This window comes from Halichoerus grypus, chromosome 9 (assembly GCF_964656455.1).
Source record: "Halichoerus grypus chromosome 9, mHalGry1.hap1.1, whole genome shotgun sequence".
In the NCBI taxonomy this organism is placed as follows: Eukaryota; Metazoa; Chordata; class Mammalia; order Carnivora; family Phocidae; genus Halichoerus; species Halichoerus grypus.
In genome coordinates this window covers 69139242-69248855 of record NC_135720.1, presented here as the reverse complement: position 1 = coordinate 69248855, position 109614 = coordinate 69139242, and the positions used below count along the sequence as shown (strand labels likewise).

The 109614-nt window shown below is 41.2% G+C and overlaps 3 protein-coding genes and 1 non-coding gene across 10 annotated transcripts; 1 reads left to right on the top strand and 3 right to left on the bottom strand.

The window, feature by feature from the left end:
* Positions 1–5452: 5452 nt before the first annotated feature.
* On the bottom strand, positions 5453–25281 carry SRSF12 (serine and arginine rich splicing factor 12). 4 transcript variants are annotated; one of them, XM_036065171.2, is made up of 5 exons: positions 25075–25281; positions 14947–15051; positions 13544–13647; positions 13252–13393; positions 5453–8112 (listed from the first exon to the last, which is right to left on the bottom strand). In XM_036065171.2, exons 1-5 carry the CDS (start codon positions 25137–25139, stop codon positions 7743–7745), a joined length of 786 nt encoding a protein of 261 aa, XP_035921064.1. In that variant the 5' UTR covers positions 25140–25281; the 3' UTR covers positions 5453–7742. The 4 variants fall into 4 exon arrangements, with proteins under 4 accessions (XP_035921064.1, XP_035921066.1, XP_077911138.1 ...); XM_036065173.2 differs by lacking the exon at positions 14947–15051 and adding an exon at positions 14476–14822 and having other exon boundaries at positions 13544–13667; positions 25075–25279; XM_078055012.1 differs by lacking the exons at positions 14947–15051; positions 25075–25281 and adding exons at positions 14476–14822; positions 24636–24825 and having other exon boundaries at positions 13544–13667.
* On the bottom strand, positions 10067–10183 carry LOC118518416 (U5 spliceosomal RNA). The gene has a single exon (XR_004908616.1). It is a non-coding gene; the product is annotated as a U5 spliceosomal RNA (small nuclear RNA).
* Positions 25282–49774: 24493 nt separating the features above from the next.
* On the top strand, positions 49775–82346 carry PM20D2 (peptidase M20 domain containing 2). 4 transcript variants are annotated; one of them, XR_013441185.1, is made up of 9 exons: positions 49782–50452; positions 52540–52688; positions 56220–56362; positions 57667–57821; positions 59947–60082; positions 61150–61257; positions 61489–61677; positions 81104–81470; positions 81856–82346. XR_013441185.1 is itself a non-coding variant. In XM_078055010.1 (8 exons), the coding sequence occupies exons 1-7, from the start codon at positions 49997–49999 to the stop codon at positions 61638–61640; spliced, it is 1299 nt and encodes a 432-aa protein (XP_077911136.1). In that variant the 5' UTR covers positions 49782–49996; the 3' UTR covers positions 61641–61677; positions 81104–82346. The 4 variants fall into 4 exon arrangements, 3 of the variants coding, with proteins under 3 accessions (XP_077911137.1, XP_077911136.1, XP_035921059.2); XM_078055010.1 differs by having other exon boundaries at positions 81104–82346; XM_036065166.2 differs by lacking the exons at positions 81104–81470; positions 81856–82346 and adding an exon at positions 62031–66536 and having other exon boundaries at positions 49783–50452.
* GABRR1 (gamma-aminobutyric acid type A receptor subunit rho1) lies at positions 77991–109152 on the bottom strand. The gene is made up of 9 exons (XM_036065177.2): positions 108797–109152; positions 93258–93364; positions 91762–91829; positions 90524–90747; positions 85978–86060; positions 83495–83635; positions 81137–81289; positions 79194–79390; positions 77991–78284 (listed from the first exon to the last, which is right to left on the bottom strand). Exons 1-9 carry the CDS (start codon positions 108916–108918, stop codon positions 77991–77993), a joined length of 1389 nt encoding a protein of 462 aa, XP_035921070.1. The 5' UTR covers positions 108919–109152.
* Between the last annotated feature and the right edge of the window lie 462 nt (positions 109153–109614).

Genomic DNA, 109614 nt, shown 5'->3' with positions numbered 1-109614 from the left:
CTTAGCAACATCAGATCACAGAGAGCTTTGGTTCTTTCTGTCAAAACTTTGGAGGAATGCCTGGGTGTCTCAGTTGGTTAAGCGTCTGCCTTCGGCTCAAGTCATGATCCCAGGCTCCTGGGATCGAGTCCCGTGTCAGGCTCCTTGCTCAGCGAGGAGCCTGCTTCTCTCCCTCTGCCTTGCTGCTCCCCCTGCTTGTGCACTCTCTCTCTCTGACAAATAAAGTCTTAAAAAAAAAAAAAAACCGTTGGAGATCTACAATTTTGGGGATCATCCTGCTGTGAAATAAAGGCTGTCAATGGTTGAAATTACCCTTACTCTTTAAGTGATCAGGCATTTGTTGCTCTCAAATTTTAGAATGAAAGGGCTAATATCAAAGATCAGATTGCCCTTTTCCATTAGCTTTCCAAAGGTCCTACTCACTGTTTACTTCTTAACCATCTGTGTCTATTAAGTTCCTTTAATCTGATGCTTGAGACAGAACCTAAATTTCAAAGAAAAAGAGAATTAGGTTCATGAAAGTTCTTCCACTAAGGTTTTCCAAGCACTCTTTAGCTAATTGGAATACCCTATTTATAAACACTCCAGTTTTCAAAATCTTACTGTTAAATTCAAAATAATTGGAAAATACATGGATATATATGTGATAAAGCAAGTATAATTTACTGCTAATTGTAGAATTTAGGTAGTGGGTATATGGGTGTTCACTGTAAAATTATTTTTTTACTAGAGTTTTGTAACAAAATGTTAATAGAATTTGGGAAGATTAAAGCTGCTTTACTAGTTCACTCCAACATTGTAAGTTGAGTACATGCCAATAACTCTAAAAGCTTATATGTAGCATACAACACAAATTATCTTTTGAGGTTGTAAACCATAAATCTTCCGAATGTTTTCCTTTGCACTTTCAGGTTGTCTGATTAGTTGGTTATCACACTTCTAATAGAACAACTCTAATTAATGACTGAAACACCAAAGCCATTGTAAATAAGAACTGAAAGATTAGAGAGAGGAAAATGTATTTAAGCATTGGCTTATTTGGGAAATGTGACAGTCAACCTATAATGTTAATGTTGACCTAAAATGTTAATGCTTGAAGAAACTTTAATTAGGGAGGATAAAGGGGTTGATGGAAACTATTATAAAGATTCTGAAGGGGATTTAAAATAACTGCCCATGGTTGGAGAGAAAAGTTAAAGAAATTATCTAAAGTGGAACAACTTGAACTTCAAGCAGTGAAAGGAAAAATGTATGGATGACTCCCAAAAGAGAAGAAAGGGGATGGCTGAAGGGCTGGTTGGCATTGAAGTGATTAGGGAGTAGGAGGGCATGGGGTGTAAAATTCTTAACTCTTTAAGAATTAAAGTTCCTACTCTTTAAAGCCTTTAATGCTGAATTCATACCAATGGTGCTAATGGAAAGCTAAAAGTGTTTACTCCTTAAAAGATGTAGTTCCACTTTCCATGGTAGACATAATTCATATACAAACCATAACCTTTTAGTCAAAATAGATAAAGGGTGGAAAAAGTATGGTCCACAGCACCTCTTAAAGAGTTATATTTGACTACTAACAGGTAGGTCAGACATCGGTATAAAGTGCTTTTCATATGAGATATTTTAGAACAAAAATTTTTCATCCATCATGTTTTTATGTTTTTATTTAAAAAAAAAAACCCTCATCTAGTAGATTATATGGTAAGAGGAGGGAATTACAAAGTATAAAACAATACCAAAAATGGTTCGACTTCATATATACATTAAAAATTGTAAGGAATATCTTAACAAAACTAGAACATTAGTATTTTTAATTCAGCTACATTTAATATTTTAAGGCCAAAATTTGAAGGTTTACTGACAATGAGGAATATCAATGTTTTTCTGTAAGGTTCTTATAAAATCATAAAAATATTTCACAATGTGTTAAAGGAAACTTAAATAACATTTCTTCTCATTTTTAAAATACAAGATTTCCCAGAAGAGTCTGACCAGTTGTATAGCTTATGTCAATTTTGAAAAGGTCTTCAACAGAATAGTTTCTCAAGTTGTGAAGTATTACTTTCTCAAGTTGTGAAGTATTACTTTCGCAAAGCAGATACTGCCTCAACCAATGTAACAAGAATGATTCTTAATCCCCCCTAAAAAGCTATTACAATTTATTTACTTAATTTACTATTAAAAGAAATAGGCTATCACTTGGTGCTTGGAAGACTTTTTTTTTTTTTAAGATTTTATTGATTGGTTTACAGAGAGCCCATGTGAGCAGTGAGAGGGGCAGAGGGAGAGAGAGAGCCCGACACAGGGCTTGACCCAGCACCCTGATATATCACGACCTGAACTGAAATCAAGAGTCGGACACGTAACCGACTGAGCCACCCAGGCACCCTTGGAAGACTATTTTATGCTGAGATTTTTCTTGAAACTTAAGTCAACAGCATTTTAAGTCTCTATCATTAGGGTAAGCTAAGAAAACTAGAATGTAGTTATTTCTTTAGAAAATAGGTAGCAAAGAATTCTGGTTTTCCTCAATGTACCTCTATGAAGCCCTTTCTAAAAAGTGTATAGTACTTAGGCATTTAGTTCTTAGAATTACAAACTAGAGAAGTAGTCATTTTGCTTTGTGTTTCAATTACACTTTTTCTGAGAAACTACTCATCATACACCTAAGATCAAACAGTAATGAACATGCAACCAATCCATTTCTATGACTAAGTACTAATTACTGGCTAGGCATTCTCTCATCTGAAGAGATTGATCCTCTAAGTTTTTGGTCAGTGTTCTGAAAGAACCTGAAACCTGACATATAGTAAGATATTCTTGATTTTAATTTGTAATTTACTATAAACATGTAGGTTGAATATGGTGTTTTGAATTCTATGAACCATATACTTAAAGTCACCTTTTTTTATTTTTTTTATTTTATTTTTTTTAAAGATTTTATTTATTTATTTGACAGAGAGAGAGATAGCGAGAGCAGGAACACAAGCAGGGGGAATGGGAGAAGGAGAAGCAGGCCTCTTGCCGAGCAGGGAGCCCGATGTGGGACTCGATCCCAGGACCCTGGGATCATGACCTGAGCCGGAGGCAGACGCTTAACGACTGAGCCACCCAGGCGCCCTAAAGTCACCTTTTTTTAAAAAAAGATTTTGTTTGAGATAGCAACGGGGAGAGTTGGGGCGGTGCAGAGGTCGAGGGAGAAGCAAGCTCTCCACTGAGCAGGGAGCCTGATGCGGGAATTGACCCCAAGATTCTGGGATCATGACTTGAGCCAAAGGCAGATGCTTGACTGAGCCACCCAGGCATCCCCAAATCACCTACTTTTAAAAAACAGTAACCATCAATCTACTCTGCACCCATCTACCCCAAGTTGATACTATTTATTTCCGTCAGAGTTGCAGTATATTCCTAGAATGTAAGATTCATATAGCCCTTTCCCCCAAACAGAATAAAAACATTACAATTTGGGGGAGAAAATACTACTGATGGGGTATAATAGTCTGTATTTTTTATTTCAATCTTTCACGATTCCTTTAAGTAAAAAAATGGTATATTATTATATCAACTTGAGAGTAGTTGAATCAACCTGTTATGTCGAACACTTCTATCAGAGTCTATTTCCAAAAAAGCTTCTTGACTCAATTATCTTTGCTTAATTTTGTAAACATCTTTTTTTTGTTTGTTAATCACCATACATCATTAGTTTTTGACGTAGTGTTCCATGATTGTTTGCATATAACACCCAGTGCTCCATTCAATACCCTCTTTAATACCCATCACCAGGCTAACCCATCCCCCCACACCCCCCCCAGAACCCTGTTTGTTCCTCAGAGTCCATAATCTCTCATAGTTCATCTCCCCCTCCGATTTCCCCCCTTCATTCTTCCCCTCCTGCTATCTTCTTCTTTTTTTTTTTTTAACATATAATGTATTATTTGTTTCAGAGGTACAGATCTGTGATTCAACAGTCTTACACAATTCACAGCGCTCACCATAGCACATACCCTCCCCAATGTCTATCACCTGGGTGATATAAACATCTTTTTAAAGGTATACAAGACATAAATTTTCCAGAAGGCCTAAATTGACCTTATAAACCAATGCCAGAGTTCATGATATGATCCTAAATACCCTATTCATCAAGGGAGGGATTTAGATGCTAAGGTGCATAATCATCATTTAATATTTGAAAATGTTTCTAGTCAAAGGTTAAGTTCTGACTCCAAAACCCAGGTCTCACTGAACCACTTGGTCCTTAAACTCTTGCAAGTCATGGACTTGTTTGAAAATCTACAGGGCCTAGACCTAAAGTTTTGGTTCCATGATGCCAAGTTAACATTTCTGCACCAGACCATACTAAGTACCGTGTGTGTATTTTTTTTTTTTTTTCTAAGTAAACTCTACCCTCTACCCTCAGTGTGGGACTCAAACTCACCACCCCAAGATCAAGAGTCATTCTCTACCAACTGAGTCAGTCAAGTGCCCCTAAGTAGCATATATTTATCTACATACAAATACTCCAGATATTCTACCACCTGTCTAGAAAACAAATTTTAATGTTTAATTCTAAGAAATTACAATTTTAATACAGTTTAGAGGAATCGTAAAAGTATTTCTAAATACTTCAGATTTTTACTAATTTTGCCTCTTGCAGTGGGATGAGAATAAAGGTAGACATTCTTATTTGTAATACAACAGCTGCATCTCAAGTAAACACTACAAATATATAAAGTCCTGAAATTAGTTTTTTTTTTTTTTTTTTTTTAAGATTTGCTTATTTGAGACCGAGAGAGAGAGCGTGAGCAAAAGTGGGGAGGAGGATCAGAGGGAGAGGGAGAAACAGACTCCCTACTGAGCACAGAGCCCGACTCAGGGCTCGATCCCAGGACCCTGAGATGCTGACCTGAGCCGAAATCAGACGCATAACTGACTGAACCACCCAGGTGCCCCGAAATTAGTTCTTTTCATTTAAAAATAAGTTTTAGCCCAGTGCAAGATGAAATCCTAGGCTTCAAATAAAAAATTTGGTATATTCCACTGTTTGCAGCTCCAAGTATCAGTTGCTGTACAGAAATTATTTTTTTTTAAAGATTATATTTATTTGAGAGACGGTGAGCAAGAGAGAGAACACAAGCGAGGGTTTGGGGTGGTGGGGAGAGAGGCAGAGGGAGAAGCAGACTCCTCCCTGAGCAGGGAGTCTGACATGGGGCTCGATCCCAGGACCCTGGGATCATGACCCAAGCTGAAGGCAGAGGCTTAACTGACTGAGCCACCCAGGTGCCCCCAGAAATTGCGTATTATTCATGGGGAGAAAGAAAACAAATAGTAGTGGGATTTTTATTTTCTTTAACATTAACTTATCCTCTGATCCTGAACAAATGTAGACTGGTAGTTGTCCTATACTAAACTTGGGAAGTACCTGAGTAAATATATTGTCTTTAAAGGAAATGATCACAGATGTGTAAAACATTTGCTTTATTTATTAACAATCTTATCCTAAGTATCCTCTCTTAAATGGTCCAAGAAACAATTCTATAACAAAAGTGAATCCTAGAAGAGATATACCCAGAAGACAATTTCTCAAGGAACCAGCACAATTGTCAGTTTCCACTTAGTCACAGAACCCATTTACGCTGAAAGCTTATAATCATTTATTTTCCTAATTCTATTTTCTCCTTTCCCTCTAAACATTATCTTAGTTTAGCATATATGTGTCAAAGATTTCTCTTCCAAAAAGTGTAACAGTCAGGGAGGGGCAGTCTGGAGCCCAGCCACTGCCCACTCCCAAGTCTAAGAGTGTGTGACCTAGTGGTTATCACTGAACCTGTCTGCATCTCACTTTCCTTATCTGCAGTGGTATTTATCTCATATAGCTTTTGTGATGATGAGTGAATAATGTAAATCTTATAAAGCAGTGCCAAAGTAAATGCTCACAAAAGTCTGAACGATTATTATTCCAGTTTTTCCATCAAATCAAAGAGTATCCTCCTAAGCAGCCTAAAGATTACAATGGAAAACCAACTCAGAGGTAAATCAAAGGATAAGCATGTTCAGAAATACCGCTGTATTGACTTTTTACTAAGACATAATCAAATGCAAAGTATAGACACGATAATCAATTCCTACTTAGTATTTCAAATTACTGCATGTATGTGTGGATAAACCCAAACATTTACTTAGAAAATATGAAACATCACTATTAATATTTGTTCTTTCTTTGGACTATCCTTTAGATTTTCAACAGTGCCACATAATTTTATGACTAAATTTTATTACAGCTGAACACTTCAAAGATTTTGCTATTATGATTAAATAAAGAAAATGTATTCAGAAAGTACTGTACAGTTTACATGAATTTATAGTACTTGTCCAAATATTACCAGCATATAAATTATTTTGTAAAGTTATTTCTTACATAGGGTCAAAAATGCAAAGTGGAATTTGTATTTAAAAAAAAAAAAATAGAAGCAACACTGGCTCCTATATGCCAAAAATATAAGACAGATTTTTTTCTTAAGCACTCTAGTTACAAATATTAACTATATGGGCTGAGAACTTTTAATTTTCAATATACTTCAACAAAGTACGTACACAAGTAGAACTCTATAAATATATCCCCTATAATAATCATATGCAAAACCATTTTATCACAAATACTACCAAAACCCTCTGAAAAACATAAACTACAAACACATTTTTAAAGAAATTCTGTTTTAACTACTACAAAAGCAATATCAATAAAGTTATTTGGTTTATAAAAATGAAGGGCAGTGTAAAGTAAATCTGAATACCACAAAGCTTATTGAGGATGCAGTCTTGAATTCCTTAATACAAGATACTAAACACTTTAAAAAATAATAGGACTTATTCTATACAATTTAAAGTCTTGAGCTGAACTCCAAAAAGAAAAAATTAAGTAGTAGATGAAAAGTAGGTATGTAGAAATAATGTTATAAAATATGGTTTTTATACAAAATGTACCACTCTTCAAATGTATAAGGCTTAATATGAGTATTTTTGGATTATGAGTGCTGCACATGATTTTTAGAGTAGTCTCCAACCATTCAAAATTCAGTATTTTTAAAACGTTTTGATACTTCTGAAGTGAATGAACATGGTACAGGATGCAACTTAATGTCAACTTATCTATACTGTTCTACACAGTAAAAATACAAGTTTTTTGAGCTCAGGAGAGAATGTATCTTTTGAATGCTTGATCTCTATATAAATTCTACTTTTAGGAATGTCAGAATTTTGTAATATGAACTAATATCCACTAGGAACTGGCCCAAGTTTAAACAGAAGATATAAGAGAGACTTACGTTGTCAAGCAGTTTAAGTCTGCCCTATGTAATTATAGTCATAATTACTTTTTACATGAAAGTAAAAGTGCTTTAAAGTAAAAAATATTTTTGTAAAAGGTATCATTAATATTACTAATACTTCATATCCAAGTAGAATTTTCTACATTAGTTTCATTTTACCCACTTCCTTTGAAAAGTATCCTTCTGCCACAATGTAAACAAAAAACGGTCCATAAAATGGTGACATATCAGACACATCATATTTTGTGGTATGGGCCCTTTAAATTGAGACCAAGTCTTTATTAACCCAGAACTAGAGAGATTTTATTTGTTGCACATGCCCAAAGTAACTCACATTTTCTATAAGCCTTGAAGAATTTTTATTTAACATAATGAGAGGTTTAATAACACATTCAAGACTATGTAGCGCTCTTCTGGGGCTGTTCACCAGCTGTTTTTATGACGATAACTCCGAGATCTGGAATGTGATCGAAAATGAGAGTGTTTTGCTGTTTGTGCTTTAGCTTCAGAATTGGCATACCCCTTGGGAGATTTACAAGGGGATCTTGCTATGGAGTCTGAATGTCTTCCATGTGATCTTGATTTTGTTCCTGAGCTAGTCTGCTTTTGAGGTGAACTTGATTGTGATTTTCCTACTGACTTGGACCTTTTTGGTAAGGACTTGGACCTTGACCGTCCTCTAGAACCAGAATTCCTTCTTGGAGTTCTTGACTGCCTTGCTGAGGTAGACCGCCGTGGTAGTGATTTGGAGCGAGATTTAGATTGGCTATAAGAAAATCGCCTGTGTCGAGACCTGCAAACATTCATAACGTTAAGAGTATATATTTTACACAAAAACATTTAATGAAAGGTTAGGAAACAGCAATTTCAGGAATTTATACACTTTATATAATATTCTGTTTTTCCTGGATAAACTAAAAGAAACAATTTTATTTTGCATACTTTTAATTCAAACATAAGTAACAAGTTTGTAATATTTGTTATACTAGAATCTATGACCAAAAGATTTTTGCTTTGCTAGATTTATCTTATGATATGGGTCAGTTCTGAAAAATGCCCTGCATGTTTAATCTGGGTTATACAACTCCCAAGAGGTATGAAAATTTGAAGGGAAAAAAAAAAGATAAAAAAAGAGAAAGTAATTATTTAAAGTATGTCAAATAATGCTTATAAAAACAAACACAAAACCTAGATGCAGGACTTTTGAATCCTGCCATGATAGAACAATGTGTATTAGCCTAATCTTCCCATAGAAAACATATATATATACACACACAAGAGCTAAATAACATTATAAAACAACTATTTAAAGGCACTGGAGAATAACCAACCCTAGGAGAACTTGAGGGGTTACAGGCCATGGCTCTTTTAACTAAGACCATTTTCCAAATGCTGGCAGGGGGAAACTGAACCCAACCAGAAAATGGCTATTTGACTAAGCTGAAGAGGCAAGTTAGGATTCAGATTTACCAAAATGGTTGGGACTAAAGAGGCAAAATCTCAGGAGGGAATGGCAGACAAAAAAAATCTCCTAAAATTTGCCTATAAACTCTCTTCAAGTCACTGGCCATCTTTTAAGCTGTGCACATAGAGGAGGAGACTCCAAGGAGTCAGCAAATATAGCAGTTGGGAGTATTCAAGAATTAAGCTGAAATTCTATCAGACACACAGTGCTGGGGAGAGAGGCTGGAGTTCAAGCCCCCAAAAGGTCAAGGAACCTTGAGTAACAACCCATGCTTTCAATTAAGAACCCATAAGGGCCAGGCGCCTGGGTGCCTCAGTTGGTTAAGCGACTGCCTTCGGCTCAGGTCATGATCCTGGAGTCCCGGGATCGAGTCCCGCAGCGGGCTCCCTGCTCGGCGGGGAGTCTGCTTCTCCCTCTGACCTTCTCCCCTCTCATGCTCTATCTCATTGTCTCTCTCAAATAAATAAATAAAATCTTAAAAAAAAAAAAAACCCATAAGGGCCATATCCTACAGGTAAGGACCACCCCCTAAGAGTAAGTGTAAAGCTAAAATAAATCAACCTTAACAATGCCTCAAACCAAGCCTTGACAGATCAAGGTGATTTGCCAATACTCCACCTGCTAGAAGAAAACAATTTTCTTTGGAGGTTATCATCCAAAGTGTTGTCAACAATGTCCAACATTCAATAAAGAAATTATGAGGTATGTGAAAAATAGATAAAAATTACTAAAAGCAAAGGAAATAAAAGAAAAAAAAATAGACCCAAAGTAATACATATACTGGCATTATTCAGACAGGAATTTAAAAAAATTACTATGACTTGTATGTTCAAGGAAGTAGGAAGAAACACAGGCAAAACAGATTTAAAAATAGAAAAGTTCAGAGAATATTGCAATCTATAGACAGAAGCAAATGGACATTTTAGAACTGAAAATATATTTCTGAAATTTAAGTCATTAGATCAATTTAACAGCAGTCTAGAGATAGCAGAAGAAAAAGTGAACTAACCTGTAAAACAGATTATTAGAAAAACATACCTACTGAAACACAAGGAAAGAAAAGGAATTTTAAGAAATCCATAACAGAGCATAAGAGATATGCAGTACACAGTCACACAGTCAAAAAGAAAAACTGAATGAGGCAGAAGCAATATTTAAAGAGATAATGACCTAGAATTCTCCCAAATTAATGAAAGGTATGAACTCGCAATTTCAAGAAGCTCAGTAAACCCTGGAGAATAAGACACATTACCTTTATTTAATTATTTTTATTTTTTTTTACAGCCGTGTTAAAACAAGGCCTTGAAAAATTGGTTTAAGACCCAGAGTTGTTCGTCTCCATGGAAATCTTTTAGTAAAAGGTGAAAGATTTATATGAGTTGAAGAGAAACCAGAGCATAAGACACATTGCCTTCAAAGGAGCAACATTAAGACTGACAGCTGACTATAAATATCAAGAAACAATAGAATATTATTATTTTTAAAAGCGGGGAAAAAGTGGTGCCTGGTTTGCTCAGTCAGTAGAGCATACAACTCTTGATCTCAGCGTCATGAGTTCAAGCCCCATATTGGGTGTAGAGATTACTTACATACATACATACATAAATACAAAAAAAGTCCCTGCTAACCCAGAATTATGTCCCCAGCAAAAAAATCCTTCAAAAGTGAATATAAAATGAAGATTTTTCAGATAAACAAAAGCTGAAAGAATTAATTGCCAGCAGACCTGTACTGTAAGAAAGACTAAAAATTTTTTAGACTAAAAGAAAATAATCTCAGAAGTGTGGAATTATAGGAAGGAATAAAGAACACTGGACAGTATAAATATATTGATTGAGAATATATTCTGGAATAAAAGCAGAGGCTTTTAGAAATTATTAAATTTCGGGGCACCTGGGTGGCTCAGTCGTTTAAGCATCTGACTCTTGATTTCAGCTCAGGTCAGGATCTCAGGGTGCTAAGATTGAGCCCCACATCGGGTTCCGTGATGAATGTGGAGCCCGCTTAAGATTCTCTCCCTCTGCTCCTCCCCACCTTCTCTCTCCCTCTCTTAAAGAAAAAAAGAAATTATTAAATTTCATTCCTGTTGTAGAAAGCCAAATGGGAAAATTATCCTTCAGAAAAAAATCCAACATAGGAAAAAAAAGGGGGGGGATGCTATATTTGGGCTAAAGGCAGCTGAGGAGCAATTTTTCAGAAATATATATATACATTCATTGAAGTATGAATTCAACAAAAATTTATGGAATACCTAACATGAGCTAGGACTACTGCTAAGTGCTGGGGATATAAGCATGAATAAGACAGAAGTCCTTGCTCCTCAAAGAGCTCATCATAATCCAGTGGATAGCAACAAACTAGTTTGTTTTTTTAATCCATATCCACTAAAAACAAAATAAGAGACCTCTTTTTAGTCTAAGATAATACCACATATTCTGTATTTACTTATCATTTTTTTAGGCTTATACCAATTCTGCTTCACACATACACATATGCAGACACAAAATCTGATTCTTATGAATATAACGAGAGCTGGGTAAGATTTGCATTCTTTATAATACAATTTTACAAATGAAAAAACTGAGGTCAGGGAGGTTAAGCAATGATCTTATAATGAGCAGAAAGCAAAACAGTATTGTCTTACAAGATGTGGTTCATTCTATTCCTGATACTCCAATGATGATTTGGGACAAATGACAGACATTTTTTGTTTTTCCCCAGCTAAGTGTATTTTTTTTTTTTAAGATTTTATTTATTTATTTGACAGAGAGAGACACAGCGAGAGAGGGAACACAAGCAGGGGGAGTGCGAGAGGGAGAAGCAGGCTTCCCCACTGAGCAGGGAGCCCAATGTGGGGCTCGATCCCAGGACCCTGGGACCATGACCCGAGCCGAAGGCAGATGCTTAACCATCTGAGCCACCTAGGCGCCCCTCCCCAGCTAAGTGTATTACTCACAGAAAGAGAATATTAGTGTAAATGCTGTTTTTCTTTTTTTTTTTTAAGTAAACTCTACACCTAACATGGGGCTCGAATTCATGACCTCAAGATCAAGAATGGCATGTTCCACCAACTGAGCCAGCCAGGAGCCCCAGTGCTGATCTTTAAGAACAGAATTTACTTTTATTCTTTTTTTTTTTAAAGATTTTATTTATTAGAGAGAGAGTAAAAGAGAGAGAGAGAGCACAAGCAGGAGGAGAAGGAGAGGAAGAAGCAGGCTTCCTGCAGAGCAGGGAGCCCAATGTGAGGCTCAATCCCAGGACCCTGGGACCATGAAGTGAGCTCAAGGCAGATACTTAACCGACTGAGCCACCCAGGCGCTGCAAGGACAGAATTTACCTTTAAATTCTACATGTCTATGAAAAAATTATAGCATTAAAACTCAAGATAAATACTATAATTACTTAAGAATTTAGGCATGCTAATACAATTTCAGTTATTATTTAAATAGCTTCACCAAGTAATTCCCATTGTGATTTACTATTATTATAACAGAAACTCCTGGCTAACAAAATGGATAAACTGCAAATAATCTTTTTCTGAAAAACTTACTATTTTCATGTCTTCTTATAATACCATACTTAGAATTTATCTTTGAAAATAACTTACCTTTTATAAATATATTGATTTACATTAATTTTACGTTCAACCTCCTTTCACAAGTGACTCTATTTCTTATGAGTTTTTAATCTTCAGAACTTAAGATTCTTAATTACTGGGTTCAGTTGGGAAAATTTTATTTATTTAAAATTCCTTGGGGCGCCTGGGTGGCTTAGTCCGTTAAACGTCTGCCTTCGGCTCAGGTCGTGATCCCAGGGTCCTGGGATCCAGACCTGCATCGGGCTCCCTGCTCAGTGGGGAGCCTGCTTCTCCCTCTCCCTCTGCCTGCCACTCTACCTGCTTGTGCGCTTGCTCGCTCTATCAAATAAATAAATAAAATCTTTAAAAATAAAATAAAATTCCTCATTTTGTCAAGTACACATTTTAAAATTTGTCTTTTTCTTCAGCCCATATTATTTTTCTATTAAAAAGGTTTAAAGTTAAATCTGCCATGAAATAAAAACACTGGAAAGTATCCAATAAACCCAAGTTAAGTAACAATACATTTCAAATAGAGAAGAGCATATCTTTTTTTTTTTTTTTCTAAGGGGGGGTAGCAGGGAAGAAGGGGAAGTGGGAGAGAGAGAATCTTAAGCACACTCCACACTCAGCATGGAGCTGGATGCATGGAGCCGGATGCAGGGCTCGATCTCACAAACTTGAGATCGTGACCTGAGCCAAAATGAAGAGTCAGATGCTTAACCGACTGAGCCACCCAGGCACCCTAAGAGCATATTTTTCTAACAAAAGTTGATCTTTATGTATATTGAATAAGATTATTCTTGTGGCCTGCTTCTGAAAACTCTTTCAAATGTCCTCCAGAAAAAGTAGAAAATTAAGTTTTCAATCCTCTTGTATTTTGTACTTACTCTTTAAGGCTATCAGACCGTCTCCTATTTCTTCCCCATGAAGAACTTCTACTTCGAGTTCTCCTTTGGCTGGGGCTTCTTGATCTCCTATGATCACTTGGAGAACAAGGGTGACGTTCTTTTGATTTCATTTGGCCTGGTGCTAGAATATGAAATAATTTATTACCTGAAAACCTCAGTAACAGCTACTTTAGTAGTAGTATTTTCTGAAAGAATTTGAAATAAGAAAAATCTGTCATAGCTAAAAGTCATTCTGCTGAATAAATAAGATCTAATGTTTAGTCGCACTTACTTTTTCGATCACCTTGTGCAAACTGTATTTCAATTTGACGGCCACATACCCATTTTCTATTGAGGTTATAAAGAGCATCTTCAGCATCACGAACATCTTCAAATATGACTAGCTGTTAAGGATACTTTGAACGTCAGATATCAAGTAAAAATGTTATTTTTAAAGAATTATTTACACGTGACATGAAATTGAAAAACAACTCCAAATATTAAACTTACATCTCCTATATACATATATATATAATCAGAAAGAATTTCACTTTTATTATGAAAACAAATGCCCCGTTATGATTGAGAAGAATCTATCTAAATGTAAGAACAGAAACAAACGCGTAACTATACTTTTAATGTACACATTAGTGTAGCTGCAGTATGCGTTTATAATGTGAAACAGGTTATGAGAAAAAAGTAAGTCCAACCCTGGCTAGTATTAAAAAATAAACTGTACAGGACTCACTCCCTTCTTTCAGGTTTTTCACTGAAAAAAATCAGCATGCAAAAGCCTTTATTCTGAAATTACAATTACTCTTTCACTAAAAAGTGTTTTAATTATGACGTTTAGGAAAAATTACTTATTACAAACAAAACTGCACAAACACATGTAACCTAAAACATTATACCTTTAAAAATGATATTTACTTCTGAACCTACTACTTTAAAATACTTTTATGTTCTTACTGCTTGGGATATAATTATAAAAAAAACACAAAAGCAATCTGTGAACATCTGGAATTACATATACTGGTTTGTAATATCCCACTAAACTTCCTTATCTATGTAAATTATATATTAAACCTAACTAAAATGGAAATAAACTATATAAAATGACTATATAGCTATCTTTCAGGAGGTTGTTCACTGGTTAAATTTTTTTTAAATAGAAAACAGAAAAAGCTCAAGAAATGCAATACAAAATGAGACTTTGGCAATTACCTCAATGTCACTTGATCTTGAACCTTGACCTTTACTCTTTAAGGCTTGCAAGATGGACTTTATAAGAGACGAAGAACCAACAAAATCAGACTTGGCTTTGACTCTGGAACTCTGAATAAATGTAGGAAAGCCGAAGTCTCAACCTGGTGTTGGCTTTGTCTTTTGCTTGATAAAGACTTCCCCTCTTCCAGGTCTTTATATCTGTGTCCACCCTCCCTCTTTACTCCTTGATGCTTGAACTTTAGGTGCCTTTTTTCTCGCCTGCTCGGTTTATGCTTGGATTCTAGCTAACAGGTTGGTTCAAACTGGGGGGCGCTTGCCAGCTACTGTGGACTGCTTTAGATTTTCTGAGATAAAGAAATAAACACAATTAGGCAATATTAATCTCATATAACATATGCTCCTGAATACACATGCGTATCTGCACACGTATACAGTACATTCACATGCACACAGTAAAACAAAGGATATTGAACATAAGCAAATCCTCTTGGGCGGCGGGTGTAGAAGTCAAGTGGAATGTAAACGTCTACTATAGGGCCATATCGACCAAACTCACGGCGCAAGTCCTCAGGCCTGAAGTGTTTTAGAAATAAGGCAAAGAAATATGAATATCTGGATTAAAATATTTTGCCTATGGAAATCCAGTTGAAACCTTCAAAAGAAAGTATATTATCTAGACTAGTATTATCTAAAATTGTCGTAAGAATCACCCAGGGTTTAGAAAGGAAGAAAAAAGAAAAATCCTCAGGCCTCACTTTTGGAGATTCCGATTTAAAAGATCTGGCTGGAAATCTGTATTTTTATAAGCACTCCAGGTGGCTGTTATGCTTAATCAGATTGGGGAAACAGTGACCCAGGAAAGTTATTATCCATCTTTGGAAGTTACTTCTATTACACCGTATTTCAATTGTCAATATAAAGAGTTCTAGTAACCCTATTTCATTAAGAACACATTCATTTACCTCACTGTAATTTCATGTTTATGTTCATTTTGTTTTCAGATCGCAAGAATTAGATTCTAAAGAAGTCCTAAAATTATTTCTCAGGCTTTAAAGAAAAAATGGATGTTTTACTTTTAAACATAAAGCAAAGTAACTACTGTATTCTTAAATTTGACAAATATTTTTAAACCTCCTATATATCATAGGTAGTAAAGAGGGGGCACCAAAGGAATATTTAGCATATTTGTCTTCATGGAGCAACAATCTAACTCAAGAGACAAAATACTTAGCTTTTACAGCTGACAATTATAGTGCATTTATAATCGAGCCACTGCTCACCTTAAGACCGTTTAATTCTCACCACAACCCTATGGTTGTTTACAGATGAGGGCACAGACAGATGAATTCACCTAAGGTCACCAAGCCAGCAAATGACAGAACTAGAATCAAACTCTCACAACCTGACACTAGTCTATGTTTTGTTTTGTTTTTTTTTAAAGATTTTATTTATTTGACAGAGAGAGAGAGAGCGAGAGCAGGAACACAAGCAGGGGGAGTGGGAGAGGGAGAAGCAGGCTTCCTGCCGAGCAGGGAGCCCGATGTGGGGCTCGATCCCAGGACCCTGGGATCATGACCTGAGCCGGAGGCAGATGCTTAACGACTGAGCCACCCAGGCACCCACTAGTCTATGTTCTTAACCACTATACCTTACTGCCTCATGGAGATCTTAGAGGTTCAACACCAAGTTATGAGCACAAAACATGGCTAAGAAGAAGTAAGAGTACTTCAAAACATATCGTGCAGAAAGAAGACTCAAAGATGACTGCAAAGCTGCTAGCTTGGGCAAATGGAAGAAAGATGGTGTCAGTGACAAAAATTAGACAGCTGGAAAAGAAAAGTTGAAGAGGGAGGCCAAAGAAATGCCACATTTGAGATGATGGTAGAACATCCATAAGAGTTCTATGGACAGGGGCACCTGGCTGGCTCAGCAGGCAGAGCATGTGACTCTTGATCTCTAGGTTCCAAGATCAAACCCTACGTTGGGTACAGAGATTACTTAAAAAATAAAATCTTAAAAAAAAAAAAGAGTCCTGTAAACAACTAAAAATTATGATTATACAAATTAGTTTTATTTTCTTCTCCAGACTAGAAGTCAGTGATTAAAGCTAGAGATGTGAGGGACACCTGGGTGGCTCAGTTGGTTATGCGTCTGCCTTCGGGTCAGGTCATGGTCCCAGGGTCCTGGGATCGAGTCCTGCATCGGGCTCCTTGCTCAGCTGGGAGCCTGCTTCTCCCTCTGCCTGCCGCCCCCCCCTGCTTGTGCTCTCTCTGAAAATAATTTTTTTTTTTTAAAGATTTTATTGATTTGACAGAGAGAGACACAGCGAGAGAGGGAACACAAGCAGGGGGAGTGGGAGAGGGAGAAGCAGGCTTCCCGCCGAACAGGGAGCCCGATGCGGGGCTCGATCCCAGGACCCTGGGATCATGACCTGAGTTGAAGGCAGACGCTTAACTGACTGAGCCACCCAGGCGCCCCTCTCTGAAAATAATCTTAAAAAAAAAAAATTAAGCTAGAGATACGAATTCAACTATGATTAAATGTCCACTATATACAAGGCAGTGCAATTGACGTAACATACTTTATTATATTTTTATTATTTATTATTTCATTTAATACTTACTATAAAACACTTAATTGTCCGCCTTCCCTGAAACTATTATCTTTAGAGGGTAGTGACAATGTCTTTTTCTTTCATTTATTCATTCAACAAACACTTACTGAGCACCTACTATGGGCAAACTCTAGGGATATGATGGAGAACAAGGAAAACAATTCCTGCTACCACAGAACATGGACAAGAGAGTAATGATTCTCAACCATTCCTGAATATTGGAATCTTTTGTGAAGGAAATGTTACAGAAAAGGTACTCCAGCCTGATGCATTAACCCTGGACCCAATTAGTGCCTCCCATGGTGGGCCCCAGTTAGGTTTAATTTTTTTAAGGGTTTCACAGGCAATTCTGAGAATCAGTGTTGAGGATCACTTTTAAAATGGCTGTCTTCACCAGTGTACCTAGCATAGTTGTTTGGCACAAAGTAGGCACTCAAAATAGAGTACCATTTGATATTACTGTTACCCATTTAATAGTCAAGGAGACTGAGAATAAGAGAAATTACCTTGCCCAGAGGTACATAGAGCCAGCAGCAAAGCTAGAATTTAAATGAATATTTTCTGAGACAATCAATCCCATCAACCAAATATGAGTGGCTGATAGGGAAAGGATCCTAGATAGTATAAAAGGAGGCTGGGGCAACGTGTGTCATGGAGGATTGGAATCCCAGAAGCCAAGGGTGACAGGAGTCTGAAGGAGCCAAACTTCTCAAAAGAGCTGGTTCCCATTCACTGTCACCACTCCTACACCTGTTACCTGTTGTTTTGTTCTCATTTTTGTATTTTTGGTGTCATCTATTTTGACATTCAGAAAATAGAGCATAGAACAAACACCTATATACCCACCAACAGCATTCACTGTATCTCAATACTTGTCATCATTTTCAGTAATGTTTTTTTAGAAATGAGACGTTTACATTTATATTCTTCTACCTTAGAAACAATCATCGGTGTTCATCATTCCTCTGCATAACTTTGTATTTTTTTTAAGATTTTATTTTAAGTAATCTCTATACACAACATGGAGCTTGAACTCACAACCCTAAGATCAAGAGTCACAGGCTCTACTGAGCTAGCCAGGCATCCCTCCATAACTCTATTTTTACTGCAAATGACTATATCCATACTTAAGTGTTTATATATCAAATTTCATATAAATAGTATCAGACAATTTGTATAATTTTGCTCCTTGCCTTCTCCTCCCTTGCGATTTCTCTATGTAGTTCTAGTTCACTCAGTTTAACTCTGTATTGGTATTATTAATAAACCACAATTTACTCATCCATCTTTCTGTGGATAAACATTTAAGATGCTGCCTTTTTTTTTTTTTAATTGCAAATTGTGCTGCAGCATACATTAAAATACATGTGCTTTGGGGAGCTCTGTGAGATGCCTGGGATGTATCACAATGCAATTGGTGAAGAGTATGCTTATCTTCAGCTTCACTACACATTCTCCAAAGTGACCAAATCAACTTATACTCAACACTTGCATAAGAATTCCTACTGCTCCACTTCCTCATTAACATTTTTAATTCTTATCCTGATGGATGAAAAGTGAATGGGTATCTTATTGTTGTTTAATTTTAATTTACCTAACAACCAGTTAGATACAATATCTTTTCATGTGTATGGGCCAATACTTTCCTGTTAATACCTACCAGCAGTATTTCTGAGTTAAATAGGATGTGTATATATGTAATTTTTATGAAACTGCCAAACAGTTCTGCAAAGTGGTTGTACCATTTTATACTCCCACCAACAATGTATGAGTTTCAGTTGTGCCAATCTTTGTAAGCACTTGGTGCTTATCAAAAAACTTGTCATTTTTTTTTTTTTTTAATTTTAGCCATTCAAGCGGGTATTAAGTGGAATCTCACTGTGGTTTTAATTTGCACTTCCCAAATGACAAATGATGTTGAGCACTTTTTCATGTGCTACTTTTCCTTGTGAAGTGTCTGCTGGAGTTTTTTGCCCACTTTTTTCAAAGATTTTATTTATTTCAGAGAGAGAGGGCGAGCACAAGCAGGGGGGAGCAGCAGAGAGAGAGGGAGAAGCAGTCTCCCCACTGAGCAGGGAGCCCGATGTGGGGCTCGATCCCAGGACCCTGGGATGTGACCTGAGCCAAAGGCAGATGCTTAACCAACTGTGCCCCCCAGGCATCCCAGTGTATATGTTTTGTGAATATCTTCTCTCATCTGTAGCTTGCCTATTGTACTTGCTTAATGGTATTTTTTTAGTGAACAGAAATTTTAATTTTAGAGAAATCTAATTTATCCATATTCTTTTTTCTTTTATGGTAATTGCTTTCTTTGTCCATAAGAAATCTTTGCCTGGGGGCGCCTGGGTGGCTCAGTCGTTAAGCGTCTGCCTTTGGCTCAGGTCATGATCTCAGGGTCCTGGGATCGAGCCCCACATCGGGCTCCCTGCTCCGCGGGAAGCCTGCTTCTCCCTCTCCCCCTCCCCCTGCTTGTGTTCCCTCTCTCGCTGTGTCTCTCTCTGTCAAATAAATAAATAAAATCTTTAAAAAAAAAAAAAAAAAAAAGAAATCTTTGCCTGTCCCCAGATCATGAAGATATACTATGTTTTCTTCTAAAAGCTTTATATTGTTATCTTTTCCATTTCAAATGATGATCCAGCTCAAATTATCATATGAGGTGGAGGCCACGGTTCATTTTTTTCCCAGTATGAATAATCCAGTTGTTGCAGCACCATTTGTTGAAAAGATTTTTCCTTCCTCCCCTGGACTGCTTTGGTATCTTTGTCAAAAATCATTTGACTCTGTAAGTGTGGATTATTTATGGATTCTATTCTGTTTTATTGATTTGTCTACACTTAGGCCAATATCACACTGTCTTGATTACTATATATTTTTAGTAAGTCTTATGTCAGGTAGTGTAAGTCTTCCACCTTCAATGATCTTTTTCTAGATTATTTTGAATATTCTAGATCCTTTGTATGTCAATATATTTTAGAATTAACTTGTCAATTTCTATTTTTTATTTATTTGTTTTGTTTTTCCAAAGTTTATTTTTTTACTAATCTCTATACCCAATGTGGGGTTCAAACTCAGGACCCCAAGATCAAGAGTCGCACACTCTTTTGAGCCAGCCAGTTTCTATTTTTTTAACAGCCTTTGATCAGTGATGCCTTGAATCTATAATATAATCAATTTGGGAGAAAACTGATAACTTAGTATTTTGTCTTCCAATCCAAGAACATGGTATGTCTATCAATTTACGTTGTCTTCTTTAATATTTCTTGGCACTGTATTGTAGTTTTATGCAGTCTTCTTTAATTTCTCTTGGCACTGTATTGTAGATTTTTATTACGTTTTTTTGTTCTTTTTTTAAATTAATTAATTTTTTTTTTAGATTTTATTTATTTATTTGACAGAGAGAGACACAGCAAGAGGGGGAACACAAGCAGCGGGAATGGGAGAGGGAGAAGCAGGCTTCCCACTGAGCAGAGAGCCCGATGCGGGGCTCGATCCCACGACCCTGGGATCATGACCTGAGCCGAAGGCAGACGCTTAACGACTGAGCCACTCAGGCACCCTTGTTGTTGTTCTTAAACTTATTCCTAAGTCTGTTTTTTGATACTAAGGCAATAATTGTTTTTTTTTTTAAGATTTTATTTATTTATTTGACAGAGAGAGACACAGCAAGAGAGGGAACACAAGCAGGGGGAGTGGAAGAGGGAGAAGCAGGCTTCCCGCCGAGCAGGGAGCCCGATGTGGGGCTTGATCCCAGGACCCTGGGACCATGACCTGAGCCGAAGGCAGACGCTTAACGACTGAGCCACCCAGGCGTCCACTAAGGCAATAATTGTTTTAAAAATTTCATTATTTTCAACTGTTTGCTGCTAATATATAGATTTTTCATAAGTTCATCTTAATGACTTACTAAAACTCATTAGTTATTGTAGTTTTGTGTAAACATGTCACCTAAGAACAGGGGCAAGTTTTGCTTCTATCTTTACAGTTTTTATGTCTTTTATTTATTTTTCTTGCCTTGTTACACTGGTTAGGACCTGCAACAAAATGATAAATTGAGGTTGTGTCAGTGGGCATCACTGGCTTTTTTTTTTTTTTTAAGATTTATTTATTTTAGAGAGACAGAAAAAGAGAGCAAGCGGGGGCAGCGGCAGAGGGAGAAAATCTCAAGGCAATGCCACACCGAGCTCAGAGCCCAACACGGGGATCTCACGACCCTGAGATCATGACCTGAGCTGAAATCAAGTGTTGGACGCTTAACCAATTAAGCCACCAGGCGCCCCTGGCTTGTTCTGATCTTAGGGGGAAAGCATTCAGTTTTTACTATTAAGTATCTTGTCAGCTATAGGCTTTTCATACATGCCATTTACTGGACTAGGAAAGTTTCCTTCTATTCATAATTTGCAGACATTTTTTCTCATGAATCTTGCTGAATTCTGTTTAATGCTTTTTCTATACCACCATCAATATCAATATCCTTACATACACTATAACCAAAAAATGCTATGTCCAAAAGAGGGTATCTGATGGCTGCTCCCCAACCCGACATGATATAATGCATCAAAATGGGAATGTTATATTTGGGATTTGGACATTACTTTGTTCCATTAGAAAACTGTACCTGACATTTAAAAAAATTACTCTTCTACATGCTAAAAAAGCAAAGATATTAAAGTATTCTTCCTGATCCAGATCTTGCTTCACCAGTGAAAAGAAAAATAATACATATTATAACATCATAAAATGTGTTTTTTTTTAAAGATTGTATTTATTTTTTTAAGTAATTCTACAACCAACGTGGGGCTCAAGCCTACAACCCCACGATCAAGAGTTGCACGTTCCACCCACTGAACCAGCTAGGTGTCCCTTTAAAAATTTTTAAATCTTTCTTTGGTTCTTGTACTCAATTTCATTCCTAACAAATTTTATGCTAAGCCATAATATCGTTTAATGTCTTGTGCTTTATGGCATATATTAAAATGGCTACTGCAAAGAAACATTTTAAATGAAATTTGGCTTTGTTATAAAACTAACATTTTATTAAATAAAATTTGAAAACAGGAAAAAGAAAACCACTCAAATGGATTTCTTTCCAGGCTCATTTTCTATAGTTTTTCCTTTCTTCATATACTAATATAATTGAAATCACACCATACAGATAATTTTATGCCATTTGTTTTAACATTTATCCCAATGATTTTCTTTATAAGCATACTAAATGTTAAAGCTAACTTAAAATGTGTCTAGTTGCGGGGGGCGCCTGGGTGGCTTAGTCATTAAGCGTCTGCTTTCGGCTCAGGTCATGATCCCAGGACCCTGGGATCGAGCCCCACATCGGACTCCCTGCTCCGCGGGAAGCCTGCTTCTCCCTCTCCCACTCCCCCTGCTTGTGTTCCCTCTCTCGCTGTGTCTCTCTCTGTCAAATAAATAAAATCTTAAAAAAATAAAATTAAAATTAAAAAATAAATTTAAAAAAATGTGTCTAGTTGCCATATTGCTAGTTAACTTATACTACATGCCATCTCATACAAAAAAGCTTTTGTTTTATTTTTTAAGATTTTATTTATTTATTTGACAGAAAGCGCAAACGCAGGAGAGAGCACAAGCAGGGGGAGCTGAAGGCAGAGGGAGAAGCAGGCTCCCCCCTGAGCAGGGAGCCCGATGGGGGACTTGATCCCAGGACCCCAGGATTATGACCTGAGCCGAAGGCAGACACTTAACTGAATGAGCCACCCAGGTGCCCCAAAAAAGCTTTTAATATAGGTTACATGTAATGATTCGACCTTCACAAAACTACTCAGTAGCTGTGTAATTTTAGGTAAGATACTTAATTTCTAGGGGCACCTGGGTGGCTCAAGTCAGTTAAGCATCTGCCTTCAGTTCAGGTCATGATCCCAGGGTCGTGGGATTAAGTCCAGAGTTGGGCTCCCTACTCAGCGCTCCCTGCTTCCCCCTCTCCTCCTAGCTCATGCTCTCTCTCTGTCGCTGTCTCCCAAATAAAATCTTAAAAAAAAAAATTTCTCTAAGCCTCAGTTTCTAATCTGTAAAATGGGATTAATGAAGAATATACATTATAGGGTTATTGTAAAAATTTAGTAAGACAATATACGCAAAGTGTTTAGTACAGTGCTTATCACACAGTGAATACTCAACAAATGTTAGCGGTTACTATTCCATTAACACAAACCTCCTAGGTGATTGCCCCCAGGGGCAGTGCTAAAAAGTGGTGAAAAAATTGTAAAAGGAAATCAACAAATCTCAGTTTTCAGTCTCGATTACTCATGGTGGATTATCTAGATCAGAGATCATGTGTCACCTGCTGATGTGTTTTATTTGGCCAGCACAATGTTTAAAAAATTTTTAAGGTGTGCTGAAACACAAAACTGCCTATATTTCATAGCTTTTAAATCAACAAAAATGGGAATCTCATATGATTCAACTTAATAAACGCCAACATCTTGAAACACAGTTTACACACACACAGTTTTCTGACTTCTTTAGAAAATTAGGATGATGTGGCAACAAGTCCAAATGTCTACATAGTAGTTATTAGCTGGAGCTAGTAGTACCAGCTGCTGTCCCCTTTAGATGGCACCTATTCCTTTCTATTTGCTACAGTCCACACCATCCTATTGTGCCTTATAACCTGACAAGTCCACACCATCCTATTTTGCCTTATAACCTGACAACTTCACACATTCATATTACCCCGGCTGGTGGCCATCAGAATTGGAAACCTCTTTTTTTTTTTTAAGACACACTGGAGAGGCTTGATGCTTATTTAGCATTCAAGTGGTCTGTTTAATTGTGGGAATTTTTTTTTACCCTGTCCAAATTATAAATTTTGCTTGTTTTCTATATAATGTATTGATAAACAGGTTGAGAGGAGAAATATAAACACAGGCATCTTTTAGATGTTAATTAAGGTATAATAACTCACAGTCTATAGCTGTGACGTACATAATAGTAGGGATCAAATAAAAAAATATTTAACATTTACTCCTCTAAGGTAAATTATGACTACTCCATATGGCTCTGGAGTCAGGGCTCCAATATATTTGTAGCCATGAAGCCCCAGGTAAATTAAAACTCTGAGCTTCAGCTTTTCCTTATGTACAATAAAGATAATATTGCATACCTAAAAAGGTTGAGCAGGGAGTAAATTAAGGAAACCCAGTGAAATGGAAACGTCTCTTAATGCCCCTATCCCACTCTCAGTCATTCCCTCTGGTGTCTATTAAGGGAAAAGTGCTTTACGAAGTAGTCATTCCTTAATAGTTATCTTTAAGCACTATGTAGACAAAAATTCTCAAGGCGGGGAGGAGAATGTGTAGATTGAGAGCATCACACTTGACCAGGGAAGTCTATGCAAACCGTTATCATGGGTGTTTATATTGAACTCTGAACTTTATAGAAAAACATTTAAATCTCATTCACTGAAGCCATCCTTTGTATTGTGTAACAAATAAAATGTCACCGGCATCGCCTGTAAGTAGACCAGACTGAGGGAACCGAAACTGTAAGGCCCAAGGTACGCATTATTTTATACCTTCTCACCATCCCCAATTCTTCATCTAGGACGCAGGACGCGCAGCTTTATCGGGGCCCGGCGACAAAGGGGCCAAGCGAAAACACTCTCGGCCAGGGGCAGGGAGGGCCCTCTGGCTACCGGGAAAGCGGCAGCCTGCGCGCCGCCGGTGCTCGAGCAGGGGATGGGCAACCGATCCCCTGGGCGCCGGGCCCTGCCGCGGGTGTGAGCTGCGCCTGGGCGGAACGCGGGCCGGGAGGGCGGAGGAGCCAGTCCCGCCCCTGCCCCGAGTAGCCCGAGGGCTCGCACCGCCCCCGGGAAGGGCGCCTCCGCGGAAAGCCCGGGCCTGGCCGGCGGGGAGGCGCCGGGCACAGCCGCCGGGCCGCGACCGGGCTCCGCGATGCTGCCGTTACCCCGCCCCTCCCCCGCGCGCCAACCTGCGGCGGCCGCCGCCGCTCACCTGGTGGCGTCCGCGACGTTCCTGACGAACAGAGAGGTGTTGGGGGGCCTCGTGTAGCGCGACATGACCGCTTCCTCCGTTGCCTCCGGGCCTGCCCGCGGCCGCCGGGCTCGCTCCGTTTCTCGCTGCCGCCACAGCAGCTCAGCCAGCCCCCGGCGCGACCCCCTCCCCTCGGCCTCGGCCCCGCGAGCGCGCAGCCGCAGAGGCGGGAGCGGGGGGGGGGTGGGGGGGGACGCTGCGCGGCTCGAGCCTGTCCGTGCGGACCGTGTGGGGGCGGGGCCGTAGCCGAGGGGGATCCGGGGAGGGGGCGGCGCGGGGTCCGGAAGATCGAGGGGATCCGAGGAGGGGGCGGTGCCGGGTACGCGGGGATCTGGGAAGGGGGTTGTGCGGCAGTCCCAGGGTCCGAAGAGATCCGGGGAGGGGACGGAGCTGCGTCCCGCAGATCGAGGGGTTCTGAGAAGAAGGGGGCGGCGCAAGAGAGGATCCGGGACGGGGCGGTGCGGAGGGTCCCCGGGTTCCGAGGAGATCTGGGGATGGGGCGGTGCAGGGGTCCGCGGGGATCCGGGGAGGGGGCGGGCCTGCCTGGAGGCTGGAGTGCGAGGGATCGAGGGACGGGGCGGCTGGGGTCCGAGTGTGTCTGGACGGTGGAGGCCAGACGGGTCCTAGGAGCTGAAGCTGAGCTGGGGGTTAGAGGATCCGGAGAGAGGGTGTCGGGCGTCGTCGGAGTGAGTGGGGATGAAGACCGAGTTTAACTGCTGAACAGCTGGATGGCTACCGGGGCCTTCATCCCTGCATCCTCAGTCCAAGACCTTAGCAATTGTTCCTACTCCTGTCCCTTTAGGCCTGAGCCTAATAAGATTTTCAAACTGTGAGGATTCGGGTTTTGTCTGTGTTTAGATTCTTCATCCATTATTCCCTTAGGGCATACTATTCAAAAGCTGTGGGTACATTCATTTAGATGTTTATTGAGGGTCTACTATGCACCAGGGACTGTGCTAGGTGTGGGATATGGCAGTGAACACTACAGGCCAAGTCCCAACTCTCAGAGCTTACACTGTAGAGAGAGGGTCCAACAATAAACGAATGAAAAAATGAATATATGATGTAGAAGAAAGCGCTGAAAATGCAGTGGCAAGTAAGCAAATTTAAAGTATCCTCTTTTCCTTGCTCCAAAATGTAGCCCAGCCCTTTCTAGTTCTCCTTCAGGTTTGCTCTTGTGGTTGGCACAGCCTTTTACCCAGAACTGTAACCAGGTAACTTGTAATTTTTAATAGGACCCCTTTTTATTCTCAGATGTGGTCGATTTTGGTGGATAAATAATAGGGTCATCCTACACAGCTCACAGCTTCCCAAGGTCTAGAAACACTTCTGGAACAGTGGCCATTCGTTCAAAAGGGAATTGCTTTGGCACAGCAGTCACAGGGCTAGACAGGGAATATAAAGGTAGGGAGTGAGCAGGGTTCCTAGTGTCATGGAGCTTACAATTTGGTAGGGAGGCAGAATGTAATAACACTAATAAACACATAAACTATGGTAAGAGCTGTATGCTGCTGAAAGGGGACCTTAGAGTGGTTGGCAAACAGGGCTAGAGGGTCACTGAACTTTTCCCTGAAGTCTTGGGGAGGTATTTGAAGAATGAAAAAGAGCAATCCATGTACTGGAATAGCATGTGCAAAGACTTTGAGGCAATATAGGACTGAAAGGAGGCAAACAGGAATAAAAAGCTGAAGAACAGGGAAGTGAGGCTGGAGAGCAGGCTGGGTTTATAGTAGGGAAATTTGGAATGCTGAGTGTACTGGTTTGCTAGGGCTGTCATAACAAATTACCTCTAATTCAGTGGTTTAAAACAAGAAAAATTTATGGGGTGCCTGGCTGGCTGGGTCAGTGGAGCATGAGACTCTTGATCTCAGGGTTGTCAGTTCGAGCCCCATGTTGGGTGTAGAGATTACTTAAAAATAAAATCTTTTTTTAAAAAAGAGAAATTTATTCTCTCACAGTTCTGGAGGTCAGAAGTCTGAAATCATGGTGTTGGTAGGACCATACTTTCTCTGAAGGTTCTAGGGGAGAATCCTTCCTTGCTTCTTTCAGTCTCTGCTGCCTCTAGACGTTCCTTGGCTTGAGGCTACATAACTCTAGTCTCTGCCTCCATCTTCATGGGACCTTCTCTTCTGTCTTATAAGAATACTTGTCATTGGATTTAGAGCCCACCCAGATAATGCAGGCTGATCTCATGTCAAGATCCTTAATTGTAGCTGCAAAGACCCTTTTTCCAAATAAGGTCATATTTAGGGGTTAGGCTTTGACATACCTTTTTGGGGGCCACCATTCAACCCACTATACTGACCTTGTGGAGAAAAGAGAGTTGACTTGGTGGGAAATGAGTTATTAATCAACCTATTCCCTGACATATTAAGTAGGGTAAAAACTTCATGTAAACTATGAACTTGGGGCACCTGGGTGGCTCAGTTGGTTAAGTGTCTGCCTTTGGCTCAGATCATGATCCCAGGGTCCTGGGATCGCATCTGGCTCCCTGTTGAGCAGGGAGCCTGCTTCTCCCTCTCCCTCTCCCTCTGCCTGCCACTCCCCCCTGCTTGTGCACTCACTCTCTCTCTCTCTCTGTCAAATAAATAAATTAAAAAAAAAAATCTTTAAACTGTGACCTTATGTAGTTAAAAATATATGTATTTGTAAAAATATGTATTATGTATGTAAAATATGTATTATGAATGTAAAATAATATATAAGTCCATATATAAATGGGATTCTTTTCTAGGTGAAGGCATTACACTCTGATTTTTACTTTCTTCTTCTTATCTTTGGTACTCTCAGATTTTTTTGAAATCCATTTTATAATTGGAAAAATCCTACAAAGTTCCTTTACAGTTTGAAGAAAAGCTTTTGTAGGAGTATGTGATTTACAGTGCATGAGGAGTGGGTTTTTTCCTGTTCCTATTGATGGAAGTATCTGAGGAAAGGGTTTTAAGCTGTGAGAGAAGCTTCATTTAGAATCTTGAACTTTAAAAGTAGCTGGAATTGGGGGCACCTGGGTGCCTCAGTTGGTTACGTGTCTGACTCTTGATTTCAGCTCAGGTCATGATCTCAGGGTGGTGGGGTTGAGAGTCTGCTTGAGATTCTCTGCCTCTCCCTCTGCGCCCCCCCGCCCCCCGCTTGCACGTGCTCTCTCTCTCTCTCAAATAAATAAATACCTTTAAAAAAGTAGCTGGAATTGATTTAAAGTAAATTGTGGAAATGGTAACTGTGAGGAAATGTTAATTATCTTGACTACAGTGATCATTTCACTGCATATATATATCAAATCATCATACACCTTAAATGTACACCTTAAATGTGTACATTTTTTATTTACTAATTTAGTTGTGGAGCCATAATTATTTATATTACATAAAAATGTATGCTTTTCTTGTTTCCAAATATGAAGTATAAAGAAGTGTAAGTAAACTGCTTTCTAGTTGGAAGACCTGAGGAGGGACATGGTCAGGCATGGACAATGAAAGAAGGTTATATAATGCTAGGCTTGGCCAGTGTCTTGACCAGGTCATCAAACCAGTTGAGATGAGTAACTGATGAAACTATACTTTGTCTTTTCCTTGGCATTTTGAAGTACTCTTAAAGAAGTAGGGAAAAGGCTTAGGTCAAGACTAAATACCCTGCCTATCACCAGACTCACAAATCTATACATACTTACCCTAAGTCCTAGAATTTAGCAAAGTGCCATTTAGTAAATCAGTCATTGCTTTGAGGCACCAAATGGTATCCTACAGGCATGGGAGAGTTAATGTTCTTTCCAAATCTCCAGGAAATTCCCAAGGAGTATACCACTGGCAAAATCTGACAATTGTTGAATAACTATAGCCCCTCTTCTACAGCAGAGTTTAATATATTGTTCTTGGCAGCAACTGCTTCCTTTCCATTTAATCCATTTTTAAAATTACAGTCTATCCTCACCACAAAAAGGAAATAATAACTGATTGAAAATTAAATTGTACTTGGGTATGTGTGAGTGTCTTAAAATCTGTGCAATGAAAAGCACTTTGAAAAAACAAATTCAGAATTAATGAAGTCACCTGATTGTGACTCTCTCTTATGCTGGGAACTCACTCCCCAACAGATGGTGCTAGCTCTCCTCTAGTTAGAGCTGCTCTGGTCTACCCTTTCTTAAAATGTACCATGCATGACCTTGAAGGTGAGGAGTGATGTGATGATTGGCATAGAATGTATTGTAAACTTTCTTCTATTGCCCCGAACTTTGGCTTATAAAACATTATTCCACACAATCCAGTTGAAAAATCTATGATTGTATCCTCTTATGAAGTTGATTTCTTCCACGGTAGCTATAGGAAATAATTTAAAAGGTCATTTATTTGATAACAATGGATAGTATTTAACTTTTTCAGAAACATTGGCTTACAGAAGGCCTGTCACTTTACCTGCATATTCCCCAAAATGACACTTGGTCTTGAAAATGTTAGAGGTGTGTGCTTCTTCCTAACCTAATTAATTTGGCAAATGTTTAGTGATGATCTACTGTACATTAACCATAGTACTAGGAACTGGGGATGAAAAAAGAAGTTACACTTCATAATTCTGAAAGACTCAGCCCAGTGTTTCCCAGACTTAAGTCATTTTCATATATCCTATGAGATTTTTGCCATGATGTACTGCTTTACTGTAATAGGTTTATTATTTTTCTTTAAATTAGTTTACTTTTAAAAGAACATTCTATCACTAATATTAATTTTAGAAGTCTCACAGAGGGTAATCATTACAAAATATCATTTTAGAGAAAAAAAATGTAAATTCTAGCCTATTACTTTTATCTACAAAGGTTCCAAGACTGAGGCCTGCTGTCTCTTAAAAAGGGAAATTAATCACACAATAGAGAGATGCTAAAGCCACCCAAGCACCAAACTAAAATGTTTTCCCTAATGTAGATTATTAAAAGGGCACCAGCTCTCACCCTATGCAATTCAATATTTAATGATATTTAATGCTGCATCAGTGTAACACATAAAACCATCCGTAGTACCACTAATGGCTGAGTGTCCTACCTTTTGGGATACGTTCTAGCTAGGGAGAGATGCACATGTAAACAAATCATTACAGTACAGTTTCATTAGTGGTACATAAAGATTTCAGAGTACTATGTAGAACATGATGGAAACAGATTAGCTCTCTGTGGGGAAGGGAGGCTGCAAGTCATTGTAAAGAAAATCGATGTTTGAGCCATTTATTGAAGGGTGAATATAAATTCACTGAGGAACGGTAAAAACAGGGCACTTCGAAGAAAGTTAACTAGCTGAGCAAAGGCGCAGTGTGGTAGGAGTAGTGTGGTGTGCTGAACTAAGAGGGGAAGGAAGAAGGACTCCTAAAGAGGTTGGAATGGAGATTCGAGCTAAATTTTGAGAGTTTCTGTGTGTGTGTGTGTATGCCAAGGAGCTTTGTCTTCTTTTGGTAATGGGATTTCATCAAAAGTTCTTACACAGGGGGTTAAGAAAATTAGATCTATGTTTTATAAGGATGGTTCTGACAGAGATGCATAGGATAAATCTCAGGGAGTAGTGAAATAGAGCTTGTTACAAGTAGATCAGTTAAAAGTCTCTTGCATGTAACATATATACATATATATATATATATTTTTTTTTTAAGATTTTATTTATTTGAGAGAGAGAGAGAGCCAGCATGCACAAGAGTGTGTCTGAGTGGTGAGGGGGGCAGAGGGAGAGAGAGAAGCAGACTCCCCGCTCAGCAGGGAGCCTGACATGGGGCTCGATCCCAGGACCCTGAGATCATGACTTGAACTGAAGGCAGATGCTTAACCAACTGAGCTACCCAGGCATCCCTGTAATATATTCTCTCTTAAAAAAAATTTCTTAAATCAGAGAAAGACAAATACTCTGTGATCTCACTTATATGTGGAATCTAAAAAAAAAATAGAGCTCATAGATACAGAGAACAGACTGGTGGTTTCCAGAGGCAGGGGATGGTGGTTGGGCAAAATGGGTGCAGAGAGTCGAAAGGTATAAACTGCCAGTTATAAGAAAATAAGTCCTGGGGTTGTAATGTACAGCATGGTGGCTGTAGTTAATCATACTGGACTGTATATTGAAAGTTGCTAAGAGAGTAGACCTTAAAATTTCTCATCACAAGAGAACAAAAATTTGTAACTGTGTGGTGATGGATATTAACTATACTTGCTGTGGTGATCATTTCATCATGTATACATATACCAAATCATTATATTATATACCTAAAACTAGCACAATGTTGTATGTCAATTATATCTTAATTTTAAAAAGATATTTCTTAGCTTTGTCCACTGAAAAGACTTAAAAACAATGACCAGCCCAGCAGCATTTGGCATTCCTAGAGCCCACACTATAGTCTCTATTATTTTCTCCTAAAAGGAACCATAACTTTGGCAGAGTGGCTAATGCCAGGTCTAGGGCAGGAAATGAACAAGATAAGTCTGGGATATTTTGTCACATCAGAAAGAAAGAAGCCGTCAAAGTTTTCTGGGGTCATGTGAAAAGGATTCAAAAGACAGCACTGGATAAAGAGGGGACAAATTTAAATATCAATAAGAATAATAACGGCAATGGATTAAAACATATCAAATATTTTTAAGTGTACAAGTTCATAATTATACTAAAAAACAAGCCTAATTGATCACTTTTTGTTTTTTTCTTAGAGAGGAAGGGGGGTGGGAGGAACAGAGGGAGAGGGAGAGACAGAATCTGAAGCAGGCTCCATGCTCAGCTCAGAGCCCAAGGCTGGGCTTGATCTCATGACCTAGAGATCATGACCTGAGCAGAAATCAAGAGATCAAGAGTCAGACACTTAACTAACTGAGCCACCCAGATGCCCCAACAAGAAGCTTTTTTAAATTGAATCTTCTGGATTAGCTCCACTGGTAGGCTGCTCAGGTTGGCAGTACGAAATGTTGACAGGTATTACTAGGGGGAGTTTGTTACGAGGCTAGTGGGAGGGCTGGTGGAGACATGATAACTCAGCAGAACTCTGTTCTAGGCTTTCAGTGCCATGAAAGGGCTTCAAGCTATTGTAGAGCTTGGCTTCAGGTGTCCTTGGGAAACCACAAGTGGTGGTGGTAGAGCTGTGGCTGGATGATGGGAATCTGGACCCTGCCCTCTGTGGTCTCCAGTGGGGAGTCAGTGGTGTGTGCATCTGTCATTGGCCTTTTGGTGGGTCTCGTATTAGTTTAGACTTGTCCAGTTGGTTAGTTTATGTGAAATAGAGAATGCTGCTTTCACAAACACTGGCTCAACATGTCAAAAACACCAGCTGCAGTAATTCAAGATAGTGTCAACTCCTTGACAAGCCTGACTTTGTTCAAAAGGGGAATGCAGGTATTGAGTCATCTTTGGAGGATACTGGCCTAAAAAAAGGGTCATCAAAAATTCAGAGCCTGGTGGACACCTATGGAAAGTGGAAGAGAACAAACTTTAACCTGAAGGAGAAAATTATTTCCCTCATAAAAGAACTTAATGAAGAAAGATCCAGACATGCAAAGCAAGACGAAATGATGGCTAAAGTTATAAGAATGACCTGGTCACTGAGCGAGGAGTCACCACATTTCAATAAGCTTTTCCAGCCAACAGCTCGCTCATTATCCCTCCAAAGGGTGGGCTTGGTCTGAAAGGTGAGCTGCTTTTTCCTTCTGCTCAGGCCTCCTGAGCTGCCAAGGCCACATTCACCCACCTACGCTCCAGAATGAGGTTCATTACTATCCCCCTTCCAAGGAAATGGTCCCTTTGGAGACCTCATTTTCATTCTCATTTCCTGGGAAGCACTTATGGGGAGCCCCCTTCTGGGGCTGGAGTTTGTCCTCCACCTCCGAATCCTAAAAACTGGTGCTGTTTTGAAGTTAATCCAAATTTCAAATGAACCACCTATTGGAGCCAACATCAGAAACTCAAGACTTTTATTTATTTATTTATGTTTAAAGATTTTATTTATTTATTGTCAGAGAGAGGGGGGAGAGAGAGAGAGCACAAGCAGGGATGGGGCAGAGGGAGTGGGAGAAACAGACTCCCCACTGAGCAGGGAGCCCGATGTGGGACTTGATCCCAGGATCCCACGGTCATAACCTGAGCTGAAGGCAGACGCTTAACCAACTGAGCCACCCAGGCATCCCAACTCAAGACTTTTAAAATGATATCTGTTCGGGGCACCTGGGTGGCTTAGTTGGTTAAGCGGCTGCCGTCAGCTCAGGTCATGATCCCAGGCTCCTGGGATCAAGCCCCGCATCCGGCTCCCTGCTCAGCCGGGACCCTGCTTCTCCCTCTTCCTCTGCCTTTCCCCCTGCTTGTGAACTCTCTCTCTCTTTCTCTGTCAAATAAATAAATAAAATCTTTAAAAAATAAATAAATAAAATGATATCTCTTCAAAAGGAATTTTAATCTCATTCATCAGCTTTTTAAACGTTACTTAAAGGACCATTCCTTTGATCAAAGTAACATCCAATAGAACTTTAATTCTCAGAATAATGGTTTTTGTTTTGTTTTATTTTTGTTTTAAAGACTTATTCATTTATTTAAGAGGGGGAGAAGAGAAAGAGAACCTCAAGCAGACTCCCGCTGAGCTCAAAGCCCAACGTGGGGCTTGATCCCAAGACTCTGAGATCATGACCTGAGTCGAAACCAAGAGTCAGACGCTTAACTGACTGAGCCACCCAGGAGCCCCCTCAGAATACTGTTTTATAAATATTATTTTTATACAATTTTATAAAGCTATTTTTACTTTATTTTTCTTTATGCATAGTAGAGATACTGTGTTTTGATTATATGTGCAGTTTGTCAATAGTGTACAATTCCAAGTGGATTCTATAGAGTTCTTCAGAAGGTCCCAGGCAGGATTGATCTCTAGCTATGTCTAGTGATTCAGTAATATACATTTTATTGGCTTTCACTTTTTCCCCGTATCACTCCCCTGTTTTCTGGCATTATCTTCCAAATAAGTGACTTGCACTTATGAGTCCCTGGCTCTGCTTTCAGGGGAAACTAAACAAAGACATTGGAATGTACATCCAGCCATACTATATATAACTAGACCCTCTTGCCTCCTACTACTAGGGTTGTAGTTAATGTGGACATTGCCATCAATAAATGAAGCTTAGTCACATCTCTCTGAACATCAGTCCTTGTCAGAGAGAGAGCATGCAATGGGGACAATGTCATCCCCAGATGGTGGATGCCTCTGGCCCATGAATTCTCTAGAGCTCTCCCATGCTGTGCCTTCTCACATGTTCCTGAATGTATCAATCACATTAAATCAATGAGATTCGGCGCCTGGGTGGCTCAGTTGGTTAAGCAACTGCCTTCGGCTCAGGTCATGATCCTGGAGTCCCGGGATCGAGTCCCACATCGGGCTCCCTGCTTGGCAGGGAGTCTGCTTCTCCCTCTGACCCTCCTCCCTCTCATGCTCTCTGTCTCTCATTCTCTCTCTCTCAAATAAATAAATAAAATCTTTTAAAAAATCAATCAATCAATCAATCAATCAATCAATCAATGAGATTGACTGAGTCACTCCTTGCTTATTCCATTGTTTCTCTGTATCACCCAGAGAAGTATTGGAATCTTTGGTCATAGTCATCCCTCAATAGCGGTGGGTCTCAACCAGTGTCTGGTTGAGTAAGCTAGTAATTTGTTTTCAGTAGAAAAGTGGTGAATGGCTGCATTGGGTAATTTTAGTTGCTGAGAGACTGGAGTAGTTCTGCACTTAAGCCAATCCTGATATGTGTCAGAGACCATCTCATGAGAACTAGGTATACCCCATCAATCTTGGAGTGAATGATAAACAACAAGATAGAGCATTGTCCAACACAGACCACCAAGCACGAACAGTCTTTTTTTTTAATCACCTGCAGCCTCTGAAGCCAACATATGCCCTTGAACTGAGAGCTTCAGGATTAGAACAGGTGTCTGTTACGGGTATCTCAAGGATTCATGCTCACAGGCCCTTAGACTGGCAATAGGGTTGAGCTGGCAGAGACAGTCTTCAAAACTCTGGTGATTCTTGGCTCTCTGACTTTATTTAAGAGAAAAACACCAAAAAAAAATGGATGGGAAGCTTGGCTGAGTGTGCTAACTGGTGACTTCACTGTATTATCCTTACACTTAGGTCTTACTTTGTAGGCCCCCAAATATTAGCATCTGTGGCTTTTTTTCTCCTGGGCTAGTTTTTTGTTTATTTGTTGTTATTGTTGTTGTTCTATTTTTCAGGAGAGAGACCCCTTCTATCCTCCTGCAGAAGGTACAGGCCTGACTGCTGTTATTCTGAGAGCTGAGCAGGGGCAGGGCACTAAAGGTTCTCACAACTCAGTACATAGAATCTAACTTAACCTCCCTATTTTACCGTCTGCCTTACTTCCCTAAAATATCCGGCTGAGGCTGGAGCTCTGTTTTAACTTTTACAGTGAGAATACCTGTCTTCTTCCGTTGGAATGGGAAAGGTTTAGCTGCCCGGCTCTGCCATGTTAGAGCCGGCATCGGGAGGGCTAGCCGCTCCTTATATGGGCTTACATCTAATCTTGTCACTTCCAAGTGACAGGTGCCTCCGATGTCACAGTTGTTTTGTCTTGCTTTTTGGCTTCTCTGACTGCAAGTGCTGAAATTTCAGCTTCCTCTGCTTTGTGAAGTCTCCACACCTCCACCTGCTTGCCATTTTCCACGTTGTATTCTAGCAGCAAATCACCTCTCTGAAAACACTCTTCTCAGCTTCCCTTGCATCTAGTTGTGGCAACATGACCAAGCTCTGGCCAAAGACACACAGGGGGAAATGCTATGAGAGACACCTGGAATGCCCCCTTAAAGGGGTCCGATTCCGATGAGGGATACTCCTTTTACCCTTCTCCCTTCTTACTGCCTGGAATGTGGACATGAGGGCTGGAATGCCAGGGATTATCTTGAACCCATGCGGAAACCTTGGGGAAGAAAGCTGCATAGTGAGGATGGCAGAACAGAGATGCAGGAGCCTTGGTTCCTGGTGGCTGCAGAGTTGCCCTCACACCAGAAATAAAATTCTATAAGTTGGGTTTTGGGGTTAAATGCTGCTGCATCTAATCTTAGCTGATTCATTTTTTATCCTACCCCTTTAACCAAATCTTTGGTGGTGGCAAGAGACAGGGAGAACAATCCTCAAAGTCGCTAAAATAGTGAGCAACCCAACCTTGCTCCTCAAAGCACTTGAATGGGATCCCCATCTTCCAGCTCAGAGTGTTCTCTGTGCAGTGATGCCAGTAAGTAGGGCCAGAAATAAATCTAGAATTTGGGGGACTTGATGCTTCTGCAGTTTAGGGCATTTGTCTGAGAAAAAGGAATACAAAATTAGATACTCTTTTAGGTGGGGTTCCCTAGAAGCAGAGCCTGAGACTGGGATTCTTGAGCAGTGATTTATCAGGGCTCTCAGGAAATTGTTGGGGAGTGAGGGATGCAGGAGAAGGCCAGAGAAGCTAGGCAAAGATGTGGTTTCAGAAGATATCTAGCCTTGGCCTGACCTTCTGGGGAGCTCTGGAATGTTTGCTATAAGGCAGGGGCCTTTACATCCCAGCATCAGTCAGTCATGGAGTAAGTCCAGCATCCCATTCATTTCTGGGAAAGCGGCTCCCCGACGCTATGGGCAGTCAGCTGCAGCAGGGTACAGATGTGAGTCCTTAGTAATCAACACTTGCAGCAGCTGGGATGGGTACACTGTCTTGCTGGAGGGAATTAGGTCAGGAGGCCAACAGTTATTACTACAGGTACAAAAGTAAAGAATAGAAATAGTCATTTAAAATTGTTTAAAGTTGGGGTGCCTTGCTGGCTTAGTTGATAGAGCATGTGACTCTTGATCTCAAGGTTGTAAATTTGAGCCCCATGTTGGGCATAGAGATTATTAATAAAAGAAAATTTTAAATTTTTAAAAGTTGATAAATATTATAAATATCAGAAAATCCAGAAAAAATTATACATTGCAGGTACCTGGGATCTCTCTATAATACTAGTTCTTTTTTGTTTTACTCCACAGACTTTGATCTCTCTCTCTTTCTTTTTTTTTGGTGGGCATGGAGCCCAACATGGGGTGAGGCTTGAACTCACAACCCTAAGATCAAAACCTGGGCTAAAGAGTCAGATGCTTAACCCACTGAGCTACCCAGGCACACACCTCTCTCTCTTTCTTTTTTTAAGTAATCTCTACGACCAACATGGGGCTTAAACTCACAACCCTGAGATCAAGAGTCACATGTTCTATTGACTAAGCCAGCCAGGCACCCTTGATCTCTTCCTCATATGACAATGGTTTGTAATATTGGATGATTGTATAAGGATGATTTAGTTTAGCATGATTGTTTAAACTTGTTTTTTTATTACTGATAATTTGGAAAAGTTTTTTGAGCTTCATAACTCATGACTAGTAATGTCATGTATATTTTTAAAATTCTTGTCAAATATAGTAAAGCCTCTGTCACATACGAGCTGTAAGATTTAAAGACATTTCAAGTTTTCTTGGGCAGTGATAAACCTTAAATCTTTTTGAATAGGACACAGTCATCAACAAGTTTGTCTGCCATGTCCTGTCTCAGTGGAATATAATGAGCTTTATGTTATCCTTATTGATGCCAGTATTTGGCATTAAATCAAGAGCCAGTTAAATCTTCTCCCAGTGAGTGACTTGTCATCAGCCTTTGTGAAGAGCAGATGCATCAGGTCTGCTAAGACACAATCCAGTACTTTGCAATGCATATATAACATATGACTTCATAGCAGATGTACTCATTGTGTAGAGTCCTGCTAAGTTTGTACACGACAGACACAGAAATTCTGATAAATTCTATTATGTACAATCTCCAACAAAAGAGGGGGGAGAAACAATGATACATTTGTGATCGTATACATTGAATTGTTGAGTATATCACTGACAGGATAGAACTTCTTTTTTGACTAGGAAGATGAAAACAGACTCTTGCCTTCTTAACAATTTTGCGTATCTAGTGTTTGGAAGAATTTCCAATTAACTGACTTCCAATAAACTCCATTAATTTCAAACCTTGTTTCTTCTGCTCTACCCACATACTTACAGTGCTGTGCTTTGGAGGATAAGGTCACATTGCAATATGACCTCTGTTCCTGCACCTTCATGTGACGGGATGCCGGGAGAGTTGATGTAACAGACAGTAGGGATATTCCTGGAAGCCATTTCTACACCTGGACAGCTAGCAATACTTTCCTCTACACAGAAGGGACTGCAGTACACATAATTACATTCTGCTAAACCCAAACCAAATGTATGTTTAGTTCAACTTCCTGTTAAATGGATCCCAACATTCTTATGGCCATTCCAATGTAACATGACCGAGGGAAAGTCAGAATGGAAAGAGATAGTGGTCTTAACTGACTATGATTAAAATATCTTCTTCAAATTTTACTCAAATATATGATCATGTGAAACCATTTCTAAGCCCTTTTTGGGCCTTGAAGCTTAAGCTTCATTAAGCTGTGCGGTATATCTGCCTCTGGGTAGGACAGGAAGAATAACACTTATCCAGGAACATTTAGTTTATTTATGCTGTTGTAACCACAGCACCAGGAAAAACAACACCCACTATGTCCCAAATGTTCTTGAGATTCAGGAACATCCTTTTATCCACAAATCCGACCCTTCTCCTTGATCTTAATCACTTGTTTTTGCATAAATTGATCCCAAATTTCACTTCTTTTTTGTGGTTACAGGAATTTCAAACTGTGGAGTCTCATCCTTTTCATTAGACCTGTGTTTCCAAGAATCTTGCTGATCAAGACACATCCTTACCAAATGAGTCATGTTCACCTAACTCCGCTAATTCAGTGCAATTTATTTCTAACATATTAATACACAAAGTATTTTTCAAACATATAATCTTTTATATCATTTCTACCAGATATACTTATCTAACCAGATATATACTTTTATACTCAGAAAAATTCGGTGTTTTATATACTTATAATAAATAAATAAAATATAATATTATATACTTTGTTAATCTTATAAATTTCCTCAGAACAGATTTCTCTTTTGATCAATTCTATATTTCATCATAAGTTTAAAAAAAAGTGGCAGTATAGCGAAGGATGGTGGCCAATTTCTCTGGTAGGAGTAGCAGAGGCTAAAAGTGGAATCCATTGAGGGGTGCCTGGGTGGCTCAGGTCATGATCTCGGGGTCCTGGGATGGAGCCCCTCATTGGGCTTTCTGCTCAGTGGGGAGTCTGCTTCTCCCTCTGTGCTCTCCCTCTTTCTCTCTCAAATAAATAAATAAAATCTTTAAAAAAATAAAAGTGGAATCCATTGCTACAATATTTTTACCTTACAGACCAATTGATACTTTCATAAGATGTTTCTGTCAGCTTTTAAGGTTTTTCCACTTCCATAGGCTTGCTGTCTGGTCAGGATGGTGGACTGGTTAAGCTGATTATCTGTAGAGCAATGTAATTTCCTTGCATCCACCAGCCTCAGTACTACTGAAGCTTTACTTATTATTGCTGTTTCAGATACTAAGTCAACCAAAGGTGACTAACAAACACTTGCTGAGTTTCTCTATTGATTTAAAAATATACAATGAAGCGAATGGGAATATTAGTACTCAAAAGTCAAAAGGGGACATCAGAAGCACTTCAGAGAATTTTGGGTTTGAAACTGGAATCCAGGTTAAAGTGTATGGAGTTTGTTTATTTCACAGCCTTGGGTATTTGAAGATCAAATTCTCTTAGATTAGCAGCTATGATAGATGATCCTATTGTGCAATGTAGAAACTCAGGTTTAATATGATCTTGCATGAAACTTATTTAGCCATTAATTGAAAGCAGACGAATAGACTGGTTAGGTCATGAATTGGTAACTTTGGTCATTCTATTTATTTATTTAGCTTAGTTTGTTTTCTTTAACTTCACCTTCAGTGTGTGATCCACGGGCTAAAAATGCATGGGTTTTTTTGGTGTGTATTTTATTTATCACAGACTTAATTTTTAAAAATATTTAAATAAGACTACAACAATGTAAAAAATTTTACTGCTGCATAGTTTGCTTATTTTCCTTCTTTCTTTCCCCCCTCTCCTTCAAACACATTGCATTATTCATTGTATTTTTCTCATAGTTTCTCTAGTATTCTAAAATTATGTGGCATAGGATCTGTCTCTTAGTGATGACTGTAAATCATTGGACATTCCAGTGTAATAACTTTAAGCCTTTTATTCCCATCTCAAATATAGTGGTATACACTGTTACACAATTAATTTGGTTCTGTGCTAAATTCTTTTTTTTTTTATTTTTTAATTTTTAATTTTTTTTTGAGAGCGAGAGAGTGCATGCTGCCGAGGGGTTGGGCAGAGGGGGAGAGAGAGAGAGAGAGAGAGAAAGAGAGAATGCCAAATAGGCTCCAATGTAGGCATGGAGCCTAACACACAGCTCGATCCCATGACCCTGAGATCATGACCTGAGCTGAAATCAAGAGTGGGTCGCTCAACCAACTGAGCCACCCAGGAGACCCGGTTCTGTGTTAAATTCTGATGTTGAATATTATAGTCAAATCTGGGTTTTAAAGTTTTCAAAGCAACATGATAGATCCACATTACATGTCCTCATAATTGCAGATCTCTGAATGGTCATGTATTACCAGAGAAAGAAACTAACATTGGGGTAACAACAACACTTCAGTACAATTATAAACTGATATTTGATAAGAAAAAACATGAGAGCATCACTTGTTGCCATTTGGTATAAATTAGGCAATGAATAAAATGTTTGCTTTTCTAAAATGATAATATAAGTGACATTCTAGATTTTTAAAAAATTGGCCAGCTATCATATTTGCCTGAAAAAATTAAAATATTGAATTAAATATCTCTTCTCCCATAATTCAGTTTGAATGAACTTTTCTCATAAGCCAAATTCATTTATAACAAAGGAAGCTAGTTTTAGTGAAGTCAAGCAGCTTATAATAACAATAATTAAATTTTAGTTATTTGGCATAAAAAACTTATTAGAGCAAATAGGACTGTAAAATGCAACTTTTGAGGAACATTTTAATCTGATTCACATTTATCACTAAGAAAAAACATGAATTTTCAAGGAATGCTCTCTTCAAAGGAAATGAACACTTTAAATTTTAATGTTATCACAAGTGTATATTAAGATTTTCAATTTCTCAAGGAAAATACTCGGAAAGCTTTTATGAAGAATTTGTCTAATTCTGTGTATGTGTTTACTATAGATGTCTCTTTTTATTTTTTTAAAGATTTTATTTATTTATTTGAGAGAGAGAGAGAGAAAGAGAGAGCGTGCACCCGCACCAGCAGGAAGGAGGGATAGAGGGAGAAGCAGATTCCCTGCTGAGCAGGGAGCCCGATGCAGGACTCAATCCCAGGACCCCGGGATCATGACCTGAGCTTAAGGCAGACACTTAACCAACTGAGCCACCCAGGTGCCCCTAGATGTCTCTTTTTAGAAATATTTAACGTTATAGCTCATAATGAGATCTTGATTCAAAACAAATCCTCTGCTTTGCTGCTATATAGTTATCTTGGACTACTGGTGTTTGGTAGATGTTATGAACTAAATTGTGCTTCCCCCCCCCAAAAAAATTTAATAGGTTGAAACCCTAACCCCCAATGTGACTGTATTTGGAGATGGGGCCTTTAGAGAATAATTAAGTTTAAATGAGGTCATAAGAATGAGGCCCTAATCTAATAGGATTGGTGTCCTTATAACCAGCAGTTCCCCGCCCCCCGCCTCTCTCTTCCCCTGCCCTCCCCGCACCACTGTGCAATCACGAGGGGGGGGAACGTCCATTTGAAGACACAGTGAGAAAATGGCAGTCTGCAAGCCAGGAAGAGAGGCCTCACTATAGCAACCCTGATGGCAATTTGATCTTGGACTTCTAGTCTCCAGAACTGTGTGACAATAAATTTCTATTGTTCAAGCTACCTAGTCTCCGGTATTTTGTTATGCCAGCCTGAGCAGACTACAATAGTAGATATCTGCACAACATCGATATAGGAAGACAGCACATTATATAAAATTCTGGGCCAGCAGATTGGCAAGTGCTGATGTGGCACCGGTTTGTGGCACCGGGTTCACTTTGGGAAGCATCATCACAATATCACTTTTGAATAGAGGCGATATTTCCAGTTAAAACATCACAACCCAAGTAATTTGATGGTGGTGATGCACCTGCTTTGTTTAGCTCATCACAAAATTACAGAAGCTCACAGTATTTCAAGAACCACAGAAGAGACTGGGGACTTGTAATATCTATTATTTTCATTTAAAGCACATCATAGACCCGGACTTTTGTAAATGGAGAGTGAGCGGAGAGCTTTCCCTGGGTTAAGAGATCCAAAGGACATGTTGAAGGGACCAGGGTGCTATCAAGGTCATCCTGGGACCTTCATCCCAGAACTCTTGGGGTATGCTTTGCTGAGCTGATGGCGACCAAGCAGACCCTTGGGGGGTCAGAGAATCAGTGCATGGACGCCCAACCGCTTGGATTTGCCAGGTTCTTTTTCTTTTCTCTCTCCTCTCCCACTGGTATGTGTCAAAGTACATGTACACAGAGGAACTGACTCAGCCTGGTACAGTCAACAGATGGTTGAGGTTTGTCCAAAAGAGGCCTGATTGGAGGGTTCTGCTGAGCCAAGTCTGCATGCTTTGAGGAACATAGTGAGCAGGGGTCCAGAGGCAGCTGGGGCGGCTGTGGAGGAAGTGGTGTGCAGGAGGGGAGACACGAGGCCCTGCTAGATGGAGAGGGACTTGGAGGGAAAGAGAAATGCTGAAACATTTGAAGTAACTGTTACACCGTAGGGTATGATGCAATGCTGTCTTTATCTCCCTTCAGAGCATTCAGTAAAAACTGTAATCATCATCAGTAGTTTGCACCGGAATTTCATGATTGGTCTGGCCTAAAGATGAAAAAAGAACATTCATGGGAGCCACAGAGGGGGCCTGGCCACAAACAGATTACATATGTAGCACACACATGACCATACCTACATCCGGAGAGAGAGAGACAGACAGGAGTCTGGAAGCACACGCACTGCCATATTGTTACTATTCCATAGCAATAATCATAGCGATGAGATCAGAAACTATAAATAATTTTTATTATTTTTGTGTTTTGCTGACTTTCCTGATTTTTAGGGTGACATGTAAAAAAAAATAATGCTAATAATCCCAATGATATCAGCTAATGTTTCTGAGTATGTGCAGGACTATACGCCAGGCTCTGTTCCAGTGTTTACATTATACCGAGTTCATTTAATTCGCACACAGCCTTACCTGTGGGATGGCTGTAGAGGTACCATTGTTTCCATTTCACAGATGAGTAAACTTTTATGATGTATTACATTTAAAAATCAGAAATAAGGAAAATGACATTTAAAAAGAAAATAAAAGAGCAAAAGGAAAATGGGGCTGGGGAGAAACAATCAGAATCTAGAGTGTACTATGTCCTTTCTCCTCACCCTCTGTGATCAACTAAATCAAAGTGGAAAGCATGTCTTACTACCAAACCATGCTTTAAAAATAAAGTATTTTAGGGGCGCCTGGGTGGCTCAGTCGTTAAGCGTCTGCCTTCGGCTCCGGTCATGATCCCAGGGTCCTGGGATCGAGCCCCGCATCAGGCTCCCTGCTCGGTGGGAAGCCTGCTTCTCCCTCTCCCACTCCCCCCTGCTTGTGTTCCCTCTCTCGCTGTGTCTCTCTCTGTCAAATAAATAAAAAATAAAATAAAATCTTTAAAAAAACAAAAATAAAGTATTTTATTGAAGCAGTTAAGCAGGATAATTAAAAGATGGGATACTTGGGGTGGGGGGGTGGGGGTATCTTTATTCTAGAATGGGTCTTAGACATAACTGAGTCCAATTTCATTTCATAGGTGAGAACCTGGGTTGTCCGAGGAGACACAGATAAAGTGTCAGGGCCGGGATGAGATTCCTGTCCCTTGTCGCTACATTAACCTAGGATACACAATTTAGGGGCATGTTTTAAAACTGTAAAATTAATAATTTATTGCCATAACCACTAATATTTAAATGTTCTCAGCCATTACTTAAGCTAAGCCAGGAACTATTCCTAGAGTTGATTAGAGCCCCCCAAAACCCTTTAACTTGGAAATCACCAGGCTATGGGAGAAATCTGTACAACTTTTTGAAGGTTTTCATGTTCTTGCAAGCACTTCTTTTTAATAAACCACTTTATTGAGGAATGGTTGACAAAATGCTGTACATATTTAATGTATATAACTTGGTGATTTTGGATATAAGTATATACCCATGAAACCATCAACACAGTCTATGTCATAAACATATCCATCACCTCCAAAAGTTTCCTCCTGCCCTCTTTATTGCGTGTGTGTGTGTGTGTGTGTGTGTGATAAGAACACTTAGCATGAGACCTATCCTTTTAGCAAAGTTTTAGTATGGTCAGTTATTGGCACTATGATGTAGAGTAGATCTCTAGGATTTAGTCATCGTACATGATTGAAACTACCCTTTGCATAACTTTGTACCTTTGACCACTTCTGGCCAGCCATTGAATCTTCTAGTTTTACTCTGGTTTCAATTTAACCAATTGTCAGAGGCTTATTTTGTGTCATGTTAACAAACAGTAAATATTTTGAAATATTAACTAGTAAGAAAGACTTAACTTGGCTTTCCTATCTTTTCTGGTCAGCCAAAGTTTTCCACCAGGGTCTCTTCTTTCCTTATTTTGGTCTCACACCTTGCAGCAAAACAGAAGGGGAAGACCTTTGGGAACATTGTAATTGTTTTTTCTTAATCGGTTTTATTGGAAATGTTTAGTTTGCTTCCTGCTTCATCTACCAGCATGCCTCAAATCCCTAGATGTTATTTATTAATATTTAGACCACACATTTTTTTAATTTATTAATGACTCTTCATTACCACATCTTTTATAAAACATCTTGAGTATTTTAAGCACCCTATGACCATCTTCACCATCCATTCCTGCTAGTGACTTTAAAATAATAAACACCAAAATGACCAAGAAGTTTGAGAAGTGAACCTTTAACATAAGTAATTACTAACATGGCCAAGCTACACACATGGCTTGAGAGAGGAATCTTGAGAAGGACCCTCAAGCACGGGGTTGGGTCCAAGCTCTAAATGTTTTACCAATGAGGAGCAATAAAAATTCGGGGTGCCTGGGTGGCTCAGTTGGTTAAGCGACTGCCGTCGGCTCAGGTCATGATCCCGGAGTCCCAGGATCGAGTCCCGCATCACCAGGGAGTCTGCTTCTCCTTCTGACCCTCCCCCCTCTCATTCTCTCTCTCAAATAAATAAACAAAATCTTAAAAAAAAAAAATTCTCTCCCTTTTTCTGCACCATAACCTTAGGAGAGAAGTCTTCTTATCCAGCACAAGCCAGGCCACATCTCCCAGTGTTGGAGTACATAAGCCCTAGGGAATCGGGGCAAAGGAGAAGCCTCCTCCGAGAACCTCACTGTTCTCATTTCCAGGAGCGGCCATGGTCAGCAGAACAGCTAATCTCACTGCCAGGAGAGATGGAAGCCAAAGGGAGCCTCAAATAACTGTGTACCAGGACGTTCTGGGCTCTGAAATAGCTGCCTTCACCTCATGGGCCACTTGAAGAAATCTATACAGAACTTAAAAACAAGTTGTAATAGAACCTTACCCAACAGAAGCAAGATTCTGCCAGACACTTTTGCTTCTTCCCTTTGTTTTTGTTTTCCAGAGTTTCTTCCTCAGCTTCATTTTTTTCCCTCCCTAGTCACTCACTCCCTGGATAGTTTAATTCTCCTCTGGATATAACCATTACGCATAGTAGATAGGCAGAAATGCACTTTCCTTAGTGCTATTGCTAGTCTCTTGAGTGGGGGCTTCCACCTCCTCTTGACTTGTCTAACCCACATCCATCAGCTCGCCCCTCATGCTCACATTGCCCCTATTTTGTTTAATGACTTCACCATCCACATACCTATTCACACTACAGACCTCAGTCATCTTTCTTCCTTCTCTCTATCATGCCCCCCTTCCCCCAAACACATTCAATCAGGCCCCAAGTACTGTCACTTCTGCCTGTGGAATGTTTCTGGAATCCTGGGACTTCACAGGAACCGGTTAGCTTGTCTCAGACCAAAGTCGGTTTCCAATTTACTTTCCACGTGATCATCAATTATTCTTCCAGAACAAAAATCCCGTTTTAACTCTCCCCTGCTTCATAACATCCAGTAGTTACCCATTGTCTGGATAAAGGTTTCTTTTTTTTTTTTTTTTTAAGATTTTATTTATTTATTTGACAGAGGGAGACATAGCGAGAGAGGGAACACAAGCAGGGGGAGTGGGACAGGGAGAAGCAGGCCTCCCGCAGAGCAGGGAGCCTGATGCAGGGCTCGATCCCAGGACCCTGGGATCATGACCTGAGCCAAAGGCAGACGCTCAACAACTAAGCCACCCAGGCGCCCCAAGGTTTATTTCTTTAACGATGTGTGCACGATTCCTCTGGGTTCCTTCACCTTCAATCAAAATTCACCTTTCTGCTGAATTCTTAGCTCGCTGCTTTCTCTCAAAATGACAGCCAGTTTTTCCAACATCTTAGCCCAGAAGTGATTTCTTAATATGCTGTCTAGTTCGAGTTGCATGTTTATATCAACTAGAGAGTCCTCTGGAGATGACTGTAAGTATTTGAGGTGGGGGAGCACGGAGAGGGGGTTAGGGCAATGTTGTGAACAAGGAACATCCTAGAGCAGCACTGTAGTTTGCTTACTCGGCGGCATGCTGCCAATGGTAGCCCCAAATCACCCAGGGCCACGGTTTGGTTCCGGAGAAGAATGTTCAGATTCCAAATATTGTTAAAATGAAAAGATAGTCGGCAAGAATCCTATGCACTTTTGGAACTAATTCCTTTTTTTAAAATATTTTTTAAGTTTTTACTCTAAGTTTTATCTATTTTCTGGTAAAATATCTGCACTCTCTCTATGGATGAAATCATTTTAGCACCTTCTATTCCTTTTCCCTCCAGCACTACTGGGGAAGATACACATTCAACAAATTATCATCATTTATTCAACAAAAGGGTACAAAGCACCATGAGCAAGAAATATAGGGTGCCCACAAAAGAAACCCAACATAGGGACACCTGGGTGGCTCAGTCGGTTAAGCGTCTGCCTTTGGCTCAGGTCATGATCCCGGAGTCCTGGGATCGAGTCCTGCATCGGGCTCCCTGCTCTGCGGGGAGCCTGCTTCTCCCTCTGCCTCTGCCTCTCTCTCTCTCTCTCTCTCATGAATAAATAAATAAAATCTTAAAAAAAAAAAAAAAGAAACCCAACATATACAGCATGTGTGGGCACACAAACGGAACAGAACTGGAAATGAATCTATCTTTCCTCTGCCTCAAGTGACAGCTTTGTTAATTCATGACAAACCATATAAATAGCTCGATTTAGAGTTTATATGTATGCCTTTTCTATTACTGTTTATAGCCGTCTGGTAAGAACGAGCAAACATGGGTTCTACTTATGTCAACAGGCAGAGTTCCTACAGTATAGTTATTCAAAGTAAGTGATTTTTAATGGGTTCTGATGTAAATAGACAAGCTACAGATGCATTTATGAATTTGGATGTCTGCTTACATAAACAATAAAGCATGGTGGCTGAAAGCAGATCACTGGGAGCCAGACTGGCTTCTGTCCCATCCTGGGTCCACTATTTACTAGCTTTATAGATGCAGTCATCTTGGACACTGCATCTATAAAGATAAATAATGACATTAGCAACCTCATAGGTTGTCATGAGGATTAAATAAGTTAATACATGGAAAGCACCCGGCACATGTTAAGTGCTTACCACAGGGTAAGTGTTCTACAAATGTCCCCTGTTGGTTTTGCTCACATAAAGCAATAATACTGTATTTCATAGATAAAGGTGGGATTTTTGTCAGAAGTATACCAGGGCCTGATATACTAAGTATAGATAAGGGGGTCCAGGAATTTAATACCACATTTGTTACCTTCAGGGTTGAGATTTAGGGTGTTAAGGAAAATGACAGTATTTTCCGAGTTCAAATATGACATTTACTCTGGTATTGTTAGCATATGAAATAGTTACAACAGTAGTAGAGAGTCTTCATGTATGCAGCTTCCCTTAGACTTATTTTTGAAAAGTACATTTCTCTAAAATAAATAGATTAAATCTTTAAAAAACACATTTTTCTAATTATTTGAATATATTATGCCCCATTTAACCTAATTGTGACAAATTAAGGGAAGGAAGCTGAGCTGAGGGAAGCTTTCACTATGTGAAACACGTTAGAATATCATCAACAAAAGTTTTTTTTTTTTCTTCAGACTCTGTGCTTCATTCTGGAGGAAAACAAGAGTATGGCATCTTGAATTTCTTCACTGGGTAATTTAAAACCCAGTTATATTGTGCACAGCAGCTGCACACATCATGTTACTTGAGTTCAGCATCAATTAGTTACAAATGAAACTGGTCATATGTTCTCTTTCATAGGTGTTACTATTCAAATCAAACACTCAAGTCAACAAAATGGTATGAATATTTACAACCATAAATCTTTTTATTAACTCTTTAGTTTGGGCTTTAAAAAAAGAACCCTCATTTTCTTTCTTTCCTTTATTTATTTTATTTATTTATTTGACAGAGAGAGACACAGCCAGAGAGGGAACACAAGGAGGGGGAGTGGGGGAGGGAGAAGCAGGCTTCCCAAAGAGCAGGGAGCCCTATGCAGGGCTCGATCCCATGACCCTGAGACCATGACCTGAGCCGAAGGCAGACGCTTAACCATCTGAGCCACCCAGGGCCCCCCCCAAAAAATCCCTCATTTTAAATTCTTAGTTCTACTCTACTCAAATAGACTATAATAGCTAATAGCTAATACATATCCAGTCCTTACTATATTCCAGGTGCTGTTCTAGACACTAGTGTCACTCTAAAGAGAAAACTATAGAGTAGTTGCAGCTTTTAGATAATACAGCAACCTCAAGGAGAAGACAGTGAGGGCAGTACTGAAACAAATAATACATTATACGTTTAAAAAAAAAAGAAGATAGCAGGAAGGGAAAAATGAAGGGGGGGAAATCGGAGGGGCAGACGAACCATGAGAGACTATGGACTCTGAGAAACAAACTGAAGGTTCTAGAGGGGAGGGGAGTGGGGGGATGGGTTAGCCTGGTGATGGGTATTAAGGAGGGCACGTACTGCATGGAGCACTGGGTGTTACACGCGAACAATGAATCATGGAACACTACATCAAAAACTAATGATGTAATGTATGGTGATTAACATAACAAAATTTTTAAAAAAAGAATATGGAGTCTATAGACCACTGTTCTTTGTATAGCATTTTTATACTGACATCTAGTTTTATGAACTAAAAACCTTGTATAATTTTTTTATTACTATTCTAGAAAGGAGAGTGGCGTTTTTCACTTGGTCTGTGTCTGATGCCAATTAACCAATAAAACCGTCCTCATTCTGCTGCTGTGGGAAATAAGCAACAGCAGAAAAGTAATAATGACTTTAAAGCATAATTCAGTTGTAAGCACAGCCAAGGAGACGGAAGAGAGACGAGTCCCTCAACAGCACTACTTCCCAGCGCTCTCCCCCGGGGGCGCTTGCCAGCTTCCCCTCCCCCACTCCCCTCCTCCCGCGGACGGGAGCATTTGCCGGGAGCAGAAGGGGCGGACCCTGTACCGGGCGAGGAGCTGGAGGCGGGTCCCCGGGGCTCGGGGGCGGTGCTCCCGGGAGTCGCGGAGCCGACCTCTGGGCCCCGGGCGGGTGCTCGCGAACGCCGGAGCGTGCCCGGAAGCGGTGGGCAGCTAGGAGGGAGCAGCCGAGCGGGCAGTCTAGCGGAGTGCTGGCAGGTCACCGGCTGTGCGCACGATGAGACCCGGAGAGGAGCGGCCCGTGGAGGGGGGCGCCTGTGCCGGCGTCTCCGAGCTGGAGCTGCTGAAGCTGCGCGCCGCGGAGCGCATTGACAAGGCGGCCGAGCGCCTGGGGGCCCTCAGCCGCGCGATCTGGAGCGAGCCCGAGCTGGCCTACGAGGAGCACCGGGCCCACGGCGTGATGACACGCTTCTTCGAGTGCGAGCCTCCGGCCGCCTCGTGGACCGTGCAGCCGCACTACCACCTGGCCACGGCCTTCCGCGCAGAGTGGGGGCCGCCGGGGGTCGGCGCGGCGCCGCGCCCCTTGCAGCTGGGCTTCCTCTGCGAGTACGACGCGCTGCCCGGCATCGGGCACGCCTGCGGCCACAACCTGATCGCCGAGGTCGGGGCGGCCGCCGCGCTGGGCGTGAAGGGGGCCCTGGAGAGCCTCCCCGGGCCGCCTCCGCCGGTGAAGGTGAGGTGGGGCCCTGGCTCGGGACTTCCATCGCCTGCCCAGGCCGGGCGGGACCCGGGGATCGCAGGACCCGGCGCTTCCCGTGCGAGTCCGCCCCCCTCGGGGTCCCGGCCTCGCCTTTGCCAGAAGACAGAACCCCTGGATAAAAGTCTGTAGTTCACGAGTTGCCGGCCCAGCGACATTTTTCAGATTTTTCGTTTTCTCTTACGTAGTTGTAAACGATTGAGTAGACTCTCCCTAAGGAAAGAACTTAGAACCGAGCCTGGTTTTCGCTGTGATTTATTTTTGGTAACAGAGGTAACCGCAATTTGCTGACAAGGTTGTGCAATCTCTGGAAGAAGTAGTTACTGTAGGGAAACCTATAGTCCCTCGTTACGAGGCTCCAAAACCTCTTTTGTTTGTGGCAGTCATAGGAGCTGTTGTGATTCGAATCATTGGTATTTGGATAGGAAATTTTCAGTCATTAGAACTACCAAACTAGAACTACCAAACCTCCCCACAAAAAGTGGGGAAGTGAATGAACATTTACTGCATAGGTGAGTTCATCCTTAAATTTTAATATTTCATGATTTTAAGAAATTTCTCCTCCTTTAAGTGGGGGAAATGCCGTTTATGTTTGTTATAGGGCAAGTGTAATCTCGTGTTGCTGTGTTTTTTCAGATGGTATATCCTTCGTTCTGTGAACTAAGATACATTCGTCTCCATTCGGCTTAAGGGCAAGACCGAGGTTTTCTTTCATATTCTGTAGCCCATTTTTTTCCAATGTCAGTAACTTTTCTTTTAACAGTTACATCTTTTGTGGCTTAGCCTCTTTTAGCTGCCTTCTCTTTTCTGCTTCTGGGGGCTTGATTTTGCATCTGGGTAGGTTTTTGTTTTGTTGGGGGGTGGTGTCCTTTGCCATTGCACGAAACACTGGAGATGCTTAACTTCAGCCAAGTTTATGAAAGATTCAGGGAAGTCAGCAAAATTTAACTTGAGAAGTCATCAGATTTAAGGAGTCAAGGGCTCAGAGTAAAAAGTAGGTTAATGTAAGAGTTTGAGTGGTTTCTAGACTTCCAAAGAAGGTTCAACTTCGGGAAATGTACACTTTTGAAGGATACTGCATAGTTTTAGCAAGGTTATCTTTCCTCTCTGAAAATGGAATTTATGTTGATTCCCTTAACGAGCCAAGCCTTTTCCCAACTTGTTTCATTGTATTCCTATACATGATCTTGAAAGTGTATTGGTTGTTTATAGATCATTTTTCTTTGTTTTTAAAAATTGTTTGAAGAAGTTAAGCTTAAATATCAAAGTAAAATGTATATTCTGTAAAGTTCTCTCTTGTTTAATTAGGTGTTTGGTGACCAGTAAGTCTGCCTGGTTGAACTGATGGAATCGAATTAGTAAGTTTGTGTAATAGTCGGCTGTTTCTAACTGTGGCGTTAAGGTTTATTTAATGCTCTTCCTAAAAGTTTAATGAGTTAAGACCTTCTAATGAGGTATCTCAGTAAGGAACCAGAGTTCAGGCCTGAGGATCAGGACATCTAATCCCTGCTTTGCCTAGAGACTTGCTTTGTGTCCTGTGACTTCACCCCTTGCCTCCAAACCACCATCCCTGAAAAGATGACACACATGGCTCACCTACCTCACAGGGTTGTTGTGGGGATAACTAGTAAGTAACTGGAAAGTTCTTTACCAGTAGAGTGCTTATGAGTAGTTACATACGTTACTAAAAGACTTAGTCAAGAAGAAGCTTTAAGAAACAAGTCCTAAGGAATTTGGAGGAGCTCAGTAGATAGAATTTATCTTTTTTTCATCTCTGCCATTAATTATATAAAATTGAGTTACAAAATGAAGTTTCCTGTTGTAGCTTTAGTGCATATGTGTCACCGAATTGGTATAATAGTGTAAATTAAAATTTGTGGTTAATTTAGCACCATAGGTTTATGCCCCCTGCATTATTGAAGTGTCAGAGAACAAAACCTCTCTCCACATAGTTTAAGGACTTTAATGTAGGTTGTGAATACATATGCAAGGGAACCTGTTTGATATTTTCCTCCGAGGATTTTTTGTTGTTGTTTTGCTCTGACAGAGGTATCTCCTTCTAGGTAATTGTCCTGGGAACCCCTGCAGAAGAAGATGGTGGTGGCAAAATTGATTTAATAGAAGCAGGGGCTTTTAAAAATCTTGATGTTGTTTTTATGGCCCACCCATCCCAAGAGAATGCTGCTTATCTACCTGATGTGGCTGAACATGAGTGAGTAATCAAGTTGAAATAAGCCCCTTCGTGGAAAACAGACTATTAAAATATTTACATGTCCTAACTGGAGACTAAAACTCCATATTTATACATTTAAAAAATAAATTGAAAAGTGATGATGTGATGCCTTACTTGATTTCCTTTGAATAACATTTGGTAAGCCTCTTCTAGTTGAGATTTAATATGGTGTTCATAATTAGACTATTAAAACAGTGCCTTTAGAATAGCAAACAAATGTTGACACATATTCTACTTTTTAAAAAAGATTTATTTATTTATTTATTTATTTATTTGAGAGAGAGAGAGCACAAGCAGGAAGGGCCAGAGGGAGAGGGAGAAAGAATCCGAAGCAGACTCCACACTGAGCAGAAAGCCCGCGGTGGGGCTCAATCCTGCAACCGTGAGATCATGACTGGAGCCAAAACCAAGAGTCTGACACTTAACAGACCAAGCCACCCAGGCGTCCTAACACATATTCTACTTTTTTTTAAAAGGATTTTATTTATTTATTTGAGAGAGAGAGAACGAGCAGTGGGGAGGGACAAAGGGAGAGAGAGAGAGAGAAGCAGACTCTCCACTGAGCAGGGAGCTGATGCGGGGCTCCATCCCAGGACCTGGAGATCATGACCCGAGCCAAAGGCAGATGCTTAACCATCTGAGCCACCCAGGCACCCCCACATACTCTACTTTAAATTGAGCAAGCTGTTTTCTGGAAAATATCTACCCTTTAATATGGGGTTGTCCTTGCAACTGAATAGATTCGTAAGAGGCAGCTTTATTAGACTTGGGAAGAAAACACACTTCTCTACTTGATTGTAATCTGAGTTCTTTGTGAAGACGGTAAATTATATTTCTGAGAGAGGATACAGAAACTAACTAGCTGTGGATTTTAGTGGAATTTGTCAGTATATACTTTTCTGATTTGTCCGATGCTGACATTTTACTTCTTTTTCTCTACATTGAAGAGCTCACTTCTTTGGTACTTAGGAGCATGGATCATTGAAGTGGTTTGAATTTTGTACACCAGAACTTTCAATCATAGTAGTTACTGATCCAGTTCGTGGGCCTGTCTCAAGGAGCCACTGCTCAGCTGCTTCCGGAACACCACATATTCTCTGTGGTAGCTAGGGATTAATAGCAGAACCATTCCAGCGGAGCTTCTAGATTGTACTCCGTTATCTTACATCTCAGCATCCCATGAGGCCTTGTTTTCAGAGGATGACCATTTTAACTGTTCTGGTATCTTCTTTCTTATCCCAGGAGTTGGTGCTGTGGCAGTAGGAAGAATCTTCCCACTTTGGATTTAGGGGTGTAGTGTATACTAGTACATGTCTGGAGAACCTTCGAGGTTAGAAATCTCTGCCAAAGCCTCTGGCTAGACGGGGCGTGCAACTGCAGGCAGACTTCCCAGCCCATTAGCCTTCTAGGACTTACGAGTTCGGCTTCTGGGCCCTGATCCTGATAGCAGCCCAGTTGGCCTCCGGCCTTTTCTTAGTGTCTGGCTTCTTAGTTTTTCATTGGCCATCTTTTAAGACAGAAAAGAGAACAAGAACTAAAATTTTAAAAAAAAGTTACTAATCTGTTCATCCTAAGAATCTCTAACAATAAGATAAAGCGCTATGTCCATATTGACCACCTTTCCCACATCCTGTCCCTTCTCCAGAGGCATATATCCTTCTAAGACTTTTTGAGTATATTTATAAACATAAATAGGTACACATATAAATTTAATTTTTTTTAATTTTTTTTAAGATTTTATTTATTTATTTGACAGACAGACACAGCGAGAGAGGGAACACAAGCAGGGGGAGTGGGAGAGGGAGAAGCGCAGGCTTCCTGCCCAGCGGGGAGCCCAGTGCGGGGCTCGATCCCAGGACCCTGGGATCATGACCTGAGCCGAAGGTAGACGCTTAACGACTGAGCCACCCAGGTGCCCCTTATTTTATTTTTTTAAAAAGATTTTATTTGAGAGAGAGTGCCCACACATGAGTGGGGGAGGAGCAGAAAGACAAGCAGACTCCCTGCTGAGCCTGACTCGAAGCTGTGCCAGGACCTTGAGAGACCTGAGCCAAAGGATGCTTAACCCACTGAGCCGCTACCCAGGTGCCTCATAAATTGACTTTTAAAGGAGGATTTTCCCCCTTAAATATTCTGCTAAATATATTGTTGGTCTGGCTTTTGCTTTTGAAGATGAAAGAATATGTCTTAAAAATTATTCCATGTCAGTTTGTTTAAAATATGTTTTGTTTTTTTTTTTTTAATTTTTATTTTTTATATTTTTATTTAAATTCAGTTAGCCAACATACAGTACATCATTAGTTTTTGATGTAGTGTTCGATGATTCATTAGTTGCATATAACAACCGGTGCTCATCGTAAAATATGTTTTTTAAAATACGTTTTAAAATATGCTCAAATACTAATGTTGGTAAAATGACCATTAACATTTCTTTTCCTGTAGTTTATTGTTCTTTAATTGTACATAGATTTGGGCCCTGGGAGAAATGGTGCTAGAGCCATTTTCATAAAGACTGTCCTTTTCCATTTTATATTTATCACCAGTTTTGTTAAAATTCCAGTTTCAATATAACGGTGATAAGATATATATCAAGGAAATAACAAGTATCCAACAAAATCTTAAAAATGTGTTTGGATGCTTTTACTTGTTTTTCTTTTGCTAACAGAATGTTTTGAATTTGTCAAGAAATATGAGCATACCAAGGACTCTTGAATCTAGTCCATTAAAAAAAAAATAAGTCTAGAGTAGCTTTTTAATAATTTAAATGTGGATACTGTTAGGCTTAAATAGTGTTGTCTAAGCAAGTCGTGTTTATAAATAAACTATTTCATATGCAATCCTTTCCTTAAACCTTATTTTTTTATTGTATCTGAGTAGTTAGATTGATATGAGAACTGTTTGGAAGTAGAACAACAATAATTGATAAAATTTTGAGATACTAGTGACACAGGTGTTTTGGAACACTAATAAAATATTAGGAACAACTGACAATGCTAGAGTATCTTATAATATTGTGAATATAATCTGCTATTCAGAGGCTGTCTTAACTCATTTCAAATTGTCACCTATTTCGGTTTTCCTTTACCTTCTCCCACCCTTAAGACAGAATCATCTGAGTTTTGCAGACCTTTGATATGAAGTTATCACAATGCAATGTAGAAGGAGACAGGAGCCAACTGTTTTGTAATTCCAGCACCTAACACAGAATTGCATGTTTGTTTGACTTGAGTTGTATACAGATTTAATTTGCACAGGAGGTCGATTGAGCAAAGTTGTCTTTTTCTCTCTCTTCTGGGGAATGCCATCTTTGTGTCAGTCACTGTGTTACATAACAGTAAACTATAACTAAGATACATAAATTGTTACATTATTTCTACAAATGATTTGCGAATAAAAATTCCAGCAGTCTGAATTAATTCTGAATACTTGTTGGGTAATTCTAATTACAGTACCTGGATTTTCTTTAGTGATTTTGAAAAGAGTAATTCCAAATGATGTTTGATTTCCTAGCGTGACTGTGAAATACTACGGAAAAGCATCTCATGCTGCTGCATATCCCTGGGAAGGAGTAAATGCATTAGACGCTGCTGTCCTGGCTTACAACAATCTGTCCGTGTTGAGACAGCAAATGAAACCAACCTGGAGAGTTCATGGTACGAATGTCAGATATTTTGTGTAATAGATGGTGCTTAATATATTTCAGTGCAAGGTAATTAGTGCTTGAGTTTTAAAAATTGGAAACATTTTATGTACTTCATGTGAATATTCCAAACTTTTTAAACATTTTCAGAAATTCATGTGACAGAATACTAGGATGTTTGTATATGTTGGGTAGGAAGACAGTTAAGAGAATTTATGCGTAAATGGAATGGTCATTTTGAGTATTAGAAATAATGGTTTTATGTAAGGACATACATGCTTTCTGTGGGTATTTGAAAGTTGAATCTTGATTTTCCAGTTATCCTCACTGTCTTTTAATGGTAGCAAATCATTTCCTCAATTTAAAAACAGTTAGGGTTACTGGTTTTATTTTTTCAAGTGCTGTTTATCCTGAGTAACATCTTTTTAAGTTATGCATATCACCTTAATGTAATGACAGTATCACCTTAATGTAACGATAAATTATGTGTTACCTTAATGTAACGACAGTATCTTGAAGGTACCAATTTATTTTTTAGTTTATTTTCTCATGATATGGGATTTTGTTACACTTTAATATCCGTTCTTTACCTGAGTTTGTTACAGGCTGAAATTAGTTTATAATGGTACGTTTACCAATTTTCTTAGTTTTTTTTTTAAGAGAAATATGTAGAAATAATATTTTTGAAAGCAGGTCATATAAATTTAGATTTTATATATCTATTTTAATTATTACTTTGAATGGCTAAATCTTCCTTCTCAGTGTAGTTCCAAATAAACGCAGTTGTTTTGACAGTTAATAGTGCTTAGTGATCTTTGACCTGCATTGGTTTCTTGCTGGTATAAAAATTATGTTCCCATAATTTAAATGCCATTTAAAATATTCATTGGATTTTGGAAGTATGAGGGTAATTACAGAACCTTACACCATTTTTCCCCACCTTAGGTCAAAAGTTTTTCAGAATGTACAACTGTAGTGAAGCCTACTGAAATAAACGTCTCTTTCAGAAGGCTGGATAATTATAAAAGTTTTTTAACAGTTTCTTTATAGTCATGCAACATAATTTCTTAACATTATATAAATTCCTTAGAATAAAGTACATATAGACAATTTTTTTTTCCTATTAGCTAAAAAGTATTACCCTATGTATAGAAACTTTTGTACAACACATCAAAATCTTTGATTGGTATATCTGTGAAGCTAGTAAATTTAAATTGTTTTTCTTCATGTACATACTGGCTGAAAACTTTATAGGTGTATTTTAACCTAAAGAAATGGTCTCCAAGCTGAATTTCAGTAATTTGGTTCTTTTTATAGGCATAATAAAAAGTGGTGGTGTAAAACCCAATATCATTCCCTCTTATTCTGAATTAATCTATTACTTCCGTGCACCCTCAATGAAAGAACTTCCAGTTTTGACCAAAAAGGCAGAAGATTGCTTCAGAGCTGCAGCTTTGGCTACGGGGTGTACAGTAAGAACTTTTAAGAGTTAATCTAAGTTATAATCAGAAGTATATATGTGGGCTGGGGTTGTTTAGTTAGAATATTACCAAATTAGATTAGAACCTGGGGCGCCTGGGTGGCTCAGTTGGTTAAGCGTCAGGCTCTTGATTTCAGCTCAGGTCATGATCTCAGGGTCGTGAGTGACATTGAGCTCCATGGGGCTCTGCATTCAGCACAGCATCTGCTTGAGATTCTCTCTGCCCCTCCCCCACCCCGCAGGTGCACACGCACATGAGCTCTCTCTCTCTAAAATGAATAAATAAATCTTTTTTTTTTTTAAGTTAGAGTAGAACCTACCTTGCTCCTTTATCATTTGGCAGTGTTTTGAATATATAAAATCAATTGACTGAATAGGTGATGTGAAGGTCTTTAATTCTTACTTATTTTACTCAGTGCCCACATAGGGAGGACTACAGTCCTCTTATTACACTGTTCTTGGAATAACTCTTCATAGGGCTGAACTAGAATCCCTGCTTTTTTGCAAGTTATAACCTTCCTTATTGGCAGTTATGTTTTCAGAATTACTCAGTATAGTTCCCATAAAGGGAACTTTATGGCAAAATCAACGAAAGCTATTTTTGGTGAAGTTATAGGTATGTGCAGTAATGATATAAATACTTATGGCTTGCTAGAAAGTTTGTTCATTTGAACCATAAAATCAGTGACATCTATGTAGCAGTCATACAGGGCATCCAGTGTAATGCGAATATTACATATTCTTGCCCTGGGAGGAGCTTGTAGTCCAGTTGGAGAGTCAAGATCTGGATTGGTGCTGATTTTGTAACTTTTGGAAACATTATTACTATCTTATTATTATTTCATATGTTTAGGCCTCCATTTTCTCTTGAAAAATGGAGATAATATAATCTATCTTAGGGTTCTTGTGAGAATTAAATGAGGTGTTTGTTAAGAGTTAGGGCCTCGCTCTCATCCTTACTCCCTTACTTGTTTCTGCTCTCATTAGACTGGAGATGTATGACTTACTCAGATAGTGAATGGTGTCTCACAGTAGCAGTGATTCTCGGGCAGTATAAATGTCCAGAGAGGAAAAAATTGTTAATTTTATATAATAATATAAAAATTATATTTTAAATATTTAAATCAATATATTATAAAATAATAAATTTTATATTTAATAATATAAGTTAATATTTAAATATAAATTAAATTATATTAAATGTAATATAATTAGTTATATTTTTAAAATATATTTTTCATATATTGGCTGATTTGTAATATATGACCAGGTGGTCATTATTTCTAACTTAGATGTTGGCTAAGAATAGAAGAAATGTCCACCCTGCCATTTTATAATTGGCTTTTACTAGTTTATTGGCATTACCTTTCATTTGAGGAACTGTTACCCATTTGGATTTAATCGAAACAAAATCTGTAAATCCTCTTAACTGGCCACCTATAAACTGCTTGTAAATCTTCATACACTGAAATACTGAAATTAATAAGTGAGGACTCAGGGGCACCTGGCTGACTCAGTCGGTAGAGCATGCAACTCTTGATCTCGGGGTTGTGAGTTTGAGCCCCACGTTGGCTGTAGAGATTACTTTTAAAATACAAATAAATAAATAGTAAGTGACCCCCGTAGTCAACCCTTCTTCATTGTGAGCCTCCTGTCTTCCTCTCAGGTACCTTTAAACCTTTCGGACCAAGCAGTGGTGTCAATGTTGGCTTGTATTTTGGGTATGAGTACAGCTTAATTTTTTCTTTTAGAGGCTACAGCCTAGGGCTCAGTGTTCCTCAGTGTCTGGTTTTTGGACCACCTGCATCAGAATTACGTGGGGGTGCTGGTTTAAATGGAGATTCCTGGGCTCCCTCTGTACCCTATTGAAGTTACTAAAGTTGAGACTCACTGGCCAGTAGAGCAAGGTGACATTGTGTGGTTTGGTACATATATCACATTAGGAGATAGGGTCCTGGGGAAGTCTCATTATAGAAAATACATATTTTTTAAAGGTAAAATATTTGAGAGAGTTTATATCTGGAAGGGAAAGTGTGCCCTTAAACCTCTTGCTGGTTTAAAAATTAGATAGTGAATGAGTTTTTTATTTCAAAATTTGTTTTATAATTTCTTATTAGGTAGAAATTAAAGGTGGAGCACATGATTATTACAATGTTCTTCCCAATAAGAGCCTCTGGAAAGCTTATATTGAAAACGGAAAAAAACTTGGAATAGAATTTATTTCAGAAGATGCAATATTGAATGGCTCTTCAGGTAATTAGGTTCCTTCATATATACTATATTGTGCTGTTTGGGGAAGGAAAATATCATCTTTGGTTAAATGGTTTTGTTTAGCAGCTTTGGAGGTGGGGGTATTGCTCTTGTTTTTGATAATATTTTTCACAAACTTAATGGTTAGGGGAAAGAAACTAATGAACTCTTCAGTGAATGTAAAGTGTTAAGTGAGCAGATTTGTTTTTAGAAATAGCCAGCATACTTTTTCCTTTGTATTCTAAATATTTCTAGTGTTTAAATTTGCTTAGTTCTAATTTTTAAGTAAGCTACTTAAAGGAGAACTAGAATTTTAATTCATTCTCAGTCATCAGTAGACAGGCTAGCAAGTTATAAGGGGGCATTCCAGTTTTTGAGGTGTGACTATTATGGTTGTTTACTAGTAGTTGTTTAGTAAGCAACTATTAGAATTTAAATAGTTATAAGTGTATTGAGGGTTATTTTAGATTTTGTTCCTTTTAAAAGCATCATTACTAATATGTTTGCATGTTAGAGTGTTCTCCTAAAATATAATAATAGATGTTGACAAGGTGGACTCAAAAGGAGTTGGCCGTAGAAATGGGATGTTAATGTCATTTATTGAAATAAGGAGTTCAGGAGAAAGCAGGTTGGGGTATGGTATGTTGGTATATATTATTAGTATGTTAAGTTTAAGGTGCTTATAGGACTTTTAAGGGGAGCTATTCAGTAGCCTATTGAATCCAGAACCCCCAAAAGATGTCTAGGTTGGAGATATAGAAGATGTCAATATCTAAAAGGTGATTGAAAACACAGGAGTTTTTGAGGTCGCTCAAGTACACAGAGAAGATGCCCAAAGATGACTCCCTAGGGATTACCAGCACTTAGGAGACAGGCAGAGGAAGCCATTTAGAGGAGACAGAAAGCCAGACAATCAGGAGAGAGTCAAGTCATGGAAGCCAAAGGAGTAGAGAATTTCTAGAAGGCAAGGAGTGGTAAATCATGTCAGGTGCTATAGAGATTGGATAAGTATGGTGTGGTGTTCATTGGACTAGCGATTAGAAATTCATGGATTGTTGTGCCTTTCCAAGGATCTACTGATTTTGGAAATGTTACTTTTGTGGTTCCTGGGATTCATCCATATTTTTACATTGGATCTGATGCCTTAAATCATACAGAACAATATACGGAAGCTGCAGGTAAGTGTTCTTAGAACTAAGTGAACGTGTTGGCATATGCTCTCTTTTTATGGTTATAGCTGCCCGTGTAATTTAGTCTATTGTTATTTCATTATCTAACATGACCTCAGAAAATACTGTATTGTGGTGGGCATTTGGAGAGGCAGTTTGGTATCGAGTGCTAACCTGAAAACAGTTCAGTAATTTATAATAAATATGGAGGTTTCTTCATTTATTTTCTCCACCTTTTAGGATCACAGGAAGCTCAGTTCTACACTTTACGTACAGCCAAAGCTCTGGCAATGACTGCATTGGATGTTATTTTTAAACCAGAGTTGTTACAGAGAATCAAAGAGGACTTTAAATTGAAACTTCAAGAAGAGTTTTTAAATACAGTAGAATAAAAGGAAGATCTAGGAGCCACTTATGGATCATTAAGAAGTAATAATTTTTTTCTTTAATCTTTTTTAATGATGGAGAAAGGCATCCTTAATTTTTAGTCTTAAGGGAGTCAAGTCCCTCTTACCTGAAAAGTGAGGACATAATGTGGCAAAAACACATGACCTCATACCTAAAATGAAAATTTTCAGGGGCATCTGGCTGGCTCAGTCAGTAGAGCACGTGACTCTTGATCTTGGGGTCATGAGTTTGAACCCCACGTTGGGCGTAGAGTTTACTTTAAAAAAATTAATTTAATAAATAAAATGAAAATTTTCACAAATCTGTGTTTGATGCAATTGTGATCTTTTAGGAGCTGATATGTGATGGCATTTCTTTCTTTTTTTTTTTTTAAGATTTTATTTTTAAGTTATCTCTACACTCAACGTGGGGCTCGAACTCAACCCCGCGAGATCAAGAGTCACACACTCCACCGACTGAGCCGGCCAGGCTCCCCTGTGATGGCATTTCTTAAACAACTTGGATGATGCATGGTTTATCAGTGATAATATTTTATAAATGTTAATTATTTTAATTAATATTATTGATTAATAATATTAATTAAATATTAATTTAATTGTTGTATAAGTGTATTTTAAAAGATGCAAGGGATTTCAAACTTTATATTCAGAATTGACCCATGAAAGATTTTTTTCTTTTTTGATATAGGGTGGTGAAATAGTTTAAAATTCAAGTGCTAAATTTAGGGAAGGTTCATTTTGAATATCTGACTATATCTGTTTTGGTTTAGAGAATCTTTTCATTGATAATAAAAGCAGGTTTTAATCGGAAATGCTGTGGGAAACAACTAGAAACTCAGGTACAAAGAATAAGAAAAAAAATTTTTTTAATTAACTCTGAGAAGTGGCATTAAAGTGCTATTCCTAAGTCCATATTTCTGTAATAGGAAAAAACATAGACGGGTTAGACTCATTTCTGTGAAGTGTTTGCTTGGTAGCCCGGTGTGTTCTAGAGGGACTTAATGAGAAAGGAGCAAAGTCTGTTTGCTTTGAATATTAATGTCATATAACTGGTCACCTCGACCCAGCAGCCCTATTCAGGCTTCAACTCAGAAGCCGTCCTGTCCAGTTTACTGAGTTTGGGGGACAGAATTCTAAGCCTCCTCAAGCCCCATGCTATCTCAATACTAGTTTAAAAGTATTGTAAGTTTTTCTTGGTTCTGAGTGTGAATTTCTTGAACATGATAAAAGAATGTGAAAAAAAAAGTATCTGGTAAAGCAAATACTTTAAGCTGTGAATATAGTAAAGTTCTAGTATACTTCATTTTAAAGGGAGTCCTCGAATTTGAGTGTATTCCAAAAATGGAAGGTAAAAGAGAGACAAGTGTTTGGTCTCTCTGCTCCAAGCAGGTCACTCGGGGCCCCTGAGCCTTGAGCTCCCCATTTGGAAAGTTAGATCGCTCATCCTTACAGTCCTTTGAACCTGTAATTCCTATTCTATCTGAAATTATTTAAAGTTGAAAAAAAGAGGAGAGTTAGTAGTTGAGAATTGCTTTTCTTCTATATCAAGGGGGACTACAAGCTATGGCCTCGTTTGGCAAGTGCCCGATTTTATATGGCTAGCATGCGAAAAATAATCTTTACATTTTTAAAGAGTCATAGAAAAAAAAAATATATCAGAGACCAAGATCAGGTCATGTGACTAGTAAAACTTAAAATATTTACAGTCCAGCCCTTTATTTTTAAAAAATTTGCCAGTCTCTGTGCTGTATAACAGTAAAATAAAATCGGTCCTTCTTTGACTTACATCATGTAATCAGATCTTCTCCTAGGATAAACCTGCAAGCCAACTGAAAACTCAGAGAAAGGGGTTTAGCTGGCAGGGCCCTGGTGTTGACCGTTGCAGTGCATCGGCGGTTTGTCCTCGTCTGGCATTCTGGTACCTTCAGCAGTTTGTTTCTTTTAGCATTTACTTCACTGTGAGCCACAGCTCTCCTGATGCCTCAGTCTGTCCTCTATGCAAGCCAGTCTTGCAGCTCTTCACATCAGCCGTGAGATCTGGCTCTGCGGTGACACACCTTGTGAGATTATTTGTAATCTCAAAGAGCCATGGTTGGTATATGTTTTACAAACCGGAGAGGGATCAGCAGAGGCTTCTGGCGGAGAATTGGAATATGTCCAAGATCGCCAGTTTCTATAAACGGAATTAGTTTCCTCATTATCAACTTAATAAATGTCTCAACTGCAGGTTTTAAATTCCTTATAGAAGTCCCGCGCTCTAAGGAACACGGTTCTATTTTCTAAAGCCTCGATAACATTCTATCGAACAGTGATTGTTAACAGGTGACTGACACACTAATAATATTCTCCTCAGACTCACTTGGGCTCTGATAAGTATTCTTGCGTGAGAGAACGAGGTGTGGGGCTGGAGCTGGTGGGCGGGTGTCATCTGCACGGGTTTAGTCATTGGAATATGGCATGGATTTATCATGTCAGAAAAGAGGTTGAGAACTGATGCTCTAGAGCCTATGTAGAGGTACATTTTTTTTAGTACTAGAGCTTACCTTGACATTTCACATTATTTTACTTCATTTGTATTTAATACAATTCAGATTTTTCATCCCTTTTTATTTTTTATATACCAGTGAGTTAATTGAGCCACATTACACTATAAAGTATAAATAAACACGTACATAAATGCTGGAGTCAAAAATCTCATTTCAGAGGAACCAATGATCACTAATCCTCATGATGCCATTTGAATGTAAGCGACCGCTGCCTTTGTAATGATAGATTTTCCTTTTGGAACTAAGCTCTTTTTATACCCCCATACTTCAGCGGCATGTTTCCTCAGTAACGGTGCTGAATTTTCATAAACGTTTCTACTTGGCTTAAATTACCATTGTTGGTTGGTCCTCTCAGCATACGTTAAATCTCCAGAGATTCTGGAAGATAAAGGAAACACTAGATTACATGTGAACAGTGTGACTTTTAGACAAGGAAGGGTTATATTTAGCTCTTTATACTTTTAAAAGGTGACTGCTTATTTTTAGGAGGTTAACAAATAGGACCTTTCAGAATTTATAATTTTGTATCTTGTTTTTGAGGAAAATTGTATCCTCGTTTGAGGAAAGGGGCAACCAAGTTTTTCTCCTAGAAATCGTTTGAGTGATGACACTTAATTATCACTTAGCATCAGTGGCCATTGTTACTCCTCTACTAGATTATACATCAATATATTGATACCATATATCAGTATGACTGTATATTATTGGAAGCCAGTATCTTTTCAATATACTTATACTTAGTTTCCTTCAGGTACACTAAAACCTGATTCTTGGGGGGAAGAAAGGCCAAGCTGACTTAGTGCAAAGTTTAAAATTATATGATTTTTTTTTCAAGATTGACCTCGTTTCTCACCTAAACTAGAGGTATGAGTGGACGTGTTTGAGGTGTCTTTGTTTTTATGGAAAATACTTTTGTTACACGCCTTTTTAATGATCTTTCATTGTTCATAACCTGCACCGAAAGTCTTTTCCTCAAATACCAACTTTTGGCTGTCTTTGTTAAATTAATAGACTTTAAAAGGTAGAAGTCAAATTGATGATTTAAATATAACTACAGACTGAAAACGTTTTCTCCTTAGTGACTTAATTTTAAAAGCAGGCCTGACAACAACCTGAGTAAAACAGTTATGTGGGACTATTAATTACTAAATTAGTCTATGCCATATAATAAAAGAGTATAGCTAATGTTTAGCTTGCCTCTTTTCAGACTGCTTTTCATTTTTAAATATTATCCATATTTTATGGAACTACTCAGGAAGTTTATCCTTTTAATTACTTCTTTGTATAGCATTCAAAAGGGCTGAGGCATGTAGGGTAAACTAGAACATTTTCATGTGTTTATGAATACTTGTATAAACTGACAGTGTTATGATTTCCCACAGTCTTCCAAAGGCCTGTTGAGTTATGGATATATTGATATTTTAGCTGTTGTAATTTCAGTAGCTGAGTTCAGTGAACATTTGTGGAGGACTGCCTACTTCTAAGCTCAAGGTGGTAAGAAGAGTAAGCATATGCGTGAAAACGCTTGGGGTTGGTGGTGAGTTCTCATAAGATTTACTTCGTCTGAGCAACCCAGGTATTGAGGGAACATCTGAAAGCTACTGTCTTGTAAATTTTTTAGGAAGTGTTTCTAAAATATTTAAAAATACCTGAGTCATGTCAGTTTGGTTGGATAGAAGAAATTGATATTAAAAGTCTTTTTTTTAAAGGATGATTGTCAAATACTCTTTTTAAAAAAATCTTTCTGATAGTTTTGTTTTATACATTTCTTACTTTTTACCCAAAGCATCTCTTCAGTCTTTTGGAAAGTGCCCTACATAGGGCGCCTGGGTGGCTCAGATGGTTAAGCGTCTGCCTTCGGCTCAGGTCATGATCCCAGGGTCCTGGGATCGAGTCCCGCATCAGGCTCCCTGCTAGGCGGGGAGCCTGCTTCTCCCTCTGCCTCTCTCTCTCTCTCTCTCTCTTCCTCTGACCCTCAAGAATAAATAAAACATTTAAAAAAAAAAAAAAAAAAAGAAAGTGCCCTACATAGTGTACTAGCCTTCCAAACTATCAAAACACATTTTCATTGTAAAATAAATCCGTTATCTTCATGCTGGCTAGCGACTCTTTATACGGCTGTAAAGTATGATAAACTCTGTCTTTATCGCTTCAACATACTTAAGGCATTTTGCAGTTCATTTGAGGATGATGCGTTTTGATATGTATGAAGTTAATATTTTCAAGTAAGCAGTCTCTACCACCATCAGGTGACGGTAGTTCCTGTAGTATTTTAATACGTACATATTAAAGTGTGTGTGAAAATCTGAAATGGTAATAAATATGTTTAATAGCAGTTGTCTTGTGGTTGTTTTCAGCATACATGGAGATAAGAAAATACATGAAGCTAAAGTACGATTTCTCGAATACCTTGTGATATATTATTCTCTTATTAATTCATCAGTTTTACAGATGATGATTTGCTTTTAAACTGTAAATGTCGGGGCACCTGGCGGGCTCAGTCAGTAGAGCATGTGACTCTCAATCTTAGGGTTGTGAGTTCAAGCCCCACATGTGGCGTGGAGTTTACTTAAAATAAAAAACTAAAGAAAAAAAATAAATGTCATATTACTCATATAATGGAGAATTTTAAAAATTGCGTTGTTTAAAAAATGAATGTTTTACTAGTCTCAGAAGCTGAAAAATGCCAGTGTAAACTGTACATGGTAAGAGAATACGTAATTATAGTATTGAATTTTCTCTAAAAAGATTTTTCAACTTTAATACAAAATAATTCCACATAGTAACTAAAATGCAATAGAATAGGTCTTTAGATTCTTACCAATGGCTGAAGAATAAGTGCCTCATGTGAAAAAAATTACAAGTGTCTTCATATGAGAAAAATTTAGACTGGCTTTCAAAATAGAGTCCAATCCTTCTTTCCAGGGATGGAAATGTAAGATTAGTTTTTGTTAGTTCAGTGGATCAAAGTATCCAATCACCTTAAAAAATAAACCTCAGGAATATAAAATAGAAATATAAGGTCAGAGTCTTAGATAAGAACCTTGTTTAGGTCAAAGACTAAGTTAGACCTTACCCCACTGAGTGAACAATAAATTACATCAGAGTTTGAACTTCTATCAATTTGTTGTGTCACCATCTGATGCAGTATTTTGTTTAGCTCAGGAGAATGGAAAGCAGTTCAGAAACTTCATGTTTTCCCATTTGAGCTTAATTTACTCAAGGAATACCAAACCTTCTAAATCCAAGCATTGTTAATTGCCTATAAATGATACGGATTCAGGATTAATGATCAATCACCTCATGCGTGCCTTGTCATCTGACCCGACCATTCCTTACAGGAAGATCATGTGTTGTGGTAGGGGAACCATTCATCCCAAGTCACAAAACCCGCTTAGGTGGGTTGTGTGTTCTTTAAGAGAAGGTCCCATGTACAAATATATATATATAAGAAGAGCTTGTGATAGAAAATCCCAGGCAGAAAGAGATTGCAACCATGGTTCTCTTGGGTTTTTATCTCTAGGCATCTCCAATCAGATTTTAGCCCCTGTTCCATCCTCTGCTGTTGCCACGACCCCTTTGTCGTGATGCACGCTATGAAGGCGCACACATGAATTGTGTCTTTCCACAATGTCAGCTTTATCTAATCATGAGGCAAAGTTAATCATAATTTAAAAGCAGGTTCAGGATTCCAAACTCAATGACATTTCACCATGTGATTAACTTGACTTCTTACCCAGCCCACGGAGCAGAACGTAAGACAAGCCACACAATATAACAAGATAACAGAAGGGTGTAGGAAACAGAAGTCAATCTGTGGGTGTGGTTGAGGTTGAGATAAGACCTAGGTCGGGTCAGCTCAACATACGCTGCTTATTATGCTCCGCAGTAAAGGATCTCAGTTCTTTTCAGAGATCAATCTGGCAGCTGCCTTTCTTAAGTGGTCAGACATAGAGGGGTCATGTCTGAAGAGTGACAGTTTGCTGAAAAAATCCTCTCCATTTCAAAGGGATTTTAATCGGTCTTGGGCCCCTGCTTCTGCTTGTGGTTGTTACCAGTTCTGAGGTGTCACCTGATGCTGATCCCAGCGGTATCTCGTGGCTGCAGTACCCCCCTTTTTTTTTCTAAGTAGGCTGCACACCTAGTGTGGAGCCCAACATGGAGCTTGAGCTCAGGACCCTGAGATCAAGGCCTGAGCTGAGATCAAGAGCCAGACAGTTAACCTGCTGAGCCACCCAGGTGCCCCTCTGCAGTACCCTTAACTCTACATCATTGCTTAACACAGGTCCCTATTTGAAACAGGCTCTTGCTTGACCTGAGTGACTCCATCTTGCTCTCTACACCCTTCCATCCTCTGCCACTTACTAAGTTCTCCTGGCCTAAATATGATATCTTTTCAACGTGGATCTAAGATTGGACAAAAATGAATTTAGGAAATCAAAGAGAAAAAAAATAACAAAAGCTTAGAAATGAATTCACAAAGCACAAATTTCTTTTTTTTTTTTTAAGATTTTCTTTATTTATTCATGAGAGACAGAGAGAAAAGGGAGAGGCAGAGGTAGAGGGAGAAGAGGCTCCCCGTGGAGCCTCTTGATCCCAGGGCCCTGAGATCATGACCTGAGCAGAAGGCAGATGCTTAACTGACTGAGCCACCCACGTGCCCACAAATTTCTTATTCTAAGATGACAAGAACATAATTTCACTAACAAGATTTGTTTTCTGTCCTCACCATGATTTGTCACAGCCATATTTATTATCTTTTAATATATGGCCTTAGATACGTGCATTCCCACTGCCAGGGAAATCAACTTTCTGCATACTCAAAAGCATGTCCTACATGTTGAACCAGTTGCTGAAACTTTCGTTTTTGTATTTATTTGTTTTGTTTTGTTTCTTGTTTTTAATAGTCTGAAGGATCCCTCTCGTTTTGGCTCATTTGCCGACAGCCGTCACTGAGCTCAGGGTAGGCAGAGGAGGAAAAAGTCTTTAATCTGATTCTGGTTGCTAATTCCTTTCCTGTCTCTTGAAGAGCTAGTTTACCCTCTTTCAGCTCTCTAGAAGACCTATACAAACTGACCTGGAATTCTGATATGGATGGGGAGACACTTGAATTAGCTCTCCTGGGGTGGGGGTATCATTTAGATGACGATGAGCCCTAGAAGTTTAAAGACAAATCTGGAGCTGAATGTCATGTATGTGCAGAGGACAAGCTTAGTAGCCAATACAGCAATCACCCAGAAATGTAAGAAAGGTGTTATACTGCCTAAAAAAGAAAGCTGTCTGAAATCTTTCCAGTGTTCATCAGGTCCAGCTGGACTTCTATTTACTTTATTTAAAGGTGAGATTCCCCTCTATTCTATTTTTCTTTTTTTTTTTTTTGAAGATTTTATTTATTTATTTGAGAGAGAGAGAGACAAAGATAGCGACAGAGATAGCAAGAGAGCATGAGCAGGGAGGAGAGGGAGAAGCAGACTCCCCACCGAGCAGGGAGCCCTGACTTGGGGCTCGATCCCAGGACCCCGGGATCATGACCTGAGCTGAAGGCACTTTTTTTTTTTTTAAAGATTTTATTTATTTGACAGAGACACAGCAAGAGAGGGGACACACGCAGGGGGAGTAGAAGAGGGAGAAGCAGGCTTCCCGCAGAGCAGGGAGCCCGATGCGGGGCTCGGTCCCAGGACCATCATGACCTGAGCCGAAGGCAGACGCTTAACAACTGAGCCACTGAGGTGCCCCCTTCTATTTCTTTCTTAAGCTAGTATGAGTGGGTTGCTGTTCCATATTGTCAGATACTACTAAGGTATGGTTTAATCCCATTTGTGATTTTTCAAGTCCTAGAAAACTAGGAACCTAGAATCACACTACTATAACATAATAAAGAATATTGATCTCAAATGAACATCCATTCCAGACATTCATTGTCAGTGTAAGGAAACAGAGTCTGACAAGAATATATATCTAAGAGTATTCATCACAGCATTATTTTTTGTCCAATATTAAGGGGAAGATTGCCTTGTATGTTTAAAATATGGAATGATTTTAATGGCTGCAGAATATAAGGAGCTCTTATTAGGAAAATGGTCATGCTATGTTCCAGAAAAGAACCAAAATCAATTTGTATATAAGATATGATGGCAACTATATAAAAATGTACAGAAAAAAAAGCAGTACTAGTTGCCTCTGCTTAATAGGATTATGAGTTTTTTCTGCTTTTTATAAATTTACTTCCCAAAGCTGCACTTAGATTTGGTAACTAAGGTAACTGAGGTAGTTAGTTACTAAGGTAACTAAGGTAACTAAGATTCATACGCCCTTAGAATTAAAAAAAAAAAAAAATTTAACTCAGTTGAGCTTTGTGGTGGAGAAATATTTTTGAAGTTTCCAGGACAAACATTTCTTCCTATTTTGTAGAGGCATTTGTGTTTTTTAAGCTGCGTTTGATGATTGAGGGCTGTAGACTTAATGGACGGGTGGGTGGGGGGTGGAGGAGCAATGTTCTTGACCAACTTGTTTGAGATCAACGGATCAGCTTTGGCTCTTAACGCAGTGCTTAGCACATATAGTAGGCCCTCAATATTGAGTTGTTGAATGTATAAATGTAGCTCTTATATCACTTGCGAATGATACTCGAAGATGTATGGTTATGTGAGCCTAGTTCAGAGCTTTGGCTAATTTGAATGTACGGATGAATTGTGGAGGCTGCTTTAGGCAACACTTGAGTGATGGAATCCTGAGCAAGGCAAAAGGACCCACAGCGACCACTGAGCTGGATACAAAGAGGCTCTTTAAGTGACCCACCTCGAAATAGCCATAGGCCCTAACTGCCCAATGGGCTACTCACAACCAGGCGCAGTTCCTAAGATTACCAAAAAAGGTTTAGAAAATTCCATATATCCCCATACTCCCTTATGCCGCCCTATAACTGTGGCCTCTCCCCACTACCTCCTTGCAGTCTCTCCTTTACTCTCTTGCCCACTGCTGTCCTGCAGTGTGATCAGTAAACTTCTCTTTTGTTCTGCCTTGGGTGCATCCTCTCACTGCCTAGGCTGAGTGGCAGCCCCAAATGAATCACCTAAAGGATCTTGTTAAAATACGGGTTGTAATTGAGAAGGTGGAAGGCGGGTACTGAGATTCTGCTTTCTTAACACATTACTAGATAATGCCAACCCTGCTCTGGGGATGTCTGAGTTGCAAGAATCAAATTGTATTTTTATCCCAATTAAAAATAGATGCAGCGAATACCCCAATATGGAATCCAACTTGAAGAATGCCATGATAATTGTGTTACGGAACAGTATTACAAAATGGGAAAATAGTTGTGAAGCTGAACCTTAAATCTTTAGTTTTTAGGTAAATCCACCAGACATATGTGAGTACAATTATGCCATATTTCATAACTAAAGACAATTTTGCGAAGATTGTTAACTAGTTGAAGTGGCAAAGCCAGGTTCATATTAAGTTGTAGTCATGGTATTTTGGGGAGAAGCCAGAACATTAAAATTGATTTTCATATAAGGATAGTTGTGTGCAGATGTACCACATGAGAAAATGGTGCCAATTTTCGGTGAATATTGAGAAATTTGCAGAGATCATTTTTTCTTTTCTCATCATGCTTGAATGATTTTTCTAGGCATATCATTAAATTGGGCAATACTAAAGTTGATTGCTTTCCAATAGAAGATGTAAGAGGAAGAAACCTACTGGAAAATTACAAGTGGAATCCTGTTAAAACGTGCCTGAATGAGATTTAAAACTTGGCCTTTGCATACAAGAAATCTTGCTATTGTGACCAGGAAAATTTCCTAAAGCAACTTCCGTGCCTCTTTATTTAATCCTTATCAAATAATTCCATTGACCTCTCAGCCTACAAGAATTTTCATTTCCTTGGAATCCATCATTTTTAGGGACAATGTTTTAGAATTACATTCGTCTAGATTCTATGTTGCAAGCCCCAAAAATTAAGATTATATTTAATATTTGTTGCCAGAACCTTTTTTCTTGCTCCAGTCAGTTTTCCCCAGTGTTAATGCTACTCTTAGAAATGTCAATTAAGGGACACCTGGGTGGCTCAGTCGGTTAAGCGTTTGCCTTCAGCTCAGGTCACGATTCCAGGGTCCTGGGTTCGAGTCCTGCATTGGGCTCCTTGCTCAGCAGGGAACCTGCTTCTCCCTCTCCCTCTCTCTGCTGCTCCCCCTGCTTGTGCTCTCTCTCTCTGGCAAATAAATGAATAAAATCTTAAAAAAAAAAGTCAATTAAATTTTTAAACCAAGGAAATGGTGGGGATTTGGGGAGTATTTACTTTTTGCATTTCTTTATACGTTGTGTTTCCCTGTCTTATTTTCAGTTTTCAGAATAAATGAGAGCTATAAAAAGTTGAAAGGGCTTTTATATATTGGAGAATCTGATACGTATAGGAGGGTTCAAGCTACAAAATGCCAAAGGTGCTGTCACATTCATCAGACAAATCAAACTGTCGAATGCTGTATAGACCAAAAAGAGTTTGAATTTTATCTTGCAGTCATTAGGGTTGTGTTCAACTCTCATTTGGCCTGAAAATGGAAGTGTTGTTTGTTTTTTTCCCTGCTAATTAGATACTAAATTTTCATCAAGAGTTCATCTTATTCTTTTCTTTCACCGACTTTTTTTTTTTTAAGATTTTATTTATTTATATGAGAGAGAGAAAGAGAGCAAGCACAAGCCGGGAGAGGGGCATAGGGAGAGGGAGAAGCAGGCTCCCTGCTGAGCAGGGAGCCCAATGTGGGGCTCTATCCCAGGATAGAAGATCATGACCTGAGCCAAAGGCAGATGCTTAACCAACTGAGCCACCCAGGCGCCCCCCTTCACTGACTTCTTAGTCTATGTCTCTTCGTATGAGTTCTTTAGTGAGTTACCACAAAATGAAAGGTTTTTGTACTTGAAACTTAGGAATCTTTAATACAAATACACTATCTGAAAGTGATGTGGAGAACAAAGGCGAAAGAAATGCAGAAAAAATTAAACTTCCTTACAACTTCCAGCCCATTGACAAGTACTTGGGACAGGCAGAGTGACCGTCCTTCCTCAAAGAGCTCAACTGCTTCAGTATTAGTACTCTGCTAGAGGCCAAAGGCAACTTCAGCTTGACATTAGCCCTACCTCCAGGATCCTGTAAGTCTTCTTTTTTTTTTTTTTAAAGATTTATTTATTTATTTGAGAGAATGAGAATGAGAGAGAGTACATGAGAGGGAGGAGGGTCAGAGGGAGAAGCAGGCTCCTCGCTGAGCAGGGAGCCCGATGCGGAACTCGATCCCGGGACTCCAGGATCATGACCTGAGCCGAAGGCAGTTGCTTAACCAACTGAGCCACCCAGGCGCCCAGTCTTCTTTAACATACGAAAATCCCTTTGGAAACTTCCTTTATCTCTACCTCTCCAAGATATGTTAGCAACCATCCAAACAGATGGCCCACTGATACACATTTGAAGGGTCTCCTGACTAAGGGTTTACCAGACAGAAGTAAATGACCTTATCCGAACAACAGCTGGCCCCCAAGGTCCTGGAAACCTTGCTTCCAAATTCCTTAGAGACTTATGCTATCCCTAACCTCCTCCCAACTTGAAAGTATGTAATCAGTCACTCCTCACAAGCCCAGTGCAGCTTTCTGCCCACGGGTCCTGTCCATTTAATAAAACCACCTTTTTTGGCACTCTTAAAACACACACACACACACACACACACACCTTTTTTTTGCACCAAAGACATCTCAAAAATTCCTTCTTGACCATTTGCTCTCAGACCCCAAAGTGCCACATCAAAAGTACTTGTTTGTGGGGCGCCTGGGTGGCTCAGAAGGTTAAGCGTCTGCCTTCAGCTCAGGTCATGATCCCAGGGTCCTGGGATCGAGTCCTGCATCGGGCTCCCTGCTGGGCGGGAAGCCTGCTTCTCCCTCTGCCTGCTGCTCCCCCTGCTTGTGCGCTTTCGCTCTCTCCCTCTCTGTCTCTGACAAATAAATAAATAAAATCTTTAAAAAAAAAAAAGTACTTGTTTCTGGGGCACCTGGGTGGCTCAGTAGGTTAAGCATCCAACTCTTGATTTCACCTCAGGTCTTGATCTCAGGATTGTGAGTTCAAGCCCTGCAACTGGGCTCCACCCTACTTTAAAAAAAAAAGTACTTGTTTATAACTAGGTTTTACAAATGTGAGGTTTCATTGTTACTAACAAGCCATTTTTTATTCTTCCTAAAATCTAGCATCACCACTCTTCTCTAAAATATGAATTATGAGCCTGGGTGGCTCAGTCGTTAAGCATCTGCCTTCAGCTCGGGTCATGATCTCAGGGTCCTGGGATCGAGCCCCGCGTCGGGCTCCCTGCTCAGTGGGGAGTGTGCTTCTCCCTCTCCCTCTGCCGCTCCCCCTGCTTGTGCTCTCTCTCTCGCTGTCAAATCAATAAAATCTTTAAAAAAAAAAAAAGCTGATCATTTAAAAAAATATGAATTATGAAAAAACTAATGACTATTGGTTAGGGATATATGACACAGAAAGAGAATATTGCCATTAAGTAAAAGCTGGTCTGACTAACCCCAGTTCCTTCCTGGCTAACACTCTGCACATCTTTATGATGTCCACATTATAGCACAACAATGATGATAAACCCTCAAAATCCTGAACTACCCTCTGAACTACCAGAGAATAAATTATGTTTGATATAGTTCAAATCAACTGTATTTTACAGTATTTTGACTATTTTTTTTTAAGATTTTTTTTTTTTTATTTGACAGAGAGCGAGCACAAGCAAGGGGAGGGCAGGCAGAGGGAGAGGGAGAAGCAGACTCTTCACTGAGCAGGGAGCCCGACTCAGAGCTCGATCCCAGGACCCTGGGATCATGACCTGAGCCGAAGGCAGATGCTTAACCATCTGAGCCACCCAGGGGCCCCCAGTATTTTGACTCTTGAAAAATTATTCAGGGCGCCTGGGTGGCTCAGTTGGTTAAGCGACTGCCTTCGGCTCAGGTCATGATCCTGGAGTCCCAGGATCGAGTCCCGCATCGGGCTCCCTGCTGTCAGCAGGGAGTCTGCTTCTCCCTCTGACCCTCCCCCCTCATGCTCTCTCTCTCTATCTCATTCTCTCTCTCAAATAAATAAATAAAATCTTTAAAAAAAAAAAAAGAAAAATTATTCAATATGGGCATATGATGGTACCTGCCTCTTAACCAGACAATATTATTAACCACATCTTCCTATTCTCCAGTCATGCCAGCAAAAGTTTATTAAGTACTATAGGTGCCCACATACATGGTGAGGTTCTCTCCAAAATTATCCATCAGAAATAGTTGCTTTATATTTGGGTCTTTACAAAGTCGTATTAGAGTTCTCTCAAACACATAGCTTTAACAGCAAAGTATGGCCTTGAGAAAACATTAGCATTGAAATGCTTGAAGAGGTCACCTGAGAGAATTGCTTTAAGACAGCAAAGAAATTTAGCATGAATTTAATCGTTTCTTCTTCCTAACTACCAGTGTGGATATCACTATAAACTTTAAAAAACAATACTGTATGTGATTACGTTATAAAGATCAAGAGTAAACACCTATAAGATGTACTATTATGCAAATGAATAATTCCCATGGACATCTGTTCTGAATTTTGCCCCACTCTGTCCCCAGTTTATATGTTGAAGTCTTCACTCCCAGTGTGACTTATTTGAAGATAGGGCTTTTAAAGAGGCAATTAAGGTAAATGAGATCATTAGGGTGGAGCTCTAATCCAGTATGTCTAGTGTCCTTATAGAAAAGAAAGAGACACCAGGGATGCATGGACTCAGAGAAAAAGGCCATGCGAGGACATAGCAAGAATGTGGGCATCTGCAAGTCAAGGAGGGAGAGCTCAGGAGAAACCAACCTGCCAACACCTTGATCTTGGACTTCCAGCCTCCAGAACTAAGAGAAAATAAATTCATGTTGTTTCAGCCAGCTGCTAAGGCAGCCTGAGCAGGCTAATACAGCATCCTATATGAGTTTTCCAAACAAAGTAGATGGAAATTCAGATGATGTGCCCTGGAAACCTTGTTAGATGACTCAGAGGGGCTCTGGTCATGAGGAAGAAGTGAGTGGCAAGGATGTTTGTGAAGAGTTTGATCGAAATTGTTTCATAAAATAAGCATGAAAAAAGTAATGTTTAAAAATGTCTTTAAATATCAAAAGCTAATGTTTATTTCATCTATATCCCTTTACGTATCTTCTTGAGTTTGCCAAAAAACTTTGTTTTCATGAGTTTTTATTGGGGGAAATGGGAGATTACCTTGTAATTAGGATTTGGGCAAATGTGGTTTTATTTACATATTAGAATGAAGTATGGTTCTCATATGAAGTTCAATTAACTGTGGAAAGAAAATGACATCATTGTGTATAGAATTCACTTTATTAAAGTGAGTTTCAAACAAATGCTATTTGGATAAATTTGGTGGGGGTTGATCCTGTAGATATACAGTATTAATAACTTATTTATATTTTTTTTTTAGATTTTTTTTTTTTTTTTTTTTTTTTTTTTATTTGAGAGAGAGAGAATGAGAGAGAGAGCACATGAGAGGGGGGAGGGTCAGAGGGAGAAGCAGACTCCCCACCGAGCAGGGAGCCCGATGCGGGACTCGATCCAGGGACTCCAGGATCATGACCTGAGCCGAAGGCAGTCGTCTAACCAACTGAGCCACCCAGGCGCCCCACTTATTTATATTTTTAAATAATACATCAAATTAGAACCCTCTCTCTTATCCCATGCCCTGGCGAGAGATGGCCATTGTTTTCTGGTTCACAGAAAATGGTGGCATTCACTAAGTATAACTAGAGATGTTCAGTGATGTCTTCCCATTTCTTTTTCTTTCTGGTGTTCTTTTTTTCTTCAGAAACCATGTGAGTATTTCTCATCCTAATGAGTAACAGGTAGTAGTCCCAAATGATGCATTTTCTTGAAATGTTTGTGCAGAAAACTGTCTATTTCCAAGTTCCTCAGGGAAGGTATCACAGTACTGAGAAAGGACTTCACTTTGAACTAGGACATGCTCCATGGTGGAGCTACATGAAACAGTGATTATGAAACAGGAAACACTGAAACACAACTTTTCTAGGCTAGTTATCTCTATGACAGAACTGACAGAACGCAGACCCTCTTCTTCATAGTCTCCCTACCAGGGAAACTCCCCACTCCGCCCCAAATCAGAAGCCATTGCACCAGTCTAAAGAGCTTTGCTTCTGAAGAAGTGAAACCTCATGAACCATAAGACATAAATAAAAATAGGAAAATTATTGTTGCCTTGTATTAAACGTGAGGAGACACATTGAAAAATAGGGAATAGACTATGACGTGAAACATTAATTTTGGTCAAAGTGGGGGTTTCGGGGCATGTATGTTCCATGCGAGTTTTAGGTGCTTCCCAATTCCATCTAGTCCAGAGAATATAATGACATGCACATGGAGGGCATCATTCATGTGAATAAGCACGTAGGGTCTAAAAGAGGTTGAGCTACAGTGTGTCCACAACACGGGCAGGGTGCTCTTCCAGGGGATCCTGGTAACAAGTATCACCAGTTGCGACAGGTGTCCTATTCCTGGCAGCACCGAGTATAATGCTGAGGATACAATAGGTGGTTAACAAGTGCAAATTAAACCAGGGAGTGTCTTGTCCATGTAGTTTTGGGAAGCTGGTGAAGGGCGGGTAGTGGGAACTTTAATTGCATCATAACCTTAAATTACTTTCATCATACAGGTATTTCTGTGGTACATACAGAAGAATGTGAAATTTATAGAGTTAACAGGCATTTATGAGAAAATAGACCAGTATATTAAATTGAATAAAATATATGCCGCTGGAAAAATTATCCTGGAGTATTTATCAATGGCATGGGTGTCGATCCTCATGCTCACATAGCTGCTCCTCTGGCTTTTCCTCTGGGGGGAGCTCCTCTCCGAGGCCAAGGTCAGCTGCACCATCATCTTGTCCGGCTTCTCTCCATTCTCCGGTATGTAGTTGCCCAGGTCATTAACCTCCCCGTCACTGTAGCTGCCATCCAGCATGACCCCGCGTGGCTGGGGTATTCCACAGGTGCAAGGAAGCTGCGAACACAGCAAACACACACTGGGATGCGAGCTCAGCTCCAGCTCTCAGAAGAAACCACATGCCAGTCGGGGGTTGCCTTTTCTAGTTTCTTTTATTCCCAGTTAGGGGCGGGGCATGGGAAAATAACGGTGTTGGCACTGCAGACATGCTAAAAGAGCAGGTGTCCTGTTTTGTTCCAAGTTTGCGGAGCAACTCTGAGGGAACATCACATGGTCTCAGAGACCAACCCCTGAAGGTTCATGATCAGATAATTGTCCTGTTCTCCCTGAGGTCATAAACTGATAGGAGCCCCGATAAGAATGTTTTCAGATAACATTACGTGTGTGTAGTGTGATCGGGTGGGGATCGAAACGTGTAGCATTGTGGAAATAGTTTACTCCTGCTTAGTTCTAGTTCTCTGGAGGAAATAACCATTTGACTGCAGACAGGAGGAAGAAAGAAAAGCTTGGTGGGAGGGAAGATGATCCCGGGGGTCACATATGAAAGGAAAGTTCTTAGAATGGAGAATGTACTTCCCCGGAAGTTTTGTTTATTTGTTTGTTTGTTTTTTTAATTACACCTCTGGGTTCACAAATAATTGTTTCACCATATTGAACTGTCATCTATTTTTAGCACTAAACAATGAACACCACCATGATTAAAGGGACTTTGTCTTAATTAACTTGGCTTAGCTGCTGGTATGTGATAGGTGCTAAATAAATATTTGAAAGACTGAAAGATGTAGCCCAGGGTAAATTTCCCACTGTTTTAACATATTATTTTGTTTGCTTTTCACACCAACTGGTGAAGTAGGTGGAGGAGGGGGTGTCACCACCCCAATTTACAGAGAAGGTTTGACCTGCTCACAGTCCTGAGCCGGACCAGGCTCTATCCCTGAGCAGACACCTCACTTGTGGTAAGGTCACCTTCTCGCGCAGCTTCCGCTCCTTGCGCTCCTGCACGGTGGTCAGGTAGTTGACGGCTGCGTACTCCAGCACCGACAGGAACACGAACACGAAGCTGACCCAGAGGTAGATGTCCACCGCCTTGATGTAGGAGACGCGGGGCATGGAGGCGTTCACGCCCGTGATGATGGTGGACATGGTCAGCACGGTGGTGATACCTGCAAACAGAGTGAGAAATAAGCAGGCGTTTGCCTTTCACCGAACCCCTGGGGGAGCTTCACGCCTCTCTTCTTTGTCCCTTCTGCTCCTTCTGCCTAGAAATCTCCATCTCTGCCCCTCTGTCTAGCAAACACCAAATCATCTCTCAAGATTTAGCTTTTTTTTTTAAGATTTATTTATTTATTTATTTATTTGAGAGAGCAAGAGCAAGAGAGAGAGAACAGAGGGAGAGGGAGAAGCAGACTCCCCGCTGAGCAGAGAGCTTGTCATGGGGCTGGATCCCAGGACCCTGAGATCACTACCTGAACTGAAGGCAGACTCTTTACCGACTGAGCCACCCAGGCGCCCCTAAAGATTTAGCTTTTATGAAGCTTCTCCTGTTCCTCCACCTCTCATACTTACCCATTCCCCCCCCCCACATACTTGTGACACCTGTCTCACCTTGTCCTTCTGCAGAGAGCCCACCCTAGATATTTTTGGCAGCAAGATATTTATTTCCATTCAATTGGTTAAAACAGAGATTTATAGGGGCACCTGGCTGGCTCAGTCAGTAGAGCATGCGACTCTCAATCTCAGGGTTGTGAGTTCAATCCCCTACATAGAAATTACTTTAAAAAATAAAATCTTAAAAAATAATAAATAAATAAATAAAAACAGATTATATATACAAGCAGGTATATATGTGTTTCTTATAACTACTTCTCCAAAAAGGGGAAAAAGTGCACTAGGTATATTTCAGTACTTGTGTCCTTGTTGCTGGTGTAGAATCTCGCAGTCCTGGGCCTGTATTATCAGCTGTGAGAGCACTTCTGACAACCATCCCCATGCTGGACCTGGCTGCGCGTTCAGCAATGTTGACTTGAGGATGCAGGGGTCAATTTTACCAAGAATGATGTTAACCTCATTTAGATTTTTAAAACATAGATTTTTAAAACTAGAATGTTTGTTTATTTAGCACAGTAACTGTTCAAGCTATAGAACAACTGTTAAAGGACAGGGCATTTGTCAGGGGTGTTTGCCTGGGATTTCAAATTAAGCTCAGAACATTTGCTTGGCAAATACCAAATCACAGGGGAATGGGGTCACCTTAAGGGCCAGCTCCAACTCAGTGTCACTAAAATCGGGGGGGGGGTCACCCTCCCTCTTGAAGCCTCGGAACCATCTGAGCAATGGTGATGTGACTGAGTGGGTGTGACATTTAAGGTAGGGGAGAGAGTTGATGGCAAATAGCTATTCATGAAATGCTTACGGAGTAGGGATTGTCAGACCTGAGTATGTATAAGAGTTACCGGGAGACCTTGTTCAAAATGTAGGTTCCGGTCCTTTCTCAGAGATTCTGATTCTATACATGTAGATGAGACACAGGATTCTTCATTTTTAACAATTTCCCCCAGAGATTCCATTGCAAAGATCCCTTGGGCCTCCTTCAGAGAAACCCTGTTATAGAATGTGGTTTCCTATGTAGGTAGGCAGAAAAAGCACCCACACACCAGGACCATTGACCCCAGAACATGGTTCTAACAAACCTAAAGGTAGGTTGTTTGCATGGGCACTCGTGGGGCCCTGGAAACAGTTTTGCCACATAGGGTCTTAATAATGGCATTTTACCTGTGAATCAATAACCTGGTGTTTCCAAGTTATCATGCCAGCAGGGGTTTAGAAACAATTTGAAATGAATGGTTTCATCTGGAAGAAATTACTTGTATTTTCAGGTGTCTGAAGGACACACTTGAGATGTTCCTTACCTAAAGGGACTCTGGCGGGCACAGCTCTGCGGTCGATCCAGAAGGACACCCAGGACAGCATGACCATCAGGGTGGCAGGGAAGTAGGTTTGGAGCAAGAAGAAGAAGATGTGGCGTCGCAACGTGAAGTTAATGTACAGACGGTTGTACCAGCCTGGGGGACACGGGAAGAAAAGATCACACACACCATAGCGACTCAGCTCCTGCACACAACCCACTCTATTCAGGGACTCATAAACGCCTTAGACACTTCACTGGAAACTTGCCATACCTTTACAGAGTGGAAGTGAGAAAAACCATGGGACAGAGTGATTATGATAACCTACACCACATGGGTGAGTCCCTCTCAAGACATCTTTGGCCCCTGTCCTGTACGGAAAGGAAGCCCCTTGACAAGTCCATTTAAGACTTTGTTACTCATCGTTTGGGGCAGAGCCCAGCAATGTCACCATCACTTGGCTGCTTGTTGGAAATGCAGACTCTCAGCCCCACCCCAGATCTACTGCATCATAATCTCCTTTTTTTAACAATACTCTCCACATGATTTATATGCATGATAAAGTTTGAAAAACATTTATTTAAACAAGCCCCTTTAGATTTCTTTATGGAGGACAGTGATTTAAAGTTGAAATACCAAGCTAACCCAAACATTGCATTTAGGAACAGCAAACGATCACAGATGCAGCTATGCTTTAGCTCTACCCTTCTGTTCTCTACAAGGAGGAAATACGCATGGAGGCGTTCAAAGGAAAAGGAGAAAGATGGAAGGAAAAGGAAAAAGCAGGATAAACCGGGGATGATGAGGACTGAACATGAAATGGAGACTTGGCAACACTAACTTGAAAACCTGGCATCTTGGACAATTATAATGCAATGGCTATCATTGTAAAGCAGTCGCAGAGAGAGACTGTGGAAGTGCTGTAGACTGAATGTGTTCCGCCCCAAATCTGTATGTTGAAACCTAATCCTTCATGTGATGGTATTTGGAGGTGGGGCCTTCAGAAGTGATTACATCATGAGTGGGATTAGTGCCCCTCTAAAAGAGACCCCAGATTGCTCCCTTGCGCCTTCCCCCATGTGAGGACACAGCGAGAAGGTGGCTGTCTATGAACTAGGAAGCAGGCTCTCATCGGACACTGACTCTGCCAGCATCTTGATCTTGGACTTCCCAGCTTCCAGAACTGTGAGAAGTAAATTTCTGTTGTTTAGAAGCCACCTGGTCTATGGTATTTTGTGATAGCAGCCCAAACAGACTAAGACAAGAGGAAGTGTCAGAATGCTAAGGATGAAGTGGGGGTCCCCCGAAAACCAAGACTCCTGAGTGATGTGTATAGAAGATGAGATATGCTGGATTGCCATGATATGCTGGGAGTAAAAGAGTGCCCTCTGTTACAGATTAGAAGACTTAAAAGGTTGCACTTCCTGTGCAGTCATGCAGTGTTTTGGCAATAGAAACTACATAAAGAGGGGCGCCTGGGTGGCTCAGTCGGCTAAGCATCTGACTCTTGATCTCAGCTCAGGTCTTGATCTCAGGGTCATGAGTTCAAGCCCTGCGTTGGGCTCCACGCTGGGCATGGAGCTACAGGAAGGAAAGAAGGAAAGAAAGAAAGGAAAGAAAGAAAAAAAAGAAAGAAAGAAAGAAAGAAAGAAAGAAAGAAAGAAAGAAAGAAGAAAGGAGGGAGGGAGAGAGAGAGAGAGAGAGAGAGAGAAAGAAAGAAAGAAAGAAGAAAGAAAAAGAAAGAAAGAAGGAAGGAACGAACTACATAAAGATTTGAATAATATCATCCTGAAGGGTGATTAGTCAAGACCGAGGTAAGGGTTGGAGAGAGCTGTTCACCTCAGGGCCAGAAGGAAGAGCACAGGCAGGCCTCCAGGCAAGGAGGGGTGGCAAGCCCATTCCCACCTGAGCCTGGAAGCTCACAAGGTCATAAAGAGGGCCTGTGCAAGCAGTCTAGTTAAGAGAGAATTCGTTCCAGGAAAAAGAAAAAGAGAGAGAGAGAGAGATTAGTTGAGTAGGACAGAGAGAATGGAAATCAACAGAGCTAAAACTGAACTGTTTCTTGCCTGCAGAGGAGGGGGTTCTGGGAATCCTACGGGGGGTGAGATGTTAGCTGCTAACCTGGCAAAATGATTGGCTCAAACAAACCTCCTCACCTCACTTATGTTTGAGTCCTTATTAATATTTTCTAGCTTATCACTTCGGTGTTTTGGTGGTATGCACAAATCACCTCTCCCCCGGTGCTTGCCACCCCCTAGAGCCGATTTGGCTTCAAATCCAGGTGGCACAAGCTCTGCTTGACAACCAGTCCACACCTTCCCTAAAACAGAGGGTGACCCACCGAGCCAGGCTAAGCCCTACCTGTGCTGCTGTAAAAAGCCAGTTTAGTGGTGGTGTGGAACTCCTGAATGAGGAACTGGGAGAGCGAGATCCGCTCATCCGTCTTCAAGGAGTCGTTGCCTTTTTTCCAGTACAGCATGAGGTCGTCCTCCGTGTAGGCATCTGAGAAGATGGGAGACAGTGTCAAGCACAGGCACGCGGCGGGGGGGAGACGGGCCTGTCTGTGGGGCTCCGTGGGAGCAGCTCCTGGTCTCCCACACGAACTATGGGGATGGTGGTAAGAGAGTTTGAATAAACAAGCCACAGTCTAAACAAAGCAAAACATTTAAAAAAGACAACTTAATTCTCCCCAGTCTTCCAGAAGTCATCAGAGCAAAGCTCTCAAGCCTAAATGCTCCTAATTCCTGCAAAAGCGTTCACCCCACAATTCAGCCTGCCATTTATTAGGTTAACACAGATGAAATTGCTATACTTGTAGAGCAGAAATGGTGAAATTGTGGCAAAACTGCCTTACAAACCGAGGCTGATTTAGCCCTTTCTTTTCTCCTTCCAAAGTGTAGTAATGCATCCACTGATGCCGAATATCTTTAAATACTTGCAAGGTAATTAGGGCTGCATTCTAGCGAGAAAGGACCATAAAGTGATGGCTGCAGAACACAAGTCCCTTCTCTTGCAGGCTTCCGGTTGCTCCTACCCAGGGTAAAATCACAGTGAGTCCCCCAGAAAGGACCACGCCCTCTGGCGCTGCCACATCCTGACCCTCGCCTACTTTAGGTGAACACACACATTGACTCCAGTTGAGCAAACCTACCTGCAGCCTGGACAGAACTGAGGTAAAACCTAACAGTGGCCAGTCCAGTCTGCTCACGTGTTAAACAGTTCTTTCTGGAGCTCCCGGATGCCCTATTTCATGCCTCTGTTTTATTCTATGTCTTACCCTTGACCTGTGTGATGGTTGGTTTCATGTATCCACTTGGCTAGGCTAGAGTACCCAGTTAATCAATCAAACACTAAATTAGGTGTTGCTCTGAAGATGCTTTGTGGACGGGATGCCTACAACCAGTTCACTTGAAGTAAAGGAGATGATCCAGGATAATGTGGGTAGGCCTGATCCAATCAGTTGAAAAGCCTTAAGAGCAGACCTGAGGTTTCCCCAAGAAGAAGAAATTCTGCGCGTAGAGGGCAGGCTCAGGTCCCACCTGGGGGTTCCCAGCCTGCCCTTCCCGCCAGCCCGCCCTGCAGATGGCAGACTTACCTCACCAGCCCCCACGCTCGTGCAAGCCAATTCCTTGCACTCAATATCTCTTACTATGTATCTCCAATATTCTGCTTCTCTGTGCATCCTACCTGATGCAACCTGGAAGACGCTCCATCCCCAATGGAGCTGCCTGGGTGTACTAGGGAAAGCACGGTACTGGAGCCAATGAGTTAAATCCTTAGTGCTATGTCCTCAGGCAAGTTACATCCTTCCATGTATAATGGAGATAACAGTAACCTTCTTCCAGGATCTGGTGAGGATGAAATGACAGCAGGTGGAAAGCTACTATGGTGTTGGTCCAGGGATTTATTACTCCCTCGGTCCTGGGATTTATTACTCCCTTTTCCCACAATCAGTGCCCTATGGAGCTGTCCATTTGACCCCTGCGTCAACATCCCTGCCCTCCTCGGCCCCAGATGGCTGGGGCCAGGGGATCCCTGACTCATTGCCACAAATGCAGGCAGGCTTACAAAGGTGCACTATGTCAAAGAGATTCTTCACTAGGGCTTGGTCACCAGCCAGGAAGGGCCAGTGGGCGTGTGCTGGTATTCACTTGGAGGAGTGGGCCAGCAGGAGTTATGGGGGAGTCCAGACTGTGCCCACCAGAGGAAGCATTTGGGCAAAGATTGGAAAAGAGAGCAGCTGTGTAGAGAGCTGGAGATGCAAGTGAGTAGTCCTTGACGCCGCCTCAGTCTTGCTCTTCCTGGCTCTTAACCTGTGCAGGGCGTCCGTGTGTGCAAGTGTCCTGAGGCCCCTCAGTTGTGCCTGAGGCTCTCTAGCACCACCTATGTTCACCTTGGCAGTTCCCTCGGGCAATTGTTACCAAACTTGTTTTTGCCAAGAAATCTTTTTTTCAACAGAAATCTTATTCAGAGGAACAATAAAACAGATCAAAAATGAGCTCATGCATTGGACGGCAGGTAGAAATAGCTGCACAAGGAGACACACTTTGCTGAGCCCTCTACCCCTCTCCCCAGCAGTTGCCCGGGTTCCCGCAGAACCAAGTTTAAAACCATTGCCATAGCGCATTTAAAAGGGTCAATTATGGGAACAGAGGTTTTAGTTTAAAATTTGTTCCTAATTTTCAAAATTACCCTGCACTTGGCTTTAATCTAAAAAAAAAAAAAATCACTTGAAAAAATCACTAGCCATGAATGAGGAGCACATGCTGTTCCTGCTACTGAGAGTTAGCGGTGTTGGGAATTACTCGCCACCTGTGTGCTGATGTCCCGGACAGTCTACTCACAGCTTTCAATTTCAAGGGAGCACGTTTGTGTGTCCAGGGGAAATCGGCTGAAGTCCATGTTGCACATTGCAGTCACTGTAACCCTAGAAACAAAAAGACAAAATACAAATTTTCAGAGGCTGCAAAATACAAGTGCAAAATGATGAACAGAAAAAGGCTCTGCTTCCTTCCAATATAACTGCCTCCTTATAATTCATAAGCCAAGTGTCAAGATTTAGATAAGTAGCTTATGGATGATAGTCATTGTAGTACTCTGGGTTTTATGTTTAACTCCAGAGTGTCTCTACCAACTTCTATCAGATTCAAGCATATTAACGAAGCAATGGTCTCAATCGATATAAAAATGGGAAATAAAAACTCGTATGACATTGTTTCTTAAAAGAAACCATAGGACCATATATTGTTCTCTGGTTTTAGATAAATTCAATTTTTTTCTGTTCTTTTATTGATTTTACCTATATTCAATATTTGTATACAACATATCAGAAATAATATTAATGAAACCCTTCTGCCAGTGGCCAAATTGGTCACTTTTTCTTTTACGATGTTGATATATTTATATTGATAATAATATCTCCTAGTGGGCATTGGTGTTTTTAGTGGATAATTCCATGGAGATCATAGGGTAATGAAAAGACACTGAAAACTTTTTTGTACCAGCATGCAAGCACTTGCTGGCCTCTGATGGTTTTGTTTCAGAGTTTACACAGGAAAATGGGCTTCTGCATCGAAGAATAAACAAACACAGATCATGAGTCACAGACGAAAGATCTCCTGTCCCGTGGGGAATCTCATGGCAGGACATGAATAACCGTTATTGGCTGATACTGAACAAACTATTTTTCCTTCAACCACAAAAAAATTGCTATGTATAAGTTGTAGAAACTGTCTGGATGATTCATGGCCAAAAGGGAAAAAAAAATCACTTTTAATTGAAATGGAAATTTCAAGGGAAAGAGCTTTCTTGAAACTGAATTATCCAAATATCTGCTTTATTTTCCCCATTCCAGTTGAGTCTGGCATAGTTGTAATCTGAAAAGGATTGTCTATTGCTGGCAGCTGGGTAGCCTTATCTCCTCTGGAAATCCTGATAAACAGGGTGGATTGAGTGGGGAGGAGTCAGGATGGCAGCTGGACCCCTAATGGGTGGGCTTCCGTTTCTACTATGCCTAATGGCATCCCCAGCAAGAAAGAAACTAGAACCTAAGTTTGGTGACTTAGAGCTAATGAAATCTCAAATGTAGGAAGTTTTTGCTATCAACAAAGGGATTGAATATCTCTTCTCTTTGCATCAGGAACAGATATTTTTAGAATCACAGATATCAGACTGGTTCTTTGCACCCCGACTTGATGTTTTTCCAACTTATAACTCACACACCACACATTAAGCACAGTTTGTGGTTTAATCCATACTATGTTTATTTTTGTTTCCCCATGTCTCTTTAAATTGATTTATTGGGGTGCATCTGGATGGCTCAGTCGGTTAAGTGTCCGACTCGTGATTTCAGCTCAGGTCATGATCTCAGGGTAGTGAGATCGAGCCCTACATTGGGCTCTGCGCTGGGTATGGAGCCTGCTTAAGAGTCTTGGGAGAGAGTTGTGGGCATGCCATGAACCTGACAAATCTTTTCCTCTGCCCACAATCAAGGCATCTCTTTTTTTTCACTTAAATCAAACAAACCTATGATTTCATTTGCGATGAAAAATCAAAGCATCTGTTTTTAGCCACAAGGAGGCTCACTGACAACTTTGATTCTGAACACACAGGAGGTTTTCCACTTCCTTGTTTGTTATGTAGTGCTTCTGTGATCACATCCAGCAGTGTGCTGGACTAGACTTCATCTGGCTCAGGAAAGCTGCCTGCTAGATTTTCAGGAAGTTTGTAAGCTGGTTGTTCAACAGAGCCATTATTTTTTTTAAAAAAAGAGTTTATTTTTAGCAATCTCTACACCCAACGTGGGGCTTGAACCCACAATCCCGCGATCAAGAGTCACACACTTTACTGACGGAGCCAGCCAGGCGCCCCTAAATGTAGCCATTATTAAAAAGTAAATTATATAAACTCAAGCAACTTATATTTAAAACAAGCTAATAAATACTCAAAACTCATCACTTCTTAATTATTTTACTATTATTGATACTCCTGAGGTTACATCTATAATGTTTACTTGGTGGAAAATACTAACAGTGTGCTACTATGCATTCTTCCCAACTCTGCATTGAGTGACAACAGGTTGGTAGTTTGAAGTCAGCTGTGATGAGAGTATTTACACTACAGAAATCAGCAAATGCTACAAATCTGGGCTTGATTAATTGTTTTGTAGATTGTCTAGAATTAAGAAAGCAGATTAAACCAAAAATGTGTTATATCTTTTTGCCATTATATATAAATAGTATAAAAAATTAAGGATACACTCTTCCAATATTTAAAAGCTATTATCCAATTCAGCAAGGAAGCTGCTATGTCTTTGATGAATGAATGAAGTTCCTACATAGTCCTTGGCTGTTTCATTTTTGTCTTACTAAAATAAACAAAAATAGGGGCACCTGGCTGGCTCAGTTGGTACAGCATTTGACTCTTGATCTCGGGGTTGTGAGTTAGAGCCCCATGTTGGGTGTAAAGATTACTTAAAAAAAATAATAAAGCAAACAAAAATATCAACAATCATTTATCCGATCTACACTCATTTGTAAATCACATAATCACAAAAATGTTTACAAACATTTATTCATAGCATGATTTTATAGAATTATTGTTGGCGATAGAATTATAAAAAATAATAGTAGGTTATATGTCAATTATATCTCAATAAAACTGGGAAAAATGGGATTTTATAAGAAATAGGAAATCATACTGAAGTTGTAAGTGTATGGATTTATAACAAAAAGTATTACATATATTGTTTCACTTATAAGTCATGTACTCTACATCCTTTGTATCAGCCATGTTTATAATAAGCTTATGTACACATATGTATGCATACGTTCACCCCAGACAACCAGTAGTTAAATATTTACCAGCATACCAGTGGTCACGTGCATTACGGTCTAGTCTTGTGTGTCCCTGGTGGTGCCATCAGGTTGTGCTGTTTTGTGGGTGGTTTTTGAGCTTTAGGATGTCTTGACAGCCTGCCTCAGATGTGAGGACTCCAGGGAAAACCAACCCAACATGGCTGGGGAAGGGACTGCACCTCCTTGACCCTCCTGAGTACTTCTATGGGGGGGAGGCATTTTAAGCTGTGGAAAGGAAAACCCCATACCTCAACTCTGAGCCTAGCAACTAATTGCTTTAGGTCCCAAGCCAGGGTGGGTATTGAGGGGTCATCATAAATATTCCTTTGGAGGGTGGGGGCAGAAATTCAGCTTCAACATTGCCATCTTTGACCCAAAAGATATACTGTGCCACTGTCCAGGCATCCCGTACTTAGACACTGGTGTATGGATTCGTCTTTACCGAAACAAAGTCTTTAAAACTGAAATACACCAGGGCGCCTGGGTGGCTCAGTTGGTTAAGCGTCTGCCTTCAGCTCAGGTCATGATCCCAGGGTCCTGGGATTGAGCCCCGCATCGGGTTCCCTGCTCAGGGGGGAGTCTGCTTCTCCTTCTCCCTGCCCTCCACCTGAGCTCTCTCTCTCCATCTCCCTCTCTCTCTTTCTTGAATAAATAAATAAAATCTTAAAAAAAAAAAAACAAACAACAACTGAAATGCACCATGAGCCCAGCACAGGAGGAGTAAATCAGCAAGCAGAGCCCCTTCTCCGTGAAGGCCTGCGGCTCATCTGCACACATCCGTGCCCCCCCCTCCCCGGGGAAGGGGGGCACCATGAGTTTCTAAAGCTGGCCGAGCAGTGAAAACCAGGCTGTGGCGCCTGTGTTTAAGGAAAGCTTCTCCAGGTCAGTGATTAATGAGCGCTTGAACATTTCTAAGGCATCTGCGCTCATAAGAAAAAAAGACTGTATTCTTCATATTTAAAAGTGATGCTCAGAATACCATTTAAAGTCATAAAGCAGCCCAGGATTTCCAGTTTTTTCAGTAGGACACTGTGGTGAGAAAGGATACCAAACATGCCTGTGGCTGGTCAGGTCAGCTAAGAGAATTTCTCCTAGTCCAAGTTCTAAAATATACCTGAAAGATGGGAACTGAGACATCTAAGGAGGCAAGTCTTTCAGAAGAATACATTATCTATTTCGCTGAATCCCACTAGAGTCTACATAAAGAAAACTAAATAAAACTTTGATTAAAGTTTTTAAATTAAAATAGAACCTCCAGGATAAGGCCTAAATCATAAGTATCAGCTGGAGAACTTCCCACAAATGTGTTTCTGAGACTAAATAATTCCTTACAATTTTTTCTCGTGCGTAAAATTGGTCTCCCTTGACGTTGAAAAGGTGGCGCCTCCTGAGAGGTTAGAAGCTGGCCATTGAAAGCCAAAGAGCCAAACTGCAGTTGTGGTTAATGACCTGCCTTTCCGCCCCTGCCTCAGGAGTCAGGGGACCTCCAGGTTAAGGGCAGAGCGCGGGCGCAGGGGGGCTGCCAGGGTCTTACCGGAGGCTGTAGAGCACTTTCCCGTCCGGCTGGACCCGCAGCATGACGTTGTCCGTGGTGGTGTCGTGGATGAAGGAGCGCTTGGAGTGCACGAAAAACATGTCGGGGACCCAGATCTTCTTCACTAGCCGGCCGTCAAACGTCATGCTGAGGTTGTTGGTGCTCGGGAAGGACAGCCTCTCATCCTTCCAGTAGTGCCTCAGGTAGAGGGTCATCGTGAAGTCCTGGAGGGGAGGGGGAGAGAGGGGAACCCCACGCACTGAACCTACTGGGTGTCTGCAGGACCCGGGGCGCCCCGTGGAGCCATCACCTGGCTGGGAATGAAACCGCAGAGTCGAGGTCTTGCACCCGGTCCCTGGGGTTTGCTGCAGTAGGAGGAGGACTGCAGGGGAGGGACTCAGCCAGAGACTTCTAGCAGAACCCGTTTCCGCAGCCCAACCCCCGGCATCTGCCCCCACACTGGCAACGTGCTGCCGCCAGCACTGCTGACCTTCAACGTGCTGGGGGGATGGGGTGGGTGGGAAGGGCTAGATAAGCACCCCAGCTCCTTGGGCCCTCAGCTGGGATAACCCGGAGTGTGTTCTTCGCTGACTCTCGGAGTTCCCCCAGTGGGACTGAGATTCACAGTAGTAACTGGTTTGAAGGCACAGGCCTTTTCCTTTCTCCCAATCCCCGTCTCACCTCCCCCCACTCTTCTCATGTTTCCGGGGATCACCTCCCAAATAAACTACTTGTGCTAGAATGTTCCTCTGAAGTCTGCTTTTTGGAGAACCCAAACTAAGATAAGGCTGTAAACAGTCCTGTAAGTCGAGGAGTTGTAGAACTTTCCATTTTCCCACCTAAACCCACTAAAAAGGGAAAAAAGGGACCCCTTTCAGCTGTTCCGCATTTCCATATCCAGATACAGGATCTCCAGCTGTAGAACATCTGGTCATTGACAGCTGCAACCTTGGACCCTACTGTTTCTGTGGAGGGCCTTTGCCTAGAGAGCACATGCCCGTGGCAAGAGCCTAGGCACTGGAGGGAGATCAGCTTTGCCATCCAGCTCTGTCTCATACCAATTGGGTGGCTTTTGGCAAGAGTCTTAACCTTCCTGAGCCACCTATAAAATGAGTATGGGCATTCCCATGGCCCGGGGAGTTGTGAGACCCAGTGAATTCGGGTGTGTGTACGTCCTGGCCCAGCACAGGCCCCGTGTGAATCCACCTGCCCACAGCCCCAGCAACAGAAGCGCTTACCATGTCGACCTCTGAGATACTGTCCAAGCTTTCCACCTGCACATCCACGCCGACAGGAATGGCCGGACCTGCAAACGGGGCGTGGCAAGAACATTTATTCTTTTTACTTGAATTTTTACTACAGGCATGAGGAGCGTTCCCCCTGGAACCCGTTTCCTCAGCTTCCTGCCAGATTTGAAGGTTTGGCGTCCCCACATGTCAAGCTGAAGCGAAGCCAGAAATCAAAGGGTTGAATCATGGGCTGGCTCCCTGGAATATTCCAACAAAGGTTGCTGTTGTTTTGTTTTGTTTTTTAAAGCTTTTGTCTGAATCATTCCGGTGATTCTGAAATGACGAGGTTCCTCTGAAGCTTTCTTCTTTGGTTACACATGCTCATCGAAAGGTACAGTGAAGACCTAGCTCAAAGCTGGGTCTAATCTAAGGATTTACTCCCTAGCACGAGGTCGTCTACTTTATTCTTTATGTTTGCCTCCTGATTTTGTCATGGAAGCCAATGTCTCTGTCTGGCCATGAGAAAGGCACTGCTTGGTAAATAGGCACCCAGAACCAAAGCCACATTCAGGTCGTTTGCCAAGCCCACATATCGGCATCTTTGCCACATGATGGAGTCGCTTCCAAGGGGGACATGATGCACCAGGGTGGCCTTGGAACATTAGAATTATTTTTTTTTGGCATTTCTAGGCCATGAAAACGTAATATTCATCAAGAGAAGGAAAGCATTATAAAGGGAATAGATAGCTGCCCCTTTCTCTCCCTGGATGTGGGGCAGGCTTGGAGCACACTTGGATTATCATGGATGGAGGTAAGTTAGATCCAACAGCGGCAGGTTATGGATTGGATAGAGACCCCCTTCTAGAACCTGTTTATTCTTTGGGTGAAGGTGGCTGGGAGAAATAAAAAACTGAGAACAATTTCTAAAATAAATATTTTATTCCAGGAAGAAACCCATATGGATGAAAACCCTATTTGACACTGAAGGGGTTGAAATCCACCAGCTGCAGGCTAAGCTTCAAAGGGCTGTGACAGCCCTCTGTACTAGATCATTATTTTCTCAAGCTATTTTCATTTAATTAAACCCAGCAGACCACACTCTGCCCTCAGATTGACACCCACAGTCTCGTCTGCCAGTTCCCAGATGAGCACGAATTTAGTCGAAGGTTGTTATTTCTGAGCATTTTCAGGAGGCAGCTTTGGGCTGCAGCTGCCTGGTCTTCCCCTGGCCCGGCCCACAGCCAGCTGGCCTCACCAGTCCCCAGCCTTCCTGACGGAGCAGCGGCCGGACGACAGCTCAGCTAGCTAGCCTGGGAATGTGCTTAGCAGAGCTCACGGCAGGGCTGGGCAGCGGCGATGCTCAGAAGATGCTGTGGGCTCCGTCTTGGCCCCCAAGTACAACGGAGGCAGACCTGATTGGGGGAGAGCAAAGCAGGGTGGTCCCTTGGTTTGACTTCTACCCGTGGACAGGTGGACAGACCCCACCATGAGTGCATGTCTCCTACCTCCGAAGCCGGGCCTCATGCTGAAATCATGGTCATCTATCCTCAGAAGCTGCTCTGATTTGGTCAGTGGCGATTTGGTGATATCAGGGCTTCGCTTCAGAATTGGGCTGCCAAGGGGGGAGAAACAGGTTCATCACAGATTCCAATCAAGACAGATAAAAAAAAAATTTGCAGTCAGATTTGATCGTGACAGGTTTGATGCGATGTGTTATTTCTTCTTTTAAGCTATTGGATATTCTCTCTTCCTCTCTCCAGCTTTCTGGATAAATGAGCTGACCCAGAAGGTCCAAGGCTGTGGCTTAGAATCATAACTGAGGAACTTTAAAAATAACAATGCCTAGGCCCCACCTCAGAGATTTGGATTTAGGTGCTCTGGGAATGGGGCCTGACAATTGGTATTTTTAAAAGCTTCCCAGATGATTTTTTTTAATTTATTTTTTTAAAGATTTTTATTTATTTATTTGAGAGAGAGAGGTAGCGAGAGAGAGAGAGCATGAGCCAGGGGTGGGGGAAGATGGAGAAGCAGGCTCCCTGACAAGCAGGGAGCCCGATGTGGGACTCAATCCCAGGATCCTGGGATCATAACCTGAGCCAAAGGCAGATGTTTAACCGACTGAGCCACCCAGGTGCCCAAAAGCTTCCCGGATTATTTTATTTTTTTTTTAAAGATTTTATTCATTTATTTGTCAGAGAGAGAGAGAGCACAAGCAGGGGGAGTGGCAGGCAGAGGGAGAAGCAGACTCCCCACTGAGCAGGGAGCTTGATGCGGGACTCGATCCCAGGACCCTGGGATCATGACCTGAGCTGAAGGCAGATGATTAACCAACTGAGCCACGTGGGCATCCCTTCCCAGATGATTTTAATGTGTAGCTAAGGCCGAGAACTGCTGGTCCTGGCCTTATTAAGAAGTCTAAACTCCCCCAAGGCATTTTGGCCATTCTGGGAGAGTTTGAGCTGGAGGGGAGAGGCAGTGGGTGTGGGCAGAACTTGGTACCCTTGACCTCTATTGGCCCATTCTGCCCTTGGAAATGCCCACCATCCTTGTTCCATAGGAGGCAGCCTCTTGTTCTTCCCCTGCTGAATTACACCGATGGCCGTTTTTATTTATTTTTTATTTTTTCTGAATAGGTAATCTATTTACAGGGTTGGACAATTTTAGAAAAGGAAATGCAGTAAAAAGTTGACATCTTATCTCTGTTTCCATCTTTCCCATTCTCCCATCCACAGGTTCCTCTCTGAATGATTTCTTGTCTCTGTCCAGAGTTTCTTATAGGTACAAGTAAATACAAATATATGTTCTTAGTTCTCCCCTTTTTAAAATCCAAAGTTAACATATTATATAAACTCTTCTGCTTTTTCTTCTTTTATTTAAATATACTTCAGATTTTTTCCATATCTAAATATCTCAAGCCTCTTATTCTGCTTTACACTGTGTAGTGTTCCAGTACATGGATGCACCATAACTCATGTGACCGTCCTCTATTGGTGGACATTTGGGTTGTTTCTAGTCTCCTGCTATTACAAACAAGGCTTCAATGGCCTTGAACGGTCTTCATTCACCCATCAGCACCATCTCTAGAATCCAAAGAAATCATTGACTACCTTCCCAGCTCCTCCTTACGCTAACACCAGCTGTGTGTTCTCTTCAGGCTACCACCACACCCACCTCCTTTCCCCTGGAGGCAGTGGTTCCCAAACTTTGGCACGCATCAGCATCTCCTGGTGGGTTTGTTCAAACCTAGGTTCCCGAACCTCCCCTTTCCTCTGATGTTTCTGATTCAGTAGGTCTGGGCTGAGGCTCAAGAATCTGCACCTCTAAGACATTCCCAGATGCCACCAATGCCACTGCTCTGGAGACAGCACTTTGAGAGTCACTGCCCTGGTTCATTTTATCCTCAGTATGCATGGTTTCCTCCTTTATAATGACCTCAGTCCACCTTTAAGTCCTTTGCTATCTTCTTTCTTGAAGAAAACTTTCATCATTGTGGGGGAAACAGTGGCTGAGAGACAGAGAAACTCTGACGCTGCCTACTCAGTGCGTTTAGGCAACGTGTTCCCTGAGACTCGGTTTCCTCAACCACTAGAAGGTAAAGCTCTGCGAGCTGACAAGGGGTGTGAGGAGTAAATGAGATAATGTGTGTGGAAGTACTCTTCAGACTCTAAAGGGTTCACAAATGGAAGGAGCCACTGTCATTACTGAGCCGACAAGGACGTTTCCTTCTGAGGTAAGGAAGTGACTGCAAAGGAAGCAGTCCAGGGGAAGAATCGGAACTGTGAGCCAGGACCCAGCTACGCTGCTTATGGATGTAAGGGAGGAAGACGCCGGGAACCTGGAGAGGAGGAAAACCGGTCCCCGCCACCTCCCACATCCTCTCCCACCCAGCTGGAGCTGGGAGCCCCACCATCTTTTCCTTTCCAGTTCTCCCTTCCTCTGGTCTCCCACCTTCTGCCTCGTGCCCCTTGGCTGGGCGGGGGGGTGGGGGGTGGGGGGTAGGGGGTGTTGCTGCTGAAAGTCACCACAGTGGAGGTGTGGGGAAGAGACATCTTTAGAATGGTGCTCGTGTGTTTATGGCCATGCCTGTCTTACCCGTTGGCATCTTTGTGTACTTCTGGTCGTCGTCTGTCTACGATGAACTTTAAAAACAAAGGCGCGCTAGAGACAGCCTGGGTACTCAAATCAACAAAGCACCCCTCACCCTTCAGATCTCCTTCCAATATAGTCAGAATAAAACGTGAAAGAAAAAAACAAAACTACGAAGCTTCAGTGCGCTGATTTAGCCTTTTGATGAGCGTTTTCCCAGTACCCACAGGAGCAGGGATTTGGAGAATTAATTACTTAGAACAACTGGTCTGAGGAGGTCTGCCTTAAAATATCTGCACCATTAGTTCACCCGGACCAGAAACTGATGCCATGTTTAACTCGGATCGACCATGAAACTGTTCCTACAGAGAGTACCACACCGCCGGGTGCCCCGTAGCGCTCGGGCAGCCTTGCTCTCCGGCTTGTGGGTTCAGCCGGATGGGCACTGGCAGGAGATGGCAGAGCAGGGCATTGACTCCTCATTCTCTCACTGCTTCAGTGCCAGGAACTAGCAATTGTGTTGCTCTGTGATTACAGATAATCACTGTATCTCCAATAGGCTCTAATAATACTATTTCCCCTCCAGGACTGTGGGTAGTCATGGCTTCCTGCTGGTCCTTGTCCTTGGGGACATTGGCATGCCTGCTTCGTTTCCTGAACCGTGCCCACAGCTCTACGAGTGGTCCCTTCATTCAATTATTGGGTAAGCCCTTTTGAGGGCAATGCTGTTTTCTGCCAGAACTCGACTGATGCACACACATCAGGACTGTTGCGTAGGGATTATGTCATCTGTAGCAAAGTGGGGCAGAAGCAGGAGCTCGGCAGGAGTGGGGAAGAGCTAAGATTGCAGGGAGCGCTGTCTTTGGGCGACAGGCCATGGCAACTGATGGTCAGCACGGGTAGGGTGAGATCACCGGCCACCAAGGGCAGAGTCTTCTTTATCTTCAGCACCTTGTACAGTGCTGGGCCCCTGTGGGCTCTCAACACATGTTAGTGGAATGAAGGAAGCGATCAGCCCCCTTGATCGGCATCTGAAAAGGGAAGCAGGAGGAATCGAAAGAAGGGCTTGGGATGGGAATTGAGCTTGACCCAGTTCTTGCTTTCGCTTTGGGCCAGCCTGAAACAGATATGGGCTCTGAAATGCCATTGCCTCTCCCATCGTGAAGCTTAGATTCTAGCCTAGAAAAGACTGGTAAATAGGATCCTTAAAGTCTTTCTCACTGATGTTGTTTAATATTTTTAAATAACTTTTTTTTTTTGCTTATATGCCCATGTTAAATTTGTAAAATAGATTTAAACATAAAGGAGAAAATAAAAACCACTCAGAAATAATCTCTGCCATCTGCATATACCCTTATCCTCCGAGAGAGAGAGAGGAGACACTGTAACTTGCTTTTAAACTCAAGTTACAGTATATCGTGATATATTTTACATGGCATTGGCATCTTTTTACCAGCCAGGAGTATGATTATTAATTTTTTTAAGTAGGCCCTACTCAATGTGGGGCTCGAACTCACAACCCCCCAGATCAAGGGTTGCATGCTCTACCGACTGAGCCAGCCAGGTGCCCCTGATTGTTAATCTTGAAATGAAGTATGACACACAGCAAATGATAGGAATAACAAACACTGCTTGAGTCGTTACTATCTGCCAGGTACTATGCTAACTTATATTACGTATACTAACTTGGCTTAGTCCTCATAACAACCCTATGTGGTAGGCTTTATCATTATCCCCATTTTATACGTAAGGAAACTAAGACAAAGGGGGTCTGAATAACTTGTAAATATGATGGATTCAGGAGTCAAATCCAGACGCTCTGGCTCCATGATTGGAAGCAAGGTTGGCCATGGTGTCTCGTTGGAAGATTTGGCTCCCATTGCTTGGAATTTGGGTTAGATGTAGAAGGCCCAAGCAGATCTTTCCCCTCACATAGAAGCTAGCATGGACCCTACACAAAACTGATGGCCACTTATTTATTGAATGAGCCCCTGAGAAGTTATGAAGAAAATATAGACATGTCCCAAGTTACGATGATATAGGATGACATTTGAGACACCTTTTTGGACTGAACAGAGGGTGTACATTTTTTGAACCACCCACGTCCATCCTAGCCTCTTGGACAGAATAAAAAGTTCTGACCTATGGTACATCTTGATGTTTTCTTGTTATAGTTCTTGGTCAGCTTGTAGGTGGGTGATGTTTTCCGGAAGCACATCTCAGAACTCTCTCAGAGGTTGGATAGAGCAGGGATGGGAACCTGTGATGAGCAAGGGGTCTGCTGGAAGTCTCCCTCTTTTAGCTGATAACAGAGCACCTGATAAGTTCTACTTCACTTTGCTGATTTTGTTATCTCTGAGAAGATAGAGAACTTAATTTTGATAACAAAGGAATTTTTTCAACCAATTAATGAAAACAATCTTGTTTTCATGGCATTTGTAATAGTCACGTATACATAAAGGTTCCTTCCCAGCTTCAGCTCCCACTTGGTCCCCCACTTGTTGCAGTTGCCCATTACACCTCTATGCTTTTGCTCCTGCTATCCCATTTGTCTGGAAATCTTTGCCACATTCTTCATACTTCTTACCTAGGCAATGCCTTGCACTCCCAGATCAAATATCACCTCCTCCTAGAATTCCTAGGTTTCCCCCCTTCCCACCAAAGTCAGCACTTCTCTCCTCTCCACGTGCCCCAGCCCATGTGGCGGAGGGCTTTCTGACCACTTCATGCACTTCACTGTGAACTCTATCAGGGAGGGACTCTATCTCATATACTTCTGTAGCCCCAGCTCCTCACCGTGTGCAGAACTCAGATTTCACAAAAATACGTACAAAATATGGAAGGAGAAGCACAAACCCAAAGGTACATTCCAGAGAGTCGAATGGTCCTGTGAGAAATGTGAAAAGGAGGTCAAGGCTTAAATGAGGTGATACTCAAGGAAGCTGCTAAAGACAAGCAGCTTTCCTTAAAGTTGTATTCTGAGCCGGGAGAGTGTGCAGACGGAAATATGCTGCTGGGAGGAGAGGGGCAATGTTAGCCAACGATTAAGATAAGGCTGAGACCCTGCTAGCAGAATCCAATCTCTGTCAAAGAGACTGGCCTCTGCATTGGGAAGGGGGCAGTGAATGAGTTGCTGCTCAGCATAGTGAAAATGTTGGCATGAGATCACCTAACTCAGGGTTTCTCAGCCCGACTGCACTTTGGGGTCACCCGAGATGCTTAAAACCTCCCAAGCCACACCCCACACCGGGGGTGGGACCCAGCCATCAAGAGCTTTCAAACCTTCTTGGCCAATGTTGAAAACCACTGTTCTAATTTTTGGTTAAATGGAACTCAAGCCTACAGATCCAGATGAATCACAGCTCAGGAAACTTAAGGATTCTGAAGCAGAGAAAATCTGGAAAATAAGAGAGAGGCCAGAGAACTGGAGACGAGAAAATGCTTTCTTGAGATTGACAAAGAAGAAAAAATGGTATCATGAAAGCTGCTGAATTAAGCTCCAGGATGGTTCCTGGCCATGCGCTAGAACTTTGATTACAAAGACACCTTAGGAACTTACTGTGTCTCATCATGTCGATAGCATGAAACCAGTGAGAGCTCAGACAGAGCAAGACAGCCTACACTGATCGCCTTTCCCTGGGGCGGGCCTCTAGTTGGCAGATCCGGGGAGTGTCCCCGGATGGTGTGCATGGTGTCACTGTCCCCCAAGCAGAGATGAGCCCTAAGGAGTGCCTGGTGGGATGAGGGTGTGCACGGGGTTGCTTAGCCATGCCCATCACAAGATGGCATAGGCGAGGCCCAGGATGTTTAGGGGTTTATTGAGCTTTATGGTAGTCAAAGCACTTTCCCGTACTTTGGCTCACACAGTCCTTAAAATAACCCTGAGGTGACAGAGCTAACTGACTCCACTCTATGGAAGAAACAGACTTGAGGATGTCCAGTGACTTGTCACAAGTCACGGAGTATGTGGCAACTCCAGATCACAAAGCCAGGCCTCCTTACTGTCTGGAGCCAGTCTTCCCGCCACCATCCCATCGAGCTTAGAGCTTCAGTGGTGGATTCTTGGGGTTGCCTATCACTGTTCCTGCCGAAGCCAGAACGTCAAAGGAAATTCTCATGGACACACATCCAGGGCTCCATCTTACCTTATGGGAACGTACATTTAGGGCGATGATGGCAAGCCGAGTAAGGGTTTGGGAGTGGGTGCTTAGCTGGCTGTTTCACATGGGTGGCCGGGGAACACTTCCCTGGAAGTGACAATCAGGCAGAGGCCTGAGAAGATGAGGGAACCACCTGCTGAGGCTAGGAAAGAGTGCTCCCGGCAGAGGCCGGCAGGGCCAGGGGCCAGGAGGTGGGGCCGCTCAGGGTGCGGCAGGAGCGGCGAGCAGGCCCGTGTGGCAACGGGAGGGAGGTCAGGAGGAGGGAGACGTAGGCCAGACCAGCTGAGCTTGCTCTGCTGCTCACCTAAGACTGAGCACGGGGCTCCTCTCCAGTGCGCACCCTGAGTCAGGCCGCTGTCATACTTTGTACACATTGCTCTTTGAGGCAATGACCTGGTAGAGCAGGAAGGACACCAGCCCGTGAGGAAGCCGGCATACTGTCTCAAGCCCCAGCTTTCCTGGCTGATGAGAGAACACAACACGTTTCTGCTTTCTTTTATTTTTTTTTTAAATCTTTTTTTTTTTTTTTTAAGATTTTGTTTATTTATTTGACAGAGAGAGAGCATAAGGATGGGGAGCAGCAGGCAGAGGGAGACAGCAAAGCAGGCTCCCTGATGAGCAGGGAGCCCGATGCGGGGCTTGATCCCAGGACTCTGGGATCATGATCTGAGCCGAAGGCAGTCGCTTAACAGTCTGAGCCACCCAGGTGCCCCAACACATTTCTGCTTTCTGTCTGTTTCTGATTACTCTGCTGTGAAATAAGGGGCTGGGCTGTGGGGGAGCTTGGAGACCTTTCAGGCGGATTCCAGAAGGCATCACCCCTAAGGTACTAGAAGTACCTTATAGCTCTGGCCCTATGGGTGGGTGGCGGTGTGGGAAGGCTCAGTCCACTGGCAGAGCCCCACAAATGTGGTTTTGGTTTCCTCCAGACCCACCAGCACAGGGTGTGTGTGAGTGAGTGTATGTGCATGTGTGCATTTAATTTTTATTTATCTAGTAAGGATGTTACCATAATGTTATTTATATTGTATTTATGTTATATTTATTGAATTGCTATAGAGGTTGTGCATTTTTCCACATAGTGAATAAGTATTCTCTATTTTCCCTTGGGTGTAAATAGTTCATTTCTTTTGATTTCTTACTAAGTTGGATTTTTGAATAAGTAACCAATAATCTGCTTTTCAAACCACAATGCTGGGTTTGGTTTGTATGTAATGGGTATGTAATGGGTAATTTTATGTGTCAACTTCACTAGGCCATGGTACCCACTTTTTGGTTAAACACCAGCCTGTTTAAACAAGATGTTGCTGCAAGGGTTTTTTTTTGTTTTGTTTGTTCGTTTGTTTTTGCTTTTATTGAGAGAGGGAGCAGCAGGGGGAGGGTCGCAGGGAGAGAGAGAGGAAGAATCTTTTTTTTTTTTTAAAGATTTTATTTATTTATTTGACAGAGAGAGAGACAGTGAGAGAGGGAACACAAGCAGGGGGAGTGGGAGAGGGAGAAGCAGGCTTCCCACAGAGATGGGAGCCCGATGTGGGGCTTGATCCCAGGACCCTGGGATCATGACCTGAGCCGAAGGCAGCCGCTTAACCGACTGAGCCACCCAGGTGCCCCGAGAGAGGAAGAATCTTAAGCAGGTTCCATGCCCAACGTGGAGCCCAGTGTGGGCTCAATCTCACGACACTGAGATCATGACCCGAGCCAAAATCAAGAGTCGGATGCTTAACCCACTGAGCCACCCATGTGCCCTGAAGTGAGGTATTTTTAAAGATGTGATTAACATTTACATCAGTAGGGTGCCTGGGTGGCTCAGTCATTAAGCGTCTGCCTTCGGCTCAGGTCATGATCCCAGGGTCTCGGGATCGAGTCCCACATCAGGCTCCTTGCTCAGTGGGGAGTCCAGTTCTCCCTCTCCCTCTGCCCCTGCTTGTGTCCCCTCTCTCGCTGTGTCTCTCTCTGTCAAATAAATAAATAAAATCTTAAAAAAAAAAAAAAAAATTTACATCAGTAGACTTTAAGCAAAGCAGATTGCTCTTCATGGTGTGGGTGGGTCTCATCCAATCAATTGAAGGCCTTAAGAGAAAAGGCTGAGATCCTCTGAGGAAGAGGGAATTCTGCCACCAGACTGCCTTCAGACTTGAGTCACAGCCTCAACTCCTGTTGCTGTATAATAAATCTTCTTCCCTCCTCTCTCTCCATACATGTATATTACACTACATCTGTGTCACACAATGTATCTATGTAATACCGCATTTACAGATAGATAGATACATATTACATGCATACTAGTGGTTCTGTTTCTCTGTAGAGAACCTGACTAACACAGGGTGTGAACACTCCTTGACACCAGAGGCCAGTGCACCTGTGGGAGACCTGAGCTGCCTGGGATGAAAAGACAGCAGGGGTTGTGTGTGGTGTGGGTGGGACGAGTCCAACTTCAATGTGGCTTCTGATCTTATCTCCAAGTCCTATCTCAGGCTCATCTGATCAAGCTTTCTTCTTGCCACCGTGACTGACCCCTGTTCCCACCAACCTGGCAGGTCCGTAGCACAAAGACCTAGGATGCTATCACCCTTGGTGGAGGCAAATGGGCACAGCAAGAGCATGTTTGTCCCCTTACTTCTCAGGTAAAATCTCAGCCTAGATCATGTCTTTTATCTTGTACATATGTCCCAACATAAATTCCCTTTGCCTTCCCATTTGAAGACACTGGATTACTTTCTTTTAATTTAAAGCTCTGATTTTTTTCCTACCTATTCTTTTTATCAGAATTCTCACTTTGTATTTTTCCCATTTATTATAGCTCTTTAACTATTTTCTATACACTATTTTCTCACATGTAGAAATCTGTCTCTAATTCCAATGCTACCCCCTTTATGAGCAACCTTTGTTTACTGATCATATTCTATTCACTATATACCTATGTGCCTTTGAAACTTTAGACTCTCGGTAAATGTCTTTTGAGCTCCCATCACTAACTAAATATACCAGCTGTTAAAAAACCAAAACCAAAAAAACAAGCAAACAAAGAGTATGTTTGTCAAGGAGATAGCCTGCAACATATTTTGGTAAGTGAAGTTACTGAATGAACTTCTCTACCTTCTCCCATCTCCTGCCCTCTCACCTGGAAATGAAACAGGACCAGGCCCAGAAGAGTGGGTAGTAAAAACCCACAGGGAGACCTGATGTCACAGTAATCACAAGTCACAATCACTTATTTGAAGTTGGGTTTTCTCAAGGAGGCAGCTTATGGTATGGGGAGGGCCTCACATTTGGCACCAGTCAGACTTCAGTGTGATTCCCAGGGTGGCCCCAAACTAGCCGTAAACCTTGGGCAGGTTACTTGATCTTTCTGTGCCTCAGTTTTCTGTAAAATGGGGAAATGATACTAACTTTATAAGACTGCTATAAGGATTAAGCAAGAAAATGTTTGAACCACATAAAATGGCTGACATTCAACTGGTTTTGACCTAGGAAAACATTTTCATGTGGTTCAACCTGAATCTTACACGCATCAATAAAATGTCCTGTTTTCCCTTTGTGATGGTGAGGGGTGGGTCCTGGACATAAATAAATGAGAGGTGTGGAATTCTGAGGGGAGGTTGCATGACCTTGGCATAAGTATTGTATATTTTGGGGCCCATTTCTTCTCATCTTTAAATGAAGGGATTTCTAAGGTCCTTGAAATTCTGACATTCTGTAAAAATTATTTGATTAATGTCTGTCACCCCCACTAAACTGTCAGTATCTCAAGGGATTACCATTGTCTCCCAAGCCCTGGGTGCAGCACCTGGAACATCATGTAGTGAAGTCATATTTGTTGGATGAATGAAGTACAGGAATAGCAAGAGTTAGGACTCACTCATTTATTTATGCTTAACATTTCTTGAGTATCTATCATGTATCAGATATTGTACTTGAACTTGGGGTGACAAGGACAAAGGTACAAGTTGAGCCCTTGTTATGGACTGGACTCTGCCCCCCTGACTCATATGTTAAAGTCCTAACTCCCAGTGTGACTGTTTTTGGTGATCGGTTGTTAAGGAGGTAATTAAGGCTAAATGAGATCATAAAAATGGGTCTCTGATCCAATAGGACTGGTGTCCTTACAAGAAGAGGAAGAGACACCAGAGATGCCTCCTCCATCCCTCTCGGCAAGCACCTAGGAAAGGCCATGTGAGGACACAGCAAGAAGGGGGCTGTCTACAAGTCAGGAAGAGAGACTTCACCAGAAACCAAATTTGCCAGCACCTTGATCATGGACTTCTAGCCTCCAGACCTGTGAGAGAATCACTGTCTGTTGCTTAAGCCACCCAGTCTGTGGTGATTTGTTATGGCAGCCCGAGCAGACTAATACAGCCCTCAAGGAGCTCATAGTCTAGAAGCTGTGGCAGATGAGGAGTGAGCGCTAATGCTGAGAGATTGGTCCTCTGAGATGGGATGGATTGGGGCTGTGGAAGCTCAGAAGTTGCCCAGTTGAGACTGAGAGACAGGGGTGGAGGGGGGCCAATGAAGGCTCCTCAGAGAAGGTGTTGTCTCTGGTAAGCACTGGAGCAGCAAAAGAAATGAGCAGGAGAAAGAGGAAAGGGAAGGGTGTCATGAGCATGGGGAGCAGCGTAAGTACAGGCCTCGGGAAACCGTCAGGTTGAGTGGCAGGTCATAACTGGACAAGACCCAGCAGCCCAAAGAAGAGGGTCAAAAGTTCAAGCAAACCATCTGGAGAATGAAGGGACAAGATGAGGAGAGAACGCGACTTACTCACTTAGGAGAAAATCAACTTCCAAGATACTTAGGGCAGCCAGAGACCCAGTCCATAATCCAATGGCTTGTGCTTTGTCAGGACAGGGATTTGACAGCAAGTGTCTCACGCATCATCATCATCATCATCATCGCCTTTCTCCCACCTTCCCCCTTTAGCCTGTGAACCCTCTGGGTCTCTGCTGACCTGAGAGCTCTTGCCCGGCTCTCTCTCTCACCCTCACCAGTCACTGCCTTTCCATTCACAGCTGAGTTTCTCCTACGAGTTACCTATACTCACCCCCTCTTCTCCCCGCTCTTCAACCCACTGTCACTCTTCTCTTCTCTGAGGTCCTCAGTGGCTCTTAGCCGCTGTATCTTTGTGTGATCTGACCCTATTATTCACTCCCTCCCTCTGGAAACCCTTGACACTTTGCTGGAATGCCTCTCTAGTTTAAGCCTCTTGAGGGCAAAACCTGTATTTGATTTAGTCATTGATGAAGTACCCATTGCCGGTGTGGTGCCGGCCCTCTAACAAGCATTTGACAACTTTCGAATAAATGACTCTCTTGGCATCTTTGACACCTCTCTATTCCAGTCATACACCTATTTCTCTGGTCCTTCTTTTCCAGCGTCCTTCACCGAGGAAGGCTTCTTCCTCCATCCTCTCCTTAAATGTTGCTCTTCCCTAAGGTTCTGTCCTTGATCCTATTCTTCTTTCATGTGACAGGCCGTCTTTGGGCCACCTCATCCACCACCACTTATGAGGACTCCGATTAAATCTACATCTCCAAGCCCGATTTCCCTCCTGAGCTGCAGACCTATAAGCCTCTGACTGGACAGCTATCTCTTAGCATCTTGTGAAAGCACATCCCGGTCCACGTGTTCATAATGAATGCCTCTTTCCCCCCAAATCTGCTCCTCATCCTGCTCTGCCTTCCCTAGCACCACCTTCTACGAGGTCACCCAATCCAAATACCTGCTAGGCTTCCACCCGATCGAATTCTAACAATTCTAGCTTCTTAAAGCTCTTAGATCCATCTCCCCCAGCCCTATTCTTTCCACTAATATCCTACCTCAGGCTTTCACCGTCTCTCACCTGGGATAAGGCATAGATCTGGATGACTTTCTCTGTCTCCCCTCTAGCACCGTCCCATCCTTCTACCCTACTGCCACCAGTGTGATTCCCTCCAAAATAGAAATCAGCTGAAGCTATTCAGACCCACTTTACCTTCAGAATAAACTGGAATTCTCTAGCATGCCAAAGCAAGTATGAGAACAGTACTGGGGCTTCTGGTAGGTCAGTTTGCCCTCCCAGAGCAGGAGCTGGGCTTTGTTCCCGGGCCTGTGGTGTAAACAGGTTATGCCTCCATTCTTCCAGGGAGGAGGGAGAGACAATAACTACTGGTCCATTCTAGAAACATTGCCCAATGCCCTGGCATGCTGATATTTACCAGTAGTATGATTTGTGAGGAGAATCCCACCTGGATGTGCCTCCTGTGGAGATCTTGGGAAACAACACTTGAGTTATTTGCCGGGGTGGAGACTAGAGTGAGGCAAGTGGGGAACAAAACCTAAGGAGGCAAGTGCCTCCTTAAATTCTGCACCGTAGGTACCTCACTTGCCTCACCCTGTCGTGTGCATGTGTTCACCTTGCTTGGCATTTCATTAGTAGAAACTATGAAGAGAAGCCTGGATACAAACTACCCGCAGTTTATGAGTTGAGGATCTGGATGAAATTAAGTGAGCCCTTTAAAAATGTAGGCTACATAAAAATAAAACATAACCTGGCTGGTGGATGTATAAGTTGGGCCCACCATTCTGGAAAGCCATTTGGCAAAAATATATATGGAGCTTTAAAGTTCTTGTGCCATTTGACCCAATACACTTCCAGGAGTCTATCCTAATTAAGAAATCAGTATGTAGGGGTGCCTGGCTGGCTCCATTAGTAGAGCATGTGACTCTTGACAGGGTTGTGAGTTCAAGCCCCACGTTGGGCGTAGAGCTTATTTAAAAAAAGAAAATCCTGTATGTAGACAACTATTCTCATGCACAAAGATATTCATGTGCAATATTTATAATAACAAAGGAAGCAACTAAATGTCCATAATACAGAGGAAACTGCTTAAATGGTGGTAAATTATGCATTATTATGCATTATAATGCAGTCATTCAAATGATAATTATGTAGACTATAAATAAGTAAACATGCAGACAAAATCATATTAAATAAATTAAAGCTACAAATGTAACTATATGTATAGAATAATCCCAAACTAGTTAATACTCAGTATGTGCTTAGAAAAAAAAGGAGTGGAAGAATACACAACAATGTTAACAATGTTAACACCCATAAATTTCTGGGTTTGGGGATGTTTTTAATGTTTTTAAAACATTTTTCCCATTTTTAAAAATGTTAAATAATAGTCATATATGACTTTCATAATAAAAAAAATGAAAGTACTTTTAAGTAATTTTTTAATTTAATTTTTTTAAGATTTACTTATTTATTTATTTCAGAGAGAGAGAGCTGGGAGGAGGGGCAGAGGGAGAGGGAGAGAATCTTTAAGCAGACTCCTCTCTGAGTGTGGAGCCCAACATGGAGATCGATCCCCCTTGGCTGATCCCATGACCCTGAGATCACGACCTGAGCCAAAACCAAGAGTCAGATGCTTAACCGACTGCCCCACCCAGGTGCCCCAAATGATGTTTTTAAAGAAAATCTATTTTATTCTCTGGGACTGCTCTTCATCATTGGTATTCACCAATAGGTCGCCACTCCAACTCCAGGTTAGGAGAGATGCTGAGAAGTTTTTGATGACAACCAATAGGGTTTGTCGCTGTGGTTGCTTTTAATCCTCATGAGCACATTTGGTTCAGATAATCTCTATGGCGGTACTGCTCCACAAATTCCCCTGTTCACCCAAGCAACTTCTGACTCTGACAGAACCAGGGCGTGTGGTTTATACACAGCAGTCTCTCTCCGTGCCCAGGACTTCCCACGATCCCCAGATATTTCAGCTCCTGGTTTTGTGATGTTGTTAAAACATCCTAGAACGAGTGCTGTGAGCCGTCACTGGGCTGTCTGGGAGCCCATGTGTGGAGGGCCCTCAAAACCCAGGAGGGGGACACTGAAGAGTCAGACCCCCAGCCCCGTCACTAGCCCCGATCTGCAGAAAGCTGCATTTCCGTTCGCACTAATGGATATTTCTGACATCTGTTCATATTTACATCCAGAGATAACGAGACCTGAAGCTTAATTTGGACCTAACGCTGATAAAGAACTGAGAGTCAAGAATGCCCTTACTGTCTCCCTTTCCTCATCAGTAAAGAGAGAGAGAGATGGTTCAGGTTTCCCCTGTTTCACTGATGAACATGGGGCAAGCAGGTGTGCGGCTGTGACGGCCATCAGTTAATGACCCGTGCTGCGCTCAGAGCCGCCTGAGTGAGTCCAGGTGCCGAGGGGCCGTCCGCCTGTGCCCCAGCTGCCACCTCGGACGCTGTCATGGCCAGGGTGGCACGCACCGTGGGCAACGGGCGAGCAGCTGGCCTGCAGGCAGGTCCGTCCCTGCACCCTCCCCACTTACTAGTAGGGGACAATCTAATGATCCGTCCAGCCATACAGCTTGAAGAAAGCTGCCTCGTTTTCTTTTCAAAGACATTGTAAGGGACCCACAAATCTAGCAGAAATAATTAGAACTAACAAAATCATTCTCACTAATCAGAGACCCCATTGGCTATTTGAGAATTTGCAGATTTGTCCCAATCTAGGATGCGGACATCCAATAATTGCCCTTAATTTTTTAAAACAAGGTGCATATATTATTTTTTTCCAGAGTCTATCTTTCGCCTAGGACAATTCATAAGAGATTTAGGAATATACAATGATAGCACTGTATCTGATCTAGCATCATTAAAAAACAACAACGTAATTCTAACTTCCTAAAAGAGAGGGAGCAGGAGAACAAAGAGAAAAGGTGGGGAAAGGCATACACATAAAACATGATATGCTGGAAATGCCTCCGGAGCAATACCTTAAGCTCTATCCCCAGAAGTCCACTCACCTGCCTTTCTTAGACATCTCTTGTACTTCTCTTCCTCGCCAGTGCACTCTGCTTTCAGTGGCCCAAACCCATCCCCACCACAAAAGGAAGACGCCAACTTTCATATTCTGGACAGCCAACATGGGTTTCCAAATGCGAATGGTTCTCTCAAGAAATAGCAAAAAGGAAAAGGATGTTTTTTTTCTCTCTTAAGACATTATTGGTCTGTTCCTTATTCCAAGGATGTTTACTCATGCAAAAAAAAAAAAAAAAAATCAACCCACAGTATGTAATCTGGAGAGCAGGAGAAAGCAATTTCCACTAAACCTATAAATCCTCCTACGTCAGATGTCAGGGATTTTCTGAACTGAGGTTGAAGTCCTGTGTTCCTGTCGAACAATTATTTCGGCTGGTCTAAATTAGTTCATCATCATATGTGGTGAATATATTAGTAAAGGTCTGTATTTTCTGGTCCAATGAATAGAAGGAAAATGGACCAAAGCAATTTCCAAAATGAGAAATGCCAGAGGTACTGAACTGCTTCCCATGCCAAGTTAATGAGCTCCTCCCTGGATCTATTTTAAGCTTTCAGCCATTATTATTTGCTTTAGCTGAGGGCTGGATTTGCACAGCTCCCTGCCCCCACTCCCTTCTATGCTGAATCCACAGAAGCTCAGGGCTTCCTACCTGGGCAGGTTGTCTGTATGGCTGAGATTGGGAGGGCTAGTGGGGAAGAGGATTTTTTGTCTTTGTTTTGAACAGAAAGAACCACATTTCCTTGTCAGCTGTATTATTTGTATTATGAAATTTATCAGACATTTCATGTTTAAAAAATACCA

Excerpts from the sequence above, each read along its gene's own strand:
- GABRR1 (XM_036065177.2), bottom strand. The coding sequence starts at position 108,918 with ATGTTGGCTGTCCAGAATATGAAAGTTGGCGTCTTCCTTTTGTGGTGG. Across the intron at positions 93,365-108,796 it reads GAGATGTCTAAGAAAGGCAG|CCCAATTCTGAAGCGAAGCC; the intron begins GTGAGTGGACTT and ends CCCCCTTGGCAG. Across the intron at positions 81,290-83,494 it reads GGCTTTTTACAGCAGCACAG|GCTGGTACAACCGTCTGTAC; the intron begins GTAGGGCTTAGC and ends CGTGTCCCCCAG.
- PM20D2 (XM_078055010.1), top strand. The coding sequence starts at position 49,997 with ATGAGACCCGGAGAGGAGCGGCCCGTGGAGGGGGGCGCCTGTGCCGGC. Across the intron at positions 57,822-59,946 it reads CTTTGGCTACGGGGTGTACA|GTAGAAATTAAAGGTGGAGC; the intron begins GTAAGAACTTTT and ends ATTTCTTATTAG. Across the intron at positions 61,258-61,488 it reads ACAATATACGGAAGCTGCAG|GATCACAGGAAGCTCAGTTC; the intron begins GTAAGTGTTCTT and ends TCCACCTTTTAG.
- SRSF12 (XM_036065171.2), bottom strand. The coding sequence starts at position 25,139 with ATGTCGCGCTACACGAGGCCCCCCAACACCTCTCTGTTCGTCAGGAAC. Across the intron at positions 13,648-14,946 it reads AGAGGATTTGCTTATGTTCA|ATTTGAAGATGTTCGTGATG; the intron begins ATATCCTTTGTT and ends ACAGCTAGTCAT. Across the intron at positions 8,113-13,251 it reads CGGTCTGATAGCCTTAAAGA|GTCTCGACACAGGCGATTTT; the intron begins GTAAGTACAAAA and ends GAATGTTTGCAG.